Source organism: Periplaneta americana, chromosome 13 (assembly GCF_040183065.1).
Source record: "Periplaneta americana isolate PAMFEO1 chromosome 13, P.americana_PAMFEO1_priV1, whole genome shotgun sequence".
Classification (NCBI taxonomy): Eukaryota; Metazoa; Arthropoda; class Insecta; order Blattodea; family Blattidae; genus Periplaneta; species Periplaneta americana.
In genome coordinates this window covers 103309211-103453389 of record NC_091129.1, presented here as the reverse complement: position 1 = coordinate 103453389, position 144179 = coordinate 103309211, and the positions used below count along the sequence as shown (strand labels likewise).

General features: G+C 35.3%; 2 protein-coding genes and 1 long non-coding RNA gene across 3 annotated transcripts in view; all 3 read left to right on the top strand.

The window, feature by feature from the left end:
* nord overlaps positions 1-64704 on the top strand; it is a 164859-nt gene extending 100155 nt beyond the window's left edge. The window contains exons 3-9 of the mRNA XM_069843709.1: positions 15403-15515; positions 28691-28961; positions 51981-52236; positions 53600-53827; positions 56289-56507; positions 61089-61372; positions 63601-64704. Coding sequence (XP_069699810.1) covers positions 15403-15515; positions 28691-28961; positions 51981-52236; positions 53600-53827; positions 56289-56507; positions 61089-61372; positions 63601-63736 — 1507 coding nt within the window. The 3' untranslated portion in view covers positions 63737-64704. The remainder of the gene's footprint in view (positions 1-15402; positions 15516-28690; positions 28962-51980; positions 52237-53599; positions 53828-56288; positions 56508-61088; positions 61373-63600) is intronic.
* A 23163-nt stretch (positions 64705-87867) lies between these two features.
* LOC138712197 (uncharacterized) lies at positions 87868-91942 on the top strand. Its single transcript, XR_011335659.1, has 3 exons — positions 87868-88008; positions 90439-90603; positions 91826-91942. It is a non-coding gene; the product is annotated as an uncharacterized lncRNA (long non-coding RNA).
* A 12536-nt stretch (positions 91943-104478) lies between these two features.
* On the top strand, positions 104479-139933 carry LOC138712196 (cholecystokinin receptor). Its single transcript, XM_069843708.1, has 6 exons — positions 104479-104695; positions 105126-105167; positions 109589-109749; positions 111577-111697; positions 128838-129027; positions 132794-139933. Exons 1-6 carry the CDS (start codon positions 104657-104659, stop codon positions 133735-133737), a joined length of 1497 nt encoding a protein of 498 aa, XP_069699809.1. The 5' UTR covers positions 104479-104656; the 3' UTR covers positions 133738-139933.
* The last annotated feature ends 4246 nt before the right edge of the window (positions 139934-144179 follow it).

The following is a 144179-nucleotide window of genomic DNA, read 5'->3' as shown; positions in this document are numbered from 1 at the left end:
CTAGGTAACTCGAAATTTGCGTTTTTTAGTTACCTCTTTTATAGCATAGCAAAAATCGCACAAAATGTAATCCAGGATCTAGGTAACTGATCGAACGATACCAGCAACATCTATTTTCCAATACAACAAATAGGTAAAAGAAAACGAGACATATTCCTTAGTGCAATAATAAGTAAATAGGCAATGTCACAAAATATGAAAAATCAAGTTACCTAGTTCTTGCATTCAGGCGACGATATGATATTTCCGTGCAGGAATTCTGCGTTATCATATGATGAAGGATCGATTGAGAGGAGAAAAATTCTCTCCGGCATCGGGATCCGAACCCGGGTTTTCAGCTCTACCTGCTGACGCTCTATCCACTAAGCCACACCGGATTCCAATTCCAATGCCGGATTGAATCCTCTCAGTTTAAGCTCCACCTCTTAAGTTTCCCTTTAGTGGCCAACCCTCATGCACTGTGTCACAGATGTGTGACAGTGGCACAATGTCCAACACACTAATGTGCAGAGATGCACTCATTACGAGTGACAAAGTGGCCGGGATCCGACGGAATGAGCGCCGTCTTAAATGACAAAGTGATTATATACGCATATCATATTACTGTGATGTATGATATTTCCGGCAGAAATTCTGCGTTATCATATGATGGTGTGCCGGAATTTTGTCCCGCAGGAGTTCTTTTACGTGCCACTAAATCTAGTGACATGAGCCTGTCGCATTTAAGCACACTTAAATGTCATCGACCTTGGCCGGGATCGAACCCGCAACCTCGGGCACAGAAGGCCAGACCTATACCACTCTGCCACTCAGGACGTTTTACAGTTGAAGAAACAATATGACTGTAGAATAATTGCATCTTACATCCACTTGCTTCTTCCTATGTTCACAGTAGGATGAGAATTAAATCGAAGTTTGCTATGTTATTAAAAATAATAATGAATTTAGAAACTTCGAAAAAAAACTACATATTGTAAAATTGATCAATAGTAATAATACTCTGAACATAGTAGAAGAATTTTACCATCGCGGTAAACATCATAACCAAAAGAAGAATTCAATCAATGAAATAGTGGTAAACACAGGTAATCCATTATACGTACAATATAATCACATACACATAGTTCCAGTTGTCAACATTAGCTTCCGCTGTCCATGTAATTTCCATTAAAACGTACAATACTAATTTGTTACACCGTTGTAAGCCATAGTAGTCGCAGTATCATCTATCAGCCGACACGTAAGTTTAACTTTTCTGAAATACAACATAGCAGTGGAAATATTACGGGTCTTCCCAATATAAAATTTTTTAACAACAAACTCACTAGAGGTTTTGATTTATCTAGAGAAAATCAACACTCGAGTGGGATTTAATTGACTATTACACGATTAGAAGAAGTAGAAAGTATATAAAGATTACAGTAGAAGAAGTAAAGTACTATAATACAATAAAATATTGACTTACTAAAATTCTATTTCACTAATGTTAGCTTCATCAAAACGTTTGAATGGAGCCGCCATTTTCAGTTGACTATGCGGTAAAAAATAACGACCGCAAAGCATGTTTTATAGTAGAAGTGTATTTTTTAATTTTAACACTGTCAAGACTATATTCATTTACATGTTAAGACACTATGTTACAGAGAAGGTTTTCGTCGTTTTGATATAGCTACAGGAGATAACATATGACACCAAGAAAACCAATAATTAAAAAAAAAAAAAAAAAACAAGAAGAGAGTGACTTAGCATGTTCTTTCCGTGGACTCTTCAATTTTAATATTTATTTTGATTTCTGTCTATATACTCCCCGCATTTAAACTTAAAGCCTTGGTTTTTCTGAACCGACGCTTGCGAAGTGCGAGGTGCGAGGCCCGCCTCTCACAAATCCGGACTACACGAGAGATAGTGAGTGGTTTCTATAACTGCGAGATTCGAGGTCTGCGCACCTCGCAGTTATAGAAACCACTTACTATCTCTCGTGTAGTCCGGATTTGTGAGAGGCGGGCCTCGCACGTCGCACTTCTCATGCGTCGGTTTAGAGAAATCAAAGCTTAACAAGGTGGAGCCTTCTCGTTAACTATACTCCATAACCGCTTCCTATTTCACGAGGCCCACCCTCGAGAAAACAATGCGATTAATAGTCGAAATGATTCACACGTAAATATGACGCCAGTCAGTTGTTATGTGGACTTAACATTCTAAATGTGCCAAGTGCCAAAAACAACTTTGATATATTGATGAAAAACACACTGCGAAATGCATGTTGAGATACCTACAACACCGTCTTTTGGCGCACGAATGAGTCACTTACAGTTGAGCTACGACAAAGACAATTTAGTATGATATTCTCATATGGATGTTCCTCTCTTAGATTGAATAAAATGAAATTTGAAAAGTTGTACTTAGCACATTTATAATGTTAGGTCTTCAATTGTAATGAACACTGTAATAATGTTATTACAAAGAACTGGATTCGTCTGTAAATTAATATCATTCCTAAGTACTTTAGAATTATACTACGTTAAATTGACTGTTTCTGTTTTAATTCTACTCGCATTAATTATTATTCACCCCTACTTGTGTACATCTACGAATAATAAAAGTAAGTTTTTTATTAAATTAAAATTAAGTTGAATATTTCGTTAAGGTCTTGTCCTTCAAGAAATGCTTCCAGGACGATACGTTCACAGCAGTACGTCCATCAGACAATTTGTCCACTATCTCACGTCCACAGCTATTTTGCCCAAGAAAATTAGTCCAACAAACATTTCGTCCACCAAAAAATTTTTCCACCAACATTTCGATCAAGAATTATTGGGTCCATAATGTTTTTCCAATTTTTCTTTGTCCACTAGTTTCTGTGCCAACTAAATATTTTGTTCATTTTTGAGTAACAAGTACTTCCAATATGCAATTTAAAAAAGAAGGGTTGCTATATAAATGTATTTAATTATTTTGAAGCATAATAATGTTCATTTTTATGGAAATATGTAGTTATTTGGTTCAGTATAAAGTTTTGAAATGAAAACATTTAAAATGACTTACATGATAACAACCATAAGAGGGCGGGACATGCTATTCTATAACAATTACACTTACCACTTTCATTGACATTATTATTAATATTAATATTATTATTATTATTATTATTATTATTATTATTACAACCAAGTCATGTTACTTGATATGAGAGCTTCTCTAACATCCTCCGCTGTTACAAGCTTAGTTCTGTTAGCTATTAACACCAGAGGAAACTGGCAGAGGCCCGACCCCGCTGTAAATGTTGCGTGTAGAGAGTTAAAGGAGATGAATGTCTCACATAGCCATGTCTTGACATCATATGTGCTGGTCGGCTCAATCCGAATTAGAAAGCCGACGACGTCACTGGTGGGATTTATTTCACAGAAAACGGAGGGAGGTAAATTAAAAATAAAACAAGGAAAGGAGACCCGTGTAGATGCAGCCCCTGCTACTTTTGAGCACCCCTTGAACTATTTGGCTCTAGCTCAATAAAAGTGTCGGGAAATGCATTAACAAGCTACTAGGGTTTCAGTAAACCTGGACAGATTTTAAGTTTATTCCATATCCTGTTCCTTATGATACACACACACGTGCAAGATTTGTTTAAACATGACAGTCCGAAGAGATCCGAGTATTTTTAACTTAAAAGGTTGCGCATAACCGCACATCAGCAGTATGGATAGTGCAACACTCCCGAACAGTCTATTATAATTGGACACTCACAATACCTGTAGAAGACTTTTAGAAAGAAGAAAAGTAGTGGAATGACGGAGTTCACATAAATTTTCCTGATATGGCGTTAGGTTATAGACTTGGTAGTGTTGTTATTGTTGCTGTTTATTATTATTATTATTATTATTATTATTATTATTATTATTATTATTATTATTATTATTCTTGTAAAGTATGACACAAACTCACCCTCAAATACCTTGCCTCGATTACAAGGTAGGAAACATTAAGTTTATTCACTTTACACGCTTGGTAAACTAAATTTATACTATTACACTTTTACTACGTCATACTACTTTTGATCAATAAAACGGTGCGAAAGGATGCGTTTTAACCAATCATGGCAGTTTATCGCTACAATTTTATCACTTTCCTAACATTTGTTTATTTTGATCATTTCCCTAACATTTGTTTGTTTTTATCACTACCCTAGCATTTGTTTCTTTCTTTGCCAACATTTCAAACTGTAAATTCTTTATGGTACTATGAAACATGCTTTGCGATAGTCATTTGTTTCCCGCATAGATAGTCAACTGGAAATGTCGAGTCCGTTCAAACGTTTTGGTGAAGCTAATATTAACGAAATTTAGTTTTAATAAGTCAATTAATATCTATTTTATTGTATTAGAGTACTTTATTTCTTCTAATCTTCATATCTAATCTTCTATCTACCTTGCCTCCCGTTTCAGTTACCTGTCATCATATCATAATCTCTTCACACGCACACAAAATAGCGGCAAACTAGCCATACCAACACATAAGACATCATCGTATTCATCATCATACACAATCTCGCTCTCGCGCTTGTGGAATACCCTACCCAGTGACATCAGAGACTGTCGGAATTTAGTAGAGTTCAAAAGCAAGCTTATTAAGTATTTTCTTACTGCGTAGAGTAGGTTTAATTTTTACTCAATCAATAAAAGAAATGCTTCTCTCTTCTTAACTTTTACAATAAACTGTCTAGCTTTTATTAATCAGTTAATCTTTTAGTACTTTAATTTTTATTGTATTTGTAAATTTAATATTAATTGTAATTATAATTGTAATTGTATTCTTAATATTGTAGTTGTAATCCCCTGGTAGAGGGGAAGAGAAGGCCTGATGGCCTTATCTCTAACAGGTTAAATAAATATAACTTACTTTCTTCTCTTTTTATCAGCTCCCTACCATTTCGGAATCTGGCTTCCCAAATCACATTTCTGCCTGCTCAGAGCAAATGCTGTTTCTAAACAGAATATTCCAATAATCTGTTCTTTTCCGAAACTGGTCCATTTTCCGAACTGTTTCAAAAGAACTCTTCAATTACATCCCCCCCACCCTTACACAGAATACTTCGCGTTTTACTGAAATACAGTCAGCTGCTCCAATAAATCCACCCACTTCGTCATTACACACCGGTTTGCGTATTTACATATGTATGACGTGTTTATACTCTCAAACAGCCTCGTCACGGCTCAAGTTATATTGGTAACTAAGTAACCACTTCCCAGTTCATTTGAAAGAAACAAGTGCCATAATGCTACTATTTAATAGTCAAAACACGGATTGCGCGAGCGTACATGTAAATTGGTTCGTAACGATAGCGGCAACTTGCATAAATATGCACTGCAGAAATCAATAGCAAAACTATACTGCAAAAAAATTCCTAATTGTTTTAGTTTTATTTCTCGGTGACAAAAAAGAAATAAACAAGAATTGCAGAACGCTTAATCGATTGCGCTTCGATTGAATTGTCTTACTAAATGTATTCTATAAACATAGTGACAGTCCCAATTAGTTAGTACTAATTTTACTATACAGGGTTGTTTCCGATCTTTGATAACGAATTTGAATGACATCATGTACAGTTGTCAAAATATTTTCAAGTCCACTTCGGGTCGCGGCGATGTTACACGATGCATGTGCTTGTACAAGCAGTTCCGGAACTATGAAAGTGTTCCATATCTGCGCCTCGTAGACCAGCGGTAGAGTGCTTCTTTAATTATCCAAAGGTTGTGGGTTCGGGCCTTCTTCAAGTTTTCATTTTATTTTTAATCGTTCTTTAGCGATGTAAATGATATTCAAATTATCATTTATATCCAGTTATCGTTCTTTATGGATATCACATTATTTATATTTTGTTGTCGTTCTTTAGAGATATGAATAAAATTCAAGTCATCATTTGTATTCTGTTATCGTTTTATAACGATATGAATAATAATAATTATTATTATTATTGTATCTCCAATGGGGGTTAGCCCTATTTTACATATGTATGTTAGGGCTATAGTTTTATACACAAAAAAGATAAGCATAAAGAGAATGGAAAAGAAAATTAAATTAGCTTACGCGATGTAAACAAAACATAAACAATCCGTAAATTAGGCATTGCGATTGCAAAACAAATATCAGTTATCAATTTGAAACATACAAAAACATTAACAACACACATACGTAACACTTCTATAACACAAATATGCAGCTTTCTGTACCATACATCCTAAATTAATACACAATAGTCACACAAGCACAATCAAACTATAATTACGACATTGCGACGACATCAAGCATCCCATAACTGACTCTCATAATAACAAATCAAGTATCCGTTGCAACACATACACTTCAACATAGTAACCACACTTTTAAAAGTTACAAATTTGGCTCCAAGAAGAATAAATAGGACACTATTACTAATTACTATTCTTCTACAATTTCTTAAATAGATCTGTAATAAGTCTGTGAAATTCCGATATGAATAATATTCACATTTTTTATATTGTTATCGTTCTTTAGCGATATAAATAATATTCAAGTTATTATTTATATTCTGTTTTCCTTCATTAGCATTATAAAATAATATTCAAGTTATTTATATTGTTATTGTTCTTTCGCAATATAAATAATCTGTATTTTATGTAAGTAATTATTATAACACAAATAACCATCTTTCTTTGTAAAATAGGTTATTTTATTTAGATAATTAAATAAGTATTATATAATATCTTATACTAATTAAACAAACCGATATTTATCATTTATATTCTGTTATCTTTCTTTAGTTATACTGTATAAATAATATTCAAGTTATTTATATTGTAATCGTTCTTCAGCGATATAAATAACATAAATTTAATATTAGGTTTGGAAAAATCCAGTTGCATAATACTGGTATTAGTTTTTCTTTTTGTATTATTACATTATACTATCTTGAACCACAATAAAATGAAAAGGAGTAACGAGGAATTGAACCTGAGACGTTGACATCTAAATTCCGACGTTCGTCCGCTGAGCTACGAGGGCAAAAGTGTGGAAACATTTTCGGAAAAATTGGCCCAATCACACTCTGAGATTGTCTGATGATCCGTAGAAGCTAGTCCAGGATGCGGGGGGCAAAGGCTAATTGAGATTTCCCGGTCTCTGATCGGGTCAAACATCCTGATAGAATTAATATTTAACCCTTGCCGTGACTTTCGGTGAAGTCCGGAGGGCCCAATTAGTCAAATCCACTCTCCTCATCTCCACGCTTGGGCCCCCTGGAATTTAATAAGATGCGAAAGAGATAGTGGTGTGCGGAAAGCAACGGGATGTTACCGCATTTAGGCCTATCCTTCCCAAGAAAAACTGCAAACATGAACAAAGGAAGCTTTTAATAGAAGAAGAAGGATCTTCTGCGGACCTCTGGAAAAAGAACTAAGGAAGAGACTAGTGAAGTGCTTTGTGTGGAATGTGGCATTGCATGGTGAAGGAACATGGACATTACGACGAAATGAAGAGAAACGAATTGAAGCATTTGGAATGTGGATGTGGAGAAGAACGGTGCGTGTGAAGTGGACAGACAGAATAAGAAATAAAATTGTGTTTGAAAAAGTGAGTGAAGAAAGAATGATGCTGAAACTGATTAGAAAGAGAAAAAGGAATTGGTTGGGTCTCTGGTTGAAAAGAATAATAGACGACATTAGGATATGTGGATCATATGCGGAGACTAAGAGGAAGGCAGAAAATAGGAAAGATTGGAAATTGCTGGGTTTGCAATGAAAGACCTGCCCATGGACAGAACACTTATGTATGTATGTTCAGAATGCCTGGAATATCGTGTCTAAGAACAGTCTCTATTTGCAAAGACTAGTCGATTCCATGCCCACTCGACTGCAAGATGATAGAGATAAGAGGAAGATAGACTAAATATTGAATTGTGGCTTTTTGTTTTGTTTTTTGAACGCTTAATTGTTTGAATGTTTAAGGCCGACGCCAGTAAATTTGTTTTGTTTATGCCACGAAAGATATTTTTATTGAGAATAAAATCTTTTTTCTTTCCATTTGCAGCCACAATATCATAATGATAAAGTCATGGCATAATATATTAATGAACCTGATGTTAATTACTAAAATAATCGTAAAAGAGAAAGGAGCCATTATGTATAGTTTGTCTCTCTCAAAAACAGAACAAAAAGAACATAAAAACCACGAGGTTGTAGTCGAACGCAGGATCTCATGAATAAGAGGCCTGAACGCTACCATTACGCTATCGAATAACACACAGAATACTTCAATTATAACTGTAGATATCAGGCAACGTGGTCCAACAGCATGTAACATCGCCTGTCTCCGAATTGTATCGAAGATACCCGAAGGGAACTTTGTTTCAGGAGAGCGGCCACTTTTTCTTTTGACAGCTGTACGTCAGGAATCACACCGACAGCTGAATTGTGGCGAGAGGTGACAGACCAGTAGCGAGTGATTTCATAATCAGAGTGCACGGTGTATCACAGTAGCAATGCCCAAGAAAATCGAGCCTTTTTGGGTGGGGTACACAGCAAGTCTTTCCGATGCCAAGCACAGTTACGTGAAAATTATAGGAGCCTGCAAAAATGTGGTTTCGTTATTTCCAAGAAAGGCATCTTGTGTGTACCTAATAAGACTGGCAAAGCTCGGATGGGATTAATTCCAGAGTGCAAAAAGGAAGCAAATCCACTCCCCGTCACAAGTCGCCGCACCCCACGAGATGATACAAATTAATTCCATTCAGGCTTTACCAATCTTATAAAGTACACAGAAGATGCCTTTCTTAGAAATAACGAAACCTTGTTTATTACAGGCTTCTTTTATTTTCACTTAACTGTACTTCGCATCGGAAAGGGTTGTTATGTACCCCTCCAAAAAAAAAGGCTCGATTTTCTTGAGAATTTCTGCTGTGAGTCGCCGTGCACTCTGACTATGAGATCACTCACTACTGGTCTGTCACCTTGCGCCACAGTTCAGCTGTCGTGTGACTCCTGACGCACATGTCATTCAAATTCGTTATCAGAGATCGGAAACAACCCTGTATACTGTATATCTCGTTACGGAACGAAGTAATTATGTTTTATATAGGCTACATACTACCAGTATTGCACAATATTACAATTCAGTAGGCTAAGTAACTGAGTGTACTCAGTGTGAAAATTAATGCATTTTTATATCATCTAACGCCCCTGTGATGATACTCGTTTTATTGTCTGATAAACGCACTCCTTGGAAATATACAGTATGGCGAGTGTGTCACCTTCAAATTTCTGACCATTCTCTCGGGAACGGAAGATGTTCACAAATGTCGTTATACCGATTCTATACCACTGCTACGAAATAAGCCAATATATTGAAAATAAGTAAAAATAGAATTACATAATTATATAACCTTTTCCAGAGAGCCAATAGGGTACAAATTAAAAGTGGAAGAAAAAATAATGGAACAGATATAATTTAATTTACATGGCAGTTTAGAGTTTAAAAACCACAAGAATTTAAGGGAATATGTACGTGAACGATCACAAATATTATCTAAAAATGCAGGCTGTAAATTTCTAAAATTTCGTAAGAAAATGAACTCAGAATTGGACAAAAATTACAATGTACGACAACAAGACTTATTAGAACTTAAATATCTGATAAAAGTATAAAAAAGGTTACTAATAATATTTTTTTTAGAATTCACTCTTTACTTTAAATTAAATTTTCCAAAATTTGACAATTTTCACACATTATTTCATAACTCCGCAACCATTAGAGATAGAATTCTGAAATTTTGTACACTGATTTAACATGCATTTATGCAAAAGATAGACTACAATAATACCCATTTCTTTGAAAACAAAAATTATGTCACAAAACATTATGTAAATTTTAATATATTTTAGATAGGACAAATAAAAAATTATTTGTATTAAAATAAAGAACTCTACATGTCTGAGAGTAGTCTACTTTTCAGAAATAAGTGTTTATTACATGCAGGAAAAATATTAAAGATGTCAGGGAGACCATAACAATGTTATGGTTACCAAATGATGTAATTGCAGAATTTTTTTGTTTTTTTTTTTTTTATTCATACTTTGATAAAACTGGTTTAAAAATATTATTAGTAACCTTTTTTATACTTTTATCAGATATTTAAGTTCTAATAAAATTTGCAAATTTTTTCCATTGTGAGTTCATTTTCTTATAAAAGTTTAGAAATTTAGAGCCTGCATTTTCTGATATTTGTGGTCGTTCACGTACATATACCCCTAAAGCAAAATGTAGAAACATACTGATGTAATAGCTCAAATATCAGAAAGCATGAGCGATCTCATATGAGAATACAAACGTATGGCAATAAAAGTAAAGCTCGTATTTACAAAATAGCAACCAGAACAATAATTTTAGCATATGCAGCAGAGATTGGGACAGATATATAGAGTGATTCACTAGGATTTACCGTCCCTTACAGAGCTATATATCACATAGTATTAGTGGTATTTGATTTAACGACACTTTTAATTCCAAAATTCTTACCCCACGTCTTATTCAGAGCATTGCGGACGTTATCACAGGTATTCTTGCCGCATCGAGTGTTCACCGACCTCTGTTGTACAGTATAATGATAAAATGCATTAAAACACGTTTATAAAAGGAAGGCTCCATTGTGTCTTTGCCCCTTGCTTTCAATTCAGAGAAATGTCCTTGGAACATTGTATATGACATTTGCACGTCTTTTTAATAGTAAAACATTTGCATAACTATCTGCGTCTATTGAAATCCCTCAGGTTAGACGCTCTGAATTCATTATAAAGGCCGTATAAAAAGAATAAAAAGCTTCCTTTTTCCTTACGGGATGCAAGTTCCATGTGAAACAATCCAATTTCTAGTTGTTAAGATTGCGGTTATTTTAAAACACCTCATTGTCCATAGTCGTGATTTGTTTATGGCGTCACCAGATCAGGCAATGTTAGAATGACTCTAATTTTTTTCACCATTAGCTACGGTGTCGGTTTTCCAAGTTGAAAATCTAAATTTTATACCTCCTGAGTCCGAGTAGAATAACAGGATCACTAGGGAACTTATCGTCTTATAAAATGCAATCCCTCGTGTTCTTCTTGTATCCATCTTTTCTCTTGGTCTTCAAATGTTATGCTTTTATTTCCGTTGTTCTCCTTGTCTTCTCGATGTATTCCTCTTCATTTTCTGGTATTCCCTTTGTTCTCCTTATACTCCCCTTGTTCGGCTTGTCTCCAGATATTCCCCTGCTCTCCTTGTATCCTCATGCTCTCCTTGTATCCTCCTGCTCTCCTTATATCCCCTGTTCTCTTTGTATTTTCCTGCTTTCCATTTTATCCCCTGCTCTTCTTGTATCCTCCTGCTCTTCTTGTATCCTTCTGCTCTACTTGTATCGTCCTGCTCTCCTTGTATCCCCTGCTCTTCTTGTATCCTCCTGCTCTCCTTGTATCCTCCTGTTCTCTTTGCATTCTCCTACTCTTCTTTTAACCCCCGTGATCTCCTTGTATCCCCTGTTTTCATCTTACCCTCCTGCTCTCCTTGTATCCTCCTGCTCTCCTTGTATCCCTCTGCTCTCTTTGCATCCTCCTGCTCTCCTTGTAACCCCCGTGCTCTCCTTGTATCCCCTGTTTTCCTCTTATTCTCCTGCTCTCTCTGTATCCTCCTGCTCTCCTTGTATCCCTGCTCTCCTTGTCATCCCACTGTTCTCCACGTAACCCACTTCACTCCTGTTCTCCTTACAACCCCTCTATTCTCCTTGTAACCCCCTGCTCTCCTTGTATCCCCTGTTTTCCTCCTAATATTTTGCTCTCTTTGTCTCTCCCTGCTCTCCTTGTATCCCCTGCTCTCCTTTTAATTCCACTGTTCTTCACGTAACCCAGTTCACTCCTGTTCTTCTTATAACCCCTCTGTTCTCCTTGTAACCCTCTGCTCTCCTTGTATCCCCTGTTTTCCTTTTATCCTCCTACTCTCATTGTATCTTCCTGCTCTCCTTGTATCCCCCTGCTTTCTTTGCATCCTCATGCTCTCTTTGTAACCCCCGTGCTCTCCTTGTACCCCCTGTTTTCCTCTTATTCTCATGCTCTCTTTGTATCCTCTTGCTCTCCTTATATCCCCTGCTCTCCTTGGAATTCCATTGTTCTCCACGTAACCCACTTCTCTCCTTATAAGCCCTATTCTCCTTATAACCCCTCTGTTCTCCTTGTAACCCCTGCTCTCCTTGCAACCTCCTTGCTCTCCTTTCATCCTTCCTGCTCTTCTATTCACTCCTCTCTCCTTGCATTCCTCCTGCTCTCCTTGTATCCCCCTTGCTTTCCTTATAACCTCACTGTCGAAACGATTCACACATCAATATGACGCCAATCAGTTGTTTGAAATCGTAATGAATAGCAATATAGTAACATACAGATAGGCTAAATTATGGATTCAATTATAAATGGATACCACAGTTAAGTACTTTTGAATTAGACACTATTAGGTTAACTATGTTTGTCTTTATACTCCCGGCATTTATTAATCATTCCTATTTGTGTACGAATGATAACGAATCGACTATGATGGCGCAATCATATGTTTCTTTTTTATTTTTCATTACGGCTTGCTAAATTCGAAAGTACTTTGTTTTAAAAACACTATAATTTCAGTAATCTAAGACCTATTGTAACTAATGACGTAACAATATTAACAGAAAATATAACCAGATTTCTCGAATGTGAAGTGCATAAATGTATAACGTTAAAAAGTCACACTTGCAGCTTCTCTTCCATTTAATCGTAAGTCTTTCAGGACAGCACAGGGCTAGAAATAACAAGGGATCGACCCCTGACAGTAAGTATAGCAAGGAATAAAACAAAAATGTTCCGTTCCAGTTTTTCGCGTCAGCACCTGCGCTGTTTCAGAATAAAGCTCCCTGCGCCTCGAAGGAGTGATTAAAACCATCCGTCTGGCACTGCACATGAGGCTTCTTGTTATTCGCCAACTAATTTTAAGGCGTGAGCAAACATGATATCTCCACTATTCTGCAGTCCGTCGGCATTAGTCCATATGGATGTTACGAATATAATCTGTCTTAGAAAATTATTTACAGGATTGGTTCTTGAAGAAGGATTTTACGAATTTTACATCTTAGTTGTTGCAAATTAAAAGATTGTGTTAAAAAGGTCTAATATATTGAGAGGTGGTAATACGCATAACGACAAAAGAATTTCAATAAACGTCAATCCTAAAATTAGTAGTTTACAAAAACGTACTTTAAAATTCGTGTGTTGGTGACAGGTTAATATTCTAAACCGTAGATTGACTACTTCTCAGTATCGGCCTTTGGTAGCAAACCAATTGCCCGTCTTGCTGGAGATAGTACCATACCTACCATCAAAAACCACAAATGTGGTTTATGCATGACGGAGCACCAGCCCTCCCATAACTGAGTCAGACGGGCATGTCGTCTTCGATGTATTGGGCGGGGAGGTTCTGTACCTGCTCGTTCTCCAGATCTTAATCCCTTCGACTTTTGGTTATGGGGGCACTTGAAGGCTCTGATATATGTAACACCCATTGAGACGTTCAAACGCTACAAGAGCATGTCTTCGAAATCAACCAGGGTTGTCTGAAGGATTGCATGGTTGCCTAAGACGTCGAGCAGAAGGATGTGTTATGATCAGACATAGCATCTTGGGAATGGATTGAGGGGAACACTGTGCAAGCAAGTTAACTGAATGCTGGAACATAAGCTTGTGTATAGCTGCAAGAGCGGTACAGGTACACAACAGACTACGAGTATGTAGGGAGGAACACTAGGAAATCAACTGTTTGTTCACCACAAGAGACACACAGTTTGTAACTACCCGTCAGTACGCTACTTATCTCCATAGATAGCGCATCTGTAGTAGAAAAAGGAATCTAAGAGGCATCAATTTGTGACAGAATTTGGAGGCGAGTGTTTTGAAGTGAACGGGAAATTACTTGCAAACTGTGTAGCGTAAACGTGCGGGATGACAAACGTCAATATATACAGGGACATTATAACACTAGAAAACACACAGAAAATAGAAAACTTACATCGAAAATCGAAATTGAAGATCTGCCAACAGGTAATTCCATTTCAAATAAACAATCACAATTTTGACTGGATTTGTGAGAGATCTTTAAACTACAAAATCCCCACTTAAAGTCTTTATTGAAAAATACACAAATAAAAAGTTGCCAATCTATGAAAAATTAAGGCAAAATTATTTTAAAACATGTTACGATAGCACATTGCATTAAATAAGACAGATGTATTTAGGTTATTTTCGCTTTTAATATATTAGGCCTAGGCCTATATATTTAATTTTCTATAAATGTTCTTATGTACCCATTGTTCCTTGCAAGCAGTGTTTATGTTCATTAGATGACCAACATACAATAGTTGTATAATATTAAAACTCAAAGATCCGTGCCCGATTCTGAACTACAAGGTCAACACACATTAAGTAGTAAACAACCCTCCTGGAGTTTTGATGTTTCTGTATACCTCTATCTTCTGCCACTAGCAACGAAGCCTCACTGTATAGTCCGTGTTCCAGCCAACTTAACTCATCGGTCCCCAAGATGCCATGTCTAGTTATGATGAATGAAAGTCACATCGAGCATCTGCTATGAACAAGTTAAGTTGTAATATCTCGGAAGATATTGATTTCAGGACACATGTTTATGAAACTTTTTTACTTGTTTAGATGTGTTCTAACACCTCATAAAATATTATTTATTTATTTATTTATTTATTTATTTATTTATTTATTTATTTATTTATTTATTTATTTATTTATTTATTTATTTATTTATTTATTTATTTATTTATTTATTTATTTATTTATTTATTTATTTATTTATTTGTTTGTTTGTTTATTTATACTGGCAAAGTTAAGGCCATAGGATCTTCTCTACCAAGTCACAAAGTATACAAGCAGTGAAAATTTAACAAAAAGATAAAGAACAGAGTACTAACATGTTATAAAAAAAATAATAGCATAACAAAATTGACACTAAACAACATGAAAATAATACTATAATACAAAAAGGAAAGTAAAATGCAGAACTAAAGATTGGACTATAATAAAAGCAATTTAGTTAGTACAAATAGTTAATAAGGAAAACCCTTTTTAAAACACCCTGTACAAGATAGTCAAACGTGGACGAACAAAATGTGAAATTTCTATCGACATATCGATTTTGTAATCAATCGATAAAAAAATAGCTCATTATTTCGGTTTCCATATCGATAAGCACACCTCTACCTGAGTTACACTGCTAGTCAATGCGATTAAATCTTATATTTAGTTATATTAAGCGTAAATATGAGTTATGTGCTTGTTATTAAGAAGTGTTTATTGTGTGCAGGTTCTTCTTCCTCCACGAGCGAGAGCACAGCCCTCTGTCACTCACGGTCACTCCCTGTACGTCCAGTGTGCTGTGGAGCGTACGCTATAGACACCAGAACGACACGGGCAAACGTAAGTACACATCGAATACAGTGTAGTACACCCTGTAGAGTAGTATAGTCTAATTAAATTTCAGCTCTCAAAAGAAGGGATGATAAGAGAAAGAAATAGAGAGAGAAAAAAGGAAAGGACGAAAAAAGAAAGGAACTGAAAGAAAGAAAGAAGAAAGAAAATAGACACAAAGGAATAAAGAAAAAAGAAAAGAAAGAACGAAAAATGAAAAGAAACAAAAGAAGGAAGAAAGAAAATAAACAGAAAAAAAGAAAGAAAGAAAGAAAGAAAGGACAATAGACTAAAGGAAAAAAGAAACAAGAGAAAGAAGAAACGGAAGTAAGAATAAAAAGACAAGAGAAAACAAAAGGTAAAGCAAGAAAGAAACAACAAAAACAAAAGAAAAATTTAAACAAGAAAGAAACGACAAGGGAAATAAAGAAAGAGAAAGAAATTGTAAAAAAAATTACTAGAGAAAAATAGCTATTAATTTACGTCGGCCTGGATAGCATAGTCAGTACAGCGCTGGCTCGAATTTGCGGGTTCGAGCCCGGCGCAGGTCGATGGCATTGAAGTGTGCTTAAATGCGACAGGTTCATGTCAGTAGATATACTGACATGTAAAATAACTCCTCTGGGACAAAATTCCGGTACACCGACGACGCTGATATAACCTTGGCTGTTGCGAGCGTCCTTAAATAAAGCATAAAAATAAAATTAAAAAATAAAAATAATTTACGTCCATTTTAGATTTTCCCCTTCAAAGTATCCAATGTTCCTTCCAAGGAAGGAGACAAGGAAGGAGAAGGAGTGAGACAAGTGGCCAACAAGCTTGGAGCTCATATAGACACTTTCTTAGACTCAATTTCTTCTTGCTAAGGACGCGTTTTCGCGTATACCTTTCAAGTGTTTCTCTTCCCATTCCTCCTGTTGACAACGACAAAGAAATTGCAAAATTAAAAAAGCTATCAGAAGGGAAGAAAAAGGAAATAAATGATGCGTAGAAAGATATGAAAATGGAAAGCAAGAATGTATGAAAATATGAAAAAAATGGCAAAAAAGCGAAAGAAGAATGGAACAATAAGAGAAAGGAACTGCAAATTGAAAATGGAAAATTAAGAAGAAAAAATGAACAACGAAGAAAACGTAAACATAAATATAGGCTAAAAGAAGATTAAAAGGAAGACCAGCGAAATGAATATATAACAAAGAGAACGAGGAAATAAATTAATTAAAAGTGAAATGAAAGAAGTGGAGTCCACACCTGTGGAGTAACGGTTAGCGCGTCTGGCCGCGAAACCAGGTGGCCTGGGTTTGATTCCCGGTCGGGGGCAAGTTACCTGGTTGAGATTTTCCGACGTTTCCCTTAACCCAATATGAGCAAATGCTGGGTAACTTTCGTTGCTGGACCCCGGACTCATTTCACCGGCATTATCACCTTCATCTCATTCAGACGCTAAATAACCTAAGATGTTGATAAATCATCGTAAAATAACCCACTAAAAAAAAGAAGTGGAGAAGAATAAAGTAGTAAGAAGATGTACCTATCTCATCTCATGCGTTAAGTGTGCAACAGAGTTGGTCATTTTGTTGCAGTCTGTACTTTTTCCCCCTGTCTGAGCGCAGGAGACAGAAATAAAGCCGTAATCATTTCGGTAGCAAAATGTCAATTGTATGCAATATCATGGCGCGGAATCTGGTTGTTACAGAAATACTAGCTCCAAACAATTCTTAAAGGGCAAAGAGCCCTAATTCACGTCACGGTGGTTTGAAAAAAGGTGAAGTGTCATTCTAAAATAAAAGAGAATTGCCCCCAGATTGTCATTTGCATGCTCTATACATAGATGCTTCAACCCAGGACAGAAGTGACAAGTTCAACACGTGACCGCCTCTGTGACTCACAGCTCCAGGAACAAGATTTCTAAATTTCAGGTAGCAGCGGAAGTAATACCAGGAATGTAGGATATAATACATATCACATACTTTATATGTTTAAATAGGAAAACAAGTTACATAAGACTGTTAGATGGTGGTGGTGGTGGTGGTGGTGGTGGTGGTGGTGGTGGTGGTGGTGGTGGTGGTGGTGGTGGTGGTGGTGATGATGATGATGATGATGATGATGATGATGATGATGATGATGATGATGATGATGATGATGATGATGATGAAAATTAGGAACTGCACTTTGTCCCAGAAGGCTACAAGAATAAGTATGAAAATAGCTGTACAAATGAAGGTTAGTGAAACAGCAAGTTTAAACAAATATATTTTGATGTTACATTTCATTTTTCACTTTCATTCGGTGGAATTATAGACAAGATGAGAACTCTTAGTCTTATTCAAGTATCACAATTTCCAGAATATATTAACGCATAATTTGTAACCTACAGAAACAGACTGTTATAAATTAAGATATTTAATAAGCCTAATTACATTTACTAGAACGGCCATTTCGGTATTACTGAGCAAACAATGAAAATATTTAATATCTGAACATAAAGCACAAGATATTAAGAAAATGCGCTTCAGATGCGACAAATTGCAGTTTATAGTTGTTGGGTTCGGTTGGTTAAAACTTAAAACACTCTACTGGTGCATTGATACATGAGCGAAATAGTTATAACAATTTCTCGTGACATATTTCCAGGGGTATAATAACATGGAAATATATAACGAGAATTATAAATTTCTAGACTACAGAGAAAAAGATTCAATTCGAAATGAAACAACTTTTAAGCTAATCGAATATTAATTCAGTCAGGGAGTCGAATGTTCATTCAGTCAGGAAATCGGATGTTAATTCAGTCAGGGATTCGGATGTCAATTCAGTCAAGGAATCGGATGTCAATTTATTCAGGAAGTTGGGTGTTAATTCAGTCAAGGAATCGCATGTCAATTCAGTCAGGGAGTCGCATGTCAATTCAGTCAGGGAGTCGCATGTCAATTCAGTCAGGAGTCGCATGTCAATTCAGTCAGGGAGTCGGATGTCAATTCAGTCAGGGATTCGGATGTCAATTCAGTCAGGGATTCGGATGTCAATTCAGTCAAAGAATCGGATGTCAATTCAGTCAGAGAGTCGCATGTCAATTCAGTCAGGGTCTAAATTCAGTCAGGGATTCGGGTGTAAATTCAGTCAAGGAATCGGATGTCAATTCAATCAGGGAGTCGCATGTCAATTCAGTCAGGGAGTTTGGTGTCAATTCAGTCAAGGAATCGGATGTCAATTCAGTCAGGGAGTCGGATGTCAATTCAGTCAGGGAGTCGGATGTCAATTCAGTCAGGCATTCGGATGTCAATTCAGTCAAGAAATCGGATGTCAATTCAGTCAGGGAGTCGGATGTCAATTCAGTCAGCGAGTCAAATGTCGGCGCTGTATATGCTCATACCATCCATTTGTACAGTCTGTAATGGTCTCATTGACATTTTGTATCTGTATTTTTATTCATCTCTCACTTCGTTATTTATTTTATTATCGAGGAGATTTAATCCTGCTGGAGATGCCAGCAGTTGCATCTCTTCTGCTTCAATTTTTATTATTTGCCTAGATGTCAACGTTCATACTTTTGAGCCATATGCCAGCACTGGAACTGTCATTGTTTTACAGAACTTGAGGACTGTGTCCGTTCTCACACTTTTAAGTACACTTCTCTTTAGTGTACTTATCAACTTTAAAAATTCAGACAGTTTATTACGTACAACACTTATATTTTCCATATGTAATATATACTTTTTAGTAGGTTATTTTACGACGCTTTATCAACATCTTAGGTTATTTAGCGTCTGAATGAGATGAGAGTGATATTGCCGGTGAAATGAATCCGGGGTCCAGCACAGAAAGTTACCCATCATTATATCATATTGAGTTAAGGGAAAACCCAGGAAAAAACTTCAACCAGGTAACTTGCCCCGACAGGGAATTGAACCCGGACCACCTAGTTTCGCGGCCAGACGCGCTAACCGTTACTCTACAGATGTGGGCCATATGTAATATTACATCCAAGACAGTTAAATACAAATTTATTATTTTTAAAACATTTTTCGACGTTAATAAGACAGTATTAGCATCCAAGTTTATAGAGGAAAAGTTCTTTAATCGTTTTCCTCTAGATAAAGCTCTAAGCATTAATTTTGCTTTCAATCCAATCTTGAACATTGTTACAGGGCGAAAATGTCCGGTATCTTTCCTTCATTTTGTGCACCCCTGCTTAAATGCTGTCGCTGTGAATGAGCCTGCTGGCTATTCCACACCTCCTCGAATGACATGTCCGCCTGCTACTGAAGCTTGCACTATGAGTTCAGCAGTAAATCCGAGAGATGTCGGCACCGTTGCAAGACTGAAGACAGTCTTTGTGCTCGCAGTACAAACAATAACTTTCGTCCATTACAGAGCTAATGGCTCGAGGAACACGACGTTACCACATCCTTTCCCACTCATAAACATTGCGAATGCACTGCTCGCTCAGGGTCATGTTGCTCTCCACGCAGAAGGCAACCTGATCGACTCCTCTCGCGCGTATCGCAACAAAACAAACCTCTTTGTTAACTGTATTCTCAGCGGACACACGAGTAAGCAAATATTTATTTCTCAATCTTTAACCTCTTCAGTAATGTTTATATGTACACATTTGGAGGGAAAGTATTCGATTCCCGGCAGGACAGCTGAGAATTCTCATTCTCGCAATTGTATTGTGAGTCTGTCCCTCCAAATATGATTATTCTATCATGTCTTAAGGGTACTGGGTGTGCTGTTAACGATATTTTCGTGTAATAAATATGAACATAAAATTTTTTCCCTGTGTTTTTAAGAGCACAGACTAATGTTCTTTGCACCGAGTAATACACAAATGTTGGTGAATTGTGAGCTGGCCACAGAAACAAATTATCTTTCATTGATTTAATATAGAAACGGTAGAAAGAAAGAGTATTAAAAATAATTTACTTTATTCTAGATTCAAGAACGATTTATTCAGAAACTACTTAAGATAAATGACTGAAATTTTGTATGCTAATGTAAACTAGATAGTTCTTCAAAATGAATGGACTGCTATTATAAAATATTTAATTCAAGTAATTGAAACGTGGAGAGATATTTAATATTTTTATAGGACAAAATAAACGTATGGAGATTTGTCACATTATGTTGTGTAATTGAAAAAGTACCATTTTTATTTCGCTCATTTTCTCAAATAATATGTTTCTGACATTGGGGGAAAGTTTGAAAAGTGAGAGATTAAAAGCTTTTTAATAGGTGTTCCTAACTGTTGACAATCGCAAATATATTATTATTATTATTATTATTATTATTATTATTATTATTATTATTATTATTATTATTATTATTATTATTAGTATTATTATTATTATACAAAATATATTATATTTCAGTGTGACTCATAGTATGCAGTAGAGAGCTTATAGATGAAGCTATTTTCATTGACATGATATGAATGCTACTAAAATAATGATTATGTTCATAGCTTGACTTTCAATATTTTTACTTCGTCATTGGACAAAGTATAGAGATAAGCTATTCTGTTATAAAATATCGTTTTATAGATATTAAGGAAATCCCAATTTTCAGCATCTGTAATACATTTTATGTGGTTTTTAGAATGCTGTTTATCTTCCCTGCAAGCGATTTCAAATGTAAACTCTGAATTCTTTGCGTTAATATTTTTTGGAGGGGATCATCGTGATAACCACACGTTACCCCCGTTCTAGTTTCATGTTCGTTTACCTCTGCTGTGAGACCAACAGTCTGTGCTGGTCGACCTTAACTTTTTATGTGCTGTCACGTCACAAATTATTATTATTATTATTATTATTATTATTATTATTATTATTATTATTATTATTATTATTATTATTATTATTATTATTAAGATATCAACAAAATCTCTGAACCTTTACAATGGAGAATTTTACACCAATGACCCATCTTTATCGCCGGAAATAGTAAATAGGATGGCGAGAAATACATATACTGTATGTAAATATACAGATAACAGACGAATCTGCTGAGACAGTAATGGCGTGGACAAAGTCATTATGACTGCTAGAGGGTCCTTTGAAAGAAAGGGCTCCTGCAAGCGACCCTTTGCATCGCAGTATTTACGCCCCTGCCTGACGGATATCACAAAAGCGGATGACAGCTAACCTTTAAGTAGAAACCGGTTCTTAATCTCTTGCAGTATAATTATGCGCCGACTTTTTCATTGTCTGAAGGTGAAATGAAGAATCAATACGTAACACAAGCGCAATCAGCGTCTACTAACATGCGTGTGATCGTTTGTATCGTGTGCTGTATGCATCTCCCTTGTAACAACAGAATATTTATAATCTTCCTCTTTTTTAACTACCTACCAACTTACTTACCAGTATATTTTCATACATATCTATAAAAACTCTATCAATCTACATCTATATCTAAGCAGATAGCTATCTATATATGTATATACTTAAGCAGATAGCTATCTATGTCTTTATCTATGCAGGTAAATACCTACATCTTTGTCTTAGCAGGTATTTACTCTATCTACATCTTTATGTAATCAGGTAGCTATCTAAATCTATATCTAAGCAGGTAGCTACCTAAATCTATATCTGACTAATTACATCTGTATTTATTTATATAACTAGATATATCTGTACAGATAGCCAGTTACATAGGCCATCTGTGTAACAAAGAACATCTGTATATACCCATTTACCTAGCTATTTCTATGTCTATTATATTTGACAAACTAAATATTATGTCCAGTGTCCACACTACGGGCACACTTACCTAGCTACTAACCTTCCTACCTAGCTACTTCTCTGAATTTATATCTTACTTTTTGCCTATTTCTATCTGCATACTTCTCCGTCCACTCACCCTATAACTGCTTGCTTCTCTATGTGTCTGCCTGTTTGTCACCCTTCTGTTTTTTGTTTATCTGCCTATCTGTCTCTCTATAGTTTATAATCTTTCCTGCTTTCTGTCCTATCCGGGAACGATAAATTACCTCCCCATCTGAAAACGGTACTATGTAAATTTCCTCTTGTTTGCACGAGTTGAGATACGTTGCTTCCTCTTCATCTGACGCGACGTGGCGAACTTCCCTCCCCTTTTTAAATCCACAGCATGAACTACCATTTTCCTTCCTATTTACAGACTTTGGACTGTCAGTAATAAGACGTAATAATATAAAACCAGCGAGTTGGTGCTTTCTTGTATAATAGACTAACAAAGAGTTTGCTAAAATTGTGTCTTTTATTCGTACTGTATTATAGGCATTGTTAAAAATGTGGCTGGATTCAATTATAAATATTAGAATTAGTATAGAGGGATGAGAAGAGTTAAAATAAGAGTTGAAATACGAATGGAAAGATTCGCACTCATTCGTTGTCCGACCGCTGACTATGCTGTCCACATATTCGGTGGAAATGGCGCATCATTATCAATATAATTGTCAACTAAATAAGAAGAAAATTGTCAGTTCATGGAGACTAACCTTATCAAATTCAAGCAAGGCGATGTATCGAGAGTGTACAGACCGGGAAAAAATGTTGGACAAAACTTAATAACAGTCTTCACATAGCCTCCATACAACCAACATTCAACGAATACATACGCTCAAATACAACTAAACTTGAACTCTGACATTTACCTTATTATAATAGTCCACAACAACTACAGTTTTGGATACCGCCCGTAAAATAAACTATATTGAAGAGCATCACCGCTCACAATGCACGTTCAAGTATATGCCGCAAATCAACATCCTAAGACAAACTAATATTGTAATATTGAATAATTAGACTCAAGGCACAAACTCAATCTATATATCATGACGTACATGCATTTAGAAGTTGAAAAGACATGCAATAATGATAAAACAAGAATAAGGGCACGAACAAATCAGTTAACATAGTTACAAAGACTGTAATCCATCTCTTCACACAATATAGTATACAGATTTCATTTTATGTTTTATTATTTTATCAGTGAAGACCTGCAAACATGTTTGTACAAGTATTGTAATCACACGTGTGCTTTTAATCATTTGACAGTAGGGTGTAGTCACACAAGAAAGACACATTTATGTCCTAATCATGTTGGCTTTTTATCATGTTTTTATCATATTGTATGCTTATTAATATATATTGTATTTTGTTTGTAGAGACATATGTACCTGTTAGTGATGATATTGCTATATAGAATGATGTATCTGATGATGTTGGTATGAAACCGACGAAAACGTTCATACAATATTAAATCATGTAGGAAGGACTCGCACCTTACATATATTAATAATAAAGTCATTGACTGAAAATAAATATTCATATTATATTAATAAAATTAGAAGAAGTGCAATTTACAACATCCAGTGCAATTTACCACAATCAAAATCAGTGCAGTTTACATATAGGAAGTTTGAATTCCAGTGCAAATTACCACCTCCCGCCAAGAGTATCCAATTCTAGCATTAGTCAATCGCCTAACTTGTTGTTTGTTGGAAAAGTGCCACTGATCAGATAATATATTGTCTCTATTTTAATATATTACTAGGCCTGAAGTATCGTCTGTTATGTTGAACCCAAGTATTTGATTAACCTTTCAGGTCCGATAATACAGGATGAGGGTGTCTGAGAAATCGCGTAGCATAGGACAAACAGTATGGTTTTATATATTCTCCGTCAGGTAACACGAGCACGAGCACGAGCACGCACACACAGTATTAATACATTCCCATTGCTGTATCTTCTCCATATCCATTCACATTGATGGCGAATTTTCTAGCGCTCCTTCAGTGGTACGACGAAACCCGAAGTGAGACAAGTGGCCAATAGGCTTGGAGCTCACATATTAAACTTTTCACAGCGTCAACGCCCTTGCAAGGACGTTTTTTCACGTAAGGTGAGTTGGGATAAGTGCATTTCTGGGGCAAGTGCAACTTCAGTCCATATCTCTGTAGTTTGAGATTCGTCCTGCTATCTCGGGGAGTGTAAATCTTACTCCATGAACACCGTTTATTGCCGAAATACATAACTTAACCGAAAAAAAATTAAATTAAATTTGAAACGTGCATTTGTAGCTCAAAGAACAGAGAATACGCACTTGCCCCTTGATTATGTTCTATCCATTACCACGGAAAGTTACTGCTTGGAGATGCTCTTGCCCCATATCACGAGGGAACTGTATATCCTCAACATTATAATGGTATTTATTTGTTTCATAAAACATGTTTCGACAATTTACCGCAACTGGCAAGATGAAAATACACAGAATTAACCACTTAATATACTAATAAAACCTTATTTTAAAATTACAAAGGGCTGAGGTGTTACTATGCACCAAAGTTGAACTTTCATATTTAGGGGAAGCACTTACCCCAACTTACCTCACCTTTAAAGTTTCTTCTCCCATTTCCCTCTCATTCATTCATTCATTCATTCATTCATTCATGGTGGAACAATAAGTTTTCCCGTTATATTGATCGCTGAGCTTCATGTTTGCCGGACTTGAAGCAATTGAACTTTGTTTTCTGGCGATATGTTAAGTCGCGGATCTATAGCGTCATGGAACATCTACATCAAAGAATCGAGAATGAGTAGTGTCCTATATAATATGATTTTGTATTCTGCGTTAAAAAAAAACACGCGGTTTTTTCTAAACACGTATGTGAAACTTGAAGTACAGGGACATCATTTCATTTTTACTTCAATTTTTATTGTACCTGAGATTTTTAATGTACTTTACTCCCACTCTCTACTAGTAAACTTCCAAACATCCTTCATACAGAACCAAGGCCGCATATGCAGTCAAAGTCGCCTTAAGGTTATAATAAACAGTACTGAGTTAGTGAGAATGATACGTCCCAGAAATATGTTCGCGTTTTCCAGTGACGAAAGAGCTTTCAATATTGAATCATATTTTCGCACAGATACTGTCGTCCGTTTGCCTACGCCGCATCCCGGTTTCCCCCCACCCGCTTCTGCTCGCCCCTCTGTAAAGGCTAGTGGCTGGGCCATCTCAGCTATTTTCTGAAAACATTAATTTCTGTTAGGAATTGGACGTCTACGTAATATTATAAAACTGTTTAAAATAACTTAAATAAAAGGGCCTCGTTAAGTAATTAACTGTCACGTCATTTCTCCACTTCCTACGACCCTGCGACAAAACCACTTGAATGGATAGCAGATAGCATGTCTGAGTAATTTTATCTTTTCGGATCAGGTAGAAGTGAAGATTGAATTTACAGTACGTAAGGTACTCTTTTATAGATTAGGTACAGAATTATTTCAACATGAGTTACTAGTACGAAGGACGAAACTGGTAATTGGAATTAGGTACAATAGTATATAGTGCGATAATATGCACAAAAGAACTGTAGACTGTATCGAAGTGAACGGCCACCATTTTCAAAAACGTGTTTAAATATCCATATTATGATTATTTTTCAATTTAACTTCATTCTCTATATTGAATGCTAATGTGCTGTAGACAGTATAATATACACTGCATAATGAATACGTCCGAATGGATAGCTCATTTCGTAAGTAAAAAGACTTATTGTTAATACTGTACTGTATTTTGATTAAACAGAAACCTAATGAAAATTATCAAACTCAAAATAGCGATATTTCCTAGTTTACGTAAATGGATGAAGTACTTTTCTTCCTTCCTATACCTAGTAAAGTTATTTGTTTGTGTTTTACGCCAGTATCATCAAACTCCAGTCGTGGAAGGGGGTTGCAAACTGTGTTTCCGGTTCTTAACCGTTAATCCAAAGGTATAGCCAGGTTAATATTAAAAATTTTAGTAAAAATAAATGATGTCCCTGTACATTACAGAACGCATAATGTGATTATTCCTATGGTGTGGGACTTTTCGTACATTCTGTGTATTACCCTATGATAGGATCTGCAAGTGGGTCTAGTTCTGATACGTTGGGAATATAAAGCGAAAATATACGATGCGAAATTCAACAACTTTCCTCTATACACACTACAGTGAAGCTTAAAATATAATCCATCTTCATCGTATCAATGTTATCAGCTTGCTGCAGAATAGGCTAAGCGACAGAAGCTTAAAGGAGTGAAGTAAGCAACGTTAATTATCTTTATCCGCGTTGATTTGATAATGGATAGTTATCCAGCGTCATATCTCCATGGTAATGGCATTCATTACCGCACTCAGTCAACGATCGTATCATGAACGCATTAAACGCATTACTACAGTAAATAAACGCGGATAAAATATTGTATTTCAACTAGTGGGATGAGCATATATTACCGATCTCATGTAATTACAGAACTCGGCCTCGTTCTTGCAAAACACATTCGATCCCACTAGTTGCAGAAATAACTATTATAGATTAGCATTGTTCATTAACTTTCGCGTGGACGCACCATAAAACACACAAAAACTGTACTGATTCAAGCCCAGCTAACCGAATGAGGTACAGCTGGACTCGCCGACGTTCCAACTTTTAGGATTCTTTGGTGAAAAAACGTGAGCTCACTCAACTACGGTGGGACCAGAAGAATTGCCCCTTACGGGAGTAGTATAGATACCATCCGCATTACATCAGTTGGTTAAAGAACTTCATTTGTTCATTCAAACATAAATCAAATAAAACATAAATCTAATCGACATGAATAACGTACTCGAAGACAAAAGTCTACTTTCCCATTAATTGAGTCTAAATGTCATACAAGTGCAGCTCTTAAACATGGTGCTAGTTTCGGTCCAAGACTTTATAATAATATTACAAACAATTTCCCAAATTTGAAATAATTCAAAATTGGAGCTTTTAAAAAAGAAATTTATAAAATTATTCATGATATATAATATTAACAATTAACCTTTTATTTCTGTCGACTATATTCATGTTTTTATTGAATATCACTGGCTTCTGTCTGATTGCAATTTATATTAATTTGTGTTTTTTCTCTCTTTTCCTCTTTCTTCTTCTTCTTCTTCTTCTTCTTCTTCTTCTTCTTCTTTTTTGTTTGCTCTTGTGTGTTATTTATCAGTTTTAATTAAGTTAATTACTGTATTTAACAAACTGTCCTTGTAAATGTTATGTTATATTATTGGCTAAGAACACACCGTACACGAGCCTGGCTCTTACGGTAGTGGCTAGAAACATTTTTGTTTTATAATTTTAATTTGTACCAACTAGAGTCGACGACAATTCGGAAGGCGGTAGTCTGCTAGCATTTGCGTCGAGAGGGACAGAGACAGCAAGGCAGCGTACAACATTGCCACATCATACTGCAATACAAATAGCGCAGGAGAGAATTTAAATTATCAAAAGACGATGACCATAGCCGTTGATTACTGTACTGTTCTCCAACCAGGAGATTAACCGTGAAAGGAATGAGCTTACTATTGCGTCATCTATTGGAGCGAAGTAGATAGGTAATATTAGAGTTATAACGTCAGTTTAAAAAACATGCGCTCTCCTGCATATTTATTTCCTGTATGGAGAGATTAAAAGACCAGGAGATTAAGAGTGGTCTAATTTTGTAACTAGGGTAGTATAAATATGTGTGTATCATTGTTATCGTTTGTGCTTTGAGAGTTAGCCAATGGAGATACGAGTACCCACGTATGTGACCTTATGACATCTTATGAAATCAACATTCATTCATAGCATTACCCCGCTGCGTCTCATTCTCCCGAGACTTTCTCGTGGTTGGAGTACAGTAATCATGACACCAAACAAACCCTCTTTCCTTCACTAACAACATTCTTTGCACGGTTCTCAATCCTACACCACATGCTTCTGCAGTCGTTTCTTGCACGTTTGCAACATTGGAGCCAGCATCAAGATGGCCGGCAGCGTTCTGCTCGTCAACGTTTTTTAAATAATTATACACCTTAAACACTATTTTCCGAGCCTGCCTGTGCAGTACTTGTCTTTTTACAGTCTCTTCTTCCATTTATTTATCTTACACACACACACACACACACACACACACACACACACACCTCTGAAAGTACTTGTTATAGACTGATTCTGATTGGTTCTACTGTACAAGCTTGTGACGTCACATGCCAGAAATGCTACGGCGCATATAGCAGCTGACCGCCTTCCGAAATGCCGTCTAGTCTATCTAAATAAAATAAAATTCATGGCTCAGGTTAGGCTTCTACTACAACACTGATCAAATGGAAGGGTCACTAACAGTATTCAAATGCTGCAGTGGACGACATGGCGGTTCAGACGGGCGACAACAGTTCGGAGCCGCCTCTCGAGGAGTTTCGGAGTAACGAGATGCGGACCTTCAGCACGGAGGCGGCGAACCCGGGTCTGTACGTGCTGCAGGTGTCGCCACTGGAGCGCGAGACCTACGTGAACCTCTACGCCAGCCTGGAGCCCGGCGGCCCCCATCCACTACGCCTTTCGCAGCGCCCTCGCCTCCGTCTGCAGAAGCGGCAGCGTCGCAAGAGACTCACCGTGCGCTGGGAACCCAGGTGAGTGAGGCTCAAATCCATGGCTGTCCTCTCTTGCAAGTCTTTTGCCATAATGTGCTAGTCGTCATATGTTATTAAGTTGCTAGCCAACTTGCATGTATATTTTGACGTATAATACGCATCGAATATGGGCACCTATTCCGGGATCCGTGGTGAAACAAAAAGAAATGGCAGCATTTCGAATGCTTAACACTATGAGCCACAGCCGAATGCTAATGCTATTAGTAGCTAGGTCATGAGCCAATGTAATTTGAATGACCACGATCAGTGACGTCGCTTCCCCTCGCTACGGACATGAGGGCGAAGAAGTCGCGTACAAAATTACTCGTTCCCGCAGTCTCTCTCAGTGAAATCTCGGCATCGAGAGCAGCTAGAGAACTGTGTTTTCACTCATTCCATTTGTAATCATAAGTTCTACAATATTAAAGTGATCATTGAGACGTGCGATACACTTTGAGTAAGCCATTGTGAAAAATATGTTATAAGTAGGCTTCGTATTCCAGCTACCTAAAGACTGAAGTAAAAAGACACATTGGGTATATAGTTCGCAGAACACAGGTAATGGAACGGATAAGGATATAAACAAACAGCTTGTCGCTGGTTGTTCGTGGAGTGCAGTCAACTCCCGACATTCTGTAGCTATACTAGTAAACACATGCTTGAGCCGTGATGTTCATTTTCGTCGTGATCTTTGCAGTGAATAATAACGTGCGTTCGTAAGTTACGGAACTTGAACATATGCGAAGATCACTTGAAATTATTTTATATTGCAAGAAATTCTTTCAATAGCACATGACGTCATTGGTGCATGATGTAGTACAAATCATCTTGTGTATACAGCATTTGTGTACCTCGTTTTACCGTGAAAACGCTTTTTATTTCTTTTAGTACCCTCATTATTGTATTATTTGTCTCTTTGTCTTATGAAGTATTCTAGATAAGGGCGCAAATAGCCATAGTAGCTGACGCGCCCTTTTTAAACCTCACTAAACTTTGAAAATTCAAACTGTGCATAGTTATAGCACGAACGGCCGTACAGGTTCGTACGAAGGATCTTGTGTACATGAATTTGTATATATTATGTGTCAATAAATGCACTTCATTCATTAATTCATTCATTCATTCATTCATTCATTCATTCATAAAATACTCTTAATTTAAGCTTAGCTGCCGAAGTGTAGAATAAATTTATATTTTTAGTAACGGAACGGAATAATTTGTTAATTTTCGATGTGAAATTCTGTCGATTCCTTAAGGTAAGCGTTCACTACATCGCATCGCACTCCTCGTACGAATCGCACGCAACGGATATTTTAAGTGCAGTGCGTTCACTGTAACGGCTCTACCTCATCGCCTCATCGGATTCCCTATCAGCTGTTTAAAACATGACGTCATACGATATTGACATTGCTTAAAATAGAGGAGTTTGAGGTTAGGACTATTAATTATGAATGTTAGCGAATAAGAATTTGTAATTGCTTCATGCGTCTTCATTGAAGAGGAATAAACGAAAGAGATATTGGTTACATAATATATATGTAAGACACGACTTGATTACTGTAATTGGAACGTCTCAAATTATATAATTCTTCGCAATTTTCTACAAGCGAAATACGTTCTGCGTCTGCTATTTTGGCTCGACACTGAACATGGCACAACATAATAGTAACAGATGAGCAATTAAAATTGATTTATTAAAGAAGGCCATGATCGCACGCATCGGAAAAGTTGCTCATCCGAGTAGCGTGGACGGATTTACCGAGAGCCGATGCGTGCGATACGATGTAGTGAACGCGGTTACATAACAATTACGGCAAAGATTGTCTTTTTCCGATCCGTGAGATTCGTCCGATGAGTGCGATACGATGTAGTGAACGCTTACCTTTAGTATCCCGTATTTTCTTCACAAAAAGTTGGCAACTCTAACTACGACTACATCGTAAAAATGACGTTCACAAGCAGAAAATGGCAAAAATGCAACAAAAAGTATAACATTTCCTAAAAAAGAATGACCAATAGACAATAAGAGACCGAAAAATGCAAAATAAAAAAAGGAGGTTATATTAGTTCGTGTTGAAGTGAAACGAGTTTGTATTGCATCCTGCATTGTCTGTGAAGTCTCAGAAAAAAAAAATATTATTTCATCAAATTCCGAGCCCTACTCATCAGTCTAGTTTCTGTTAGACTCCGGGAAAGTAGAAATGAACTTTAAAGACACTGATAGTTAATCTAGCCAACAGCAGCTCACTAGCTTGCATGCAGGCACGTTGAAGGAAGCTGGCAGTGAGGATGACACAGGTACTGCAGATGGTACGTGGCAGTCCACGTGACAAGCATCCATAGTGCACTGCGATATGATCAAATGCAGCACGAGCGATGCGGACGACACAGCCTCATGTCTATTTATAGCAAAAATATCGCTTCCTGGTCTGTCCGTGTTTGAACTCTTTACTTACAAAGGAAAGTCGCCAAAGGGAAACGAGACACTTTAATTGAATCCATACCAAACTGTACGGTTTTAATAGTAGACTCAAACACTCTGGGGTTATGAACGCAAACAGCTACTTTTATAAAATGTCACAGATGATTCACGAAATGTCATGATTGCGTGAACAAGTATTTGTTTTATTGTTTTACACGTAAGATTATGATAAATGGGGTTGGAAAGTAAATTTAGATACGACGTTTTGTATGGCATGTTCAACAGACAGCATACGGAGGTTTTAAAATTGGAAGTTCAGAGAGGTTACAAATGGCTTTTAAGTAACCCGGAGGTTCATTCCCATCCTCACATAAGCCCGCCATCGATCCCTATACCGTGCAACATTAATCCAGTCTCTATCATCATATCCCACCCCCTTCAAATCCATTTTAATATTATCCTCCCATCTACGTCTCGGCCTCCCCAAGGGTATTTTTCCATCCGATCTCCCAACTAACACTCTATATGCATTTCTGGATTCGTCCATATGTCCTACATGCCCTACCCATCTCAAACGTCTGGATTTAATGTTCCTAATTATGTTAGTTCAGGAATACAATGCATGTAGTTCTGCGTTGTGTAACTTTCTCCATTCTCCTGTAACTTCATCCCTCTTAGCCCCAAATATTTTACTAAGAACGTTATTCTCAAACACCCTTAATCTCTGTTCCTCTCTCAAAGTGAGAGTCCAAGTTTCACAAACGTACAGAACAATCGGTAATATAACTGTTTTATAAATTCTAACTTTCAGACTTTTTGACAGCAGACTAGATGACAAAAGCTTCTCAACCGAATAGTAACAGGAATTTCCCATATTTATTCTGCGTTTAATTTCCTCCCGAGTGTCATTTATATTTGTTACTGTTGCTCCAAGATATTTGAATTTTTCCACCTCTTCGAAGATAAAACTCCAAATTTTATGTTCCCATTTCGTACAATATTTTGGACACGAGACATAATCATATACTTTGTCTTTTCGGGATTTACTTCCAAACCTATCACTTTACTTCCTTCAAGTAAAATTTCCGTCTTTTCCCTAATCGTTTGTGGTTTTTCTCCTAACATATTCACGTCATCCGCACAGACAAGAAGCTGATTTAACCCGTTCAATTCCAAACCCTCTCTGTTATCCTCGACTTTCCTAATAGCATATTCTAGAGCGAAGTTAAAACGTAAAGGTGATAGTGCATCTCCTTGCTTTAGCCAGCAGTGAATTGGAAAAGCATCAGATAGAAACTGGGCTATACGGACTCTGCTGTAAGTGTCACTGAGACACATTTTAATTAATCGAACTAGTTTCTTGGTAATACCAACTTCAATAAGAATATTATATATAACTTCTCTCTTAACCTAGTCATATGCCTTTTTGAAATCTATGAATAACTGATGTACTGTATCCTTATAGTTCCATTTTTTCTCCAATATCTGTCGAATACAAAAAATCTGAACAATAGTAGATCTATTACGCCTAAAACGGCACTGATGATCCCCAATAATTTCATCTACGTACGGAGTTAATCTTCTCAAAAGGATATTGGACAAAATTTTGTACGACGTCAGCAAAAGTGATAGGCCTATCCTTATTCTTTTGCTGTGGTCGTGCCAGGGAATCAGTCCCATTCCGAGGCTTATTGTATGGATTCGAATAATAATATTTAATAATAATAATAATAATAATAATAATAATAATAATAATAATAATAATAATAATAATAACAGTAATAATTCGTTCATTTAGTGTTCTGCCCAAAAGGGCAGGTCTTTCACTGCAAACCCAGCTTTATCTAATCTTTCCTATTTTCTGCCTTCCTCTTTGTCTCCTCATATGATTCACATATCTTAATGTCATCTATCATCTGATAACTTCTTCTGTCTCGAACTCTTCTCCCGTTCCTTCCAGTGCATCCTTCAGTAGGCAGTTTCTTCTCAACCAGTGACCCAACCAATTCCTTTTCCTCTTCTTGATCAGGTTCAATATCATTCTTTCTTCACCCATTCTCTCCAATACAGCTTGATTTCTTACTCTCTCTGTCCTTTCACACGTTCCATTCTTCTCCATATGCACATTTTAAATGCTTCTATTCGCTTCTCTTCACTTAGTCGTAATGTCCATGTTTCTACCCCATACAATGTCACACTTCATACAAAGCACTTCACTAGTCTCTTTCTTAGTTCTTTCTCCAAAGGTCCGCAGAAAATGCTCTTTTTTCTATTAAAAACTTCCTTGGCCATTGCTATCCTTCTTAATAGTATTTATTTATTTACTCATTTATTTATTTATTTACTTATTCACTCACTCATTTATTCATTCATTCATTCATTTATTTATTTATTTATTTATTTATTTATTTATTTATACTGGCAGAGTTAAGGCCATAGGGCTTTCCTTTACACTCTACCAGGTCACAAGTACATAAGCAGTAAAATTTAACAAAAAGTTAAAGAACAGAATACTAACATATTACAAAAAATAATAATATAACAAAAGCGACACTAAACAATATGAAGATAATACCATAATATAAAAAGTAAAATACAGATTGGGATATAATATAAGCAACTCAGTTACTAAAAATGCTTAAGAGAGAAATCTTAAGGAAGAATGTAACAAATTGACTGTAATAAAATAATAAAAAAATACGAAATTTAAATAAAAGCCACAAAAAGAAGGCTATGATAATAAATTCATCTGGTCATCAAGAGAACAAGAAAAGGAAGAAAAAGATTCTAGTGCCTACTTATGTTTACGTTTAATTTTACGTTTATATTTAAATTAACTTGGATTACTCTTTCTTTCATTCTACATGCACACTTCCTTCATAACTACATTATGTGAGCCGCAAATGAATAGAAAGTCGTGGCCGCAACTTATTCCGAGAAGAAATTCAAGAAATGCAACAGATTGCAATGTCTGGGTACTTGCCGGCTGAATAATGCATACACGTGCAGGCGCTCGTGCCAAAAATAGCGCCAAGTTACATAGTCAATTACTCGATAACGCTAATGGTAATGGTTCACTTACGATATCGGGGAAGACCATTTATATTGGCAGCAGTCACGTACCTGGCAGATGTACAAAACTGGCTGGTACGGTCGGGAAACTCGTTTCAATTGGTTCGAGTAGAATTTCGCTTGGCGATCCAATTCAGCTGCTAATTGGCCCTAAAATTGTGTTACTACATGTCAATAAACAAGTTTAACTACCTTCGTTTCATCACAACGCAACATAGAATAAAGAATAAGGTGAAATACAGTCTGTGAAACATTCCAACAACGTTTATGTTTCATTATTCGAAGGTGGTGGTGTGGTAGTGGTAGTAATATAGTAGCAGCGGCGTAGTAGTAGTAGTAGTAGTAGTAGTAGTAGTAGTAGTAGTAGTAGCGGTGTCAGCAGCAGCAGCAGCGTATTTAAATTTCACACAGATTCTTTTATAGCGCATAATTTACAAAGTACGTACTTCAAATTAAACTACATTTTTAAAATCGTGGCCTATGAAAATAGCAATAACACTTACTTTAAAAAGACAAGGTGAGTCTCAAAGTATTACAAATGCGACTAAGGAAAATTATGCGAATAATAAATGTTAAATTCAATAAGAAGTATCGTAAAAGATACTTGGTGTATAGATTGTAGAGAAACCGCAAGACTGAAATATCGCTCTCGGCCAAGCCGCTCGCAGACTCCACTTACGCAAACAACTTGCAGTCGGTGATACGCAGCACAGTATAGAAATTAGACATAATTAATGTAAAATATTACTAGATATAAGTAGCTTCAATTTGATTCACTCATTAAAATTAAAACAGGACATCCTGAAAATAAGCGTCTTCTTGTTTCAAACATTTCAAACATTTGCCGCACCGTTTAAGAAAGGACACAGCTCCCGTTGAGAACTGGAAGTATTCTATTTCTCAGCTCTCTCAGGATATTCACTCGTCTGTCCTTATGTCCATCCACCCGTATGTCCGTATGTCCAACTATTCGTCTGTCCATATGTCCAACTACCAGTATGTCCATATGTCCAACTACCCGTATGCCCATATGTCAACTACCCGTCTGTCCATATGTCCAACTACTCGTATGTCCATATGTCCAACTACTCCTCTGTCCATATGTCCAACTATTCGTCTGTCCATATGTCCAACTACTCGTCTGTCCATATGTTCAACTACCCGTCTGTCCAACTACCCGTCTGTCCATATGTCCAACTACCCGTCTGTCCATATGTCCAACTACCTGTCTGTCCATATGTCCAACTACCCATTTGTCCATATATCCAACTACCCGTCTGTCCATATGTCCAACTACCCGTCTGTCCATATGTCTAATTACATGCCTGTCCGTATATCCAACTACCCGTCTGTCCATATTCAACTACTAGTCTGTATGTCTAACTTCCCGTCTGTCTGTATGTTCAACTTCCCGTCTGTCTGTATGTCTAATTAACCGCCTATCCCTATGTCCAACTACCCGTCTGTTCGTATGTCCAACTACCAGTCTGTCCGTGTGTAGAACTATCCATCTGTCCGTATGTACAATTACCTATCCATCAGTATGTCCAACTACTCGTCCGTCCCTATGTCCAACTACTCTTCTGTCCATATGTCCACTACTCTTCTGTCCACATGCCCAACTATTCTTCTGTCCACATGTCCAACTACTCTTCTGTCCACATGTCCAACTACTCTTCTGTCCACATGTCCAACTAGTCACCCGTCCAAATATCTAACTACCAGTCTGTCCATATGTCCAAGTAAACGTCAGTCTATATGTTCAACTACCCGTAAATCCTAATTCAACTACCCGTCTTTCCATATGTCCAACTAATGTCTGCCCATATGTCCATACGCTCATCTTCCCATATATCTAACTACCCGTCTGTTTATATAACTAACTACCCGCTACTCCTACTTCAGCTACTTGTCTGTCCAAATATTTAACTACCCGTCTGTCCACATGTCCAAATACACGCCACTCAATATGTTCAACTACCCGACAGTCCAGTATAACTACTCGTCTGTCTACATAATATCTAACTGCCTGTCTAGCTATATGTCTAACTAGCCGTCTGTTCATATTATACCTATTCACCCGCTAGTATGTGCCTTTGGCCAACCACCCGTCTGCAGATATATTTCGTCATCAGTCAATATATCATTCTTCAGACCCACTGTTTTTCTATCTATCCATACGTTTGTCGATCTATACGTTCATCCATTCAACAGTCCGTCTGCCTAGCGCTCCAACCACGAGAAAGTCTCTGCCGGATGAGACGAAAGGGAGTATTGCTGTGAATGAATGTTGATGTCATAAGATGTCATAAGGTCACACACGTGGGTACTCATATCTCTATTGGCTCGCTGTCACAGCACAAACCATAACATTGATACACACATGTTTATACTACCCTAGTTACAAAATTAGATCACTGTTAATCAATCTCCTAGTCTTTTAATCTCTCCATACAGGAAATAACAAATGCAGGAGAGCGAATGGTTTTTAAACAGACGTTATAACGATATTATATGTCTACTACGCTCCAATAGATGACGCAATAGTAAGCACATTCCTTTCACGGTTGATCTCCTGGTTGGAGAACAGTACACATTCATTCTTCTCTCTCTCTCTCTCTGTCTCTCTCTCTCTCTCCATCCAGCCATCCGTCCGTCCGTCCATCTAGTAATCTATCCATACGTTCACCCATTCAACAGCCCGTCTGCCCCCCCACACATTCATTCTTCTCTCTCTCTCTCTCTCTCTCTCTCTCTCTCTTTCTCTCCATCCATCCATCCGTCTATCCATCCATCCATCCATCCATCTAGTAATCTGTCCATACCTTTATCCGTTCAACATTCAATGTGCACACACATTCATCCTTCTACCTTTCCATCCATTCATCCATCCATCTAGTAATTTGTTCATACGTTCATCCATTCAACAATCCATCTATCCGCGTATCCAGCCTACTCTCTCTCCATCCATATAGTAATCTGTCTATACATTCATCCATTCAACAGTCCATCTGTCCATATATTTATCCTTACATCTCTTTATCCATCCATCTATTCACCCATTCCTTCATCTATCTGTCTAGCAATTCGTTAATACGTCCACTTGTTCGTCTGTCATCATTTTCTCTATTTGCTTCGTTGGAATTAAAGCTTTTTCTCTTTCTCAGCAAGTCTCAGTTCAAGTAATGCAGCAGTCTCGTTTCTATCATCAATATTGGACGATTCTCTACCCAATCAATTGTCAAGCGCCATTAAGCAGCTGGCACACTGCCATCCCCAAACAAACCGGTACATGATGCATCACCATCGGCGAGACATGAAGACTTCTGACCGTTTGATTGATTCCAAATTGATTGATGTGATGTGCTGAATAGCCGCGCATGACCTGCATGGTAACGCCGTGTTTGAGCTAGGTTAAGGATGCAGCCAGACAAACACAGAATTACGAATGAAAAAACATGTACCAAGTTACAGCCATAACAATTCCCACGGAAATCTTGCCACAAAGTATGGAACTACGCTGTCTATTAACAAGAAAAATGTTAACTATTCTATTTGGTATTCCTAGGCGAGAACGCCTATAAATAGTACGAATTCATTCGTTTTTGTGAGCGTCTAAGTTACCATAGCGATAGCAATGTAGAAATCTTGACACACCAGCTATACGCGGTTCAACGTAACAAGCCGGTATTTTCTAAGCACGTTATTGATTGAAACATAATTATATATTATATCCACAATTAATATCTCTCATGGTGGTCGAGTGCTTGGAAATCATCTGACAGGCCTATCTTACATCCACGTGGGTACTACGAACTTCCAGTCAGAGTTGGACGCGTAAATGACATTATACATATCTTACGTAAATTACACGTAATGTAAGTCACGTAGAGAAGTCTATATTTCACACAATGTTCTACAATACATAATAAATTAGTTTGTTGCAGTGTTTTTAATTGTTGAGCCACTAAATTTCTTCTTAACTTCTACAATAAACTCTCTAGCCTTTATTAATCAGTTAATCTTTTAGTACTTTGATTTTTATTGTAAGTTATTTGTAAATTTAATATTAATTGTAATTATAATTGTAATTGTATTCTTAATATTGTAGTTGTAATCCCCTAGTAGAGGGGAAAAGAAAGTCTGATGGCCTTATCTCTACAAGGTAAATAAATACATGAAAAATAAAAATAAATGTAGCCTACATTTCACGCAGTTTTTATTTTCAAGTTCGTCATAGTATACATATTATGCAAAGTTCTTCCTGCGTACGATATGTCATCTTCAACTTTTATTTTTAATACAGGACCTTATTAACTTTAAAATTACTTATTATTAACCTCTTACTTAACGCTTCGGAACTATGCTTTCAACTGAAGTTGTTTATGTCATTTCAACTTTTTAAAATTCATAGACTATTACATGGCAATATGATCACGAACAATCTACAAGTATGTAGTAAAAGTTAAAGGTGCCGCCTCTGGGAAAATCTCCACAGGGAGTTAGTCAAAATTACAACAAATTTTGTGTTTTCTCTTTTAACCTCTTCCCTTACTATATATTTTACCAGTTTTGTGAAAAAAAGTGTCATATTCTTTTATTTTCGTAAAGAGGTCATTTAATATTGCAGAATCACTGTACATCACTAATTTTCTTACATACTTAAAAATCACTATGAAATAGACAATGGGACTCAAACGAGTTAACTCGGGTTAATAAATTTTGACACATGTTAGCAACTCGAGTTAACTAGGGATAATAAGGGAAGTGGATAGGCCTATTGGCCTCTGTGAAGAATACTTCTTCGGTCATTCATTCATTCATTTATTCATTCATTCATTATATTCCATAGATCTTACATGAGCAATGAAGATTTAAGATGTGGAACAAGTCAAAATTTTACAATATTACAATTACAATTTTTACAATATTTTTCAATTTTTACAATATTTTACCATTTTTGCAGTTTTACAATTTAATAATTTTCTACAATTCTTACAATTTTCTGCAATTTTTTTACAATATTTTGGCGAGATGTAGTGAGATGAGTTGAAGTCCGAGGATTCGCCAAAAGATTACCCGGCATTTGCTTTTGGTTTGGGGAAACCCAACCAGGTAATGAGATCAAAGGGGTGAAATGAAGTGATGCCGAGGACTCGCTATAGACCACCCGGCTTCAGTCTCATGGCTCGGGAAAACGTCGGAAGAAACCATTTATTGAGACCAAAGGGGGATCCAACCCAAGCCCGAAACGCAGCTCCGGATCAGCAGCCCAACGAGTCTGCCGACTGAGCTACATCGATGGTCAGCGGATAAAGGAAAATAAACAAAGTCAGCATTAGGCCTACGTAAAAAGATCCTATCCATTATCACTATGATACAAGAAGTTCGGCAAAAAAATGTAAAGACAAAAGATACCTTTGAGAGCCATGGGAAATACGATGACCAGGACCGAGTATTTATGGAGATCGCGAAAATCACGACATAATAGATATACGTACAATATATTTGTACTAATCTTTACGAATTAAGTGATTCTGATTAATAATATGTCGATAAAACAATCGCGACAAATCGTGAAATAGAGTTCTAATAGCGAAATATGAACACATTGGCAAATTATTACTATTGCGTCGTTTTATAGCGAATTTCATATTCTGAGTTTTTTTGGATTTATTTTTTCACTTGAATTTGTTATATATCCAAGTAGGCTACATTGCATGGTATTCCAGGTGTTCTGATTATATTAGTGAACTCTAAAGACGGAGAGAATTTAATATTTCACTAATATTTGAAAGTGTTAATTTTTCCCGTGGTGGAATTCAAACCTGGAACCTCTTCGTTAATAACCATGTTATATATGGGACAATTACAAAGCGTTGTGCTTTTGTTTAATTAAGAGATTGATGTACTGGCAACATATGAAAGTTTGAAACATTTAAATTGAAACTAAGATAAATACCCTTTCTTTTGACAGATACGTACGCATTATCACTCTTCTCGCAGTTGTACTCGTATAAAGGAGCCTCGACGTTATGCAACACAGTTCACATCGTTGCATGCGGTACAGCTGTAATACAGGTGACGCTCATTTCAATCTCCATCGTTAAAGTGACAAATTCCGAACAGTAAATTTCACAGTACTGTGGTCAGAAGATGCACTAACCACTCATTCATTCATGTTTTCTGTCCAAGAGCAGATATTTCACTGCAAACCCAGCATTCTCCAATTTTCTCTATTTTCCGCCTTTTTCTTAGTCTCCGCATATCATCCATGTATCTTCTTTTTAACTTCGTTATTTAACAACGCTGTATCAACTACGAGGTTATTTAGCGTCGATGGAATTGGTGATAGCGAGATGGTATTTGGCGAGATGAGGCCGAGGATTCGCCATAGATTACCTGACATTTGCCTTACGGTTGGGGAAAACCTCAGAAAAAACCCAACCAGGTAATCAGCCCAAACGGGAATAGAACCCGCGCCAGAACGCAACTCCGGATCGGCAGGCAAGCGCCTTAGCCGACAGAGCTACGCCAGTGGTTTCCATATATCTTAATATTCTCTAACATTTTATGTCTTCTTCTGTCTCGAACTTTCTCCCGTTTACCATTCCTTTCAATGCGTCTTTCAGTAGGTAGTTTCTTTTTAGCCAGTGACCAAAGCAATTTCTTATTAATGTTATCTTAGGCAACAATAACTAATTACAATGTTTTAAACTGAGATGCATACATCAGGTCTACGTGGAGCTAATAGTTTTGTGACAATAAAGATTAGATGAATAAAGTTCTTGAAAAACGATATTTGTTAGCGTTTGTTTCTTAATCAGTATTAATGTTTGGTAAAACAAACGTGATAAACGCGTTTGTTTTGGAGTTAGTATTGACAGAACCATCAAGGGTTAGACAACTGATGACTTGCGTATGCGACGTTGGGCTAATGAAAATACTGCGATTACAGTTCTTGAGGTTGTAAGCAAGGGAACGAAGAATGGAATATTTTTTTCAGTTCAGAATCCTTCATGTTCTTTGTGTAGAATGGTGCAAATCGTGATGAAATAAGTAGCCAGGAGACTTGGAGTTTACGTATATATTACAGATGAACAAAACTAACTGCCGCTCTCGCTCCCTGTGTTCGTCGCATTTGTCTTTCGAGTCTCGTCTCGTCATTCTCGTGCGCTTCGAGTCTCGGTCATCATTCTCGATATAGCATTTGGTCGGCGTGGAAAGGTTTCATAACTTTGAATAACACACATCACTGAAATAAATAACATTATAAATGTTTAAATGAGACGAAAAGACAAACAGAATAGAATCTTAGTTGGTTTTATTATATGATATTACCTATGGTTATATAAATAGTAAAACCAACAATTCTCAAATAAATTTACATTTATAAGAAACATAAAACATAACGTTAATATCTTTTTACTTGAGATTGCACACTTGATCTCAAACATATGAAAAGAAAATTCCTAGTCTTTTTATTAAGGGCCTAGTAATTATATAAAGATTGGGGAACGGACTATTATACTCTGAAAGGTAGAGATGATGTTTCAAATTGGCTACTTGATTGTTCATACATATATAACAGTTGCCAAAGTAGATAAAAGTTCAGTCAGGTTTAAACAACTGTGACGATTCAAGGTTGCTTGACGTTCGGGACTTCGGGAGTGATCAATCTCGACTCTCGAAACACTCACAAGCAGTCTTTACGTCAACGACGCGATGTATAGAACATTATCGTGCGGATTTTCAGCTTAGCAGGCGCTGTTAGTCTTGCTTTCTCGGTCGTTGTTCATCTCTTTTATATACGCACTTGTAGAAACTTAATAAGTGAGAAATTTTTTACACACAAATACAGGACTTAAAACAAGGAAAACTATTTTTCTAAATGCCTGGCTTGCTTCGGTTGGTTTTCGAGTTAAAGTTGCTGTTGTTTTTTCAAAAATATTCTGCTTGTTTTTTGCTGGCAGTGCTCAAAATAGCCTTAGCGATTCTAATACAAGCTTCCGATCACCCCATAATGGACTATCTTCTTTCTATTAAATGTTCCAGATGTCAGCTTCATCTGCTGACATCCGTATTCAATATGTTCTCGGAGCTTTTCATTGTTCTCGACGGGTCTTGAATATGCGATGAACTGCCCTCGCGAAGAAGAAACTATAATGAATTGAGGTTAGATAAACGAGTTGTCTAAGACGTCCCCTACGACCTAACCATTTGTTTTCAAATGTAACTTAGGACGCTTCTAGAAACAACACAAAAATGAGGTTGTATACCGTTATACATTAACCATTTTTGAGGAATAAAATGAAGTGGACCTTCTTACTGCATTTTATTCTAATGTACGGCGATTCTTCTGTCAATCCGTTGTCCGTCAACTAGTTTATGTATGCCGCCAGTTCGAAGAACAGTACAATAATAGTCATCATAGCTTTCTAATACGGTATTCATTTGTTAATGTTTACTAAGAACGTAGTAAATACAGAATAGACAAAAATTCAATACTCGTTTTTATTCTTCTTAAATTGTTTTCGTTCCGCATTAATGCATCGCTGAAGACGATATGGGACATTTAACATACGTTTCTGCACAGTATTTAATCAGAATCAATTTCCATAATAGCCATCCTAATGGCTTTTCTAAAATCTCAACTCTTGTTGAAATGGGTACTGACTTTGGCTCACCTTATATATTTGAAATGAAATATAATAGTAATAATCGGTAATCATGTATGGAATTATAGAATGAGGTAGCTTATTTAAAATCAATTTTAATTAATGCAACACTGCTACAGTATTTAATCATAGTAGTAATTTAGGCCCAAGAATATCCTAATCTTGTCAATTCTAATAGTTCTAGTATTAAATTTAAAAAGGTATGTATGGATTTTATAAATAATGAAAAATTGTAAATTTAAATTTATATATATATATATTCTTATTGTGTAGTAGATATAAGACAAACTGTATTATACAGGGTGTTAAAAAGTATGCAATATTTCAGGAGGTGCTAGTATGCATCAAAACAAGAAAAAATGTCGAATAAACAAGGGTCCTACAACACATACTTCCTGAGATCTGAACACGTGTTCGTAGGAGGTGCTTAATGTGACGTCCATTTATGGCAGTTCCTCTGCCCTTCGACGTAAGGAATCACGCACTCTCTCAAATTGACCTGGTTGTTCTTGATAACCAAAAGTCTAGGGGATTTAGGTTTGTGGAACGAGCAGGTCAAGGTGTGGGGCCTCCCCAAACAATCCAGCGGTCCTGAAGTGTCAGCATCAGGTGTTCACGCTCATTGCGGAAAAAATATGCTTGTGTCCCATCGTACATGAACCACATCTGTAGTCTTTGCTGACACGGCATACACTCCAGCAAGGTAGGCAATGCATTAATTAGAAAATCCTGATAATTAGCCCCAGTTAATCTCTGTGGTAGCACGTACGGCCCTTAATCTATAGCGAAGAACGCCTGCCCATACGTTGATTGGAAATCGGTGTTGATTCCTTATTTTTTCAACTGCATGGGAATTTTCATTAGCCCACAAATGCTGATAACGAAAATTCATCTCTGCTGAACCCCGCTCATATCTGCAACCAAACTTTTGTTTTCAGTATTTCTTACGACATATCATTATTCCATGCCAGAGGTGTCAACTACGGTATGATTATCAGGTAGTCTGCTGTATTGTAGGGCAGAGAAATGCATTGCCAAGTATGGGCGTCACATTGAGCACCTCCTATGAACAAGTGTTCAGATCTCAGAAAGTATGTGTTGTAGGAACCATGTTTATTAGACATATTTTCCTTGTTGCATACTATCACCTCCCAAAATATTGGATGCTTTTTTAACAACCTGTATACTTCTTAATTTTAATTGAGGAATCCGCCCCTGAGCACGAGTTCTACTCTTTCAGAGGTGAGCTAAAGTTTTTATGTTTATATTATATTTTGGTACAATATTATTAGCAAAATAAGTAAATAAATATTGTAATTAGTCCACCACTATGTAGTAAAAATTAACACGTCTCACTATGAAACGAGCGGGCTCGGGTTCAAATCGTGGTTGGGACAAGTTATCTGATTGCCGGCTTTTAAAGGTTTTCCCTTAATATATTGAAGTGGAATTGCTGGGTAACTTTCGGCGTTGAATCTCGGACTTATTTCGCCTTCATTAATTCACGTGCCATTGTCATTATTAAGTTCAAAGTGCAGTATGCTTTATTCGTACAAGAGCACAACCTTTCGGCAACAAATACCATTCACAAGCATTTCCCGAAGGTATTATTTTTATCCTCTGTTAGCGTTGTCTTTCAACTGCAGAACGAGGTACGGCACGCTTCCGTATCTCAAGTCACACTGACGCAATCAGCCCTGAATCATACCGCGACGCAGAGCAGAGGTCGCTGAAGACGGTAACTTTCGTCGCTCCCCCTCGTCCCTAACGCATCCGGTCCAGTCGGGTTACATATTGTTAAGAAGCAACATCTGTTCTCTATCCAACTGTAAACATATCATTAACGTAGCCTTTACAGTTTGCGTCTGCGGTAAGCGTTTCAAATTTTGCACTTTTGGGGATAACAGAAATGCTATACTTAACACTCACCCAGACTCGGGGAAGGACGTAGTTCTACATAGCTAAAAACTTTGCGTTTAAAATACATTCTAATTACTTTCATAAATTATAATAATTACGTCTGTTAGAAGACTAGAGCGAAAATACGTATTTAGTTTCCTCTAATATTAATTACAGAGCTAAAAAAACCTAACTGTCGCAAAACCCTTAAACGCATGATAAGAATGGCTTGAATTTATGAATACTTGATATTTTCACAATGTTCAACGTAATTTAGCGTTTTGGGGTTTGGAATAAAATTATTCTAGACGAAATAGCTATCTGACGTTCCAGTGCTATACAGGGTGTATCTATATATGTGTCCATAAATGTGGGGGCGTATTCCTGACACCAAACCATAACAAAAAGTTCATATGAACATGGGTCCGCAAACTCTTCGTTAGGGAGTTATGAAAGGAACTTCCTATAATGACCCCTGATTATGTAATTTACCTCAAACTTTCATTATTCCACTTTCTTCATTACAGTTGGTCATGACATTTGTTTTTTTTTTTTTTTTGTTTTGTCTGATTGCCTTTTGTTCTGTTCTGTGTTATTCACAGTAACATTCATCACATCACAAGATGTATTCAGAGAGAGAAATGACGGATATGCACTACATTTATGGCCTAACAGATGGGAATATGGTAGCAAATTTGATCAAATCCGTAACATCCTAGGACGTTTGCACAGAGTACGGCAAAGCATGGAACGTAGGCTCAGGGCATGCATCTAAACAGGAGGAGGTCACTTTGAGTAATTTTTGTAAATGTGTGTTGTTAAATGTATCACATGTACCATTACCAATAAACCCATAACTCCCTAACGAAGGGTTTGCGGACCCATGTTCATATGAACTTTTTGTTATGGTTTGGTGTCAGGATTACGTCTCCACATTTATGGACACATATATAGATACACCCTGTATATATCAGCTCCATTATTGCGAGAGACAAGAAAATAGGAACCTATTTCTTGAAAGCTAGATTTAAAGAATACTCGTAGCTCTTGGTAATGAATCCAAGAAATAGGTTCCCCTCTTCTCGTCTCTCCTAAAAATCAAGGAGCCGATGATAGCTCAGACTCTGTATATTTCTGTCTGTGTGACAAAGTGCAAAAATCCGAAATAATCTCTCCATGGTTTTGCATGTTCTTAGTTGTGTTTTCTGTAATTAATTTACTGTTCAGAGGTTATGAAAGATCGCGAAAATTCGTGTAACTTCTTTTTCAATTCTTCCATTTTATTTCTTTTGAGCGAATCTAAGATCATCCTGACAGATCTTGATTCCTGGAAAACCGTTATAATTGCAGAACGTAGTTTTAAATTTATTAAGATGATACAGGGAAACGAACCAGCGACACACGACTCCGAGACATCAGCATCTAGCACCAAGATAGCATCGACGTCCCACCCGAGCAATTTGAGTGCATTTTCAGCAACTGGGGTACACGCCTGACTACTTGAGTGGAATGCTCAACTGGCTGTCATAACAGTTGCGACTCGTAAATCAAGGCCCCGTGCTCTCGGAACACGTTAAATTATTCGGAATTCAGCCATTTTTCAATTGCATCTTTGTACGGCGCTCTAGAAAATAATTGCATTCGTTACACGTGTCAAAATAACATCTGCACACTTGCAGAGATCAAATCGTTTTGAATTTATATACCACGCGCAGTGGAAGCAAATAACAGGCCCTGTGGCAATGGGACTCGAATTCCAGACTGAAAACAACAGAGACTCACATTCACCCTCCCCCAGCTCAAGGTCTATAACTCCATATTTCACGACCGGAAATTTAATGCGAATATTTCTCGATGTATTCGTTCTTAGTATGATTAATTTAATTAGCAGGACCAATAAACTTTTAACCGTTTACATTGGTCAACAGTGATTTTGTTTTATGTGTAATAATGTCAGAATCTCTTTTAACGCCATCAATTTATTAATTTTTAATTATTTTCGTTTGTATTGGCGCATTCTTATCATGCTAATGGCAAAATACCTAATTACGATTGGTTTAATTGATGACTTTTAACTCCAGACCAGTGATTACCAAAGTGTGGGTCGCGACCTCTTGTAGGGTCGTGAAAAAGGCTGAGTACGTTGCGATATGATTTCAAAACAGAATACGAAAACTTTATTAACATACATTTACATTATATTTTGAAACATTAAACTTAAGTAACATTAAATATAAAAATAAAAATATATATTTCATTAGTTATAAAGTAGAAAATAATGAATGGAATAGGCTACATATGTCTGTTTTTGAGAAAGTAACTTCTCAAATATGGACTCCATATTCGATACACACGTATCATAACACTCGCTTTTATTTGGCAGTAATCACAGCCGAAAATAGTAATATGCGTTACAAGAGCGGTATGTTGAAGTTTTCATGTTCGAGGAAAAGTTTGAAAAAGCGAAACCTAGTTGAGCTTTTTTAATTTCCGAGAATTGAAAGAAAACATACCGCTCGTGTATCGTACATTATTTTGTGCGAAGATCGTTTATTACATACCTGAAAGAGGAATTTCTAATTAGTTGCAATGAAATCTCCATCTTGGTTTCTGTTCAATGACGGCAAATTTGCAAAACAAAAATATCTGTCTTCAATATTGTTGCTTTAAAATGTTTTCTGTGTTTACTATATTCCAGCAGGCCGTCATATACGTCTGTCTTCCCCCCCCCCCCAATCTATGATGAGTCTGGAATCTTCACGGCTTCCTTAATGTTACTTGTATCACGAATGCAGTAACTTTAGTGGAGTTGTAGAGTTTACTTAATTTTTGCAAATATTTAAAAACAATAATTCAGTGCAATTCAGGTGAAATTGCAGTGGTAAGTTTCCAATTTATAATTATTACTATATTGAACGTCTCTAAAGATAATATATTAAAAGCCTAAAGCAATAAAATCAATATCACTTAAGCAGTAAGAAAAGAGAAATTGTTATGTGTGTTAGGTTGGGAATACTGAATGTGGAATTTTAGACTTTCCGCGGATTGGTTTTGTGCGGAAACCAAGCAAATACGCACGATCTCGCACAAACGTATTTTACATAAATATAGGCTATTCGGTATCTCGCGAAAACTACCTGAACATAAAGGGAAAGAAGAAGTGGGCTGGGAAGCTTTCCTCTCTCGCTACACTTCCACTTGCAGGTAGCTAGCTCACTTACCCCCACCATAAGGTTCTTACTATGAGCTACGGCACACACAAGTATTTGGTTTCACGAGATAACGAATGACCTCATCTTTTGTTAAACCAATCTCAAGGCCTTTCTCTTATACTTAAAACATAAATGGCTACTGCTGCTATCCACTATTTTCGCTAGTTCCGGTCTGCCCTGGGTATTTTATTTCAGTGACACCCATCACATCTGTTAAGTGTCAAATGTTAAGAGGCATTCCTTCACCTATATTGTTTAATATGTACTCTGAAAGCATATTTAAGGGAGTCATTGATAACGTTTGTCAAATTCTAAAATCCTAACAATTTAGCATATGCCGGAAATATACATAAAATATATACGGTATATAGAAATAGTACTTGGTCGAATATTTTTGCTATAGGCTAACAACTGCCAAAACTCCGCTGTAGGAGGTTACTAAACCTTGCCGCTGCGCTGGAGGCGGGGTCTTCCTCCATTAATCTGGACCACTGTCGCACTGATTGACAAGTCATCTGATGCATCACTGTTATCACTTAAACTTCCAACGAAATTATTCTGTCAGTTTCACTGTCTAACACATTAGCACTACAAAATTATTGTTCTTATTTGTTTTTAACGTGATCAACACATTTCTTCCACTTGTCTTTTCCATACTCTGCGAAAAGGCGGCGACAGAATCGTTTCTTTACGTTAAGTGGGATTTTTGTTACAAAAATCCAATTGAAAAGACTGGAGACAACTGGTTAAACATTTTAGTCTGCCCCTTAAGTAAATGAAACTAATCAAAACAATAAATGCTTATTTTTAAAGCACTGTTGAGTTTTGAAGATAAATAATGTTTATGTACGCGCTACGTGATGGACCGCGAGCAGTCAGACATAAACCTTTAACAATATCTTGTAGACTCATTCTATTAACATGAGGTTTTTTTGCAACATAAAGTTTAATGTATTTCAACGATTTCGTACACTGCAACTACCCACTTATCTTTTGAAGCGACAAAATTATCTTTGATTGACTTTCTACTTCAAGAACATATTTTTCCCACGGTTACCAGATATAAAGCCCAGGATTATAATGTCCATACATCAAAATGTCCATGAAATAATGACCACGTTGAAAATGTCCATGTTAAATCGTCCATACGTCAAAATGTCCATGAAATAATGACCACGTTGAAAATGTCCATGTTAAATCGTCCAGAGTCAAAATGTCCATAGTTCTATAATGTCCACTTTACTCTGATGTCCAGAGTCAAAATGTTCATAGTAAAGATGTCACCGCATTAATGGCGCTCCCTTTCATCCCGCTCGGTGATATACAAGAAGTCTTTGCAGAGGTGAGTGAACAAATGGATGAGCATATTGATGATAGTCACACATTTAGAAGTAAATTACGTCAGAGGTACGGAGAGGAGACGAAGACGTGTACCACTTCACTTTCGTGCAGATATTTGGAACATGTATCTCCCAAGCCTGGAAGGCATGCAGCGCACAAACAACGCGGTAGAAGGCAGGCACAATCATCTTCAACGTGTGATGGCTGTACATCATCCATCCATTTGGCGATTTATATAATGCCTAAAGCGCGAAGAAAATGAAATTTGGACACAAATTTTGCAAGCAAGAGGGGGTCATACACAAATTAAAGAGCCGGTGAATAAAACGTATTTGACGAATCAAAGGCAAATTCTCCAGATTGTGAGAAACTACAACAGGTACAAAGAAAATGGAGAAATTATCATATATCTTAAAAGTATTGGTTACCATCTTAAAATTGGGGCTCCGGTTCCCGATGATTAATAACTTATTTGTACGAGTTATGGAATAAAATTTACTTTGTTCTATCCAAGCAGAATTTTTCGTTGAACTTGGACATTATGTACGTTTGACGTTATGGACATTTTGACTTTATGGACGTTTCATCATATGGGCTTTTTGTCGTATGGACGTTTAGTACATGGACATTTTCACCGTATGGAGATTTTGACCTTATGGACGTTTTAACATATGGACGTTCTGTAGTATGGACTATATACGGTGGAAGCTTTTCCCAAACTACAATAGAATAAAACAAACCTCAATTAAGAAGTCTTACATTTGTTATATTGAGGCGACTCAAACGTCTTAGAAATCTGCAAACAATACTCTTCAACGTGATTTTTTCCTTATTAGAATCTGACTACTACTTTTTGAGTTATTATTAAGTATATAAAATATGAAAATATTCTGCTTCATTGAAAGTTTATGTAAGTAACGTCTTCTTTCGTCATTGGCTGACAATTAGGAAAGAGGAGGTGAATTAGTATATTGTACGCGCAGACCAACTGAGTTTTCTAAGTTGTTCCCCCTTGGCAATGCAGGTGCATGGGTTCCTGTTAGGGAACTCTGCCGTGGCATAAGCAGGGTGAGATTGTAGCTTTGTGGTTAATCAATCAACGAATCGCAGTGCAATGTAAACAAACCAATTGCCGGAGCACAACGCTGAAACCTAAGCACGAAAAATGTATCCCCATTCAATTACTGCGATACACAACACATTTCAGTTATAACCTGGCCATACCTCTGGCTTCACGTCATTCATGACGTAACAAAAGTCTAAGCACAACTAACCTAATATCCTCATGCTGTGGTATAAATTCCTGCCTTTATTTATAACGAATGATCCGGATCCCCACAGATTTTACACTGGTTAAATTAGGGTTCAGCTAAGCATGATTATCATGGTGTACAGAAATTGCATATTAATCACGGTTAGTTTTCAACCGGGTATTTGTAACCCATATTTACAAAATTTTTAACCGATGTTGATGCTGATCGTCATAAATATTTGGCACAGATAGAGGTATTCACTGCAGTATTGTATCGGTGTGCCATCTAATAGAACTGGTGTCTCTGTGAAGTTAGTCATGACTAGACTTCGTTGAATTGCCACACGCAGCATGCAATCAGGTTGTCGATGATGGTAGTATAGAAGAGGTGAGCGACCGCCCGGTCTCTTAGTATAAGCAGTTCATGTTAAGAGTTGTGACCGGTCCAAATAGATAGAGCAGCTACAGCTAATGTATACCTATGTAAGCACTTGTTTTTGCATTACTGTGGTTGGAATAGTCAAAACTTAACATTTGTTCAGTGCAGACAAGAATTCAATCAAACATGCCGCGATATAATACTTCATAATTGCGAGTGTTTATAGAGGAGTTTGGTACTAAGTATTTTAGTGTTAAAGAACAAACCATTTTTTGTAAAATATGCACCTATTACATCGTGTGTTGTTCAACGTACATTTTCCTAATATAAAAACTGTTTAAGTGACCTCGGAGGAGGTTCACTTTGCAGTCGCTCAAAATGTACGTAACTCTTAACTGCAATGCAATATCCAAGGATGATGTGAGTATCTTACATTTAAGAGTTAATATATCTCACTATAAAATAATTGTGTATTTACATGTTTAGACATTTCCTACTTCAATGATAATTCATTTTATTTCTTGAGTGCAGGATACAGGTGTTATTGTAACCGCAGTATACTGCTCAGTGTTTACATCAGAGGCATACTCCATTCGTTGCACACTCTCTTCTCATACAGTCTATACCGCGTGCGCAGTAAACCTTACGATTCTCATGGCAATTCCACGAAGTCTAGTCATGACTCTGATTCATTTGTAAACAAACTTCTATACTCCTTGTGTTTAAAAAACAAACTCAATAATATGGAATCTGTCGTTCTGCAGCTCGGTGGACCCGCACCTGATGCACTACTGTCTGGTGGTGAACACGAGGCGTTACTACTCAACGCTGTGCGAGGCGCAGGGGGAGCGCAACGGGGTGTCCCCCCCTGACGTGTCCAACGCTGCGGGTTTCAACTTCCCGCGGGAGCAAGCTGAAGCCCAGAAGAGTGAGCTGGCCAGCAAGGCGGCGCGCCTCAACGCCAGCCGGCTGGGACGCGGCAGTGGCGGCGGCGGGGGACAGCTGCACGAGGACATCGTGGTCAGTACAGTTTCTGCCATATTTATTTTGAGAGACTGTACTGAGTTGTGAAATGTACTTTGAAAATCTTTTAAACAAGATTTTAACCATATACCTTAGATGGGTAGTCAGCATAGCTCAGGACTTAGAAGACTCAAGATAAGAGACTAATTTTCTTGGTGTTCTAGTGGTACATACCTGCCATTAGACCAGATGTTCGATAGTTCACAAACATGGATTCCTTCGGGAGTAAGTCCAACTGGGAGGGCCATGTCAGAGAGTTGAATGTATGAATGAATGAATGAATGAATGAATGAATGAATGAATGAATGAATGAATGTTAGCCATGATGTCCCATGTTGGGCACAGACCTCCTGTGATGGGGTTAGAACCCCCTCGACAGGGATGGCTCAAGTGTACTCGCTTGGTGAGCCAATCCAGGCGAGCTTGTCGTGTATATTGCTTTCGTGACATGGTTAATAACCCTGTTAGATTTTAATTAGTCTCAGCACTCTGTTCTTTGTTCATTTTTTTTCTTGCACTACACACATTATACTGACACTGGCACTTTGACAAACACTGATTGCTATTTACACTATTTACCTGACACTTTCTCAACACGGACTTTACTATTTACAAAACTTATCTTATACTTTCACTAATACTGACTTTACTATTTACAATATCTTAACACTGATTACGTTGTCTATTTACAATGACCTTCCCTAGATCTTTCCACAAAACTCTGTTCTTTGCTGTCCTCGACCATTGTTTGCCCGCCTCTTTGGTAAACATGTCAGACCATCTGAGCCGTGGTCTTCCCCGTCCTCTCTTTCCGACGTAGGGGTCCCACATCGTGACTGCATGGGTCCATCTTGTCTGATATAGTCTCGCCACATGTCCCCCCCCCCCTAGGTCCACTTCGTTGCCGTGGCTCGTTCTGCTGCCTCAGTAGTGTTCGTCAGTCTTCGTAGTGTTTCGTTTGTCATTCCATCTCGTAGCGTGGTGCCCAGTATTTTTCTTTGCACCGTCCTCTGGCATGTTTGTATACTTGAGCGTTGTCTCTCGGTCAATGTCCAAGTTTGGCAGCCGTATAGCAAAACTGGGATTAGGGGACTTAAAACAATCCGTCCCTAAGCGACAGGGCTTCAGAAAAAAATTGATCATTTTTCGTAGTCAGAATTTGGTTGTAGAACAGTGGGTAAGCAGCATGTAAATATGCTATAGAAGCAAAATAACGTTTATTTTAAATGTCTAACAAGAAAAATAGAATATGTTTTAAGAAAACCAGTTCTGAAACTATGCTACAGATGAAAACTCCTCTACTATAGTGTCAAATATTCCAATTCGAGTTCACTGATTTCAATATCAATATTGTGTTCAGGTTGGTTGTGTGGGGCGACGAACCAGCTACACGGTGTCGAATCTGGAGCACGGAAAGGTGTACCACTTCAATCTCTTCGCGGTGAACAGGAGAACCAACCTGAGTTTCCCTTACGGCCGCACCACGCTCAAGTACGAACCGCGCAGCAAACCGGCCGGACTTCGAGACGGGAAGGTGTCCACCGTGAACCTTAGGAAGCTGGACGGCAGAGCTACCTTCAAATTTAAGGTAAAGTCTGAACTTAACTAGAAAATGTATCTCTTGCGAATTCATAGTGCTGGCTATAGTGTATTCAATAACTAAATTGCAGGTTTTAGGGGAATGGAATTGAATTGTGGATTAAAATTTTGATTCGCTCTTTATTGTTTCCAATTTATTATTTGGTTTTCTCTCTTTAAAATGTTATATCACATATATATATATATATATATATCAATTTTTTTACTTCCTGGAAAAGGGTGTAGAAGTTTTAATTTTAACCCTCATTTTATAAAAAAGAAATACTAAATTTGGGCGAAAATTACAACTCATCTTGGAGATAGTCTTTGCTTCGAATTTGTTATTCCGTGCAATAAGTACCTTCTGATCTTAATGAGTCTTTCTACCAAAACCTATCAAAATCAACACGTTAGTAATCTTTAAAAAAAATGGCTTAATATAAGGGAAAGTTTTTCAGGAAAAGTTATAATCATACCAGCAAAATTGTAAAACTTAGCTAATCAATAAGCTAAAAAGATTACTGAAAGAGGATAAAACCGGCATCTATTACCGTAATTATAATATGGTCTTGATAATAATAATAAAATAATAATAATAATAATAATAATAATAGTCACGCACCGTGGCGTCGTGGTCTAAGGCATCCTTTCTGGGACTCGCGTTACGGAATGCGCGCTGGTTCGAGTCGTCATGGAGGAAGAAATTTTCTCATGAAATTTCGGCCAGTATATGGGACCGGTGCCCACCTAGCATCGTGACGCACTTGGGGAGCTACGATAGGTAACGAAAATCCGGTTTAGCAAACCAGCTATAACGGCTGAGAGGATAATCGCGCTAATCACACGATACCTCAATTCTGATTGGATGATCGTCCATCTCTGCTTCGGCATGTGGACGTGAGGCCAGCAGCCGGCTGGTCGGTCTTGCCCCTTCATGGAATAATAGTAATAATAACAACAACAACAACAATAATAATAATAATAATAATAATAATAATAATAATAATAATAATAATAATAATAATAATAATAAGTAAAGATTATTTTCTGAAAAACATCGACTGTCGAAAATCAATACCACCAGATTCCGTTTCTAATGCCAAAGTGAATACGATGCAAATGGAAGCTTTTAAATCACGCTCTCGGGTGTGTGTGACAGTCTCAGCCTATTGGAGTAGAGTAAGAAGCTGAAGGCCAAGTGAGCGTTGTTAATCTTGCTGTCAACGTGTTCCAGATAGACTTTAGATTGGACGAATGAAATTGGAAGACACATCCCCATCAAGTACGAACTCTCAATGACTTCAAGTAACACCACGCGGACTCTCCACTTGGACTACACAAGTTCATCTTTATTGGTTGAAGCTTACATATGATTGGCCCTACGACAGTTGAAGATACACTCCCGCTAGACAAGGCTTAGACTTACTCGTACAACTCAAACCCAATACGAGGATGGACATGATCAGCGCTTCAGGTAGCCTGTCGGCATACCCTTTGATTGTGAATGTTAACGAGAGTTTAAATCGAACTACAAGGTGTCTGATAAGTCACTCCCTATTTTCAAATAATTATTTCTTTATCTATAACCATTTTTATACTAGTATTATTAGAAACACCATTTCTTGAGGTTTTGTTTGACATCTTGTTAAATCTCCACATGTCACCGAAGTAGTTCGGTCGGCTAAGGCGCTTGCCTGCTGCTCCGGAGTTGCGCTCGGGCTTGGGTTCGATTCCCGCTTGGGCTGACTACCTGGTTGGGTTTTTCCGAGGTATTTCTCAACCGTAAGACGCATTTCACGTAATATCTGGCGAATCCACGGCCTCAGCTCGCCAAATACCATCTCGCTATCGCCAATTCCATCGAAGCTAAATAACCTTGCAGTTGATAGAACGTCGTTAAACGTTCAAGGAAAAAATCTCCACATAAGCACCAGCATTCTCCACACATTTGCTTAAGCGGGCTGGTGAAATTACTGTTGGTCCTATCTTTCCGCGAGAAACAATGAATTCCGTAAGGTATTTCGAAATGTGCAAGATCGCATGGAACCATTAATTTCGCAGTGGAATATTTCACGTTTCACTTTATGCAGGATGCTGCACATCCACATTTTACAAACGATGTCCGCGATTGGCTGCATGACCATTCCCCAGGTCGTTGGATTGGCAGACGTGGTGCATAAGAACGACCTGCCCGCAGCCCAGATTTAACGCCCTGCGATTTCTTTCTTTGGGTGTAGGCTGAGAAGGTGTACCGTAGAAAACCAAGCGATTTAGATGAAATGAAAGCAATTATATCAACAATGATCCATAAAAACTACTTGCAGGAGTCAGCAACGAATATATCAGCCTTAATTCCTGTATAAACATTACAGGCAATCGTATGTGTGATTTCCTCAAATTCCTCATTTACGTCCGTCCTGTGCAAGTTTTTACAAAGAATTCAGCATTTAAATGCGATATGTTTGTTGCAGGTTGGTAAAAAAGCGGAGGAAGAGATGCACATGTACGTAATGCCGTGCGGGGGCGCAGTGGACGTGGACCTGACGCTCAAGGGCGAGGTGGTGGTGCCCCGAAAGCTGGTGTACGGCTACGAAAGGTTCCGGGTGCCATCCCCGGCTCTGGGGCAGCGTTATGTGCTGAGGGTCTCGGCGCCCAACTCCGAAGAGCTGCGCCGTATTTCGGCAGTCGAGGTACGTAAACGTAGTCATGGCTACATCATCCACGTAGGAACAAATGATAGTTGTACAAATGTAACTGTAAGTTACAGTGAATTCGGTCTTTGAATAAGTTCAGACAAATGTAGATTTAAAAAATAGTTTTACTTTATAATCAATCAAGTGATCAATAAAATCAGTAGTCTTGTGATCAGAACATAATACGAAATGGAAATATCAAAATTGGAAATTTATCCATTGAAAAATTGGAAAAATTCAAATATCTTGGAGCAACAGTAACAAGTGAAGCGTTGGACCGAATAACGGTCTACTTACAATTTTTCAAAATCGAGTTTTTAATGGTATAATGCTGTCTGTATAGTCTTACACAGCTGTCACAAAAATTCAATATCTGTATCAGAGGCGCTTCTACACGAGTTACAACCATGAATTTCTTGGTTGGAACAACGGTCTATGTCACTAGTCATTTCTAACGCATCCAGTTGTTTACATCGTATCGGGAGTTATTGCACGGAAGTTTGTTCTCTTTATGAATACTGGGTACTTGAACTCTGTGTATCAGGTTTCGGTTGATCTATTACGTAAAATGGACGACGGCAAGACAGTGACGATTTCTACAATAGATATTGACAAGGCTAAATAAATCTACAAACAAAAAAGGACTCAGATAAATTAATAATAATAGCCAATGTGGAAAGATGTTTCACGAAAGTCGCTGAGAGATAATGGTCTTGAATATACAACAAAGGAAGACGAAGTAGCAAGCAGTGCGGAAGGTCCCCAAAATAATGTAATTTCCTGTCTTATTTTTGCAGTACTTTCTTTATTCATTTGTTATTGTTACAACTTTCATTAATTTAGTGGCCCCTACATCTCAATACTGCAGCTATTTTCTAATAATAGTGTTATTATTTGATCAATATTATATGTTTATTCATAATATGACATTGAGTGTAACTTCAATAAGTTACATAGTGTTAATTCATATTGATACATAGCATTTAACAATAAATGCCATAATCATTTTGTTCATAATTTAACCCTTTTATTTATTTTATATATTTCATAATATTCTGATTGTATAAAACTGTTTGTTCCCCCAGTAGCATTTCTGTGGAGTTAAAAATGTTACAAACTTCTATGATGTGTAATATGACTTTCAATAACATACAATCGTAATAATAATAATAATAATAATAATAATAATAATAATAATAATAATAATAATGATAATAATAACAATAATAATAATAATTCATTTATTTGTACTGGCAGAGTTAAGACCATAGGCCCTTCTCTTACACTCTACCAGGTCACAAAGTATACAAGCAGTGAAAATTTAACAAAAAGTTAAAGGACCGAATACTAACGTATTACAAAAAAATAATAATAGCATAATCAAATTGACACTAAGCAACATGAAAATAATACCATAATAGAAAAAAGAAAGTAAAAATATATTGGACTATAGTAAAGGAAGAATATGACAAAGTGGAATGAAATAAAATGATAATAAAAAAGAAAAGAAATACGAAAATTAAATAAAATCTATACTAATAATAAAGCTGTAGCCGAAATTTTTCTGGTAATTTTCGATTTTCCAAAAATAATTGGTCCTAACATATATAATTAACCACCCTGAAACCGAAAATCGCATTTTTGACATTTTTGTTTGTATGTCTGTCTGTATGTTTGTTACCTTTTCACGCGATAATGGCTGAACGGATTTCGATGAAAATTGGAATATAAATTAAGTTCGTTGTAACTTAGATTTTAGGCTATATGGCATTCAAAATACTTTATTTAAAAGAAGGGTTGTAAGGGGGCCTGAATTAAATAAATCGAAATATCTCGCTTATTATTGATTTTTGTGAAAAATGTTACATAACAAAAGTTTCTTCAAAGTGATTTCCGATAAGTTTTATTCTTTACAAAATTTTGATAGGACTGATATTTAATGAGATAAATGAGTTTTAAAATTAAAATAACGCCATCTAAGACGGTGCAATGAATTAAGAACAAATGACTTCGTCTATAAGGGGCCTTGGACAACAACAATCGAAACAAGGGCCTTGGACATCAACAATCGAAAGCTATTAAACATAGCTTACAGAGAATGTTTCTGTGTTTGTATGAAGTAATATCAGAAGCTAAATTAACCGATTTGTATAATTAATTATTATTTCACCATTGGAAAGTGTAGTTTCTCTATATGGACATAATACTATAATGTTATTACAGTAACGTCTGAGTAAATCGAGGACAGGTAAGATTAAAATAGCTTCTTATGCACAGAAAATTTGACAGGCTATTTTGTACATTCGTTTTCTGTATTTCTTAAAATAATATTTATGTACACTCATTTTTATCTCAGAGAATTAACGAACAACGAGAGTGTATTGATTTAGTATGCAGTAATAGTACGTTAGCTTAGCAATCCATTATTTTATAATTCAAATTTTAACTATGCTCAATTGAATCGTGTTAAAATACATAAAATATATATATGCAATAAATGCAATGCAAAAAAAATTGGGTAATGAGCGAAGCAGATTATCTTGCGCTGTTGTAAAAGTTGTCCCCTGGATCAAACGTCCTATTTTAATTATGTAATTACTTTATATTCATTTCTAACAGGTGCAGCGGAGCGCACGGGTACGGCTAGTTCACAATAAAATGGGTATGATAAATTCATCTGGTGATCAAGAGAACAAAAAAGGGGAAAGGAAGGAAAAGAAAAAAATATATATATACATATATATATATATATATATATATCAAAATTATCGCAGAGAAAAGGACTTATAATTGAAAGGAATTTGAATTGAAGAAGTGTAATTTTAGTTTATTTTTGAAACTAAACAATGTCCGACAGTCTCCGATATGTTGTGGTAGAGAGTCCAGAGATGAGCTGCAGAGACGGTGAAAGATGAAGAGTAGAAGGATGTTCTGTGTTTAGGAATGGAGAATGTGATATGGTGTTGTGAGCGAGTATCTACTCGTATTTCGTGATATGAGGACAATTAATGTTGAAAACGAGAAGCTAGGTAGTTAGGGTTAGAGTTTTGATGAATATTGAAGAGTAAAGTGAGAGAGTGAATAGTTCTTTGCTCTTTGAGACGGACCCAGGACAGCAAATTTAGCCTTCGCTTAGTGTACGAAACATATTGATGGAACATACTGTATGTTGCCCGTCCGATAGTAAATTTATGAGCGGAATAACAATGTAACATTTTTGGTCCTCCTGCACAGTTAGCAAATTATAACATAAACCGTTATTTGGCCCAACGCTTCAAATATAAATGATGCTCGGTAGGTAATTAAACGCATAATAAATATGGGAAATATCTGTTATTATTCGGTTCAGAAGCTTTTATCATCCTGTCTGCTTTCTAAAATGCTGAAAGAAGTTAAAAAAAACAGTTACATTATCGGTTGTTCTGTATTGTTATGAAACTTACAAGGGAAGGGTTTCGGCTCGAACAGGAATTTTTGGTTAAAAATTTGTACAGACGCTTGCCTCACAATGGTGATGAAGACCGTAAAAACATTCATTTGTGTAACTCTCCGTTTGGTTGGTATTGGTCAATACACTTCTTTAAAAATGTACATGAGGATTCTCTATAAAATGCATGAAACAGCATGGAGCAGATCAATAAGCACAACATGCGAAAGCAACACCTGAAAAATCTTCTGAACCACACTCCAGTGCTGAAAAATCAAATGCCATCTGAATTACATTTTTTAAGTCCGAGACTTGTTCACTATTCACGTAACCAGCTGACTGCCAGGAATACTGAAGCATGGGGCGGTATACTGCAGCAGACAACTGGTTATGAATAATAGAGTGCATTTTCACTATAAACACTCGATTTCCCAAGTTAAGTTATGGATTCTCAGCAAGAGTCCTTACGCAATCTGTTATCCTCCGAGCATATGTTTTGTATTGTCTAAGGAAATAGATATTCAGAGGCTGGATATATTTAGTTTTTTTTTTTTTTTAGGTGGAATGATCATACATTCCATGTCCTAGCCTTGGAATGATTTATTTATTAAAGTTGCGTCTTTGTGCGCATTCATTGACTCACACAACAATATATATTTTTGATTAGCTGCAATATTTTCAGACAGAACGTTGGAGAAAAATGTTCTTAAATGGGCTTTAGACATTTTACCACTCGCACTAGCTTCTAGGCTAGGCTAGGCTTACGGGTAAGGTGTCCCATCCCCTTAACTTGTGCAGTGCTGTCCTCACCCCTCAACTTGTACAGCGCTCTAACAGACAAACCACACATTACATAAAGGAATGCTTTTGGGAGCTTTACATAGATTTAAAGATGGGCCTGTATACAAATTTTGGATACGAAATTCCTGTTCTAGCCGTAACCCTTCCCTTGTTAGACTCTCACTTTGAGAGAAGAATAGAGGCTAAGGCTGTTTGAGAATAAGGTGCTTAGTAAAATATTTAGGGTTTAGAGGGATGAAGTTACAGGAGAATGGAGAAAGTTACATCGCCGTTTCCGTCCTGGTACTCCATGTGTCGGTCTGATTTTAAAGACATATTCACGTCAAAATCTGTTTGCCTGTCCCTGGCAGGTGCTGGCGACGACGCGGCCGACCGCCAAGTTCCCGCTGCCAGAGCTGCCGTCGGAGCCGCAAGTGCACGAGTACGACAGCATGCGGAGGTGCGACGCCGTGACCGTGGGCTGGGTGCCGTCGCCAGACCCGCGCGCCGCACGCTACTGTGTGTTCGCGAGGGAGGACAAGCGCCGAGACCTGGAAACCCGGCGACCCAACCAGTGCGCGCTGGACGCCCGACTCAAGAAGAACGCGGACTTCGCCATGATGCACTGTCAGGACAGGATCCCCGACGACACCAGGTACAGCACAGACACCTCGTTAAATGTATAGCGAGTACAATGAACACCATTATCCCCATGACCACCAAAATCATCAGCTCCACTGTCGCCACCGCCCATAGGCAGAGCTAGTTAGGATGGACACAATAGGAATGACAAATAAACTAATTAACAAATACATATATTTATCATTCATACATTCATAGTGTTCTGCTCAAGGGCAGGTCTTTCACTGCAAACCCAGCTTTCGCCAGTCTTTCCTATTGTCTGCCTTCCTCTTTGTCTCCTCATATGATTCATATGATTCGTATCTTAATATCGTCTATCATCTGATATCTTCTTCTACCCCGAACTCTTCTCCCGTTCACTATTCCTTCCAGTGCATCCTTCAGAAGGCAGTTTCTTCTCAACCAGTGACCCAGCCAATTCCTTTTCCTCTTTCTCTTTTAGCATCATTCTTTCTTCATCCACTCTTTCCAACACAGAGCGTATTCCGAATCTCAGCGCTGAGCAATCTGATGGCATCACGGTGTTCCGAATTTCAACGATGACGTCACTCATGCTCCACCGGTGTCGCACCGGTTCCATCAGCTTGCAGAGGTGGTAGCAGTATCCATCGGTGAATCTGATTGGTTCTTGTATAGGGCGGGAATTAGCAGACGAATGACATAGTGCACTGTTGTGTCATGGCGGTGTGTTCTGCTTTGGTTCTGCTTTATTGCTTGTAATGAGCACAACGTAAAAACAATATGTTAATGGGTTATGAGTGAACATGTCAACGGACCAGTTATTACTACCGGTTCAAGAAATAAATACATTTTTTATGCTCTCTTTTCTTTGAAGGAGATGACAGTATGGAAATTTCGCAAAATCTTGCTAACGTAGCACAGACAACTAGTACAGCCGCGATGTTAGCCATTGAAGGTTCCAGCAGTTTTGTTCCTATTTCGCTGCAGCATGACGTCATTGATGTCCACCGGTCCGGCGAGATTCGGAATATGCTGATAGTTTCGTGTTTTATTCTGTCTGTCCACTTCACACGCTCCATCCTTCTCCATATCCACATTTAAAATGCTTCTAGTCGTTTATTTTAACTTCCTCGTAATGTCCATGTTTCTGCCTCATACAATGCTACACTCCACACAAAGAACTTCACTAGTCTCTTCCTTAATTCTTTCTCCAGAGGTCTGCAAATGATGCTTTTTATATTAAATGCGTCCTTTGCCATTGCTATTCTCATTTTGACTTCTTAGCAGCAGTTCATGTTACTGCTTATAGTAATCTTTATCATAAGCATACGGATTCGCCCATACCCGAATACTAATACATAATTGAAGACCTTCCCTGAATAAGGGCGTAACCAACAAATTTATAATTCACTTTTCAGGAGAAAGAAAAATAATTTCATGGGTATTTCGTTAGGCCTATGTTTATTAGCACAACCATTTGATTAATCAAGGATACAAGTTTATTCACCCATTGGATGCAATTTATTGTTATAAATGAATACTTCAAAATTAATTTTTTCACCTAAGTCACATATTTCATTAATTAGATGTTTGAAAATATGAACATCAAGTCTTTGAAACGTGCATCTTGCTAACTACAGCAAAATGTCACTTACCGTATTTATTCGTGTATTAGATCTCCTCCAATATAAAACATCCCCGTCAATTATGTATTTAATTCTTATATTTATTTACTTCAATATTTACTTATATACTGAAATTACTTAAATGGTTTCTTTATTTGCTTCTTTACGGATATATTTAATTACCTCATTATTTATTATTTATTTACTTCAGTTACTTCTTTATTAATTTATAGATTCGTTTACTTATTAGATTTATTTATTTATTTATTTATTTATTTATTTATTTATTTATTTATTTATTTATTTATTTATTTATTTATTTATTTATTTATTTATTTATTTATTTATTTATTTATTTATTCAGTCATTCGTTCACTCTCATATTTATTCATTTGATCATTTATTAATTGGTTTATTATCTATTTATTTAAATTATTTATTATATATTTCTTTAAATTATTTATTATCTATTTTTTAAATTATTTATTATTCATTTATTTATTTTCAATTATCTTGTATTACAATTTAATTCGATGTGAGCCTATGACGTAACTATTTAATAGCTCTGTTCCTAATATCCGTAACTTTTCTTCTTGTGTGGACAGTCAAACTGGAAATAAATGCGGTATAACGTTGCTGTGCATTTTGTTTCTAGGTCCGTGATAACTCAGACGATCGGGAACCTCAAGTCTGGCCGGAGTTACATCGTGCAGGTCACCGTGAGTAAAACACGAGGCAAGACACTGTCCTACGACCTCCTGCAAGTACAGACCAAGCCGGTGTGCACGTAGCGGTACAGCGGAGAACTGCAGTAATTTAAGTTATATGTTTTCTAATCAGAGAGTGGCAGAAGAAGCCCACTCCAGCCTGTGAGCTTAAGACTTGACAGAACACCAAATTTAGTTACAGAGACCACCGATGTTATAGTCTGATGTGACAAAGAGTGTTAAGAAATGCTTAACGAACTTATTCTTATAAGTGTCTATAAATATAATGTTAAAGACAGCCACACTAGAACCTTAGTTTCAAGTAGATTAAAAACTGATTTTGTATCATTACCACCGAATTCGTAGTCCATGAAGTGAGAAGTGTTGCTCTATCAGAACATTCAGATGCCAACGCGCAGTAACATCACAAACTTATTTAACCTGCATTTACAGAAAATAGGACAGATTGCGATTTTATAAGCCATCAGTGTCTTACCAGAAGTTCTTTGAAAAATTCTGGTGTTTTGTGTTAAATAGTTAACTATTCAGATTGGATACAAACAGGACCAATGAAAATATACTTTGGAGAGTCTTGTGACAGTCCAAAAAACGAAAATATTCATGGAACACAGCATTCAGATATCAAAGACTATCGACGTTCAAGAATATATACATGGATTTAACCTGCAGCTAGACAATCAGAAAGAAAAGAATTCCTCAGCTGTGAAAACTAGCAGAAATCCTGTGAAGTTTATGTTAAACAGTTGGGTCTTCAGACTGGATGCAGATAGAACCAACGCTATTTCTTTAGAAATGTTGATCAGCGTTGTAACGTAGTTGAATATAGGGTAAAGTTGCCTATTTCCGTGATACTCCTAAACCCGTGATACTTTTTTAAATTGGATGTCAATCAAAGCTTTGCCATCCGACCATAGCGCCAGAATCTTTCCCCTACTTTTGAGACATCGGTGAACTTCATAGCAAGATGCCCAACCCCGTGACATTCTGTGAAAAAATGTATCACGGAATTAGGAGTATCGCGGAATTAGGCAACTTTACCCTACGAAGAATTAATCTGTCACAATATTGTAGATATCAGCAAAAAATTTACGAAGGAAGACATAAATATACAATATACAGTGTCACTTCGCAAATTGAAATGTGGCATTTGTGCAAAGGTTATGTGAGTTCTTAGACTTTCATGGTGAATGTGATCAACATTAGGCTTTTGGGTATCCCACCATGTCCTGGCACTTGACATTTCCAACGTAACTACATACAGGTTCCATCGTCAAGGAAAAAGGTAAGACCACAGAGGTCGCCTATTCTGTTGGATTCATTACTCCTGGCTAATCCGAACGATTGAGCTTCATTTGTTCCTTGAACCCATTGTCACGATCTAACGTATTGGAACAGATGTCAATTTTTATGGCCCCTCTAATTACGTGCTCCCTACTCTAAGTATTATCCAATTAATTTATAAAAATATTTTATGGTGCGGATCAACCGACTTCTTCGATTAACCGTTCGATCCATCCCCTTCATTACCAAGGATAATAGAGGTGCTACTGTACTGACATCTTGCGTAGAATGTCACTATGTAGACTACTTACACCCCCTCTTTTCAGTAACAGATTGTTATTATTTATTTCGTTGTATTAGAAGCACAGCTTGTTGATCATCTTCCGGAAAGATATAGCTGGACCTACATAATCCAAAACTAAACGCAAACGAAACAGTCTATGCCAAAGAAAAGTAAGAAAGAATTGTGAGCATTAGGAATGAGAAACGTAAAAGTACTTAATAATCAATTCTATTGTCTCTCGAGTGATATTGTTGATTGCTGGAAAGAATCGATTTTGTAAGTTATCGTGTTAGTAAGTTTTCTTTATATTCTGTGTCATAAAGTTTGATACTGCCTGCAGGTTTATCAAATGCTGATCTGTGCCTTTTAGGTACTTTTAGGGACATAGAATACAACGGAAAATCGAATGAGGGGCATAGCGTGTTCTTCGATTCAACCCTCTACCTTCAGGCACAGCAGCGTATTGATAATTATACAGTATGGACCCTTCGCGTCGGTACCTTTGATCTAGCAGGACTAATTTCAAAGACCTTCAAACCAGTTTGAGCGTGAGATTCTGCTTTCTCCCAGGAGTTGACACTGACATCACACCAGCTAGCAGTCGACACAGAGGAAGTATAACACATACAATTAATACATCTAGGTACATTATGTACTCAAATAAAATAAATTGGACCGATGAAATAATAAATCCGTCATTAACTGTAATGTGTAGACTCTTGAGTTCCTTTATAAAGAGAGTTGAAACGTTGACCCCAATAACAAATAAAATATGTAATGATTTGATAACGCTGAAAACGGGAAAACAAAACTCCTATGAGAAGTAAAACCATACACCTATATTATATTGTATACAAATATTAAACGAATTTGACACATATTTTTATAATGTATTATGTTATTTTATAATATAATTTATCATATATAAAATATAAAAAAAATATTATTACAGCTAGTTTGTCACTGAGAAATAAGGAAAAGCTGTTAACTTGAATTTATTTGAAGCAAAGCGTTACTGGATTATGCAGTAAGGTAGGCGATGTTTGGATCCTTTGTTTCAACTCTTTACTCAATTATTATCTTAGCGTGTGCTCAATTACACCAACCTCTAGCGCTTGAAAGTGGAACTAAACGCCGGCGCACACAGAAACAAAACACAGGAAAATTCGTTCAGTGTCCATTCTATATAATCCCTATTCGCTGGGCACAGCATCACTTCTATCTTATAATTGGTTTAACTGAAAACTTAAAACTTAAAATCTTGGAGAGTATACGGACTTCTTGACAATGGTTACATTTAATGAAATGTTTCTTAACTTCTTTATCAACTTCATGTTTATTATTAAAAAGCTTTTATTAAGAATGAGATGATATACAGAGTGTCCACAAAGTTCTATTTATATTTTAATAATTAATTACATACAATACAACTACTGTAAGATAGAACGATCCCTAATTATTGCCTAGCTCAAAAAGTTTGTTTCCCAGTGAATTATAGCATTTGCATCATATGTCTCTCTTAGCACGTCAGGATAGTATTCTATAAGTATATCTTTCCAGGTAAGATGTTTTCTACGCAATCACGTGCCCACATCTCCCATGACAGGTCTACCGCATACGCCTAGCACAGCTGCCGCATCACGGTCCGGCTTGTCTCCCCTAAGTTGTGCGTAAATTAAGAAATAATGTGACTAGACTAAGCTTATCTTTATTCACAGAAAAATTAAGTCTCTCTGCTGCTAGAGAAGCCTGGTATCTTCTAAACATGTTATTAAGCATCTGACGAATTTCGGCTGCCTAAATTGTTGAAATCACAATCACTAAAATGCTAAACGAGACAACGGTTTTCTCGGGACTCTTTCTAAGGCCGCTCCTATCTCGTCTAATTTTTCCTAGCTTAAAACGCTTGGTTTTCTAATTTTCTTTATGTTTAACACGGATCCAGTTTCCTTAATTATTTCTAATAATCTGTAGGCCTATATTGTCGATTTATTGGGAACATGTACGCCGGAAAATTTCCGTATAAAAGCAAGCTGACATTTCACATAAGACTCTGTTCTTGCATAGTTCAACACAATACACACTCGTTGCTATCTAGTGTATAACATATAGTGAACGAAACTACACACAATAAGAATGAACAAACGTGTACTCAATCACACAGCAAACAAAACTGAACGAGGCTGAGTAATACGCATTGTTTACAGCTAAGGCGCCTGCAAGACTACGAGAAACGAAAGAGGCCTCCAGCTGCGCAATCGATGAGTGCTGCCTTCCTGCCAAGCTAATGCTTTCCGAGCAACGCCGGAGACCTCGAGTTGCGTCGTACGTGAGAAACCCGTTTGTATAATAAGCGGTGACATTTCGATCGTTTTAGTTATCCTGGGGAAAAGAGTTGATATTTTATCAATAGGAGTTGAGTAAACAACATTCTTAACATATCCCCAGTGTAATATATAGTCACGGCTATATTTAATTTGCACAACTTATTACGAAAGCGATCTCTACGAACTCAACTGCATACTGGACTTTCTCATTAAATTTTCTCGAAATCTTTTTACTCGATTACAATGAGGATTACGAAGAGAAAAAGAAATGAAAACAATATGTTTGTAGTCAATACTGATAAAGTTAACAACTGCCAGTAGTGCAAATAATTCGATAGTGTTCGGGTATAGAAGGTTAAGTAATTTGTTTGTGCAAATGGAGTTTCATTCCCCAAGAAAACACGAAAGTTCAATTCTACAAGTGGTGCGTAAAAAACAAAAGAATGCTAGCATTTGATGTGTTTTATTTGTATAGAAAATTATTTCTAATAAGGGTTCGATGTTTAATTTTCATTTAACACAGGACTCATTTTTATGACTTACCTCCCTTTAATCAAACACCATCGAATTAATAATCTAGTAACCAACAAACATCAGAAGTACCATCAATAAAAGTTCTGAGTTATCAGTTCTCTGCAAAGAAAAAAGTTCTTGATTTCTCTTTTACTTTTCATGTAATTAATGATGAACTAGTAACAGAACTTTGTGGACAGCACGTATAAATATTCTTTGTCTTCAAAATAAATCACAATACTTTAGTTTTATTCCTTGCGACATAACATAATGAACGTATCCATAGAAATCACAGCTGTTTTCATAAAAAACGGGTCCTCAGAGCATTGTATGAATGTCTACGGACTGTAAAAAATAAATAACAAAACCGTCAAACCTTTACTCTCGATAACATAACACAAATTATAGGGTAACTTCATATCACGAGATGTTAACCTCTAAGTGAATAAAGCAATGAAGAACAATGATATCTCAGCTAATCAAAGCTGCAATATTTTTTTCTCTGTATTTATTTCCATGGTTAATTTATGAAACGACATTCTTTTAGTTGAAGTATGAAATGTTTTGATTTCATCGGTGAAGATATGATGACGGAAACACTTTGAAGAAACATTTCTCTGAATTGTGAAATATGTGAAAAAACATTAGCCTTCAAGCGGCAGAATTTTTGTACAGCCAGTAACTTTTTCTATTGTTTAATACAAGACATTAATCAAAGATAATGATAAGTGATGTTACTCTTAATAGTGATACACGAATAATCGTTGAAAGGAAGTGAATAATACATATTCTTAGTTGCCACAATCATTTTATGAATTAACACCTCAAGTGCATTTACAAGCCGCAACACAGAACTGGAAGTTTTCATTATTGGTGTTTTACAAAAATGAGTAATTTCTTAGTAAGAATACAGCAGAATTACAATAAACTTTAACCACAGACTTTGTGTTTCGGAGAGGATAGCTGAAAAATGTATTAAATGAAACTGAAATTATTATCTTGAATTTTGAATCAAATTTTGTTTTGGGAAAATTTTATTTTAACTTTTTTAATAACAAATTTTCCCCATTGCTCTCCGAAAAAATTTTTGTGAAAATTCTGTCATTCGATATAGAGATGTTATTATAAAATACTTATTTGTTTAATCCACTAACGAAACAAATCTGAATTAAGAGTAACTATGCGTCGGCTTACAAGCAAAACTGATTTTGTTAAATTTATTAAGTATGCCTCAACGAGTGCAAGAACAAATACATATATTGTGCAATGTAATTTAAAAAGACATGAAAGTACAGTCAGTGGAAAACATGCACAATAACTCAAGAATTAAAGAAAGAAAGCTAATAAAAACAAACAGTAAGATAACAAAGTTTTGGGCAGAAAGAATAAAAAGTTTGAATCCATGAAATAAATAAATCAACTGAGAATTAAAATAAATAATCTTCCCAAAAACGTCTTTTTAAACAATCCTTAAAACACCGGCAATTTTATGAGATTCTGTATTCTAAACGAAGTTGGTTAAAAGTTGTTATATTAAAACATGTTTAATCTTTTCTTGTATGTACCGAAGTACATATGATATTTCCGGGACTCGAACCCGGGTTTTCAGCTCTACGTGCTGACGCTTTGTCCACTAAGCCACACCGAATTCCAGTTCCGATGCCGGATTGAATCCTCTCAGTTTAAGTTTCACCTCTTAGTTTCACTTTAGTGGCCAACTCTCATGCACTGTGTCAAAGAATATGTGACAGTGGCACAATGTCCAACACACAATGTGACATAGTGAATGAGGGTTGACCACTAAAGGGAAACTAAGAGGTGAAACTTAAACTGAGAGGATTCAATCCGGCATCGGAATTGCAATCCGGTGTGGCTTAGTGGATAAAGCGTCAGCACATAGAGCTGAAAACCCGGGTTCGGGTCCCGGTACCGGAGAGAATTTTTCTCCGCTCCATCCATTCTTCATCATAAGTTACTGAACCATTCTGAGAATAAAAATTACCTCTGACAAAGAAAAGGCGTTTTGAAAACTTAACAAAATTGAATCCTCAAAATATTATTTTTAGTAAGTTATTTCTCTTTATGTGTATTTAATTTTCCAATTCTAAGTTTATGCACATACATTATGTACATTATATATACCGTTTTCTCAAAAGTAATATTTTTTACTCAATAAGTTTTGCTTGCAAACCGAAGACATATGCTTAATAGTAAGTATGAATGAAATAAATTTTCTCTTACAATTCTTTTCTAAAATAAATTTGGGAAGAAACTTGAATTTATTTCGTTAATGTTTTAATTGAAAGTAACACTTCAATGCATATCAGAGTATATCTTTCTATAAAAATAATATAAAATAATGCATCATACCAACGAAGTTCTATGCAGAATTTTCTAAAGTAACATAGAAAACTTCGGATGAGAAATATATAATTTTAATACAATTAAAAAAAAATATCTTTATTGAAATTCTGTTCCTCTTAACGGAGAGATTCCAGTTCTTTACAGGTTTGTGTATAAAATATTTATTGTTAATAACTGATTGTGTGAATAACTGACTTTGTACATAGCTGCATTTTAGCAAATAATCCCGTAAGATGGATCCGCATTAGTAAGACATACAGACAGAAATCATTACAAACAAAGGAGGATTACTATTTCAGTTTGACCGCTGGTTCCTGAACCCCAACAGTACCAAATTTTAAGTAAAGCTTGAGAATGGTTTCTCTGTAGAATTGCAAAAGAGTGACATATTTAAATAACAGGATATTATCAGAAAGAAATATTTTTACTTCCCTTCTCAATTATAAATTACAGCTAGTTGTTTAAAATTAAACAAGCCTATTTATTGCAGTTCGATAATCTTTATTATTATTTATACAAAATTTAAATGCACAATAACAATTCTACAAAAATATAAATATAAGTAAAATATCAACATAAGATAAAATGAACTTACACTGCATCAATTGCCATTCAAAATGAAAACACAACACGGAAAGTTTAATACGTAATTCGGAAGTTGTCTTTAAATTATGTCTTTCATATTGTAGAAATACATAGTTTGTGTCAAATTCACAATTTATATAACGCATTTATTTACTATCTATTTTATCTAAAAGCGATTAAGTTTTTTAAGTATAGAATTGTTTAGAGGGAACAAACTCGTAACAATGTAACAAGTTCAATAGTATGTAATTTAGGCTATATACTGAACTATTTTAAATATTTCCCTTCACATTAAAATTCGATGTACATACTTTGCTCTCATAATACAATTCAATATTTTCTGCATTATATGGAATATTATGGCAAGCGATAAGAATTTTAAATTTAAAAACGAGAAAAGTCATTAATTAAATTTCCAACAAGAATAAGAATTCCGATGACTTATATAAGTGTAAACTTGACTTAATACTTAGGAATTAATTTACAGTCAATGGCAATTGTGCTTAATATTATAGATGATGTTGGTTGCATGACAAGAGATTTTGAAATTATATCATCCTTTTCAATTAATGTTACTTTTCACACAGATATACCACGAAGCTAAAGAAAACAAGCTTAAAGATGATTCATTACGCTTCGGGAGAATATATGTGAAAGTATTAACACTTGTGAAAAATAATTTTGAAGTGAAACTTAATGGAAATCACCAAATCTATACAGGGTGTTAAAAAAAAGTATTCCATATTTTGAGAGGAGGTAGTATGCACCAAAACAAGAAAAAAGTCTAACAAACATGGGTCCTAAAACTCGTATCTTATGAGCTATGAGTTCATCATCGCTATAGCAATGTGATGTCATTCAAAGTAATGCCCTTCTCGCACTCTTGGAAACACTCCGGATTGGTCTCGATATGTTGACAGGCATTGATGACGCGCTCTTGGTAGTGCTTGTACATCATTTATGGGGATTGCATACATCAAACCCTTCAAGTGTCCCCACAACCAAAAATCCAATGGATTAAGGTCAGGGGAACGAGTAGGCCAACGTACTGGACCTCTTCGACCAATCCATCATCCATTCAATGTCTGTGTTAGATGTTCTCGGACATTTCGGTGGAAATGGTCTAGTGCTCCATTATGCAAGAACCACATATCTAGCCTTTAAAGGTATGGCACTTCCTCCAGAAAGACAGGCAATTCGTTTGCTATGAAATGATGATATCTCGCACCATTCGTACGCCCGATATGGAGGAGCAAGTATTGCAACAATGGCCCTAATCAGTTATGTACAAGCACCACAGGAGTGCGTCATCAATGTCTGCCAGCACATCAGAGGTCAACCAGGAGTGTTTCGAAGAGTGCGTGATTCCCTAAGACGTAGGGCAGAAGGATGCATTACTTGCATCACATTGAGCATCTCTAATAGCGATGATGAACAAATGCACATGGTTCTCAAGGTATGAGTTTTAAGACCCATGTTTATTCATGTTTTTTTTTTTTTTTTTTTTTTTTTTGTTCTGGTACGTACTACATACTCTCAAAATATGAACTACTTTTTAAATACTCTGTAGAGGTCATCAATTATTTATTAATATTACAAATAAATATTAACTATACAAGAAAACATAAAAATTAGGCATTTTTTTCAATTTGAGTTCATTTGTAAGTTAAGGCATTTATAATTGAAAACAGAATAAACACTTTTAAGTTGTATAATACAAACACCAAATTTGAATTAACTAGCATATGCAACCCTCCTCTACCTAAGTAAGAAACTGAATTAAACCCTTCTAATTTAATTTATAATGTTGTCAATTATCAAATTTTAACCCTTCGCAGACAATCATTCATAACACGACGAAGTAGCTGTTAAAATGATGGTAATCTTTCATTCGCGGCTTAAAAGCTAAACTTATCAGATACATTATCTCTCAGATGATGTTTTCTTGGATTAAGTTGCTCTACGAAGGGTTAAACGTCAGCTTTAGAATAAGTGTTCATCATTTTGTACAGTATGCTCCTCCATCGATTAACCAAGCTGAATCAACAAAATATTGTGGACTTCACTAAAGCTAAGGTTTCCATGGTGACCGTTTGCACGTCATTCATGGCATATTTTAATAATTTATTGCTTGATATAAAGTCAGATAACGAAATATTTCAGAGTACCAGGCTCCAAACAATCTACATTTATATTTCAGGTAAAAATGGAGTCTCTATTAATCAGAATGGCACAGAATGAACCTTCTAGTTACTTCTTTATATTTATTTCGTTTTCAATGAATTTTTCTTTTAGCCTTTCAGTTCATTCATTTCCATACATTGATCTAGGAATCCCATTACGTTTCTTGTTCGTTCATCGATAAATATCTCGCCTTTTCTTCTAATTCAGTCATTCATAATTCACATGTAGATATTTGTAACAGGTCCAACATTTAGAATATATTTTTCTGTCATCCTGTATTTTTTCAACTTAAGATAAAGTAAATAACATCTTTAAAATGTTGTAAAGTCTTCATATACAGTGTGTATTTAACCCATCATTTCAATGCCGGAACAAAGGCACCCCCTAGAAGAGATTTCACTACCTCCAAGGAATTTAGTTACATTTATTTGCTGATAGGGGCAGAGGGATAAGGGGCTCATCTCCTCAAGCGCCATCTAGTATGCAACTAAAGTATTACTAGGACGCAAGAGAGGAGAAATTTGGTCCAGAGGTTCTAATTTAGTTAGGCTTGGAGGTTTTAACGTGCCGGAAAACTTCGACATAGGACACACGGCTGAAAGTCCCTCCCGGACAGAGATGTCAAAGCTCCTGAACTGCATACTCTCAAGAACTCGCACAACGTTTCCTTAAGTGCGATGCTTGTACTTTATTTTGCTAAAAAGTGAACCTTATTGGATTTTATTGTTCTTAGTATGAGCACGTAATACAGAAACTTTGGCATCCCCTGTCCTTAGGGAACGTAGGTTACTCTCCAGATAAAAAATCTATCGACCCCAGTCGGTTTGAACCCGCATTCCTTGGATGTAAAGGAGAACGCTTTATACAGAGGGAAGAAAAAATTAGAGACCACGCTCTTTACCATGCAATTCGTTAGCTTAGAGAAAACGAAAAACCTCTTATTTAAGTAAATTAAAGCAGATATGACAACACTGTAAATATTTTTTACGTTTATCGCTTTCAGAGTGCTATTCTACAAAATTATGTTATAATATATTACAAACTATAACTGAAAGTTATTGCAAAGTGTGGAGTTGTAGGTTTCCATTCCACAAAATCGCATTTTTCTGAAAGAATAACCAGCGTCGTCATTCGATGGAAGGACTATACTCACATAAATATGTACTGGAAATATATTTGTACTTAGATTTACGTGTGTGTACAGTGAGAGTTGTCTACCTGAGTGTTCTATGAGAAGTTACGTGAAGATGGTTATTAATACTGGACTATGTTTATGTGCCTTTTGTGACGAAAGTTGTGGCTTGACAGACTAACTTAACTGCGTTACCAATACGAGTGTCGTGTTCTGGAGGCTAAACACTGCGGTTTAAGACGCTGAAGGTGGATAAACTGGAAGTGTTAACAATAAGAGGCTCTTAAATTTCATGTAGAATGAAGTGTATTAAATTATAATAACAGCAATATAATACAGAGGCTAAAGTTAAATTAAAATGCGTGCTGTTTAATTGAAGTAATTTAATTTTAACCTATCTATCTCAACCTTCATCCTGACTTGTAGTTATGCTTTTCGAATATACATCTTGATTACACATTTTAACACATGTTCATCGCTAATGATATGTTATTTTCTTAAATAAACAACTTTACTGCGTTAAATAGAAAGTAATATGGTATTTTACCTATATTAATGACTAGTTTCGATTTATGTCAGCAATCTTCAGATTTCTAATGGGGTCTTGTTTCCGGTTTATTTTTGCTGTTGTCTTGGTGTAGGTTTGTTTATAATCGATATTATTGTGTCAAAGAGGGTGTATGTTCTGAAATCCAACTGTGTGTTGAGGATGTGTTGTGCATGTTTTTTATGTATAAATTTCGTATTGTTCTAATGTGTTCACTTTCTAAATTTTCAGTTCAATGTATAGAACTTCCATGTCTGTTTCTTTATTTCTGTAGTTGTGGTTGGTGTTGGTGATGTGTTCTGCGTAGGTTGAAGTGTTGTTTGATTTGGTTATGGCTGTGTTGTGTTTCTTGTGTCGTGTTTGGAATGATCTGCCAGTCTGTCCGATATAAAACCTCGTTATAGCTATTGCATGTTAATTTGTAAACACCTGTTAGATTGTATGTTTGTCTTGTTTGTGAAATACGCACTATCAAATGCCTAGTACAAGAGAATGGATATAACCCTAACATAATAGATATCATAAAAATACTCTAGAACAAGAACATAACTATAAAATCTTGAATTTGAGATGCAAAACATCAAATATTTTAAATGTTGTATTAACAGCATTACGCAGAAAGACATTCAAATATTTCTGCAGAGCGCTGTGTTTGTTAGAGAGAAGCAATATTTTGTCAAGAGGGAGATGTATTATTAAGGATTCAATATAATTGAAGGGGTCCACACCTGTGGAGTAACGGTTAGCACGTCTGGCCGCGAAACCAGGTGGCCCGGGTTCGATTCCTGGTCGGGACAAGTTACCTGGTTGAGGTTTTTTCCGGGGTTTTCCCTCAACCCAATAGAGCAAATGCTGGATAACTTTCGGTGCTGGACCCCGGACTCATTTCACCGGCATTATCACCTTCATCTCATTCAGACGCTAAATAACCTAAGCTGTTGATAAAGCGTCGTAAAATAACCTACTAAAATAAAAAAATTGAAGGGTACAGAGAAAAACGAACAAAGTCACAGTTTTCTTAAGGGTGATGTCATCATCTAATTCAGTATATTACTGCAAATTTTATTGCTGTTCCTAATGAAAAAGTAGAAAAGGATGATTGTATATGTAGTGATAATTCTCCTTTACCATTCATTCATTCATTCATTCATTCATTCATTCATTCATTCATTCATTCATTCATTCATTCATTCATTCATTCATTCATTCATTTTATTCCATAGATCTTACATGAGCAATGAAGCTTTAAGATGTGGAACATGTCAACATTTTACAATATTACAATTACAATTTTTACAAATTTTTATAGTTTTACAATTTAGTAATTTTCTACAATTTTTACAATTTTGTACAATTTTTTTACATTTTGGCGAGATGTAGTGAGATGAGATGAAGTCCGAGGATTCGCCAAAATATTACCCGGCATTTGCCTTTTCGGTGGGGGAAACCTCGGAAAAACCCAACCAGGTAATCAAATCAAAGGGGGTAATCAAATCAAAGGGGTTGATGCCAAGGACTCGCCATAGACCATCCGGCTTCAGTCCCACGGCTGGGGAAAACCTCCGAAGAAACCAAAGTCCAAAGGGGGATCCAACCCAAGCCCGAACGCAGCTCCGGATCAGCAGCCCAGCGAGTCTGCCAACTGAGCTACATCGATGGCTCTACTAAAAGTATACAATAAATAGCCAATCAGATTATTAAATTTACAAACGCAAACGATCATTCATAGGTTGAGCTATATTATAATACAAAACAATTTAATTAAATTTAAGGCATAAACAATTCAACCAGTTGTGATATACAGAAATTGATAATACATATCATGCAAACTACTTCAAATTACAAACACAAACAATTTATCAGTAGAGCTATGTAGATTACTATTCAATTTAAAGCATATACAATTCATCGGCCAAAACTATACAAATATATACAATACAAAGTAGCATACTTTCATTAAGCTATACAAATTTGTGCAATTAATATCAAGTAGATTAATTCAATTTATAATCATAAACAATTCATCAGTTGAGCTATACATATTACCATTCAATTTACAGTAGGTCTATATACAATTCATCAGTAGAGCTACACAGACTAGTAATCATTTTAAGAACATATACAATTCATCAGCCAAACTATACAAACATATACAATCAAATTAGTTCAATTTACAAACATTTTCGTTAAGCTATACAATTCATATGAAGTAGATTAATTCAATTTATAAGCTTAAACAATTCATCAGTTGACCTATACAGTATACTATTCAATTTACAGTACATACAATTCATCAGTTATGCTAACAAAAAATACAATACATAGTAAACAGATTAAGTCAATATAAAAACATATTTTAGTTGAGCTATATAAAATTGTACATGTCATTTAAGTAGAATAGTTCAATTCACAAGCATAAACAATTCATCAATTGTGTAGAAGGTATGAGTATGTAGAAATTTGGTTAATTCTTTTCTGAACCTTTTCTCGTTGTTCTTCAAATCTTTAAGATAATTAGACAGTGCATTGAAGACTGTTATACATGAATAGCGAACTCCTTTTTTAAAACAGCTTAGACTAACAGAGGGTAGATGAAGATCTGATTTATGTCTTGTATTAAAATGATGAATGTCTTGATTAGTACTGAATTTACCTTGGTTCTTAATATACAGCATCATTAGGGAAAGAATGTATTCACAAGGTAAAGTCAAGATTTCTAAGTTTCGGAAAATATTTTTACATGAGGTCCTTTTATGCACACCGGCCATTATTCTTACAGCTTTCTTTTGTAAAACAAAAACGTGTTTAGCTTCAGACGAGTTACCCCAGAATATTAATCCATATTTCATTACAGAGTGAAAATATGCAAAGTATGACATTTTAAGTAAGTTTATATCACCAATAGTAGATAAGGATCTTAATACATAACAGGCAGAGCTCAATTTACGAGTAATACATTCTATATGCGTTTACCAGTTTTGATAAGAAAAACACATAAATTTTGTAATAATATACTAAATTAAATGATGCCGCAACCTTATGAGAATTGTGACTATGTTCGTTTTTTTCTCTGTACCCTTCAATTGAAAACGGAAAAACGACACAATGTACGTTAAGTTGTTATTCTAGAGAACTCCTCAATTTTTAGTACAGTATATAGCAGAGGAAAACAAAGAGCGGCAGAGGAAAGATACAACAGCAGAGAAAAAAAAGAACAGCAGAGGAAAAGAAATAGTAGCAGAGGAAAAAGAAAGAGCAGCGGAGGAAAAGGAAAAAGCAGTAGAGAATAAAGAAAGAGCAGCAGAGGATAAAGAAGAATAGCAGAGGAAAAAGAAAGAACAGCAGAGGAAAATAAATAGTAGCAGAGGAAAAAGAAAGAGCAGCGGAGGAAAAGGAAAAAGCAGCAGAGGATAAAGAAAGAGCAGCAGAGGATAAAGAAAGAATAACATAGGAAAAAGAAAGAACAGCAGAGTAAAAACAAAAAAAGAACAGCACAGCAAAAAGAAAGAGCAGCAAAATAAAAACAAAAAGAACAGCTGAGTAAAATAAAAAATCAACAGAATAAAAGCAAAAAAGAGCAGCAGAAGAAAAGTGCAGCAGAAGAAGGGAAAGAGCAACGGAGGAAAAGAATGAACAGCAGAGTAAAAAGAAAAAAGAACAGCAGAGTAAAAAGAGCAGCAGAGTAAAAACAAAAAAGAACTGCAAAGCACAACAAAAAGAGCAGCAAAGGAAAAGAAAGAGCAGCAGAGTAAAAAGAAAGAGCAGCTGAGTAAAAACAAACAAGAACAGCAGAGTAAAATAAAAAGAGCAGTAGAGTAAAAGCGAAAAAGAGCAGCAGGAGAAAAGAATGAGCAGCGGAGTAAAAGAAAGAGCAGCAGAGGAAAAGAAAGAGCAGAGAGGAAAAGAAAGAGCGGAGAAGAAAAGAAAGAGCAGCAGAGGAAAATAAAGAGCAGCAGAGGAAAATAAAGAGCAGGAGAGGAAAAGAAGGAACAGCAGACGAAAAGTAAGAGCAGCAGAGGAAAAGAAAGAGAAAGAGAGGAAACGTAAGAGCAGCAGAGGAAAAGAAAGAGCAGGAGAGGAAAACAAGGAGCAGGAGAGGAAAAGAAAGAGCAGCAGAGGAAAAGAAGGAACAGCAGATGAAAAGTAAGAGCAGCAGATGAAAAGTAAGAGCAGCAGAGGAAAAGAAAGAGAAAGAGAGGAAACGTAAGAGCAGCAGAGGAAAGGAAAGAGCAGGAGAGGAAAACAAGGAGCAGGAGAGGAAAAGAAAGAGCAGCAGAGGAAAAGAAGGAACAGCAGATGAAAAGTAAGAGCAGCAGATGAAAAGTAAGAGCAGCAGAGGAAAAGAAAGAGAAAGAGAGGAAACGTAAGAGCAGCAGAGGAAAAGAAAGAGCAGGAGAGGAAAACAAGGAGCAGGAGAGGAAATGAAAGAGCAGCAGAGGAAAAGAAAGAGCAGCAGAGGAAAAGAAAGAGCAGGAGAAGAAAAGAAAGAGCAACAAAGGAAAAGAGCAGCAGAGGAAAAGAAAGAGAAAGAGAGGAAAAGAAAGAGCAGCAAAGGAAAAGAAAGAGCAGGAGAGGAAAAGTAAGAGCAGCAGAGGAAAAGAAAGAGCAGCAGAGGAAAAGAAAGGGGAGGAGAAGAAAAGAAAGAGCAACAAAGGAAAAGAGCAGCAGAGGAAAAGAAAGAGAAAGAGAGGAAAAGAAAGAGCAGCAGAGGAAAAGAAAGAGCAGGAGAGGAAAAGAAAGAGCAGGAGAGGAAAAGTAAGAGCAGCAGAGGAAAAGAAAGAGCAGCAGAGGAAAAGAAAGGGGAGGAGAAGAAAAGAAAGAGCAACAAAGGAAAAGAGCAGCAGAGGAAAAGAAAGAACAGTCGAGGAAAAAAGAGCTGTGAAGTTAGGAACTAGATAAATATTGAGAGAGGAAGAAAGGTTATTATGAGAGGAGAATAAGTACGATTTTCGGCAAAAGGAAGAGAAAAAATAGCCTGATTTAAATAGGAAATGAAAAGAAGAAAATTTAACCTAGATATGAAAGTTAAAAATGATAAAGGAAATAAAAATTGACGGAGAATATAGAAATGATGGAAAGGATAAGAAGAATGAACACAGAAACTTACTTGAGTAGGTTTCGAGAAAATTGAGGAAAAGTGCGGAAGGAAGAAACCAAATGTTTAAGAAAAATATAGGGAAATAAGAAAGAGTGAACAAAGGAAGAGGGAAGAAAGTATAGGAAGGAGTAGTGACACTTTAACATTGAGACTACAGACGTGAAATATGAGCCGTAATTACCATAAGCGAGTACCTTTCCACTACCAGCCTCCATGACCAGACGAGTGGAATAAATCGCACGACCAGTGATACAGCAAGACAGCTCATCGAGAAGTGCGTCTCGATTCCATTCGGGTGGTCGGAGTTCAATAATAGTCAAGGTTATGCAATCCGTCTGGGTTCAAGAGTGCTTCGCCACCACAACCAGGAGGTCAGGAGAGTTATCCTGGCGACGACACCCATGTCATCCGCAGCTTACGAGGTTGTACAAGGACAGTACTGTGGATTTTGACCTCTCACATCAATATCCAGTCAATAGAGTGGCATTGACCCACTCACCTTAGGAATTTGGGGTTCTTATACAGACTCTAGTCTAGCGGTCATCAGCACAATGCACCCTCGGGCTAGCGTCTCTTACCCGCGGATAAGAGAGGCACTAGCGTACTGCTGGCTGGTAGCTTTCTACCTCTCTCTTCTGCACGACGGTGCATTTTGCGATGCACTCCTTGCCCTTTACCCATTTCAGCATGTTCTGACGACCACTACTCTAGATCATGCTGTCGAAGATGACCATGACCGTTACCGCTACCATGACCATGACCACGATGACGATGATGATGTGATGATTATGAAAATTGAAGTCATATGTCTGTTTAGTTTAGAATCTCTTAAGAATGTATATTTCGCTTTATTCCAAAACACGTGTGTGTATATGTATATATATATATATATATATATATATATATATATATATATATATATGCATGCAAGCAATATGTTACTAGCATCTTATTCTTTCTCAAAGGAAAACACTAGTAATAATGAAAGAGTAGTGGAACGGAGAAAAATTCTCTCTGGCACCGGGATTTGAACACGGGTTTTTAACTCTACGTGTTGAATCTTTATCCACTAAGCCACACCGGATTCCTATTCCGGTGTCGGATCGAATCCTCTCAGTTTAAGTTCCACCTCTTGGGTTCCCTCTAGTGGCCTGCCCTCCGCACTACGTCACTACTACTACTACTACTACTACTACTACTACTACTACTACTACTACTACTACTACTACTACTACTACTACTCTTTCATCGTACGATGACGGAGAATATCTGCATGGAAACATTATATATAATTCGGTACATTAAAATAATAACATATATCATGATATGCGTAAATCACTTTGTGATTTAAGGCGGCACTTATTCCATTGGATCCCGGCCAATCAGTCACTCATAACGAGTGCACCTCCGCACATACTGTATGTGAACATTAGTCATACGTGCATAGACAGCTATGACGTAGTGCAGAAAGCGGCCACTAGAGGGAACCCAAGAGGTGGAACTTAAACTGAGAGGATTCGATCCGACACCGGAATGGGAATTCGGTGTGGCTTAGTGGATAAAGCATCAACACGTAGAGTTGAAAACCCGGGTTCAAATCCCGGTGCCGGAGAGAATTTTTCTCCGTTCCACTACTCTTTCATCGTACGATAACGCAGAATATCTGCATGGAAACATCATATGTACTTCGGTACATTAAAATAATAACTAGTCATAATGTAAAACAAAATGGTGAAGATTCTTTTATGCCCTTATTTGTTAAAATGAAATTACAGCATTTCCAATATAAAACTGATATATTAGATATTTTATTAAACTCTGTTGTATCATATAATAAAACTAATTTCAGCAATTGTTATAAACTGTATTAAGGTCTAAAATACTAAATACATTCAGTAGACACGAGAAGTAAGAATGCTATAGATCAGCCAATGCATAGGCTTAGATTGTTTTCAAGTATACAGTATATTTTTAAAATGGTGTAAAAATTTTTAACCATTTGACAGTAACTATGCTACCTGTACCTCTGAAGAAATTCAGAAGTGTTACATATAATAAATAATTAATTATTCACCAGATCGTATCACAGTTTATAAAAATAATTTATAGAGAGCGATGTAAATGTAGAATTTAAAGTTTATGTTGTTGATGATGATTCTTTTACTTGATTATTTAACGAAGCCGTATCAACTACGAGATTATTTAGCGTCCATGGAATTGGTGAGAGCGAGATGATATTTGCAGACATGAGGCCGAAGATTCGCCATAGATTACCTGACATTCACCTAACGGTTAGGGAAAACCTAGGAAAATCCAACCAGGTAATCAGCCCCAGCGGGAATGGAATACACGCCCGAGCATAACTCAGGATCAGCACGCAAACGCTCTACTCTGAGCCACACCGGTGACTACAACATTAATACCACTATTATTACTGATATTATTATTAATATTATTGTTACTGTTATTGTTATTAGTTTTGTTAATACCATTATTATTATTATTATTATTATTATTATTATTATTATTATTATTATTATTATTATTATTATCAGACCTATTATTATTATTACTGTTATTATTATTACTGTTTTTATTATTAAATACTATTGTTAGGCTACGCATTATATTTTAGCACCATATAACGCCTCAACTCAACGTCACACAATATCCAAGACCTAAGCCCAAACGAAATTACGATGTAGACAATAAATGGATTACAGTTCGTAAAATATATTAACTATGGATATTAACAAATGTTCTGATATTGTAGGCACACACAAACACACAAAAAAATACTTGCAAATCAACGCGAAAACCACATAAAAATTGAGCAAATGAAACACGAAATACGTAGTGAAGGACATTTTAAGTAATTGCTACGAGATTCATGTGAGATTCTCTCCATTTCCTTAAATAAATAATTCACTGTTTACCATAAGTTATACGAAAGGCCATTTGCCGCGAGACAGTAAGAATTTTAACAACGGCAGATGGAGATTAATCGAGTTTGTTTTGATCGATTTGAAAAAATGTTTTAATATACGGTGATACACAATTAATTATTGTTAAATTTAACTTGTGTTCGGTGATAAGCATAAGTATTAAATATTGTATATCTGTATATATTGTGTCGTTATATTACATAACAATTATTTTAATTACTTACTAACATATTTAATATGAAGCTTATAATTTATTGTGTCAATTTCTCCGGGAATTTTTCAGACAAACATAAATAACAAAACGTATGAAGACTCACCTAGTTAATACTGCTTCATCCATGGTTTTAAACATGTGAGTGCATTCACATGATCCGAATTAAGTGCCGTTCTACGTTAAGTAACAATGTTTTCTGCATCACTAAACACGAAATTTTTTTTCTATCAAGCACTTCTCCATGATCGTTCAATTTAAATCCAAACGTTTCACCGAGATTACCTCTCAAATTCTCATATGACATAATGGAGTTTACACTTTTCACAAACCACAGAAAATTGATTTTTTTTCTTTATCAAACTAAACACGCAACCTTCATATAGAAACTCAGTACAGAAACTGCAACTGCAAAACTGCAGCGGTCGAAACAGAAGACTGGCCCCTATTGTAATCGAATTACCAGATTTTAGAAAGAGAAGAAGGTAGTTATGCTCTCACTTGCACACAGTGTAGACATGACTATTTTATAAGGGATGAGGGGGACGAATCCCAGAAAAGTATGTGTTTCATATGCCAGGAAAAGAGGAGCTGACAACAAGGTGGAAGTTTTTGGAAAACCATAAAACTTAATAAGGGTTTCGCGTTTCAATTTTCAATAGAGGTAGACTAAGTCACTTTCCTCATATCTCCATCTCTTTCTGAAGTGTTTGTGCAAAGATTTTCCCTACGCTACCTGGTTTACAGTTAGAAAATAACAGTACTATTGTATTTTTAAGTACATAATTTCCGAGAGATTAATATTGTCGGAATTTTTAGTATGAGTTTGTATTAACAAAATAATAATTAATATCAACTACAACCGATTAATTTTAATCGACTATATTATTCGATTAAATATTTTTGATCGATTAATCTTGCAACAGAAATTGATCAATTGATCGATTAGATTAATAAGTTAAATTCCATAACACTAATCGAGAGACAGTGAGAGTGCCTGTCCCTTAGGTTTGACTCGTCTGGATATTTCCTGCTAATAAAACCCGATTTCATAAGGATAATAAAATTTGATGTAACTTACATTCTCCGCTGAGGCCGACTGTACCTTCACGTAGCAGTCAAGCACCGGCGCTTGGTGACAACCTCCGTGACAGCATTTAAATCTGTGCAAGCAATAACGTCGGCATAATTTATGGACTCGAGGTTGTTATTACACCTGGTCGCGTCTCCCACAATCAATCAAGACAGGGGGACATGCAATATAACACCCGGCAGCCTCCGGTGCTGTCTGCTGATCGAGGTCAGCCGTGGTTTTCTTCAGCCAGCTGCGGCCATCCGCATATTATTATTTTATGCCTAGAGTTGTAACGCTGCGGTAGACTACCATACAACACGACATGGCAGTGTAGAATACGGTAGTTTTCCTAGCAGCATTCGTAGAATACAATGCAAACTTAGATAGGCCTACAACAAGGCTCTGCTAATTGCATTTAAAAAAGGCAATATTATCATTCTATCAATGGTATTAAAAATAACCATATAGGCCTAAACAGATTCCATAACATACGGCTTCGTGTAATAGCGGTAAGCATTCGTGACTACAAATCATGAGATCAAGGGTTCGATTCTCGTCCTGAGAATGGAATTTGTCCTTAACGCGACTACTTAATATTTCCACTCGTAAAAATTTAGAAACCATGTGAATGTACACATAATATAAATTATTTCTGTAAGAAAATGCAAATATTGCGTTTCGATTACCATAATGCATTGGCATATTGTATTTTACAGTCTGATCCGTTTGAGTATGGATAATATTAATTTATTATTATAAAGCTATTTTGATAGTAGGAAAATTTTCTTGCTGGTTATATTATGATTAAAAGATGGGAGTTTCCATAATATGACAATCAACAATGCATAATCTGAAAGGACAAATGAAAATCGTAGATGATTAAAATGGCTACTACAAATCAACAGCGGGCACAATGTGTTCTTTGGTATGTTCAATTTGACAGTCCTAAAAGAGTTCAAATGGAATTTCGACGTGAGTATGGGTGCGTAATGTACCTAAATAAGATTCCATAATGTTATGGTATCGAACATTTGTAGAAACAGGTTCTGTGTTAAAAAAACATGCAGGAGGTGGCAGGCAAAACCCAGTACGAAAAGCAGCTATCTCTTGGTTTGGCCCTCAAACTCCTCAGATCTAACCCATCCTTATTTTTTCGTGTGGGGATTTGTTAAAGACATTGTCTATTCACAGAAACCCAGGAACATTGATAATCTGAGAGTAAAAATTACTCAAGCTTTTCAACAAATCATCCCTCTTATTTACAACAGACATGGGCTAAATTGCATCACCGTTATGAGTTGTGCAGGGTGCGCAATGGGGGTCATGTTGAGCTCTGAGGAATCTCTCATCTTCCAGTGTTGTATGCACAAACTTTCAACAAATAAAGTTCAGTAGTAAATGTTTTACGGTGTTTTTATTTTATTCACATCCAAATGGATCACTCTGTACTACTTTAATTGGAGTATAGATGTTTCACGCAATCCCTAAATTCTTTGTCAATTTTTAATGGCAAACTTAAGCTTTCCTATTGCAATTAATATGAAATTTTTATCGAGTTCTAGCCATGTTTTATCGTCGATTTATTTACGCGTTGACCTACGTTACACTGGTCAACGTGCGCCAGACATAAAACTAGCAAATTCTTACTCAATTCAACTTCCTGAATTCAAAAATAACAAGCAAAATGTTCCATCAGTTCGGGCTTTCGATATACACAATATAATTAATTTTTCATGCATTTTATTTAAAAAAAAATCACCGTATTTTGTGTGTTAACTGTTTTGTCTTACAAATGTGATGATCCATTATGTGAAAACAATATTAATATAAGTAGACCACCATGTTAGAAGCACATGTAGAAACGGAAATATTTTATTGCTCTTTTACTACTATATTTTAAGGGGATGAAACAGATTTGCGGTATGAATTCGCTTGAGTTTATCTGATTTTACTTGAGATGAGTGTTTATTTCACTGTGAGCTTTAATGAGCTGTAGTTTATAGACCACTTTGTCGAAACCACTTCTAGAAGCGAAAATTGTATTATTGCCCTTTTCCGGTTCCATTTGGAAGGGGCGAAACAGCTTCGCCATATGAATTCGCTTCAGTTTACCAGAAGATTTCCGTGGTGTTAGTATCCTGTGTAAGACGTGTATTTCTTTAAAGTGTGCCTTAAGAGTACTGAAACATGACGACTGCCCATTTTAGCTCTTGAACTTACAAAAGACATATAGACCTCACTGAAGCATTCTTATGTCACAGATTTACGAAATTTATACCATGCATTAAACAATGCTTATAGTATCTTTTGATGAAAAATTAAATCACTTCTCCCCAACAGAATATTTATAGGGTGCCCCCAAATACGGTAATTAGAATTTCCCGCAACCTTGATTTCTTAAAACTTAGGTACACTTGTCTCATAAACTAATGAAGATAAAGTCATGAAATGTTTATGGCAGGTACATATTAATTACTTACTTACTGGCTTTTAAGGAGCCCGGAGGTTCATTTCCGCCCTCACATAAGCCCCTATTGGTCCCTATCCTGTGCAAGATTAATCCAGTCCCTATCATCATATCCCACCTCCCTCAAATCCATTTTAATATTATCCTCCCATCTACGTCTCGGCCTCCCCAAAGGTCTTTTTCCCTCCGGCCTCCCAACTAACACTCTATATGCATTTCTGGATTCGCCCTTACGTGCTACATGCCCTGCCCATCTCAAATGTCTGGATTTAATATTCCTAGTTATGTCAGGTGAAGAATACAATGCGTGCAGTTCTGTGTTGTGTAACTTTCTCCATTCTCCTGTAACTTCATCCCTCTTAGCCCCAAATATTTTCCTAAGCACCTTATTCTCAAACACTCTTAACCTATGTTCCTCTCTCAAAGTGAGAGTCCAAGTTTCACAACCATAAAGAACAACCGTTAATGTAACTGTTTTATAAATTCTAACTTTCATATTTTTTGACAGCAGACTGGATGACAAAAGGTTACATATTAATTAGCTCTTTAAAATGAATGGAGTGGTTTACTTTTAATCTCCATCATTTAATTTTAAAAAAATCAAAATTAAGGAAGATTTTGGAGAAAAATAAATTTTGTACTAGACTATGTGGTGTTTAGTTAAGAATGTAGTTCATTCTTTTGTCATGTGATATATTCTCATTATACCAGAAAACATTATAGAGGTTTAGCTAAAATTCTATGAGAAATGTGTACCTAACTGATGAACCATGCGTATCAATTTATTTTTTAATATCTTTTCCACGAAAAATGTTATAGTCTCTGTTAGGAATAGAGGTCAAATCCCTTTGATAAGAATTATTCGCCTGATACAGCTAAAGCTTCACGCAATGATGTCGAGATAGAAGACACGTTAAGCCAAGTATGTAACTGTTACTCAATTACAAGAGTTTAGTACATGTTTACTTCTGTCTTATTAGTTAGTAGGACAAAGAACTTCCTCTCTAAAACATTCAACAGCTGAATAATACAAAGATACTCGAGGCTTAACGAATGAGAGAGGTACAAAGTTGACACTTGGATACGTTGAAAATAGGGCAGCAGGAAAACATTTACTGTTCTGAATTCTTAGGAACACCCACTTGTTTTTAAAGCGTTTTCCTTTATCAAACATCATATAAAACAGATAAAAAATGGCTTAAATAATGTGATGTCTGACTTCATCCATCAGAACACACCCGACTCTAAGCTGTTAACTAGCAGAAGACTGTTGTGAAGTTACCATGGCTACTACGAAGTTCTGGTTTGTAGTTGTTATATTAGGTAAGTTTTTGTGTAGGTTGAAGTATGTGTTACTGTTTATCCAAAATACAACCCTTGATGTAAAGACTAACCGAAGTGCTGAGGGCAAAAACGAAAAAAGAGTTCCTTACGTTTCATTTTTTCTTGGTTATGCGAACTGTCATTTCACAAAACGTGGCATTTGGCGTACCCATATTATTTCGTAAAATAATACAAGACACTGCCACATATAGTGTAAATTTGTGTGAAATTGTGCATAAAACTGTCCACGCCTGTGGAGTAACGGTTAACACATCTAGCCGCGAAACCAGGTGGCCCGGGTTCGATTCCCGGTCGGGACAAGTTACCTGGTTGAAGTTTTTCCTGGGGTTTTCCCTCAACCCAATATGAGTAAATGCTAGGTAACTTATGGTGTTGGACCCCGGACTCATTTCACCGGCATTATCACCATCTCATTCAGACGCTAAATAACTAAAGCTGTTGATAAAGCGTCGTAAAATAACCTACTAAAATAAAAAAATAAATAAATAAAACTGATCTGTATTACTGATAAACGGAATTTTCTATGGCAAAGCATAACAAACATGGTGGCGAACTATATAGTGTTTATCGAATAAATTGGCAATTATAAAACTGTGCGACATACATTTACAAAAACATCGAAGTGAAAAACCACTTAGAAACGACGCAAAACAAATAATTTCAAATGTGTACTCCAAACTGATGAACTTTTACTTAATGACATTTTGAAATAGGTCGGAGGATGGTTAGTCGAACACGTGAGCGGAATAATACAGGGTGGAAGCACTTTGAAAGAAGGGATAAGTTAGATTACATGAAAATAAACAAAACATCTATTATACGTTTTGAGATTAAGTGTTTGGTTAATTAAGTAATTGTATCGAAAGTTTAAACTCGCTGGCAATGCCACAATGCTCAAGATTCCACACGAAGCCATTGAACGCATCCGACATGAGATGTAAACGAAAGATTACGTACTGCAAAATCAAGCGACTGCTTCGATGCTGGTTTTTCTATACCAAATTTAAAATCTCCTCTTCTCTGTCAACAATTTCATCAGGTCGTTCTAGATCCCGATTGCGAAATGTTGGAATGACGCTGTGGCAAGGACCTGCTAGCAGACAGCGATGAATGTCTCTGCACTGGATAATGAATGAATGATATAGCCTTAAGATTGTAATCTTGTGAAATGTTGACTTGTTCCACATCTTAAAGCCTCAATGCTAATGATCACCACCGTTTGATGAGAATCACATTAGCATAATCATAAAACAAAGAACTTTAACTTTCAATGAATATCGTAAACAGTGCAAGGAAATAAAATGTAGCATTCGCTGCTGAAACCACTGGTAATATCTTGAATGTAATACATATATGTCCGATGATATTCAAACTTCATTTATTTTTCCAATAATGATATATTTCGGGTTGTTTAAGGAGTAACATGAGCGTAAAATATTACAGAAGTGGTAATGGAAATTTTTCCCGAATAGGTGCTCACTTAACATTCCACATTTAAAAATTGACATACCCGAAGCGCCTTTTTCGGTATCAAGAATATTGAAAACTTGTATATCTCCTTAAATACAGAAAAAAAAAAATTGCAGCATCATAATATTTTCTTTCTAGTTCATATTCCTTTTACTCTAAAAGCGTGAAGTCGACCCAAATAAAATATTTCAGTCATATGGATTGACGAGTAGAAAAGGTGACCTACTGGCGTTGCCATGAAAATTTATGTTCTACAACTCGTTACCGTACCTCTGTCTCAACTCACATTGCTTCTTTTAACGCAGTGCTGGGCATTGGGAGCGGATCCAGGCTTTAAACGGGGACGCTTAATATTCATCCGTCACTGAATCAACGCTGCGCGGTGTTCGGGGGGGAAGAAAGGGGATGAAGAGAAATCATATAGCTCCCCGTGAGAGAGTAGAATCCGCTCTTGCTGCCCAGCCCTGTTTTAACGTGAATGTGTCATTCTTCGTGGTACAATTTATGAGAAACTGTAACATTTTAACTTAACAAAAAGTTCAAGAAGTCTCAGCTAGATGGCCTCATGTGCCAAATCATAAGCGTGCTGCCATCTGTAGAGTATTTCGTAATCTACTTTAAACTCAATAATCTGGAGCGTTTCTAATAAGCAACTAGCGTTATCTGCATATAACCGGATACAGTGAAGGGAGTTATAGCGTCACCGGGCGAGTCCGTATAATAGAAGGGAGTCAAACAAAATTAAAGAGTTATTATTTTTGGGTAAAGAGAATACAAAACAAATACGTAAGTTATTCACAAATTCATCGGGATTATATGACTATCTTGTCATTTGTTTACTTCTTTCACAAACCCAAGTTGTTGTCATAGTAACAGAAATATTCAGTATGGATAACTGTCTTCATATGTTTATACCTAAAACTTCCGTGCTATTTTCAGGACTAACCATGATATCGGAGAGTCAAGGAGCTCTATGCAACTGTTCATTCTGTATTATTAGTCGTCCAGTATGTGCAGCCACCTACACCAAATACGCAACACGCAACCGTCGATTGTTCCAGAGTGAATGTCACATGAACTGTTACAACAGATGCTATGGCACAAGTAAGTTCTTATGTAACTAAACACTTAAATCTTTAAAGGCCACAGATTTTATGATAGAGGTAAAACCTGGTGGCAAACGAGGCATATAATATTTATTTCAGAAACTTATATTTCTTGTCCCATTGCGAATGAAAGTTTATTTTCTTAATAATCGACACGGAAGAACATGACTTCGATACAGAAGTTACGAAGGTACAGGCGCCACTGATATTGTAGTTCCCCTGTCATGCAGGGAGAAGTGGAAGGGTGCACAGACCTCGCATCTCGCAGTTATAGAAACCACTCACTATCTCTCGTGTTGACCGGATTTGTGCGAGGCGGGCCTCGCATCTCGCACTTCGCATGCGTCGGTTCAGGAAAACCGAGGCTTAACAGCGTCATTCCGAGATTCTAGAAAGGAAAGAAATGCTGCACATGTAGTAACATATTTTCAAATTTTTAGACAGTAAAGATACTATCATATCTCTGGAATGACTGATCGCGAAGAATTTGTTTCTATACTTCAATTATCTGAGTTATGCCCTTTATCCTGCAATGCAGTTCTTAGGCGACATTTTCCTAATACTAGGAAAATATATATATTATACAGAGTGAAGTGATATATCTGTGCAAATTTAAGGGGCCAAAAGAATACAGTAAAATAAATAAAAAAAAGAGCTATTATGAGTTTCATAATTAAATGTATTTTTTAATTAGAAACGTTGCCTGAAAATCTGTGTTGTTTAGCAACAGCGCATCGCCAGCTCAACTACAATACACACACTAACTCAGATCTAAGTAGCAGCATTCTGTCCCTTAGTCACTGCAGTAGAGTTACCAGACTTCTTAATGGTAGGAAATAACTATACGTATTAATCTTATTATTTAGTTTGCAAGAAAACTGTTCATTTTATTTAAAAACTGCAAAAGGATAAATTATTTCTTGTCAGTTTCTCTAAATATAAGATTAAAAATCAGAATCGCACGAATAGTATCGAGTAAAATAATATTAACGTTTAGGGGAAAATTATTTTCTTCTACTCGCATAAAAAAATATATTCATATAGGACTAATATTGTATTAGAACTTTTTGTTGAACTGCAATAAACTGTTAAAATCTTGCACCCTGTGTATGTGCGTATGTCTGTCTGTACGTGTGTGTTTGGGTTGTGTGTATATTGATTTATGGTATTGTTTGTATTACATTGCTCAATACTTTCATATAATATTTCCTTCATTGCAGGTTACTACAAGGTCTCCTATTCGACAGTATGTTACTAAAAGAAAAGTATAGAGCCATATAACCTGAGTTGTCTAACTATAAAAATACCATGTAAATAAAGTACCATTATAAACTTAATTCCGTGTTTTCGTGATTATTTTCATAATAATTCATTATTATTATTACTATTATTATTATGTTATTATTATTATTATCTTTATTATTATCATTATCATTATTAATATTATTATTACTTTCACTATTATCACTATTATTACTTTCATCATTATCATTAATATCATTCACACTTAAACCACAGTCTAGTATATACAGTCACGAAGCTTGAGTTGTTGAGAGTACTAGGAACAATAGACTGTACCGCCACTATTTCGCATTGAGCGTATTCCGAATCTCAGCGCTGAGCAATCTGATGGCATCACGGTGTTCCGAATTTCAGCGATGACGTCACCGATGCTCCACTGGTGTCGCACGGTTTCATCAGCTTGCAGAGGTGTTGGCAGTACCCATCAGTGAATGTGATTGGTTCTTGTATAGGGCGGGAATTAGCAGACGATTGACATCGTGCACTGTTGTGTCATGGCGGTGTGTTCTGCTTTAGTTCTGCTGTATTTGTTTGTAATGAGCACTACGTAAAAAACAATATGTTAATGGCTTATGAGCGAACATGCCAACGGACCAGTTATTACTACTGGTTCAAGAAATAAATTGTTTATACTCTCTTTTCTTTGAACGAGATGGCAGTACGGAAATTTCGCAAAATCTTGCTAGCGTAACACAGACAACAACTTGTGCAGTCGCCATGATAGCCATTGAACTTCCAGCAGTTTTGTTCCTATTTCGCTGCAGCGTCACGTCATTGATGTCCACCGGTCCGCTGAGATTCGGAATACACTGATTGTCCATGATGAGGCGATAGTAGTGATCCTAGTGGTTAGCAACTATCTATGGATGCATATTCCCTACGTATTGAGCTTCGTGACTGTATATACTAGATTGTGCTTAAACTTTGTAAAATGGAAATATTAAATGATTTTCAACAACACCAATGAATTTGGTCCATTATGGAACGGTCCAATATAAAGAAAAATCCAATATCATAAAAACCGCAGAACTAAATGGCTAAATCAAAATTAAACATAAAACCCCAGAAAAACAACAACCAGGCAACTTGTTCCAACCAAGATTTGAACCCGGGCCGGCCCGTTTCACGATCAGGCATGCTACTCCACAACGGTGGACAGTTAGTAGTCAGCGACGTATGCAATAGAGGGGGGAGGAACTGGCCACCCTAACTCATTATCATCTTCTGGCTTAGTTACCTCATAAGTGATGCATTATTGGTGTCACTTATGAGGTTAAAACCTGTCTTCAGACAGTTGAATAAACAACAACAATAGCTTCACAGATAATATTTTTTCAGATCGTTCAACATAATTTTTGTGGGAAGTGTGATGGAAGCATTGCGTCCATCCCGTCCTTGGCACAAGATATTTTAATATTGCTATCAATTCACTGTTCTTTCCCGTTAGCGGTTTTGCAACATCACTACAAATTGCTACAAATTTTCTTCAGTCCATATAAAGCTGTTCATTTGTTGACTTATGCCCTTTTGAAAATAAACGATTAAAATACACCTGACCCCTGTTCAGAACATTCCTTGAAAATGGATTGAATTATAGTATATTTTATACAGTAATCCCGCACCGTAGCGTCGTGGTCTAAGCATAATGTTTCGTGAACCACCCTGTATAGACGGTCCGGTAACTGATGTCGATGGAGTAACAGGCTACAGACTGGAAGGTCTTCAGTTCAATCCCGGGTGTATTATGTATGTTAAAACGCCTTTAATTTTCCTAAAATGCTCAGTATGGTGTGCAATATTGATGATGTAACAGTAATTGTCCAACGCTCAAGACATAGGCCACCTCGAGGTGTGTAATTTCATTGTCAACATGACAAAAATTAGAATTGTTGCGAAGTGTGAAAAACGCTTAAAGATAAATTATTTGTCGCCTTTGTTACCCTAATTTTCCCTACGTTTTATTAACTTCTAATCTGTTGAGATGAAAGAAATTTTCTAAGGGGAACAGCTTTAATTAAAGCTTGTAAGGGCTATCATCATGGGTTGAAAATGTTGGAATCTTGCGTGTGACAAGGACTCTAAAACAGTGATATTCAACCTTTTTCTCAACTTATCGCTAGAGACTCTCTTCCACTCAAGCTTGTATCCCCAGAGTTGTTAATTCAAATTATGTATATGTATATTTATTGTCACCAAAATCACATACCATTTTTGTATAAATTTTAATGGTGATCCTGTTACATTTCTGTTTTCCAGGAAACCACCCTTAACTACATTTTACTCTTCATAACTACTATTCCACACTGCATGTAATCATTATAGGCCTAGTTATTTATTAACGAAAACTCTTTCCATTTGGTTAATATTTCTTATATACATATGTTTATATTTTAGTTTTCTCTTCCCATTTTTCTTTATTATATACAAACATTTTCCGAGTTCCCTCAATTTTCTTTCGTTTGCAGTTCTATACAATTTCCTAGATGTTATTTCTACATTTAGTTTTAGTAATGCTTCCTGAATAAAAATGTTTCTTGTTCTTTCATTTTGTGAACAAGATAGCAAAATGTGTAATGCGTCTTCTTTTCTATTACATAAAGACCATATCGTCGTTGTTCCTGCAATAACTCCTATGTGACATATTTATCGATTTTCAGATTTTTGCTCTATTAAATAACTTAAATAGTGATACAGCAAATAATAAAATATCCTATATGTAATTATATTTCTTTCTTTCGAAAATTTAAAAATTCACAGTCTCCTATGTACGGCTGCCATAGGATGAATAAATGTGTTTTTCTTCCTAGTGAACAATTTTATATTTTGCACATAGGAGTTATTGCAGGAACAACGACGATATGTCTTTACCTACGTCGCCTCTTATATTTTTAACCTCCAAATTCCCAATCTCCACCACGCAAGTCCCATCCTTTCTTCCCTGTTGTTAATTTTTGTATATTCTTCCTGTCCCCATATGATTTTCATTTCTTTGTAATTTTAATGATTTTAAATTATTTAAATTGCTAAATATTTCCTGTCTCACCATCTCGTTATTTCTCCTCATTATAATTTTACCTATCAAATTTATATTAATTTCCCCAATTTCTTGCCATAACCAATTCAATCCTATAATTTAAATTATAAATATAACTATATTTAAACTTAATTAAACCTAAAATTTTATAAATTATCAAATCACCTACTTTTAAACTATAAAAGAGATAATCATGCTATTAAAAATAATGAAGGAAATAATGTTACAGATCGCAGAAAAGAAAAAACTATCTTATTATACAATCTGATTCGTTTTGGAACACATAAAATAAAATTACTATAAAATTTATAATAGGCGTACTGTAGAATTCATTTCAGTTCCAATGTGATACTGAAGCACGGGAGTTTTGTATCATCAGTGTTACCGCATAAGATACAAAAGAAGTTACTCAGAAACAACCGAATAAACAACATGCTGCTTACTGCACAACAACTCGCGAAATGTGTCTTGTAGTTTGCTAAATTTGAAAACGTAATGTCTGTTCACCGGCGGTTTCAATGAAAGTATGGTTTTGGAGGGCTCCGAGTTACAAGCTCATACGAACTGGAACGGGCTAGTCCTAAAGTCAGTGTTTGGTGCGCGGTAAGTCGTATAATCTGTATGGACCGTTTACCTTTGCAGAGGAAACAGTTCGATCGGGACCATACCTGAACATGTAAAACTTTTTGAAACCACAACTGCAACAGAAAAATAACATGGGTATCGCGTTCCAATATTATGGGCAACAGAAGTTCGTGATTATCTGAATGACACATTTGGTAACAACTGGTGTGATCGAAGAGGACCAATTATGTGGCCTCCAAATTCCCCAGACCTGACACCACCCGATTTCTATCTCTGGGGTTTCGTGAAAAATTATGTGCAAGCAAACATTCTAATGGGGGCAGATAAATAAGATATTTTTTTTTCTTCCGTCATGTTAATAATGTCAAAAGAAGCGCTTATACAAATTCTGGGCACTCGACCGCAATTACGAGGCTGTCCAGAAATTGATTTTCTCTGGGATCGTTTACAGAAAAATAGCACAATTACATGGAAATATTTATTAAATCAGACACAGCCATTCTTGTGCTATTTATCAACATATCCCTCACTGAAATTGAGAAATTTATCATACCATGGGATCAATTTTTGTATCCTTGTGTCTTAGAAGTCACCCTCCTGGAATCGGAACCAGCGTTTGACAGCCGTCTGCACCTCTCTGTCGATCCCAAGATATGACACATGTCTCAATTATGGTAGGCAATATGTTGAAAAATACCTTAACAATTGCAGTGTCTGTTTTAATAAATTTTCCAATGAAATTGTGTTTTCTTTCTATTAACGGTCCCTGGGGAACTTATTTTTTACGGCCCCCGTAACTGTGATCGAGTGGTCAAAATTTGTATAAGCACTTCTTTTGACATTATTAACATGCTGGAAGAAAAAATTTAACTTTTTTATCTGCCCCCATCAGAAAGTTTGATTTTCCCAAATTTTGAGAAAGTCACTCCTGAGATGTTAGACCACACATGGGAGGAATTAGTTTCAAAATATGAACTGTGTTGGGTTCGCAATAATAGGCAGGTTGAGGTCAGAATGCATGTACAAATTATTTAACAATAAATAGCAACAGGTCTCATTCTATCACGTTTTTATTTTGTCTTCCCAAATGAATCACCATGTATTATTAACTTAAGTGATTCTGTCCTGTTAATGAGATGCCTGATGTTTTCTGCATGCCAGCTACCCGATTCTTGGTCGAATCTTCTTGAGTGCGAGTTTCATAGGCGATTCTGAATTCAATACAGAGAAACCCTGTTCACACAAATAAATAGAGGGGAATTGCAGAAGGTTGTCAAATGACAGTGTCACTAAGTTCCATATTACACTGTACTCTTTACGAGCGCTACCAAAAGTAATAAATTGACAAGTTTTCAAATGATCCAGGCTAGTCCGCACAATGGAAGTTGGCCAAGAAGAAAATTCACCCAAAAAATTCGCTCAAGAATATTGATCCAGAAATATTCGTCCAAAGTGATTATACCCAACGATTTTCACTCTCACCCTCACTCACGGAAAATTCACCTATTATGATAAAGTTTAGTTCATTTCATAGTAAATAGATTTTTTTAGCAATTCGTTTCCGTGGTAACATTTATATTCCGAAATGTTTGAGTGTATATGAATATTTTGAAGTTCTTTCTTAACAATTCAAAAATTCGTTTCCATGGTGATACTTTTATTACAAAATTCTTAAGTTTAGATTAATGTTTTAAAGGTATAAAATTTCACTTATGGAATCAGTTCGAAACAACTAGATCGAATGAAGCACGCACGAATAACAACATAGAACCATGGCACAACCGCTTCCAGAACATTGTTTGGAAGAAACATTCCGCTATATACAAACTCATATATTATCGGTATTTAAAGAAAGAGCAATCTCATGTTAACACAGTGATCCAGAAGTTGGATCTAGGACGAAGAATGAAAGAACCACAAAAACGAAAATATAAAAGCTTAAATATTTAGGGCAAAATATTTCACAAAGGTATAATGAATTCAAAGATGAAGGACGTGTCGTTGAATATTTACGTGCCTGTGGCTACAGCATTCAAATCTGAATAAATCCAACCAAGACTCGGTTCTGCAATAAAATAGGCCATAAGTTTTTCAGGAGATATGTAAACATTCAAAACTTCGTTCCAACTAAATTATTGTATTATCAGCTAAAAATTAATATATGTGAGTTTTATATGGGCTACTAATTTTCTCTTTCATCAATTTATTTAAGTGCATTCTCTGGTATGTCAATTGTACATGGGTAAAATTTTATTTGGGTGAATATTCTTTACATATTCATTATACATACTAGGTTCAAAAAGTTCCCGGAATTTGCTAGTATCATAGAAACAACGTACCTTAAACACTATTCTACAGCATTCCCTTCAAAATAGTTGCCTTCCGCAACAACATACTTTTGCCAACGCGTGTAGAGTTCCTGGAAGCAGGCCTGGAAGCCATTTTGTGAAACCGGTCTTAGTGCTCTCGTCACGTTTGCGATAACCTCTCCAGCATTGAATCTCCGTCCTTTCAGATGACTTTTCAGACGGGGAAACAGAAAGTAATCAGGTGGTGAGAGATCAGGAGAGTATGGTGAGTGATCCAAAGCAGTTATGTTGTGCCTGGCAAGAAAATTCTTTACAATAATTGCGCGATGAGCAGATGCATTGTCATGCATAAGGAACCAGTTGTTTTCTACCCACTTTTCTGGACGTTTCCTTCTCACTGCGTCCCGGAGGCAACGGAGGATTTCTACGTACAATTCTTTCGTTACAGTACGACCTTCTGGAATGAACTCATGGTGGATGAGACCCTGAGAGTCGAAGAAAACTTCCAACATAACTTTGCCTTTGGAAGTGTCCCTAGGAAATTTTTGCTTCCGAGGAGATGTTTTCGATTTCCACTCAGATGACTGTCGTTTAGGGACTGGGTCGTACAAGTAGCACCAAGTTTCATCACCAGCAATAATTTTGTTTAAGAAATCACCATCTTCATCAGCCATACTGATCATGTCCCCAGCAAGAGTCATTCTTGTTTCTTTCTGTTCTGTCGACAACATTTTCGGAACTAACTTCTGAGACACGTAATGCATGTTCAGATGCTTGTGAAAACCATTGTGTACACTTGCGACTGATATTCCGACCTCTGCTCCTATCTCTTTTATGGTTTTACGTCGGTCGTCCCTCACAACATTATGCACACGCTGAGCGATTGCTTCATTTGTTGCAGTTGTTGGTCGGCCGCTGCGTACGTCATCTTTGATGCTATCGCGGCCACCAGAGAAGCGTTTATGCGAGGCTTACACTTGAGTTTTTTTCATTGCTACTTTGCCATATGCTTCTTCCAACAATCTTAATGTCTCTGCAGGAGTTTTGTGTAACAAAACACAGAACTTGATGTTTGTACGTTGCTCTGGGGACATAATTACAAAATGCGACGAACAAACAAAACACTATGATAAACAATTGCCTACAACTCAAAACCAACAATCGCCATTATCAACAAACTTTAAGGAAATGACATCATGAATGTTACCAACAAAACAAATGTATAATATCCCTTGTTATATATTAATACGAAAAATGGTAGTAAAATTCCGGGAACTTTTTGAACCCAGTAGTATATGAGGTCTCGCATACCTCACTGAATATTACACGATTACTATGAAGTAGCCAATGATTCCCGGTGCCGGAACGAATTTTTCTCGAATTAAATGGTGATAATAGGGTCGTGTCCCGGCATAGCTCAGTTGGAAAGAGCACTCAGCGCGTAGAGCTGAAAGGTTCCGGGTTCGATTCCCGGTGCCGGAACGAATTTTTCTCGAATTAAATGGTAAATATTCTTTGTTTGAACTAGAATCGAACCGCTTTCGAATTTTATTTTCAGTGCACTAACAACGGATATTTCTAGCAAACTTTCTTTCAATTTTAAGGGAAATTCAAAGGAATTGACGAATGTGGTGGAAAAAGGATTTGTAAAACAATCATTAGTTCTGATCATTCATGAAACGCATAAATTTATTTTAAATTTTACTTAGGTTATCCCCTAAAATGTCTTCGCGTACTCCCGGCTGAATACCACTGCTCTAAAACATGAACTTAAGAGTATAATCCGACAAAACATTTCAATAAAATGCTAGAAATTTCTAGAGGATTATAATTTCAAACCTTTGACTCTTAGTTTCACAATATCCAGAATGACAATGACGTCAATAACTCGCTAGCGACACTAGTGACGGTTGGTTTCGTTACGGTAAAATGAATGTTTTAATATTAGCCACGGCCATCTGCTACATGGAAATTCATATTACAAGCCTTTGTGTTGATCTTGTACGCTCAGTCAGCCGTTCAACCGGCGTTTAACAGAGTAATTGCTAATTACAATTCTTCGTGTTTAACAAGCGACGATAAGCTGCTATCAAAACGTCGTCATGGCGATGAGATCTCACGTCAATGCCTTGATCGTAATCAACATGTGCTCCAGACAGTTTTAGAGCACTCCAACTAATTTGTTATAGATCGTTGCGTAACAGCGTTTCAGTACTGTGTCTGTCTGCATATCTCTGTGTGACATGTACTTTCATTAAATTTCTCTCATAAGCACGTGCTTATATATATTTTTCGCCACAACAGGTACAGGAAACGTTAACAAATGAAACCATTACACTGAACATATTTCACCACAACAGCTGTAACTGTGTAATAATAATAATAATAATAATAATAATAATAATAATAATAATAATAATAATAATAATAATAAAATAATAATAATAATAATACAGAACGATCCATATACACCTTTACAATTTCAATGGCTTATAATAACCTTCTGGAAGCTAGTATAAAATTGAAATTGAGTTTAATGATCTGAATGACTCTGGACGAATTTATATTGGTGCCCCTACCATCTATTTTTTACTATTACGACTATTTTGGCTATTTACTTACTTACAAATGGCTTTTAAGGAACCCGCAGGTTCATTGCCGCTCTCACATAAGCCCGCCATCGGTCCCTGTCCTGTGCAAGATTAATCCAGTCTCTATCATCATATCCCACTTCCTTCAAATCCATTTTAATATTATCCTCCTATCTACGTCTCGTACTCCCCAAAGGTCTTTTTCCCTCTGGCCTCCCAACTAATATTCTATACCAGGCCTGCACAAGGTTTGCGCTCTCCGAGCCGGCTCACAGCTCATGAGCGGAATGCAGATATTAGCTGCGCTCTGTATAAGGGTGGACTGGAAGAAGGGTTGATTTCGTACAAAATGTACACAAAAGGAAGTACTATTATGAGTGTTTATGAAATTAATTTCCGTTCAGTGTTTGCAAAACTATCTTGGACTAATATTAATTAATAAAGAAATATTTATTTTACAGAAATAATAGAATTTCTATAGCTACTTAAATATACACTATTATTATGTTATATTTTTATTTATCAGTAGTCCTACATCAAAACGGGGTTTTATGCTGTTGGCAGCTGAAAGGAACAGTAGCCTACTGATCCTAATGAAACATCAGTTGCAGATGTTCGATGCCTGCCTTTATTAAAGTTGGTTATAGAAAACAGTTGCTCACAAGTATAAATGTTGAGCCAAACATAGCAATCATTTTCACAGGCAGCCTGTGTAGTCGTGGATATTATTGCTAATGTTTAGTCTTGTTAAAGTCAACCAGGCTAGTATTATTCAAAAGATCTTTAACCCTTAGGTCACATTGAAGATCAATAAGTTCGAGCTGTAAATCGTTAAATGTTAAATGTTATGTTCCGTCTTTTAGATTCCTCCATACTGTACTGTAGCAATAGGTTAGCAAAGTGAAACAGTTACTGAGAATAGGCCTACACATTGCATTCCACTAGATAGCAGAGTGGTCGTTTCCCTCTCCTCTACCTATAGTAAGTATATGTCATTCTGACGTATCTTCCTCTCCGTTTCGGCAAGCGGTAAACATGGCTCTCCCGCTCCCAAGGAGCGCGCGCGCTCGTCGAGCGCTGTTTGCGCAGGTATGGTCTATACGCATTTCTGGATTCGCCCATACGTGCTACATGCTCTGCCCATCTCAAACGTCTGGATTTAATGTTCCTAATTGTCAAGTGAACAATAAAATGTGTGCTGTTCTACGTTGTGTAACTTTCTCCATTCTCCTGTAACTTCATTCTTTTAGCTCCAAATATTTTCCTGAGCACCTTATTCTCAAACACCCTAAATCTCTGTTCCTCTCTCAAAGTGAGAGTCCAAGTTTCACAACTATACAGAACAACCGGTAATATAACTGTTTTATAAATTCTAACTTCCAAATTTTTTTGACAGCAGACTAGATGACAAAAGCCTCTCAACCGAATAATAACACGCATTTCCCACATCGATTCTGAGTTTAATTTTCTCCCGAGTGTTATTTATAGGCCTATTTGTTACTGTTGCTCCAAGATATTTGAATTTTTCCACCTATTCGAAAGTTAAATCTTCAACTTTATATTTCCATTTCGTAGAATATTCTGGTCACGAGAGACAATCATATACTTCATATTTTCGGGATTTACTTCCAAACTTATAGCTTTACCTGCTTCAAGTAAAATGTTCGTGTTTTCCCTAATCGTTTGTGTATTTTCTCCTAACATATTCACGTCATTCGCATAGACAAGAAGCTGATGTAACCCGTTAAATTCCAAACCCTCTGTGTTATCCTGAACTTACCTGGTGGCATATTCTAGAGCGAAGTTAACAAGTAAAGGTGATAGTGCATCTCCTTGCTTTAGCCCGCAGTGAATTGGAAAAGCATCAGATAGAATGTGGCCTATACGGACTCTGCTGTAAATTTCATTGAGACATTTTAATTAATCGAACTAGTTTCTTGGGAATACCAAATTCAATAATAATGTTAAATAAAACTTCTCTCTTATAGAGTCATATGCCTTTTTGAAATCTATGAATAACTGATGTACTGTACCCTTATACTCCCATTTTTTCTCCAATATCCGTCGAATACAATAAATATGATCAATAGTCGATCTATTACTCCTAAAACCACACTGATGATCCCCAATAATTTCATCTACAGTACATACAGAGTTAATCTTCTCAAAAGAATATGGACAAACTTTTGTACGACGTCAACAAAAGTGATATTCCTCGAAAGTTACTACAGTTAGTCTTGTCCCCCTTCTTAAAAATATGTACAATTATGGACTCCTTCCATTGCTCTGGTACAATTTCCTTTTCCCAAATAGCAAGTACAAGCTTATAAATTTCGCTAGATAGTGCGTTTCCACCCTCTTGTATTAATTCTGCTGGAATTTGATCGATACCTGGAGACTTGTACTTTTTCAGATTTTCTATCGCAATTTCGACTTCAGAAAGTGTGGGTTCGGGTATAAATGTTTCAGCAGTTTGTATAGTTTGTATTTGAATTTCGTCCCGATCAGTTCTATTTGGTCTATGTACATTTAGTAGTCACCCAAAGTAGTTCTTCCATCTGTTCAGGATGGAATGAGAGTCTGCACTGTTGGCTGTTAGTAATTAAATTATAATTGTGTTGTTTTAGTCTACAACTTATAAATCTATATTAATACAGAATTAATTCCCTATCTTATTATATTACAAATGTTATATTTCCACAAATATTTTCGACTTATTTAAAAAGTCATCTTCAGGTGGAGAACACAATAAATGACACATTGAACATAGGTGATATACAGTGAGAGAACATTTGTGCATATTATAAAATTGAACATGTATAAAAACATTATAAAATATATGTGAATACTAGAGTGGTTCTGAGTTATTTTAGCATACAATAAATCTGTAGTGCTCGGGAAAAGTGGCACAAGTCAAAAATGTTAATTTTACAGGAGAAGGAAGAAACTGTCTTCACACTGGTTTATGTAGATTTGAATTTCTTCTGTATGAATTACTGTAATGGGAGAAATACTTATGTCTCTTTTCCCAAGCGAGCAGATATTCCGTAAGATGTCAATAAACCAATAAAACACTTTTGTGGAAATTGACATATGCCACTTTTCCCAAGCATTGCAAAAATAACATTTATTAAAACTTGTAATACGTTAAAATTAATCTTATAATATGATACCACACTTTAGTTGAGTCTAGAAATGTTACATAACCAATGTAGGTTATGTTGTATGCACATATTTGAAATTTTGAATATTTAAAAGTTTAAAATAGCAGTTATTACCCGCTAGTGGTACTACGTTTAGATAAGAAAAGTCATTGAAGACATACAAGCATTGGCATTCTATGTATGGTTGATTTTCAATCACTCGCAGAGATGAGTTTTAATAGACATATGTATATTATAAATGCATGTATCTATTAACTATGTTTATCTACTTATCTATTTGTCTATGTATTTATATATCTATTTATGTATTTATCTACTTATTTCTTTATTTATTTGTATATTTACCTATCAATTTATTTATTTATTTATTTATTTATTTATTTATTTATTTATTTATTTATTTATTTATTTATTTATTTTTTTTTTACTAATTTATGTTAAAGTGTGCTGCTGAAGAATCTACTTTAATCATATATGCCACAAAGACGGAAATGTTGTTGTTTTCTAATGCCAGGCGTTTGACAATAAAGTCATTTGATCTCTTGCACTCCAATATTTTTCAAAGATATTATCATGGTCAGGCAGTGAAGCACAGATTTTGAGGTGTTCCGAATCCATTTCTTGGTTTGAGTTGCACAATGGGCAGTTAGGGGACTGATATATTCCAATTCTATGCAGGTGTTTGGCCAAACAATCATGGCCTGTAAAGATGGAAATGTTGAAGTCCCCGACTTAAATTTCGTGAAAACAGTTATTCTCAAGGGCAGTGCAACTGTACATGCGCACTTACTGTAAAGTTATCTCAAGCTTTGTCCAATAACCTGCTGTAAATCAACAGGCGCTGTCACCCCGTTTGATTGATGAGAAATTTACACAATATCTCCCACCACTTTTTTCCCTCCTTTGAATTCACGTTTACTGAGAGGTTGGTTATTGTGGTCACAATACAGGCATTATCGCCAGTATCTGATTTGCTGTGAATCTGTCCAGCCACAGAATGAATCGCCAGAGTAATTATTGCTGTCAGAATGCCGGTTCAATCAACGCGTAATTAATAAGGTTCAACATGGCGCACGCATTCAGAAACCAACACGACATTGTTGCTGTGAGTAGTATTATATCACACTACAAGTTTCGAGGGTGACAGATATAAATTTTTCTCGCTATGATGTATATTTCTGGCCTTTCTGAATTGTGAAAGAAATTTGTTAATGTAATTTTCTCTTCTCATAAGACATATTTGTGCAAAATATTTAATTTAATAGGGTAAAGTTGCCTAATTCCGTGATGCTCCTAATCCCGTGATACGTTTTTTTTTTTTTTTTTTACTGAATGTCACGGGATTGGATATAATGCTATGAAGTTCACCGATCTCTCAAAAGTAGGCGAAAGATGCACTCTTTCGAGAAAAATGTCTGGTGCTTTGGTCGAACTGCAGAGCTTTGACTGACATTCAATTTTAAAAAAGCATCACGGAATTAGTGGTATCACGGAAATGGGCAACTTTACCCTATTCTGTTTACTTATTATTTCAGGCAGGACGTACAGAAATGGATTCCGATACCTGCTGGCATATCGTAAGTTTCCTTATTAAGTAAAGTTGCTAACACCAATAACTTACTGTATTTTAAATGGTGACTGATAGATTTCATGACGTAACTAATAAAATGTATTTCAGTTACGAAATATCTTGCGCCATGAATTATTTATATTTGTCAATATCACCTGCTACTTCACAACCCTGCGTGTAACAAGTACTGGAAATTTTCACTTCATTTTGAAAATTCCAATAAATTCAAGTAATAAAATCAAAAAAGTTTTATATGATATTCTTATTGAATTTGGTATTTCCAAAAAACTAGTTCGATTAATTAAAATGTGTCTCAGTGAAACGTACAGCAGAGTCCGTATAGGTCAGTTTTTGTCAGATGCGTTTCCAATTCATTGTGCGCTAATGCAAGGAGATGCACTATCACCTTTACTTTTTAACTTTGCTCTAGAGTATGCCATTAGGAAAGTTCAGGATAACAGAGAGGGTTTGGAATTGAACGGGTTACATCAGCTGCTTGTCTATGCGGATGACTTGAATGTGTTAGGAGAAAATCCACAAACGATTAGGGAAAATACAGAAATTTTACTTGAAGCAAGTAAAGAAATAGGTTTGGAAGTTAATCCCGAAAAGACAAAGTATATGATTATGTCTCGTGACGAGAATATTGTACGAAATGGAAATATAGAAATTGGAAATTTATCCTTTGAAGAGGTGGAAAAATTCAAACACCTGGGAGGAACAGTAACAAATATAAATGATACTCGGGAGGAAATTAAACACAGAATAAATATGGGAAATGCCTGTTGTTATTATTCGTTTGAGAAGTTTTTATCATCCAGTCTGTTGTCAAAAAATCTTAAAGTTAGAATTTATAAAACAGTTATATTACCGGTTGTTCTATATGGTTGTGAAACTTGGACTCTCACTCTGAGAGAGGAACATAGGTTAAGGGTGTTTGAGAATAAGGTACTTGGGAAAATATTTGGGGCTAAGAGGGATGAAATTACACGAGAATGGAGAAAGTTACACAACATAGAACTGCACGCATTGTATTCTTCATCTGACATAATTAGGAACATTAATCCAGACGTTTGAGATGGGCAGGGCATGTAGCACGTATGGGCGAATTCAGAAATGCATACAGAGTGTTAGTTGGGAGGCCGGAGGGAAAAAGACCTTTGGGAAGGCCAAGACGTAGGTAGGAAGATAATATTAAAATGGATTTGAGGGAGGTGGGATATGATGATAGAGACTGGATTAATCTTGCTCAGGATAGGGACCAATGGCGGGCTTATGTGAGGGCGACAATGAACCTCCGGGTTCCTTAAAAGCCAGTAAGTAAGTAATAAAATCAAAAAGAACAGTATTCAATCATATGGCTTATCTTTAATGAAAATTATGCAATTATAAATTTACATTGTATTTTAAAATTCCAGCAGAATTAATACAAGAGGGTGGAAGTGCATTATATAACGAAATTTATAAACTTGTACTTGCTATTTGGGAAAAGGAAATTGTACCAGAACAATGGAACTCTCACTCTGAGAGAGGAACATAGGTTAAGGGTGTTTGAGAATAAGGTGCTTAGGAAAATATTTGGGGCTAAGCGGGTTGAAGTTACAGGAGAATGGAGAAAGTTACACAACACAGAACTGCACGCATTGTATTCTTCACCTGACATAATTAGGAACATTAAATCCAGACGTTTGAGATGGGCAGGGCATGTAGCACGTATGGGCGAATCCAGAAATGCATATAGAGTGTTAGTTGGGAGACCGGAGGGAAAAAGACCTTTAGGGAGGCCGAGACATAGATGGGAGGATAATATTAAAATGGATTTGAGGGAGATGGGATATGATGATAGAGGCTGGATTAATCTTGCACAGGACAGGGACCGATGGCGGGCTTATGTGAGGGCGGCAATGAACCTTCGGGTTCCTTAAAAGCCATTTGTAAGTAAGTAAGTAAATATTTTAAATTCTTAACGTTTTTGCCATTCTAGTTTTGCATCTTCAGACATTGGTAATTAGAGATATATTGTGAAGAAACATTGCATAAAAACTGCAGTGAAAGATTTTTGCATAAAATCAAAGTATAGATTGTTGATATCAATATTAAAAAAAAAAAACATTAAAAACGGTAAGACACTTTAGTGTACCAATTAAAATCAAAAATTTCAAATAGGCATATTTAATTGGAATTGAGTTATGTAACCATATCGTACTACGCTAAAATAAATGTACATGGATACTGTTAATCAAATGCGTATACCACTTGTATTGCCACATTAATTATCGTTTAGAAAAAATACAAAAATTGTATTTGAATGTGTTATATCGACTACTATTTAAATGTGTAAAATTGTTAAATATGTATATTTTTACAAAAACAAGATAAGACAATTAAAACTAAATCAACATATCAAAGTCTTTTTTATTAAACTACGATGTGAGTACTGTATGTGGACGAGAGGGATTGGAAATATTTCTGTTTTAATGCTTGTGTTTAGTTTAATCTACATAGGCACATTCAGAAGCAAAAATTCGCAGAAACTTGTAGAATATAATAATAATAATAATAATAATAATAATAATAATAATAATGATAATAATAATAATAATAATAATAATAATAATAATAATAATAATAATAATAATAATATTGAACTCGAAGGAATTTAAGTGCAAATTTCTGGGTTTAGATTATCGTAGTCAAGGAGTAGCAATATCATAATACGTTGCTCAGCCTATGGGAAGAAATATTGTTAGAGAAACATTATAATATTATAATAATAATAATAATAATAATAATAATAATAATAATAATAATAACAATAATAATATTTTTCTAACATTACTCAAAAATGTTGGATAGATGACATAGTAAACTGTATCATGGAAGAAACATTTTAATAATTGAGTTGTGGTCGAGGTGGTCGTGGTAGTGGTAATATTATTAGTAGTGGTAGTGGTGCTGTAAATATTATATTACAGCTATTATTTGTTTTAAAATATACAGAAACCGTATCAAAATATGATACATAGAGATTCACCATGTGGGATTCATGTTGGTTAATGAACTCTAGGCTACATTGAATAATTTCAAGAGAAAAATTGTTCCGGGACCGGGTATCGATCCTAGGACCCTTCGCTTAGCGCACGAATGCTCTACCGACTGAGCTACCCAGGAACTACACCCGACACCGTCCTAATTTCTCCCTTTATATCGATACAACTCAAGTGGGCTGACAAGGCGCCAGAAACCCAACTTTGAGTGCACACAAACTCTGTGTGACTTGAACTGTGGTTTTCTGTTAACGTACCTACAGTGATGTATATGTTATGCAAATCTGCGCTACCTTCTTTGAAATAAATAAAACTAATGCAAGTAACAGGGGATTCATCGAATCCTTAAAATTGTATGAAATATTTATGCTGCTCGTGATTTTTATTATGTACATGTTTGGGATTGTAAGGCTATTTGGGATTCGAAACAAAATTTTAATCTTGCTTTTTTTTTTATTTGCCTTTCTGCTCCCCGAATTTATTTTAACAAGAAGGAGCCAGGTTTCTCGTTAATCACTTTGTAATTGCTTTCTCATCCGTGAGACCTAGTCTCGAAACAACGATGCAGTTTATAGCAGAAACGATTCACACATCAAGATGACTATAAATAACTGAAATTGTAATGAATAATAGTTTCTCATTACAGAAAATTGATTCACTTGGAAATTAATACCACATAGAATTTTTTTATGTTAAATTAACTATTTCTGTCTTTATACTCCTCGCATTCATTAATCGTCCCCATTTGTGTACGAATATTAATGGATTCATTATGTCACATCCATTTATTTTCCTTATATTTTTTATCAAGTGTGACTGAATGCGGAACTACTTAATTTAATTCTAAACACGCAATAACTTCAGCCATCCAAGGCCTACTGCAATTAATGACGTCACTGTGTTAACAAAAATTATTTAATTTCTCGAATATCATAATAAATAGCTACATATTTATTTATGAAATCTTCTTAATTACTTATCGACACCTAAGAATGAAAACCTCGTATGTCTAATTTTCTCAATTTTACAGGAGAGCAAAAAATCGACATACAAGGTTTTCACATTTAAATAGATGGCAAGTAAGTCGTAAATTCTATATGATTTCGACATACAAGGTTTTCACATTCAAATAGATGGCTCGTAAGTCGGATTTTCTATAATGACTAGAGATACGCGTTTTTCATTTTAAAATTAAAGCATAAAGAAATACGTGGTTTTCAATTTTTCTCTTTTTTCGTGGAAAAAAAATAAAAACGAAAATTTTGCAATTTTAGACCATAAGAGCATGGGCTTTCCTATAAATTTGAGTGAAAATCGCATTTTCAAAAAAAAAGTCGACTTACGAGGTTTTCATTCTTAGGTGTCGTTATGTGTGTTTCAGATCGAAAATGAAACGTACGATTTGGACGTGTATTGGGAAAAAGATGAAAAGCTGAAGGTTCTCCCTGAAGATCAGAGACTTGCACTATTATCGGTGGGCTCTATTCTGGCTATCATCTCGTTCGTCGGAAACATAGCAGTCATCATCACCGTATTCTTAAGGTACAGTTGATTTAATTGTTTAGACTTGGCTAATCTATCCCTAGGGGTCACAAGGTGATAATTATGTCTTGTACTATAATGATGAATCTCGCTATGTGGATAATAACTTTTTAAATTTGGCTTAATTTTAATCAAACAATGGAAAATATACAAATTCATAACAGTTAAAATTCTTTCAGAAATAAACAAAGGTCTGCAGTGAGCATCAAAATCAGAACCAGTCAAAATGCTTACTGCTTTTTTTTTCTTTCTTTTTTTTTTTTTTTTTTTTTTTTTTGCAAAAGAAGTACTTGATCAATTTTCTGACAATTTCCCCACAAATGAATACCTTAAGTAATAACACTATTATAAAAAGCAAAATACGAGGTTTTAAGAAATTCTTTAGGTACAAGGTATCTAAGTCTCCTTAATAAATAGATTACTCTTGACAATCTAACACATAGGTCATTAATATGACCTTCCCATGTCAACTTAGAGTCAAGAACAACACCCAAGAGTTTAACATGTTGAAGAGTATTATCACATACCTCTCTACGCAACGAAAATAAAATACTCTGAATCTTGTTGTCATTAAGACAAACACCATTAGCCAAAACCAAGAAGTAGCTTTATCAAAAGATTGAGATTGCATAGTTCTACGTAACATTCTTCATCAATGTTACTCTATTGAACAGAATAAAGCGAGTGATTGTCTGGCGAGTTATAATGAATCAATGATTGCCCAGTTACTCCATATCCTTACGAAGACATATTGCTCGCTGACCATTTTTCATCTCTTCCTCTTCTTCTTCTTCAAAAATAGGCATATTGCCTATTCTTCTTCTTCTACTTCAATAAATTTCTTCTAGATTATTCTTCCATCTGTGCTTCGATCTATACCCGTCTACCAATTGGTACTTCATCTTTTTCTAGCTTTACTATACTTCCATCGTCCTTGCAGCTTGCATGATAAATCCAATCAGTTTTTTCCTATTTTTTATCCATTTTGTTTTCCTGTTCAATTTTTAATTCCTATGTTCACTTATCTATTCAAAGGGGCTAAATACCGTTTTTTAAATTCCATTTCGCCTCATAAGTGGTGCACTTGTGATGTTCAAATGTGTTTTCGGACAGTTGACTAAACAATAACAATCTAAGGGAGATAAATTATACTAAATGGGCTCTGTCGTACGTCAACTGTGACTCATCCGTGCGCTGCAAGATGGTTTTGGAGGTATCTCAACATGCATTTGGCTGTGTGTTTTTCATCCATATCTCAGTTCGTCCTTCTCCCTCTCTCTCCCTTTTCCCTTCTCTCCCTCTCTCTCTCTCTTTCCCTCTCACTCCTTCCCTCCCCTTCTCTCTCTCTCTCTCTCTCTCTCTCTCAAGATGCTTTCATCGTTCAGTGGATACCTCGTCCCACAAGGGTGAGAGGCTGACTCATCCGTGAGTCAATTCCAGTCGGTTTTTGAATGCGACCAAAGGTGCCTCGCAGTGATTAACTAGCTGCGTGTGGGCTGTTCGTTGGTAAAGATTCTGTCACTCAACCCGATGTTAACTGTCTCAATCACCGCGCACTAAACTAGTGTCTCATGCCGCTTAGCGTTGTTGCCTCGCTACCAGAAGTACAAAACCGCGAGGCAAACAACAAGAGAGGCTGCCGAGAGGGATGACTCACGTGGCAGCCTCGCTTCATGGATAAGCAGCTTAACATACACCATATAGGGATTTTGGTTTCGCTAGTTAAATTTATTCGCAATTAAAATTGCTTGAAATTTATCTGTCATGATAAATGTCACAGCCTTCAAGAATTTTGTGTGTGAAATTTGTGTTTTTTTTTTTACACAGAAAACTTCGTATTCTCTACAAGTGCTGCCTTCTATCGCTGGCTCTAAGCGACCTGATTCTCGGACTCACCTACGTCTTCACTTACATCCCCAAGTTCATCATAATATATTCTAATGCATGGGTAGGTATAACTTCTCACGTACGAATAAAACTGATTTCGAATTAGCTTCTATGTACTCTGTGTGTGTGTGTGTGTGTGTGTGTGTGTGTGTCTGTCTGTGTGTGTACCATCCTATCTAAAAAACAAAATTATATTCATGATCGACTTCATACTTGCAAAGGTTACACACAAAACCTAATGAAAAAACAGCAAAAGTTTTAAGCAGATAATCCAGTTGTTTCGACACACCAAAGAAACTGAAATATATTAACAAAGAAGAAAGAACGAAATGGGGTCACAACCCAGTACAATAGACGGCAGAAGGAAGAGTATTAAGTATGTACAACTAGCCCACAACACACATACTACCCCTCCCCGTACAGAAATATGGAGTTTCGTAACGCAGAGGTGGATCAAAAGCTCAAGATAAGAAACCATGTTTATATACAAATAAACCATGCAATAAATTTTTCTGAACAGTTTTATTACCTAAAGCAGGAAACTTCAACATAAATTTCAACAATATGTTTAATTATACAAAATGAGAACACTTTACAGTAACAGTTCAAACTGCGTAACAACATAATAGTTCGCTTAAGTATGAATAATAAAAAAAAGTTTACGGTAACCGTTGAAAAGACTAATTAAATTTTAACAATTTATTTATGTTTGCAAGGAAACAAAAGTTAATAAAAATGATGCACATTACGCAACACTCACTAATAGGCCTATGTTTATATGTGCATGAACAATAAGAAATGTTTATAATAGGTATGGAAACTATGTAACTTATAACAATGTGATTATGAATGCACAACAAGAAAAGTTTGTACTAACTGTGGAAACTACGTAACTCAAAACCATGTGTTTATTTAAGTTAATAATAAATGTTTATAACCACTGTCCAAGCTACGTAAATTAAAAAAGAATGTATTTATATATGCACAATAACAAATGTTTATAATAACTGTGGAACAATGTATTTTCATGCACAATACAAATGCTTGTAATAACTATGAAAGCTAAGTAACTTATAAAAATGTGCTTACGAATGCACAAAACGAAATGTATAGAGTAACTATTGAAATTAACTAACTTGTGATATTGTCTTTATGAATGCGAAATAAGAAATCCTTATAATAACTGTGGATGTGAAGTAAATTCTATAATGAATTTATCAATGCAAAATAATAAATGTTGTAATTGTAAAAGCTTCGTAACTCCTAATAACACTTTTATCAAATCACATTAAAAATGTTTACAGTTAATGTGGAGGAACCACGTAACTTCTAATAATGCGTTTACCTATTCACAACAGAAAAAGGCTTATAGTAAATGTGAAAAAGCTACGTAACTTCTAACAAAGCGTTTATAAATTTAAAATAAAACATTTTATAGTAAATGTGAAAGAGCTACGTAATTTCTAATACCTTTATCAACTTAACAATAAAAATGTTTATAGTAAATATGGAAGAGCTATGTAACTTCTAACAATGCGTTTATCAATTCGAAATAAAGAATGTTTATAGTAAATGTGAAAAAGTTACATAATTTTCAACACGTTTATCACTTCACACTAAGAAATGTTTATGATAGATGTGGAGGAGACACGTAACGTCTAACAATGCGTTTATCAATTCAAAATAACAAATGTTTATAGTAAAAATGAAAGAGGCACGTAATTTATAACAATTCGATTATCAATTCACAATAAAACACGTTTATAGTAAATGTGAAAGAGCTAAGTAACTTCTAACAATTCCTTTATCAATTCAAAATAAAGAATGTTTATAGTAAATGTGAAAAAGTTACATAATTTCTAACAACACGTTTATCACTTCACAATAAGAAATGTTTATAGTAGATGTGGAGGAGACACGTAACGTCTAACAATGCGTTTATCAATTCAAAATAACAAATGTTTATAGTAAAAATGAAAGAGGCATGTAATTTCTAACAATTCGATTATCAATTCACAATAAAAATAGGTTTATAGTAAATGTGGAAGAGCTACGTAACCTCTAACAAAGCGCCTATCAATTCACAATATAAAATATTTATAGTAAATGTGGAAGAGTTATGTAACTTCTGACTATGCGTTTATCAATTCACAATATAAAATGTTTATAGTAAATGTACAAAAGCTACGTAAATTCTAACAATGCATTTATCAATTCACAATAACAATAATATGTTTATTGTAAATGCGGAAGAGCTAAATATCTTCCAACAATGCATATATCAATTCACAATAAAAAATGTTTATAATAAACGTAGAAGAGCTACGTAACTTCTAATATTGCGTTTAACAATTCACAAAAAAAAACATTTATAAAAAATGTTTATAGTAAATATGGGAGAGCTAAACAACTTCTAACACTGCGTTTACCAATTCATAATCAAATTTTTATAGTAAACGTGGGCAAGCCATGTAACATCTAACAACGTGTTTATCATTCACAGTGATAAATATTTACAGCATTTGTGGAAGAGCAACGTAACTTCTAATAATGCGTTTATCAATTCACAATTAGAAAAACGTTATAGTAAATGTGGAAGAGATATGTAACTTCTGAAAATGCGTATATTAATTTAAAATAAAAATGTTTTTTATAAACGTGGCAGAACTACGAATCTTGTAACAATGTGTTTATCAATTCACTATAAACAAATTTTTATAGTAAATGTGGAAGAGTTATGTTACTCCCACAATACTTTCATCAATCCACAATAAAAAAACATGTATTCTAAATGTGGAAGAGCTACGTAACTTCCAAAAATGCTTTTATCAATTCACAATAAAAATGTTTATAGTAAGAGCTACGTTACTTCTAACAATGCGTTTATCAATTCACAATAAAAATATTTATAGTAAATGTGGAAGAGTTACTTAACTTCTAACAATGTTTTTATAAATTCACAATAATAAACGTTTATAGCATTTGTGGAAGAGCTACGTAGCTTCTACAAATGCGTATATCAATTCAAAATAAATAATGTTTTGTGTAAATGTGGAAAAGCTACGAATCTGCTAACAATGTGTTTATTAATTCACAATAAAGAAACGTTAATAGTAAATGTGGGATAGCTTCGTAACTTCTAAGAATACGTTTATCAATTCACAATAAGAAATGTTCGTAGTAACTGTGGAACCTATGTAAATTTTAACAATTTTTATACGAATGCATAATGAGAAATGTTTATAGTGAGAGTCAAAGCAACGTAACTTCCAACACTGAGATTATCGATGCAAAATAATAATTGTTTGCAGTAACTGTGGAAGAGCTACATAATTTATAACGAAGTGTTATATAGTAACTTTAGAAAAAAAAATTTACCTTCTAACATTGTATTTATCAGTGCACAATAACAGTTTACAGGAACTGTGCAAGCTACGTAATTTCCAATAATACGTTTACCAATTCGCAACAATAACTCTTTGTAGTAAATGTGTAACATCTAAGTATCTTGTAACAATGTAGTCATCAATGCACAATAAGAAATATTTAAAATATCCGTGAATACTACGTAACTTCTAAAAATTCATTCACTAATGCACAATGAGAATTGTTTCTAGATAACTGTGTAAGCTACGTTGCTTCTAGCAAGGTGTCTGTCAATGCAAAATTGAAATGTTTATTGTCATTGTGGAAGCTACGTAACTTATAACAATATGTTTATCAAGGCACAATAAGAAATACTTATTGTAATTGAAGAACTTACGTAACTTATAATAATATCTTTATAAAGGCACAATAAGAGATATTTAGTGTAATTAGGGAAGCTACGTAACTTACAAAAGTATGTTTATCAACGCATATTACGAGATATTTATTGCAACTGTCGAACTTACGTATCAATGCGTTTATGAAGGCACAATAAGATATATTTTTAATAAACATGAATCTTTACGTAATTTCTAACAAAGGACTTATGAATGCATAATATGAATTGTTTACAAATACTCTGAAATTTTCGTAACTTCTAGCAATACGTACTGAATCTTCATACTGAAATATTTATTGTAATTCCGGAAGCTACGTAATTTCTAGCAATGTGTCTATCAACACACAATAATACATATTTATTGTAATTAATTGTGGAAGCTACATAACATAACGATGTCTCTATCAAAGCGCAATATGAAATATTTAGCGTAATTTTGAAGCAACATAAATCATAAAATTTGTGATTATCAAGGTACAATAAGAGATATTTATAGTAAATATGAATGCTACATAACTTACAGCAATTAGTTCACCAATGCACAATAAGAAATATTTATAGTATCTCTGTAAGCTACGTACATTCTAACAATTTACTCATCAATAAAAATTAAGATATGTTTATAGTAATTGTTAAAGCTACGTACATTCTAACAAGGTACTGAAATGTTTACAGTAATTGCGGAAGGTACGTAATATCTAAAAAGGCTTTTCACAATTCATATTAAGAAATGTTTATAGTATTTGCGAAAGTTACGTAACTTCTAAAAATGTACTTATCAATGCACATTTAGTTATGTTTATTGTGTGTGTGTGTGTGTGGAAGCTAAATATCTTCTAACAATGCATTTAAAAATGCACATTAATATATGTTTATAGTGTATGTTGACGTTAAGTAACTCGTAAATAAGTACTTATCAATATATAATACGAACTTTTTATAGTAACTTTGGAAGATACGACACTTCTAACAATACATTTATCAATGCACTTTGATATATGTTTATAGTATCCGTGGAAGTTGCGTAACTTCTAACTATGTACTTATTAATACACATTAAAAAATGTTGATAGTATTTGTGGAAGTTACGTACCTTCTAAAAATGCACTTATCAAGGCACATTAAGATTTCTTTACTGCATCTATGCAAGGTACTAACTTCTAAAAACGCACTTATCATTGCACATTAAGATATGATTAGAGTAATTGTGGAATCTACGTAACTTGTAACAATGTAGCTACACATCGATGAAGAATGTGATATGTTTATAGTATCTGTGGAAGTCACGTAACTTCTAAAAATGAGCTTCTTAATACACATTAAGAAATTTTTACAGTAATTGTGGAAGTTACGTAACTTCTAAAAATGTACTTTTTAATATTTATATTAAGATGTTTATTAGTAATTATTGTGGAAGCTACGTAACTTCTAACAATGTACTTGTCAATATATATTAAGAAAGTTTATAGTACTTGTGCAAGTTACGTAACTTCTAAAAATATATTTATCATTGTACATTAAGATATGTTTACTGTATCTGTGGAACCTACGTAATGTCTAACAATATATTTATCAATGCACATTAAGAAATGTTTATAGTGTTTGTGGGAATTACGTAACTTCTAAAAATGTATTCGTATTTATCAATACACATTTAGAAATTCTTGTAACAGTGGGAGTCACGTAACTTCTAAGAATGTACTTATCAATGCAGATTAAAAAATGTTTACAGTAATTATGGAAGGTACGTAACTTCTAACAATGTACTTATGAATGAACATTAAGAAATGTTTATATTATCTCCGGAAGTTAGTAAATTCTAATAAAAAACTTCTCAATGCACATTAAGAAATTTTATAGTATCTGTGGAAGTTGCGCAACTTCAATCATTGTACTTATTAATGCACATTATGAAATTTTCATAGTAACTGTGGAAGCTACGTAACTTGAAACAATGAACTTATCAATGCACATTAAGAAAAATTTATAGTATCTGTGTAAGTTAGGTAACTTCTTTCAATTTACTAATCAATGCACCTTACGAAATTTTCATACTAACTGTGGAAGATACGTAACTTCTAACATTATAGGCCTACTTAAGAATTAACTTTAAGAATAGTTTATAGCATTTGTGGAAGTTACGTAACTCCTAACAGTGTACTTATCAATGCACATTAAGAAATTTTATAGCAACTGTGACGTCTACGTAACTTCCAACAATGTACTTATCAATGCTCATTAACAAATGTTTATACCGAGGAAGCTACGTAAATTCTAACAATGTACTCAATATACGTTAAGAAATGCCTATATTATTTGATAAAGTTACCGTACGTAATTTCTAACAATATACTTATCAATGCATATTAAGGAATGGTTGTAGTAATTTGGATGCTACGTAAATTTCTAACAATATTTTCATTAATGCATGTTAAATATGTTTATATTATCTAACGAAGGTACGTAACATCTAACAATGTAATTAATAATGCACATTTACTGTATATATTCCATAGTAGTCTATATGTTGAATTTACGTATCTTCTAAAAATGTACTTATCAAACCTAATAAGAAATTTTTATAGTAACTGTGGAAGCTACGCAACTTCTAAGATTGTACTTAACAATGCACATTAACATACGTTTATAGTATCTGTGGAAATTTCGTAATTTCTACCAATGTAATTATCAATACACATTAAGAAATATTTATAGCATTTGTAGAAGTTACGTAACTTCTAAAAAATGTTCTTATCCGTGCACATTAAAATATGTTTATAGCATCTGTGGAAGTTACGTAACTTCTTAAAATGTCACTGTCATTGCACATTAAGATATGATTATAGTAACTATAGAAAGCACGTAACTGCTAACAATGTACAGCTGTCAAAAGAAAAAGTGGCCGCTCTCCTGGAACAAAGTTCCTTTCGGGTATCTTCGCTATAATTCGGAGACAGGCGATGTTACATGGTGTTGGACCACGTTGCCTGATATCTACAGTTATAATTGAAGTATTCTCTCTGTGATTCGATAGCGTAATGGTAGCGTTCAGGCCTCTTATTCATGAGGTCCTGCGTTCGACTACAACCTCGTGCTTTTTATGTTCTTTTTTGTTATGTTTTTGAGAGAGACAAACTATACATAATGGCTCCTTTCACTTTTACAATTATTTTAGTAATTAACATCAGGTTCATTAATATATTATGCCATGACTTTATCATTATGATATTGTGGCTGCAAATGGAAAGAAAAAAGATTTTATTCTCAATAAAAATATCTTTCGTGGCATAAACAAAACAAATTTACTGGCGTCGGCCTTAAAACATTCAAACAATTAAGCGTTCAAAAAACAAAACAAAAAGCCACAATTCAATATTTAGTCTATCTTCCTCTTATCTCGATCATCTTGGAGTCGAATTGGCATGGAATTGACTAGTCTTTGCAAATAGCGACTGTTCTTAGACACGATATTCAAGGCATTCTGAACATACCCACATACATAAGTGTTCTGTCCATGGGCAGGTCTTTCATTGCAAACCCAGCAATCTCCAATCTTTCCTATTTTCTGCCTTCCTCTTAGTCTCCGCATATGATCCACATATCCTAATGTCTTCTATTATTCTTTTCAACCAGAGACCCAACCAATTCCTTTTTCTCTTTCTAATCAGTTTCAGCATCATTCTTTCTTCACTCACTTTTTCAAACACAATTTTATTTCTTATTCTGTCTGTCCACTTCACACGCACCGTTTTTCACCACATCCACATTTCAAATGCTTAAATTCGTTTCTCTTCATTTCGTCGTAATGTCCATGTTCCTTCCCCATACAGTGCCACACTCCACACAAAGCACTTGACTAGTCTCTTCCTTAGTTCTTTTTCCAGAGGTCCGCAGAAGATCTTTCTTCTTCTATTAAAAGCTTCCTTTGTTCATGTTTGCAGTTTTTCTTGGGAAGGATAGGCCTAAATGCGGTAACATCCCGTTGCTTTCCGCACACCACTATCTGTTTCGCATCTTATTAAATTCCAGGGGACCCAAGCATGGAGATGAGGAGAGTGGATTTGACTAATTGGGCCCTCCGGACTTCACCGAAAGTCACGGCAAGGGTTAAATATTAATTCTATCAGGATGTTTGACCCGATCAGAGACCGGGAAATCTCAATTAGCCTTTGCCCCCCGCATCCTGGACTAGCTTCTACGAATCATCAGAAAATCTTAGAGTGTGATTGGGCCAATTTTTCCGAAAATGTTTCCACACTTTTGCCCTCGTAGCTCAGCGGACGAACGTCGGAATTTAGATGTCAACGTCTCAGGTTCAATTCCTCGTTACTCCTTTTCATTTTATTGTGGTTCAATATAGTATAATGTAATAATACAAAAAGAAAAACTAATAGCAGTATTATGCAACTGGATTTTTCCAAACCTAATATTAAATTTATGTTATTTATATCGCTAAAGAACGATTACAATATAAATAACTAGAATATTATTTATACAGTATCACTAAAGAACGATAACAGAATATAAATGATAAATATCGGTTTGTTTAATTAATATAAGATATTATATAATACTTATTTAATTATCTAAATAAAATAACCTATTTTACAAAGAAGGATGGTTATTTGTGTTATAATAATTACTTACATAAAATACAGATTATTTATATTGCGAAAGAACAATAACAATATAAATAACTTGAATATTATTTTGTAATGCTAATGAAGGAAAACAGAATATAAATGATAACTTGAATATTATCTATATCGCTAAAGAACAATAACAATATAAAAAACGTGAATATTATTCATATCGGAATTTCACAGATTTATTACAGATATATTTAAGAAATTGTAGAAGAATAGTAATTAGTAACAGTGTCCTATTTATTCTTCTTGGAGCCAAATTTGTAACTTTGAAAAGTGTGGTTACTATGTTGTAGTGTATGTGTTGTAACGGATGCTTGATTTGTTATGTATGTGAGTCAGTTATGTGATGCTTGATGTCGTCGCAATGTCGTAATTATAGTTTGATTGTGTTTGTATGACTATTGTGTATTAATTTATGATGTATGGTACGGAAGGCTGCATATTTGTGTTATAGAAGTGTTACGTATGTGTGTTGTTAATGTTTTTGTATGTTTCAAATTGATACCTGATATTTATTTTGCAATCGCAATGCCTAATTTACGGTTTGTTTATGTTTTGTTTACATCGCGTAAGCTAATTTAATTTTCTTTTCTATTTCTCTTTATGCTCATCTTTTTGTGTATGAAACTATAGCCCTAACATACATATGTAAAATAGGGCTAACCACCATTGGAGATACAATAATAAAAATTGTTATTCATATCGTTATAAAACGATAACAGAATACAAATGATGATTTGAATTTTATTCATATCTCTAAAGAACGATAACAAAATATAAATAACGTGATATCCATAAAGAACGATAACTGAATATAAATGATAATTTGAATAGCATTTACATCGCTAAAGAACGATTAAAAAATAAAATGAAAACTTGAAGAAGGCCCGAACCCACAACCTTTGAATCACTAAACAAGCACTCTACCGCTGGCCTACGAGGCGCAGACATGGAACACTTTCATAGTTCGGGAACTGCTTGTACAAGCACATGCATCGTGTAACATCGCCGCGACCCGAAGTGGACTTTGAAAATATTCGCTGTTCACGAGTGCGGCCACTTTTTTTTTTGACAGCTGTACATATTAATGCAGAGTATAATATGTTTAGATGATCTTTGTAAGTTGCGTAAGTTTAAAAATATACTTAAAATATATTTTAAGAAATTTTGACAGTAATTTTGGAAGTTACGCAACTTCTAAAAATGTACTTATATATTTACATTAAGAAATTTTTATAGTAATTGTGGAAGCTACGTAATCTTCGACAATGTACTTATAAATATACTGTATATTCAGAATGTTTATAATATCTTTGTAAGTTACGTAATTCCTAAGAAAGTGCGTATCAATGCACATTAGCATAATATGCTAATGTTATGTTTATATTATGTTTATAGTAACTGTGGGAGTTACGTAACTTTTAACAATGTACATATCAATGCAAATCAAGAAATTGTGACAGTAAATGTGGAAGCTACGTTACTTCTAACAATGTACTTGTCAATGCTCATAAAGAAATTTTTATAATAACTGTGGAAGTTACGTAACTTGTAACAATGTCCTTTCCAATGCACAATAAGAAATGTCGATATTATCTGTGGAAATTACTATCTTCTAAAAATGTACTTAACAACGTACATTAATGTATGTTTACAGTACCTGTGAAAGCAACGTGGCCTGTAATAATTTTTTACCAATATACATAGAGAAATGTTAATAGTCTCTGTGGATGTTACGTAACTTGTAAAAATGTACTTATCAATGCACATTAAGAAATTTTTATAGCAACTGTGGAAGCTTCGTAACTTTCAACAATGTACTTAACAGTGCACAGTAAGATATTTTTATGGTAACTGTCCAAGTTACGTAACTCCTAACAATGTGCTTATTAATGCACATTAAGAAATGTTTGTAGTAAATGTAGAAGCTACGTGAATTCTAGCAATGTACTTACTAATGCTCATTCAGAAATGTTTATAGTATCAGTGGAGTTACGTAACCACTTACAATGTAGGCTACTTATCAATGTTAATTAAGAAATTTTTAATAGTAACTATGGCTACTACGTAACATCTAACAATGTACTTATCAATGTACATTAAGAAATATTTGTGTTATCTGTGGAAGTTATGTAACTTCTAACTATGTACTTATCAATCCATATTAAGGAATGTTAATAGTAAATGTGGATGCTACGTAACTCCTAATAATGCTTTTATCAATGCATGTTGAATATGTTTATAATATATGTGAAAGCTACGTAATTTCGGTTTTTAATGAACAATAAGAAACTTTTATAGTTACTATGGAAAATACGTAACTTCTGGAAAAGGTACTTATCAGTGCACAGGTAGAGGGGAAGACAAGGCCTGATGGCCTTATATCTACCGGGTTAAATAAATAAATAAATAAATAAATAAATAAATAAATAAATAATTGGAAATATAGCTGTAGAAGTTATGTAAATTCTAACAGTGATTTTTCAATGTAAAATAAAAAGTGCTTAAAGTACTGTGGAAGCTAAGTAATTTCTAGCATTACACTTATCAATACACAATAAGAAATATGTATATTACATCTAGGAGCTACGTAACGTCTAACAATGCCGTTTACAAGGAACACTGGAAAATATTATTTGTATTTCTGGAAACTACATAACTTCTAAGAGTGTATTTATAAATGTAAAATTAATAAATTTTTGTTATAACTGTAGAAGCTACGTAACTTCTGGGCAATGTACTCATAGATGATTTTATTTATTTATTTTAGTAGGTTATTTTACGACGCTTTATCAACATCTTAGGTTATTTAGCGTCTGCATGAGATGAAGGTGACAATGCCGGGGTCCAGCACCGAAAGTTACCCAGCATTTGCTCATATTGGGTTGAGGGAAAACCCCGGAAAAGACCTCAACCAGATAAATTGCCCCGACCGAGAATCGAACCCGGGCCACCTGGTTTCGCGGCCAGAAGCGCTAGCCGTTACTCCACAGGTGTGGACTCATAGATGCTTAATGAGAAATGTTTGTACAAGTTTTGAAAGCTACGTAACTTCTTAGAATGCGTTTATTAATCCACATTAAGAAATATTTATAGTAAAACTGAAAATTATTAACTTCTAACAATGTACGTACCACTGCACAGTAAAAAATTAATGTAGTATCGGTGAAAGCTACCTAACTTCTAACAATGTTTTATCAGTGCACATTAAGAATTTGTTTATAGTAACTGTAAAGCTACGTAACTTCTTACAATGTCTTTATCAATTCATATTAGGAAATGTTTATAGTAACTGTGGAAGGTATTTAACTTTATAAAAGTGTTACCAATGAACTTTAAAAAATATTTTTGTATCTGTAGAAGATGTGTTACTTATAAGAATGCGTTTAACAACGCAAAGCAAGAATAGTAACTAATGTGAACGTTACATACCTTCTAACAATGTGTCAATCAATGCAACAATAAAATATAATTACTGTAACTGTGGAAGCGCAATGTAACTTCAAAAATACGTTCATCAATGCACAATAAGAAATATTTTCTGTGTCTCTGGAAGGGCCACGTAACTATAAAAATGCGTTTATCATTGCACAATAAGGAATGTTTGTAGTTACTGTGGAAGCTACGTAACCTTTAACAATGTGTTTATCAATGAACATTGCGAAATGCTTACAGTATCTAAAGAAGCTACGCAACTTCTAACAATGTGTTTATGAATGCACAATAAGAAACTTTTTTCAGTAACTATAGGAGCTACGTAACTTATAACAATTTAGTTATCAATACACAATAATAAGTATGTATTGTAACTGTGGAGTCTACGTAATTTCTAACAACGGTTTTTCTATGCACAGTAAGAAATGTTTATAGTAACCCTGGAAGCTACGTATCTTCCAACATTGTTCTTATTAATGCACAATAAGAAATATTTATATTAACTATGGAAGCTATGCAACTTATAACATTCCGGTTATCAATGCACAATAAACAATATTTATTGTTTCTGTGCAATTTTGTAACTTTTAACAATGGTTTTTAAATGCACAATAGGAAATATTTATAGTAACTGTCGTAGCTATTTTTGTTCTAGCAATGTCTTTATCAATGCGCTATATGAGAAATATTTACATTAACTGTTGAAGCTACGTAACTTTAAACAATGTCAGAAAAGAATAAGAAATATTAATTGTAGTTGTGGAAACTACATAACCTCTAACAATGGTGTTTCAATATACAATAAGTAATTTTTGTTGTGACTGTGGAAGATACGTAGCTTCTATCAATATGTTTATCAATGCATACTATTAAGAAATAATTAGAGTAACTGTGGAAGCTACGTCAGTTCTAACTTCGTGTTTATCAATGCACATTAAGAAATATTTATAGAAACTGTGGAAGCTAGGTAAGTTCTTACAATGTTTTAATCATTGCACGTTAAGAAATGTTTATAGTAACTTTGGAAGCTACATCACTTCTATCAATTTCTTTATCAATGCACATTTAGATATATTTATAGTAACTGTGGAAGCTACGTAACTTCTAACAATGTGTTTATCAATGCACATTGAGTAATATTTATAGTAACTGTGGATGTTATGTAACTTCTAACAATGTGTTTATCATTGCACATTAAGAAATGTTTATAGTAACTTTGGAAGCTACATCACTTGTATCAAAGTCTTTATCAATGCACATTTATATATATTTATAGTAACGTTGGAAGCTACGTAACTTCTAACAATGTGTTTATCAACGCACATTAATTAATACTTATAGTAACTGTGGATGTGATGTAACTTCTAAAAATACGTTTATCAATGCACATTAAAATATTTAATGATGCACAATAAGAAATATTTGTAGTAACTGTGGAAGCTACGTAACTTCTAACAATGTGTTTATCAATGCACATTGAATAATATTTATAGTAACTGTGGAAGCTGCGTAACTTCTAATAATGTATTTATCAATGCACATTGAGTAATATTTATAGTAATTGTGGATGTTATGTAACTTCTAAAAATATGTTTATCAATGTACATTAAGATATTTAATGATACACAATAAGAAATATTTGTAGTAACTGTGGAAGCTACGTAACTTCTAACAATGTGTTTATCAATGCACATTGAGTAATATTTATAGTAACTGTGGATGTTATGTAACATCTAAAAATACGTTTATCAATGTACATTAAGATATTTAATGATGCACAATAAGAAATATTTGTAGTAACTGTGGAAGCTACGTAACTTCTAACAATGTGTTTATCAATGCACATTGAGTAATATTTACAGTAACTGTGGATGTTAAGTAACTTCTAAAAATATGATTATCAATGTACATTAAGATATTTAATGATGCACAATAAGAAATATTTGTAGTAACTGTGGAAGCTACGTAACTTCTAACAATGTATTTATCAATGCACATTGAGTAATATTTATAGTAACTGTGGATGTTAAGTAACTTCTAAAAATATGTTTATCAATGTACATTAAGATATTTAATAATACACAATAAGAAATATTTGTAGTAACTGTGGAAGCTACGTAACTTCTAACAATGTATTTATCAATGCACATTGAGTAATATTTATAGTAACTGTGGAAGCTGCGTAACTTCTAACAATGTATTTATCAATGCACAATGAGTAATATTTATAGTAACTGTGGATGTTATGTAACTTCTAAAAATACGTTATCAATGTACATTAAGATATTTAATGACGCACAATAAGAAATATTTGTAGTAACTGTGGAAGCTACGTAACTTCTAACAATGTGTTTATCAATGCATATTGAGTAATATTTATAGTAACTGTGGATGTTATGTAACTTCTAAAAATAAGTTATCAATGTACATTAAGATATTTAATGACGCACAATAAGAAATATTTGTAGTAACTGTGGAAGCTGCGTAACTTCTAACAATGTATTTATCAATGCACATTGAGTAATATTTATAGTAACTGTGGATGTTATGTAACTTCTAAAAATACGTTATCAATGTACATTAAGATATTTAATGACGCACAATAAGAAATATTTGTAGTAACTGTGGAAACTACGTAACTTCCAACAATGTGTTTATCAATGCATATTGAGTAATATTTTAGTAACTGTGGATTCTATGTAACTTCTAACAATGTGTTTACCAATGTACATTGAATAATATTTATAGTAACTGTGGTAGCTACGTAACGTCTAACAATGTGTTTATCAATGCACATTGAGTAATATTTATAGTAACTGTGGATGCTATGTACAGACTGATTATTTAGTCCTGACAGCTCAGTGGCGCGAAAGAGGGGAAGTAATAGGAGGAGTGGGGAGAGTTCCGGATTAGAGATAAGGGCGAGCTGTCGGTAAAGGATTGCGGTACAGTTTAATTGTACTGGAACCATACCGCTTTACCGCACGCATGACATCCGATCGCTCCGAAGGCAAGCGAGTGAATAACCCAAACATCCTTTGGCTTAACTAAATGGACTCGCCTGACCCAGGCTCATATTGCCGGCGGCTGTCAGGACTAAAGAATCGTACTGTAAGTTCAAATAATATGTTTATCAATGTACATTAAGATATTTAATAATACACAATAAGAAATATTTATAGTAATTGTGGACGCTACATAGCCTAACGTCTAACACAATATTAACTGGTCATAGTAACTGTGGAAGAGCTGCGTTGCATATAGCAATTTGTTTCTGGATGCACAATAAGGATGTGTATAGCAACTATCTAAGCTGCGTGATTTCTATCAATGCGATTATTAATGCACAAAAAATATTTATGGTAACTGTGGAAGCTATGTTACTTCTAGTATTGTGCTTACCGATGAACATTAAGGAGTGTTTATAGTAATTACCGGTATGAAATCTACATAACTTCTCACAAGTTGTAGCCTATATTAATGCACAATAATAATTGCTTAACTTTTGGAGGAACTATGTACGACATTCTCTAGAAATGTGTTTATCCATCCAGAATAAAAAAATATATATTATGGTACAATGGGAGCTACTTAACCTCTAAGAATGGGTTTATCAATATACAATAATATTTTATAGAATTGTGGAAGCTACGTAACTTCTAGTAATGTGTTTATGAATGCACATTAGGAATGTTTATGATATCTTTGGAAGCTACAAAACTTTTAACAATTTATTTTCTATCCACAATAGTAATGTTTGTAATAACTGTGGAAGTTACGTAACTTCTAGCAATGTGTTTATGAATGCACATTAAAGAATGTTTATAGTATCTTTGGAAGCTACAAAACTTTTAACAGTTTTTTTTCTATCCACAATAAATAATGTTTGTAATAACTGTGGAGGCTACGTAACTTCAAGCGATGTGTTTTTATGAATGCGCATTAAGGAATGTTTATAGTATCTTTGGAAGCTAAAAAAACTTTTAACAATTTATTTTCTATCCACAATAGTAATGTTTGTAATAACTGTGGAAGTTACGTAACTTCTAACAATGTGTTTATGAATGCACATTAAGGAATGTTTATAGTAACTTTGGAACTGCAAAACCTTTAACAATTTATTTTCTATTCACAATAGTAATGTTTGTAATAACTGTGGAAGCTACGTAACTTCTAACAATGTGTTTATGAATGCACATTGAGGAATGTTTATATGTAGTAACTTTGGAAGCTACAAAACTTTTAACAATTTATTTTCTATCCACAATAAATAAGGTTTTTAATAACCGTGGAAGCTACATAACGTCTAGCAATATGTTTATGAATGCACATTAAGGAATGTTTATAATAACTTTGGAAGCTACAAAACCTTTAACAATTTATTTTCTATCCACAATAATAATATTAGTAATAACTGTGGAAGCTACGTAACTTCTAACAATGTGTTTTCACGTGACAATTTAGAAATTTTTATAGTATCTGTAGAAGCTACATCATTTCTAAGAATTCTTTTATCAATGCACATTACGAAGTGCTTATGGTAAGTTTGGAAGCTATGTAACTTCTAGCAATGTGTTTACGAGTGCTCAGTAAGAAATGTTTGTAGTAAATATGGAAGCTGCGTAACGTCTAACAATTTGTATGTCAGTGCACATTAAGGAATGTTTATATTAACTGTAGAGGCTACGTAACTTCTAACGATGTGTTTCTGAGTGCACATTGAGAAATTTTTATGGAAGCTACGTAGCTTGTAACAATGTGTTTATGAATGCATAATAACTGTTTATAGTAATTGAGAAGAGCTACGTAATTTCTAACAATGTGCTTATGTAGTAACATTGAAAATATTTTAAATGAAAAATGAAAACTCCTCATGTTTTAATCTTCCGGCCTCTTTCTTCATCTCCTCCTGCCGTTACTTTTCCCAAACATCTATTTAATTTTTCTGTTTGTTAACATTTTTTTCTTTTCCTTTTTTTCTCTTCTTACGTTTCTCTTTACGAATTTCCCTCTCTGTTCTTGTGCTTTTACTTTATATTTCCTCTTCTCTTTCTCTTGTTCGTACTATTCACTCCATCTTCTCCTTTCTCATTCCTCAGCGTGAATTATCTTAATGGATATCAGATAATGACTCAAGTTCCAGTAATTCTCATGCGTTTATTTTCAGACAATATTCTTCGCTCAGAAATCTCGTAAGTTGGAACTTAAAGATTCAGTGTTGTAGATTCCGGTTACTTTCTCCAACGATGGCATACAAAGTTGCTACATCACAACAAACTGTCAAGGAATGCTACAAATATGCCGGAGTACAGGGTCTACTATAGTAGTTAACAAGTACAGTGATGTTACAGATGCTGGGCAAAGAGGCGTGCGCAGTGGTACCCGTGTTCTTGTCGATGAGCCTGCTGTCCAACTCCATGGCGCTGTCCTGCATCGCGCTGGACCGCTACCAGGCCGTCAAGAGTGGCGCCGGCAACAGATGGGAGCCCGGTCTCGGAGGCAGTATCGCCATTATTGTGGCCATCTGGATCGTAGCGGCTGGTAAGGACATCAGGGACTTCATGCAGCATCTTTTATTTAAACTTTCTCTTTATACGAATTGTAGAGAAAAATTTTGTAATGGTGCGAAATAGTGTGCACCTTTTCACATAGATAAAAGCTGTCACATCGTAAGAGTACATACATATTCTTTATTAGACACTCTGTGGAAAACCTATTCTCCGAAACTACTGGAAGCTTTTCGTTCAAATTTCAATATCTTTGAGGAAATTCATCATAAAATTATGTATGTAAATGTTAAATACAATCATAAGTGGTATTAAAATAAAAACATTTTTCAATAGCTATAAATCTATTTGATATTTGTTAATTTGCCATTTAGGTTAGCTCAGTTGGTAGAAAAATTAGTTGTGGACTGGAAGGTTCCGAGTTAAATTTCGGATAAGGACACAATTTTCTACTTGCTAACACTTCCAAAATGGTCCCGAGATTGAACTCAGCATCGTATCAAACTGATTGTGAGCAAAAGGTATTTCCCGGTGGCAAAAGACGAGGAGGTCAAGAAAGCATGGACATCTATCTCCATGTCCCAAGCGCCTTCAAAATCATCAGATAAATTGGTTATTTTTAATTTTCTACTTTGTTCCTTTTAATCTCAAGATAATGTAAAAGAAATCATCAAATAATATGATAGTCTTTAATTATTTTCTCACCGCCCATTCAATCTGAAGACACTATTCAGAAATCAAAAGATAAACTGGTAATCGCTATTTACCGTCTGTTTTAATCTAAAGACACTATTCGGACATAATCAAATAATTTAGAAATTTACAGACGCTATTCAGAAATTATCAGATAATCTGGTAATCAACTAATCAACAATGATGTATACATTATTTTAATCTGAAAACACTATTCAGTAATAATTAGGTTTGGTAATCGTTAATACTTTAAAGACGCTACTAAAAAAAAAAGATAATTTGGTCATCATTTATTCTTTTCGTTTCCTTAGTTGGTTATTTATCGTCGCTGTATCAACTACTAGGTTATTTAGATAGGTGTATTGATAGCTAGATGGTATACAGCGAGACGAGGCCGAGGATTCCCCATAGATTACCTGACATTTTCCTTGCCTTACGACTGGGAAAAACCTTGGAAAAGAACCAACCACGCAATCAACGCAAACTGGAATCGAACCCGCGGCCGAGTGTAACTCCGGATTGGCAGGCAAACGCCTTAACCGTCTGAGCTACGCCGGTGAGTTTTCATTTATGTCCCCTTTAAATTAAATACACTTTTGGTAATCGTTTATTCTTTATACGAGTAGTTCTTTTCAATCTAAAGACGCTATTTAGAAGTCAGATAATTTTGTAATGGTTAATTCTTTATTTATCGTCCGTTTTAATCTAAAGATATTGTTAATAAATAATTAGGTAACTTGGTAATCATTAATATACTTGTCTTTCCTTTAAATCTAAAGACACTATCTATATAAAAAACATCAATTTGGTAATCTTTAATTCTTTATTTACTGTCCCCTTTAATCTAAAAACACTATTTAGAAATCAGACAATATTAATAGTTAATTATTTACTTTTCGTACAATTTAATATAGGACACTATTCAGAAATCATCAGACAATTTGGTAATGTTAACTATTTTCCTTTTAACCTTAAACACTGTTCATAAATCGTCAGGTGACTTGATAACTGTTAATTCTTTCTTTGCCGTTGCTTTTAATCTTACACGCTGTTCATAAATCATCAGACGACTTGATAACCGTTAATTATTATTTGTCGTCCCTTTTAATCTCATACACTGTTCTTAAATCATAAGATGGCTTTGTAACCATTATTTATTTGTCGTCCCTTTTAATCTTAAACACTGTTCATAAATCATCAGATGACTTGTTAATCAGTTATTCTTTATTTGTCTTCCCTTTTAATCTTAAACGCTATTCATAAATCATCGGATGACTTGGGATCCGTTCTTTATTTGTCGTCCCTTTTAATTATACACACTTCATACATCATCAGATGACTTGGTAACTGTTAATTCTTTATTTGTCATCCCTTTTAATCTTACACACTGTCCATAAATCATCAGATGGCTTGGTAAACGTAAATTCTTTATTTGTCGTCCCTTTTAATCTTATCAAATAACTTGGTAACCGTTAATTCTTTATTTGTCGTCCCTTTTAATCTTACACACTGTTTATAATCATCAGATGACTTGGTAACCGTTATTTCTTTATTTGTCGTTCCCTTTAATCTTACACACTGTTCATAATCATCAGATGACTTGGTAACCGTTATTTCTTTATTTGTCGTCCCTTTTAATTTTACACACTGTTCATAAATCACTAGATGGCTTGGTAACCGTTAATTCTTTATTTGTCGTTCCTTTTAATCTTATCAGATGACTTGGTAACCGTTAATTCTTTATTTGCTGTCCCTTTTAATCTTACACACTGTTCATAATCATCAGATGATTGGTAACCGTTATTTCTTTATTTGTCGTTCCCTTTAATCTTACACACTGTTCATAATCATCAGATGACTTGGTAACCGTTATTTCTTTATTTGTCGTCCCTTTTAATTTTACACACTGTTCATAAATCACTAGATGGCTTGGTAACCGTTAATTCTTTATTTGTCGTTCCTTTTAATCTTATCAGATGACTTGGTAACAGTTAATTCTTTATTTGTTGTCCCTTTTAATCTTACTCACTGTTCATAAATCATCAGACGACTTGGTAACCGTTAATTCTTTATTTGTCATCCCTTTTAATCTTATCAGATGACTTGGTAACCGTTAATTCTTTATTTGTTGTCCCTTTTAATCTTACTCACTGTTCATAAATCATCAGACGACTTGGTAACCGTTAATTCTTTATTTGTCATCCCTTTTAATCTTATCAGATGACTTGGTAACCGTTAATTCTTTATTTGTCGTCCCTTTTAATCTTACACAATGTTCATAAATCATCAAATGGCTTGGTAACAGTTAATTCTTTATTTGTCGTCCCTTTTAATCTTACCCACTGTTCATAAAACATCATATCAGATGACTTGGTAACCGTTAATTCTTTATTTGTCGGTCTTTTAATTTAAAAGTACTGTTCAGAGTAAGGAGATGATTTATTAAGTGTTAATTATTTATCGTCTCTTTGAACCTAAAGACCTATTCAAATATCAGACAATTTTGTGGTCTTTTTTCTTTACTTATCGTCTCCTTTAATCTAAAGAACTGTTCGTAAAGCATCAGATAACTTGGTAATCGTTAATTCCTTACTTATCGTTCGTTTTAATCCAAAGACAATATTCAAAAATCGTAAGATAACGTGGTAATCTTTAATTCTTCATTTATTGGACGTTTAACCTAAGGATACTGTTCAAAAAATCATCAGATAAATTGGTAATTTCTTTACTGTCTTATTCTTGTCAAAGATAATATTCAAAGAGCGTAGGACAATTTCACAGTATATTTTTATTTATTGTTTTTGTTAGTTAAGAAGGGAATTCAAAGACCACAGAATAATTTTATTTCTGTTACCTCTTTACTTCATGTGTCTTGAGAACTATAGGATATATTTAGGAAAGGTGATGTGATAAGACGAGAATGGAGTAATAATGGAATAAGAACGGCACGACAGAACTTTCCCAGAGCCGGTTTGTCTAACAGAAATCCCATAGAAACTGTTCAAGAGCGAACGTAAGGTATTCTACATATGCTGAGAAGTTATCAGTTGACATATTATGTCTCAGTTCTTCTGTAGTACGAATAAAGATAATATTTTTGTTTCCAGGAATAGCGGCGCCGATGTACAGCGTATATGACCACATCGGACCTTACTACATTGTGACTGTGGAATGTGAAATTCTAGAAGAACCTTACTACTTCTGCACCGTGCCTACCAAAGTCTTCAAAAGCCACTACTTCACCATCGTCTTCAGTCTCATATTTATACCCTTGTTTGTTACGTTCGTCGGATTCTACTCCGTGGTAGCGAAGTACATCTGGAAACAAAGAATTCCAATGACTATCAGATCACACGCACAAACGTCCTCCAATGAAATAAGTTCATCTTCCAACAAGAAGGGCACCAAATTGTTCAAGAAAGCAAACTCTAAGACAGCTCCCAAACACGCTTGCAAGAGCAACACTAACAGTAACTTGGGCTCCAGAAGCACCCTTCTAACGGACAGTTCTTCCGGAACCCCCGTAAATAAGAGGAAAGAAAATCAGATCGCCGTACCTGAAGCCAGTGCGTCAAAAATGTCGCGCTCTGACCAGCAAGTGCGTACCGTTCATACTAAACGCAAAGTACGCACTTTCAAAGTGATCTTGAGCCTCGTTTTCTGTTGCTTCATAACCAGGATACCTACATGGGTGATGAACGTCGCCCAAGCAGACCCAAACGTGAATTATCATGAGGTGGTGTGGTGGCTGGTGCAATTCTGGTGCTCAATGTTAAGTTTGTCTTCAACAGCTCTGAATCCTTTCTTATATTGTTTCCTGAACGAAACTCTCGACTTCACCCAAATTGTTCGTGGTTGGTTTGGTAACATTTTTGGGACTTGTTCTTGTACTGACGGCAACGCCAAGACAAAAGGAGATGGAAAAGAGAATAATATTGAACCTCCACCACCTAATCGTCCAGTAGCCATAGTCCCTAGAGGACCGTATGTGCACAACCCAGATAACAGACTTTGTGCACATTCTACATCCGTTGATGTTAATCACATTTAATTTAAAATTTTCTTACTCTGGCGCCATGGCAACCTTCAACATCATTAAAAATTTGCATGCACCTAAATACTAAACATCATTAAAAATTTGCATGCACCTAAATACTATAAACAAAAAAGTAACTACAAAAAAGTTTTAAATGTAGCTTATGTCCCGTTGTGCTAGTATTTCAATAATATTTCTAGATGTCGCTAGTGAAGGCATAGCTTACGTTAAGTCGGAGGCAAATTAGTGCGTTTTTAAGATAGGTTTTAAGAAGTCCATTTTAGGTTATTGGAATAGGTTAAAGAGGTTTTTTTAGGTTTTTTGTCGCAACTGTGAAAGGGGTCGCAAAAATTTCCTGATTTTTTTTAAATGTATGCTTACAGTCAGTTTTAAATAACATATTTTTTCCCTAGGTGGTAAAGCTGGAATCATTTTCCAATTCACTGTCGTAATAAAAGTGATGTCACTTGTTTTTGGCATAGCTTAACAAAACACAAAATATAACAATTCAATGTTAACGCCAGAATCACCAGAATAAGACAGATTGCACTGAGACCTCAGAAAAGTTCACAGCTTTTACCTGCACACGCAAGATCACAGTCTTCTGTCTGGGAGCATGCCCGAAAACTTCAGGAATTTAAATAATACGATTTTTTCACGGTTCATTCACCTCACGAAAAAGTTTAGTCACTTCTTACCCTTCTACTGGCATGTCATATCTGCCTTCAGTGGAAATTACAAAATACATAAGTCGCAATCAGTGCCCTTGACAAGGTGAAGCCTCTGAAGAACGGCCCGCTATAAAAAGAAAGACGGAATTTCATGTTAGCCATTTTATCCAAAACAACAATAGAGTGAAGGGAAAAAGACCACAGATTGGGTCGCTTTCTCCAGTGCAGAAGAGAATAAAAATTGTAAGATCTATTGAAATTTCTAAATATATTTATACAAAACACAGTAAATATAGAAAAATGCATATTAATTATGATTTAGGCTTTTTTAGTTCTTAAGGTGCAATTTAGATTTTTCTTAGGTTCAACAGAATTTACAGATATGACTCTTATGACCATGATTCGGAAAAATTATCTAAGAAATTATGAGTTTAGAAGTAAGAGAAAAAAAATAGGTAAAAAGCTATAAATCCAGTCTCTAGTTATAAGTTAGACTTTAAATCAGTGTCTACTACGAACCTTGTGATGTGTTCACATTGAAAAGTTGTGAGAATTTCATATTTTATCTTCCAATATAAATCTAGAACGCTATAGAACAATCGTCAGCCCACGATGAAACTCAGACTTAGGCATTTTGTATGTTATAACTAGAGTCCCGCGTTTGGTTACTTTGAGTACGAGTTAGATGCACATGTACATGGGTGCTCTCAACTGTGAACACAACCTCAGTGCAGGTAGAACGGACTCTGTACTAGCTGTAGTCTCTGTATGCAGTTCTTACAAGGCGCAAGTTCGCTCGCGTCTGCAGTAAGTGGCGGCTCGTTTTAAGTGAAATACAATATAATCCGATCAGATCATTTCCCTTTAGTAATGAGTGGAAAAAAGAGAAAGATCTTTTATTAAAAAGGGAGGTAAAGCTTTTATTATGTTCTATTACACTTTCTTACGCATCACATTTTATTTTACAAATAAACACAGTGAAAGTTTTAGTAAATAAATACTGTCTAGATCTCCTTTGGAATAGCTAAAGATAAAAATGAGATATCAATAAGGTGAGACTGATATCAAATGAATCACAATATTGAGAAACCCCCACATGTCCATTTTTTTCACGAAATTGAGTTATATATTATGATTTCGTAATCTAAACATGTAGTCTCACGATATTATGAAGAGAAACCCCACATTTTCTCACCAACTTTTCATTTTAGCTGAAGTGTTAAGAAAAAATAATTTGAGCACAAATCTAGGACCTGAGATGTTTTTTGTATCTCCTGAAAAGTTTAGTTTTCTAGACATGTGGGGTTTCTCAATATTTCGGTTCAAATACGTTGTGCGTGCGAGTTACAGAATTGCACAACATATGATCGATTAGCTAAGAGCATTTATGGATAAATTTGAAATGTAGCAGTATCTTGTAGAACATAGACAACTTCACTTTCCTTGAGTATAAACTATTTTCAAGAGTGATAAGAAAATCGGCTTATCAAATCTCGTAAGACTATACTTCAAGACCTACAGCAGAATTCACTGGTAAGTCTGGAGAAATAATGACAATTGACAAGGAATCGAGATTTTTCTGAAATGCTTTTGGCTTACAACCGGTAGAAGATTCTGAAAGTCTGTAGCTTGAACTCATAAACCTACAGAACAGCACGCCACTCAGATTCCGGCGAAACTAAGAATCTAACTGTCCGTAATGTTGCCTAAGTTAGAATTTCCAAATATAGGCTTACTCTTTGCTTCTAAATATTTGTGCTTGAGGGAGAGTTTAATTCAAGAAAGAAGTGTGAAAGCTCTCAATGTACAGAAAGAGCTCAAAAGTAAGTTTATATCGTTAGCCGTGACATATAAAAATTACTTCCTTGAATTTGTGATTGTTTGCGAATACAGGCTATTACCTTTCTGAGAACAGAGGACTACTCATTAATGTATAAAGACGTAAATTTTCGCGTTCTATGATTCAAGTTAGACATATAAGAAATATTAAAAAATGGTGTAATAATAAATAAGTGTTGCAGCTATGTTTGTTGTATCTTGAAAAGGTTGTAGCCTATACAGTTTGTGTTTCTAGTACTAAACTAATTTACAAAGCTAGGAAATAATACATTTTATTGTGTGTGTTTAAGTACAGTCTGTCTAAAATTACTATAATTATTGTACCATGCGTCATTCTGGAATTCAAATCATGGAATTGATATCATGACCATCTGCATGAGTCTTCTGTCTGGGAACATGCCCGAAAACGAGAGATATTGGGATAGAGTGGCCAGTCCCTTTCCATTATCATTATTATTATTATTATTATTATTATTATTATTATTATTATTATTACTATCATCATCATTACTACTATTACACCTTTGTAAAAATAGTATTTCCCTGTATAACTGTTTATAGATCTAAGAGAAATAGTATGTTTCTACACCCGAGAGAAGATAATACAATGCATTCTAACCAACATAATATTTACATTTGTCCTTCAGGCGAACGTTTCATTTTTTCCTTGCTCGACCTATATTTCAAAAGCCCCATCTAACTCACATATTGTGTGTAAGAGAGGAAAGGATTGCCTTGCCAGCTGCTTTATAAACACTGTATTATACTGCGTGTACTTAATTTCAGAGTAATTTCAGCTTCGAAGTATAGTTATAACCAGAGTTAGGAAGTTGGTACCGAAACTGTTAAGTTGTGTGAGCTTGAACTATATCTCTACCGAATGAAAAGGAGTAGCGCAGCTCTCAATGTCAATAAAACAGTATGATGCTAATGAGTTGTTTGAAAATGCACTGTACAATAATACGTCGTTAAAGAGAATTGGATTCATTTGGAAATAAATACGACAGACTATGTTAAATGAACTATTTCTGCCTTCATACTCCCATATGTATTAATCGCGTCCATTTGTGTACGAATAATGAATTCATGTCACATTCATTTTGTTTCTCCCCCTTTATGTTTTATCAGGACTGGCTGGATTTGAAATGATTTTTTTAAACACACAATTTCAGTCATCCAAGGCCTACTATAATTAATGACGTCACAATATCGACAGGAAGTGGACCAGATTTCATCAATGCCAAGCACAAAAAACGATTCATATCAAGAAAGTTGAAAATGTAGATAAATAACGGCTAATTGTATGATATACAGTATGTTAAATTAGCAACACAGCTTTTTGCATAGAAATGATTGAACCACGTGAAAAGAATAAGGTTCTTATACAAAGAGTCTTAAATTATCTATAGAGCAAATCATAAAAGAAACGCGAACCTACAGAAAAATAAGTGGTTTCATCAATTTGCAGTCTTAAAACTTCAAAGTCTAATGCCTGTTGCCAGTTTCAGAAACAAAAATTTGAAACAAGCTGTACGCTATCGTAGTACACATAGTATACATTTCAAGTCGCCCAAGCAAGGAGTGAGTTACGCATATAATCTACTGTATGCTCTAGTTCAGACCTACAGAAGTGTAGCTTCTCAGAGCGACCGCCTTCGTAACCTTCCTATCTCACCCACCTTTTCTACCAGTGCGGTCATAGCGTCCTAGTTACGCTCGGCTGCACCAACATTCATTCTCCCGGTGCCAGGTACACAGTAAGCTATCAAGAATTACAAATGAACATATAATAAAATCCTTAGGAACGTACCTTTGGAAAGGAAGAGAAAAACGAATGAGGAAAATAAATAAGTTAAAAGACATGTAAAATAAATTTCAAAATGTATGTATGCATATAATGCAAGGTCTACCTATGTATAATTATATCGCCCTATTACTAATAAAACCGATTAAGTCCATTATTGTGTAAAATAAGTTAAGTACAGTCCCCGACTTGTCTTTCCGTGCTTTATATTCTACTAAAATGTAATAAGTCCGAAATGTAGTAGGCAACGAACCAATTACTTTATTTGAAGAATTTATTATGATTTGTCGTGCATTAATAAAGTTTTAATTCCTATTTTTACAAAACTTGCATTACTGGACTTAACTGGTTTTACTAGTAATAGGACGATATGTAAATTGTATGTTGATAAGCGAGTGATAGCTATATGACCGGAGAACAATGCTGTCATTCAACATTGTAACGCACTGCAGCCAAATAAATACACAATACGTGTACTACATTTTGAAGAGAACTGGAACATGACAAAATATAAATCCGTGAAGATGCACTGCTTTCAAAGGAAATGGAAATATGATTTTTTTGTTAGTGAAGAAGACGAAAGAATTGCTTGTTTACTGTGTCCCATCCAATTTATTTCTACTTGTCATTTCAATATTAAACCACATTTCAACAAAGCCCATATTAAGAATTATGGAATAGACGAACTTTCGGGTCAGTTCATTATTGCGAACTGTAGGCCCTAATATTGATATTTATATACTGCTAAATTAAGGACATCACTCGTTGTGTTCATTCTGTATTGAAATGAATAGCGACATTTATATTAACTTTCAAGATCCATTACTTAAATATGCTACAAATTTATGTTTTCGCAGGTGATGATAGGAGGAAAGTTTTGGAAAATCTAATGCAGGCTAGGGCAAAGAAATCTCGAAGAAACTACCGATAGTAAATCTAGCATAATTGTAAACCTTGAAACGAGATAACGCATTATAAATACAATGACTTTATTACAATTCTTTTTGAAAATTACAGTGCGCAAAAAAGACAACAACTCTACGCAGAAATCGATCATCCTCAATAGAAGTGGAGTGAGGCTGACGTCATATTATTTCCCCTTCTTACGGGTTCTGCAGGTATGCTCTAGTTGTATTGTCTAATGTATTTAAAATTCATCACACGCGCAGCACAAAAAGTGGGTTTAACCTAGTAAATGTCCGTCTACTCGTATTGATGTCAAAACATGTCAACGCACCACGAGGAATATTGTCTTAAACTTGATGTTCACTGCCCTTCAGTTATTGTAATGGCAACAGTATTAATTCTTGCGGTAAACACCTCCAGGGCATTCGGTTTATCCTGTATATAAAGTACATAGAATTATTATAACTAATTCCTTCGGATGCGCAGTAAGGGAAATCTTAATGACAGCGAAGTTACCTACAACACGATTTCTACCCTATTTGACTTTCACGGAAAATATCGATGAAAGAAGACCGTTTCTATCTCAGTTATGGTTTTGTTCAGTTTATTAATGTATTTCTATTATCTTGCTCGGCTGTGTCAGTATTCTTACACTAAGTACTATTATATACGAAATAAAAATGTTATTCCATTCTGAAACGATGTCAGTTTCACAAAGGCGGTAATAAATAAACATTAAATCCTTTCATTGTGATAAACGACTTTATTATTCCAGAATGAATGAAATCTGGCACTGTTATCAATTCAGGTAACTATGGAAATGACACAGAAATAAGGAGAAACTAGTGGCTTGTGCACCAAATGCTGCAAACTAAGTTCATTAGACGTTCAAATAAACATTTTTCAGATTTATTTTCAATGAAGAATACCAGACATTCTGGAAGTTATTTGCTTCCATAATAATGAAAGATATTCTCTCTCGAGCCAATACTGAAGAGAACCACGCATATAAATATCTACACCACACCGCCATTAAATATATTAAAAAGACCCAACCCCACTTGATTAATAACAGTAAAAATATTTCATTTTTAATAATATTATTATCTTACGTAAGTTTTATAGCTTTCAGTAACATATATACTATATAGCCGCCACTTAGTAAAATACAGAAATCAAAATTTAGTTTAAGTTATTCTCTACATCTACTTATATAACTCCAAAAGTTTCAGTTTCATATCATCAATATAGCATTAATATGTATAATTAATGAAAAATAGTCACATCATGGCATTAACTGCAATAATATTTCATTTCTCTGGTAATAATGTCATCAAACCACCTCAAGTTATGTAGTTTTTAATATCCAATACACAGCTGTACCCAGAAAATTACACACCACAGAATCGAACCTGTAAATTATTTTTAGTAAGATAATTTTTTAATAACCAATTTAATTTGAGCTCTAAATATGTCAGCATTCTTGCAGATCATGGCCTTCGTGTAATATTGTTTACTGCAGTGTGTGTTTTGTTTTATTCTGAAATGCAATTAGCTAGTTCTCAAAACTGGCTACAGAAGGATTTTGGAAAATAGGAAAATTATGTTGAAAAATTGACATTTCACTGAAAACTACTATTTTTCTGAAACACTTTGAGTTCCAAGCTTCAAAATGAGGGGTCATTTATTAAAATCCGTTAAGCCGTTTTCCCGTAATTTCCATTACCAGTTCAAATTATATATAGATAATGTAATCGAGGGCCATCTGCTATTCTGCTTGACGTTGGCACATGCACTATAACTAATTAGAGTTACACAAGGGGATAGTTAAGGGCAGCCGTGGCGAAAATGAGACTCACGAACACATTGTGGCTCGCAATGATAGTTGTGCATTTCTCTTACTCCCTACCTTCCACAACCCCCACCCTCTCACTCACTGGAATCAAACTCCGTTCCATTTGCTTATTTGTCTCTGACCTGCGAGTGGCGTATCGTCCAATGTCTCTCTCGAAACCAATGACCTCTACTAAAACGAAAGTTTCAAGGAGGATGAGAAGACGCATTTTTTTGCTACCAGTATGATGAGAATATTAAATGTATGATTTGTTCACAAGTATTACGAGGAAACGGTTGTATAACATAAAACAGCATTATACTACATGTCACTCATGAAACATTAAAAGTTAAAATATTATTATTATTATTATCATCATCATCATCATCATCATCTCTGTACGTCGATCCTTTTTCAGCAGATGTACGAATAATGCCGTTAGATTTTCAATTTAAACTCACAGATTTACAATGCGATGTTAAATGAAAGCTAGATGTAAAGACTTGACAAACGTTGAACTTTTCAAATCTTGCCAAAAAATAAATATCCGAAGCTTCGTTCTTTCGCTTGCTGTGTTGAAGCCATGTTCGCTACAACTTACGTTATTTTCAACAATGAAAATAGTAAAAACCAAATTTAGATCACGACTGACAGATAAATACCTTCGTGATCAACTACGACTGGCAGTAAGTGACATAATTCCTGATTTTGAAACTCTGTCGCAGAGACATTCTGAAGACAATTAATAGGTTGTGATAATGTGTCCTTTGTTTTTTTGTTCATTTCTTTCTTCGTTACACGTACTAAACATTAGTTCGTAACCTTATACTGTATAAAATTACATTTGAGTGCTTGACATAAGGAAAATGAAATCCGTTAATAAGTCAGACAGTTGCTTCACTTCCCCTTCGGGTGTCCGCCTCCCTCCATAGGTAATATGCACATTGAAGGTTACACTGTGGCTCGGCGCACGATGACATTTTCGCTACGGCTGGTTAAAGGGCATGAAGCCGAGGATTGTGACAAGGTTAAAGAGCATGTGGCCGTCTCGTGCAGAATCCCTATAATTTCTTTACAAATCGCGGAAAACAGCACTGGATGAAAGAACACTCTCGAGAAATTGATGTTAACATTGAAATTCTTGCGAGTCCAACCACCCTCCCTAAATACTAAATTTATTCATGCAGCCAAATCTCGCGCAAAATTTCGCAATTCTTAGACATTTTCTCAATGAATGACGAGATTATGAGTAATTCCAACATATGGATGAGTTAGGATATTGCGAAGATTTTTTTAGAATGCAATCATTAAGTGTAATATTTGGTTAGGATTCCATTTTGTGAAATAATTTAAAGAAATCAATCTCTTAAACTAATATATCGTACGTCTTCTGATCGCATTTTTATAATCTCTCATGATGATAGAAGTGGCCTAGAAATTGAATGACTACGGAATCCAGATGTACGACTGTTGCTACGACATTCAGTATACAAATAAAATAGAGAGTACCAAACGCAACATTAATTTGACCAGAACTTGGTCAGTAATAGGTTCAGTTTTTGGTGCTCGAGAGTCTCACCAAAATTTACATATTATAATATTTTAAAACAATTATCAGTACCTTTTTCTTTTTGAAGTTAAAAAAATTATCACCCAAATTCTTAATGATTCCCTGCAGATTTTCGTTGTTTAGTCAACTGTTCGAAGACAAGTCTGGACCCCACAAGTGACACCATCAAGGCATCACTCATGAGGCAACTAGGCCAGAATATAATGGTGTAGGGTGGCCAGTTCCTTTCCCCCTCCATTGCATACATCGCCAATTAGCTACTAACATAGGCCTACATGTTACACTAATCAGACTTCAGATGCATACAAACAGTTGTTCTTCCTCTGACACATATCGTCAAGTGAGATGTCTTGCCTGATAATAGATGTACATATCAGGCAGAATCTCAAACAGAGGATTCCCTACAGATTATATAATTTAATTTATACCACTCAGAAGATCGTTATTAATTTTAACTAAAATATTTTATTTATAAGTTTAATTTTAATTTTTCATTCAACGAGGTAACTCTATTAGTGTGATGGGTACGCTTGCTAACACTACTCCCCTGAACGAAATTTTTTACTCTCTATGGTATTATTCCCACTACATTTCCAGTGCATTAATTTTAAATACAACATATATATGTTACAGAAAATAAATTAGTTACATCTATGCATATAAATACTCGTTTGTAAGACTTTTATGTGTTGTAAAAGTTCGATGTATTTATGTTTATTTTCAGTTCTGTAAATTAATTTTGTTTTTTACGTAAAGGAGATATTGTTTAAACAGATTAACACTTCAAACATATATGCCTAAACTTTTGTATAAATTAGCTACTTTATAGAAGTTTCGAATATAGAGTATTACCTATTTATGAAATTATGTAATTTTTTTATTGTTAGCCAAGTTACGCAATGTTATTCAGATTTTTATTCGAATGGCAACATTTTTATTTAATGGTTGAGTTGTTTGGACTTTTTCCATTGCTGATTTTCAAAAATTGTAGCACAGTTTGATACATTAATCATTTTCCTAGTTTCTTCTTTTCAACATTAGATCATTAATGCTAATTTATCAGTTCTATTTTCACAATTCCAGATCATTCAACTGCCTGCTATTTATTCCCTTTCACAAGGCTGATATTTAATTTATTATTTCCCCTCTCCCTAAATATTTTTTTTTTACAAGAACGTTTTAATTTTTAAATAATTTCGAAGCTATAACTTCAATTCTTAACATTAAACAAACTCAACTCAAATATCACATAAAATATTGTTTCCGTAGCATTACTAAATAACTGCAATCATCGACAATTCACCAAAAACTAGGAAAATATTCATCTCAAATGTTTAATATCATGCAATGCTTTTCACTCTTCACTCACCAATGAAGACAAATTGCCTCTGAGCCTCGTGCATTTGAAATTCAACTCTGGTCTTCACTGTCACAATTGAAAACACAACACATTTTAATAGTTTCTTGTTCAAGGATAAAGTACATTCGTAATGCGAAGGAGACACTTATGCCTGTATGATGTTAATAAATTTTCACAAAGCTTTAATGTTAAGATTTACTGACACCACTTTATAATAATTATTATGAAAACCATGGGAAAATAGATGGAAAAAAAACAATACCGCACCCCAGACAATTGGAACGCAAGCACACTTCGTCCACTCACATGAAGAACAGATTCTAGAAAACGTAATTATAAAAATGTCCACCAGAGGGCTTACCTCTACTTTTCATGTTTAAGGAAACAGTCCCTTTGGAACATCTCACTGTACATCTTGAGCGCCGGGTGACGTCACTGGACGTTAGCTTTAAGTATTATCGGGAGTTCCTATA

Coding starts and splice junctions, on each gene's coding strand:
- LOC138712196 (XM_069843708.1), top strand. CDS start 104,657: ATGGCGCACGCATTCAGAAACCAACACGACATTGTTGCT. Junction 105,168..109,588: donor CCGATACCTGCTGGCATATC/GTAAGTTTCCTT, acceptor TGTGTGTTTCAG/ATCGAAAATGAAACGTACGA. Junction 109,750..111,576: donor ATCATCACCGTATTCTTAAG/GTACAGTTGATT, acceptor TTTTTTACACAG/AAAACTTCGTATTCTCTACA.